The sequence below is a fragment of the Oncorhynchus masou genome, chromosome 32 (assembly GCF_036934945.1).
Source record: "Oncorhynchus masou masou isolate Uvic2021 chromosome 32, UVic_Omas_1.1, whole genome shotgun sequence".
NCBI lineage: Eukaryota > Metazoa > Chordata > Actinopteri > Salmoniformes > Salmonidae > Oncorhynchus > Oncorhynchus masou.
In genome coordinates this window covers 2100648-2236908 of record NC_088243.1, presented here as the reverse complement: position 1 = coordinate 2236908, position 136261 = coordinate 2100648, and the positions used below count along the sequence as shown (strand labels likewise).

The following is a 136261-nucleotide window of genomic DNA, read 5'->3' as shown; positions in this document are numbered from 1 at the left end:
AGTGGGTAGAGCGTTGGACTAGTAGGGGTGGTAGGGCAGCCTAGTGGGTAGAGCGTTGGACTAGTAGGGGTGGTAGGGCAGCCTAGTGGGTGAAGCGGTAGAGCGTTGGGCTAGTAGGGGTGGTAGGGCAGCCTAGTGGGTAGAGCGTTGGACTAGTAGGGGTGGTAGGGCAGCCTAGTGGGTAGAGTGTTGGACTAGTAGGGGTGGTAGGGCAGCCTAGTGGTTAGAGCGTTGGACTAGTAGGGGTGGTAGGGCAGCCTAGTGGGTAGAGCGTTGGACTAGTAGGGGTGGTAGGGCAGCCTAGTGGGTAGAGCGTTGGACTAGTAGGGGTGGTAGGGCAGCCTAGTGGGTAGAGCGTTGGACTAGTAGGGGTGGTAGGGCAGCCTAGTGGGTAGAGCGTTGGACTAGTAGGGGTGGTAGGGCAGCCTAGTGGGTAGAGCGTTGGACTAGTAGGGGTGGTAGGGTAGCCTAGTGGGTAGAGCGTTGGACTAGTAGGGGTGGTAGGGTAGCCTAGTGGGTAGAGCGTTGGACTAGTAGGGGTGGTAGGGCAGCCTAGTGGGTAGAGCGTTGGACTAGTAGGGGTGGTAGGGCAGCCTAGTGGGTAGAGCGTTGGACTAGTAGGGGTGGTAGGGTAGCCTAGTGGGTAGAGCGTTGGACTAGTAGGGGTGGTAGGGCAGCCTAGTGGGTAGAGCGTTGGACTAGTAGGGGTGGTAGGGCAGCCTAGTGGGTAGAGCGTTGGACTAGTAGGGGTGGCAGGGTAGCCTAGTGGGTAGAGCGTTGGACTAGTAGGGGTGGTAGGGTAGCCTAGTGGGTAGAGCGTTGGACTAGTAGGGGTGGCAGGGCAGCCTAGTAGGTAGAGCGTTGGACTAGTAGGGGTGGTAGGGCAGCCTAGTGGGTAGAGTGTTGGACTAGTAGGGGTGGTAGGGTAGCCTAGTGGGTAGAGCGTTGGACTAGTAGGGGTGGTAGGGTAGCCTAGTGGGTAGAGCGTTGGACTAGTAGGGGTGGTAGGGCAGCCTAGTGGTTAGAGCGTTGGACTAGTAGGGGTGGTAGGGCAGCCTAGTGGGTAGAGCGTTGGGGTGGTTTAAACCTATACATGCAGCCTAGTGGGTAGAGCGTTGGACTAGTAGGGGTGGTAGGGCAGCCTAGTGGGTAGAGCGTTGGACTAGTAGGGGTGGTAGGGCAGCCTAGTGGGTAGAGCGTTGGACTAGTAGGGGTGGTAGGGCAGCCTAGTGGGTAGAGCGTTGGGGTGGTTTAAACATACATGCAGCCTAGTGGGTAGAGCGTTGGGGTGGTTTAAACATATACATGTAGCCTAGTGGGTAGAGCGTTGGACTAGTAGGGGTGGTAGGGTAGCTTAGTGGGTAGAGCATTGGACTAGTAGGGGTGGTAGGGCAGCCTAGTGGTTAGAGCGTTGGACTAGTAGGGGTGGTAGGGCAGCCTAGTGGTTAGAGCGTTGGACTAGTAGGGGTGGTAGGGTAGCTTAGTGGGTAGAGCGTTGGACTAGTAGGGGTGGTAGGGCAGCCTAGTGGGTAGAGCGTTGGACTAGTAGGGGTGGTAGGGCAGCCTAGTGGTTAGAGCGTTGGACTAGTAGGGGTGGTAGGGCAGCCTAGTGGTTAGAGCGTTGGACTAGTAGGGGTGGTAGGGCAGCCTAGTGGGTAGAGCGTTGGACTAGTAGGGGTGGTAGGGCAGCCTAGTGGTTAGAGCGTTGGACTAGTAGGGGTGGTAGGGCAGCCTAGTGGGTAGAGCGTTGGGGTGGTTTAAACATATACATGCAGCCTAGTGGGTAGAGCGTTGGACTAGTAGGGGTGGTAGGGCAGCCTAGTGGGTAGAGCGTTGGACTAGTAGGGGTGGTAGGGCAGCCTAGTGGTTAGAGCGTTGGACTAGTAGGGTTGGTAGGGCAGCCTAGTGGTTAGAGCGTTGGACTAGTAGGGGTGGTAGGGCAGCCTAGTGGGTAGAGCGTTGGACTAGTAGGGGTGGTAGGGCAGCCTAGTGGGTAGAGCGTTGGACTAGTAGGGGTGGTAGGGCAGCCTAGTGGGTAGAGCGTTGGACTAGTAGGGGTGGTAGGGCAGCCTAGTGGGTAGAGCGTTGGACTAGTAGGGGTGGTAGGGCAGCCTAGTGGGTAGAGCGTTGGACTAGTAGGGGTGGTAGGGCAGCCTAGTGGGTAGAGCGTTGGACTAGTAGGGGTGGTAGGGCAGCTTAGTGGGTAGAGCGTTGGGCTAGTAGGGGTGGTAGGGCAGCCTAGTGGGTAGAGCGTTGGGGTGGTTTAAACATATACATGTAGCCTAGTGGGTAGAGCGTTGGGGTGGTTTAAACATATACATGTAGCCTAGTGGGTAGAGCGTTGGACTAGTAGGGGTGGTAGGGTAGCTTAGTGGGTAGAGCATTGGACTAGTAGGGGTGGTAGGGCAGCCTAGTGGGTAGAGCGTTGGGCTAGTAGGGGTGGTAGGGCAGCCTAGTGGGTAGAGCGTTGGACTAGTAGGGGTGGTAGGGCAGCCTAGTGGGTAGAGCGTTGGACTAGTAGGGGTGGTAGGGCAGCTTAGTGGGTAGAGCGTTGGGCTAGTAGGGGTGGTAGGGCAGCCTAGTGGGTAGAGCGTTGGACTAGTAGGGGTGGTAGGGCAGCCTAGTGGGTAGAGCGTTGGGCTAGTAGGGGTGGTAGGGCAGCCTAGTGGGTAGAGCGTTGGGCTAGTAGGGGTGGTAGGGCAGCCTAGTGGGTAGAGCGTTGGACTAGTAGGGGTGGTAGGGCAGCCTAGTGGGTAGAGCGTTGGGCTAGTAGGGGTGGTAGGGCAGCCTAGTGGGTAGAGCGTTGGACTAGTAGGGGTGGTAGGGCAGCCTAGTGGGTAGAGCGTTGGGCTAGTAGGGGTGGTAGGGCAGCCTAGTGGGTAGAGCGTTGGACTAGTAGGGGTGGTAGGGCAGCCTAGTGGGTAGAGCGTTGGGCTAGTAGGGGTGGTAGGGCAGCCTAGTGGGTAGAGCGTTGGACTAGTAGGGGTGGTAGGGCAGCCTAGTGGGTAGAGCGTTGGACTAGTAGGGGTGGTAGGGCAGCCTAGTGGTTAGAGCGTTGGACTAGTAGGGGTGGTAGGGCAGCCTAGTGGGTAGAGCGTTGGACTGGTAGGGGTGGTAGGGCAGCCTAGTGGGTAGAGCGTTGGACTAGTAGGGGTGGTAGGGCAGCTTAGTGGGTAGAGCGTTGGGCTAGTAGGGGTGGTAGGGCAGCCTAGTGGGTAGAGCGTTGGGCTAGTAGGGGTGGTAGGGCAGCCTAGTGGGTAGAGCGTTGGACTAGTAGGGGTGGTAGGGTAGCCTAGTGGGTAGAGCGTTGGACTAGTAGGGGTGGTAGGGCAGCCTAGTGGGTAGAGCGTTGGACTAGTAGGGGTGGTAGGGCAGCCTAGTGGGTAGAGCGTTGGACTAGTAGGGGTGGTAGGGCAGCCTAGTGGGTAGAGCGTTGGACTAGTAGGGGTGGTAGGGCAGCCTAGTGGTTAGAGCGTTGGACTAGTAGGGGTGGTAGGGCAGCCTAGTGGGTAGAGCGTTGGACTAGTAGGGGTGGTAGGGCAGCCTAGTGGGTAGAGCGTTGGGCTAGTAGGGGTGGTAGGGCAGCTTAGTGGGTAGAGCGTTGGGCTAGTAGGGGTGGTAGGGCAGCCTAGTGGGTAGAGCGTTGGGCTAGTAGGGGTGGTAGGGTAGCCTAGTGGGTAGAGCGTTGGACTAGTAGGGGTGGTAGGGCAGCCTAGTGGGTAGAGCGTTGGACTAGTAGGGGTGGTAGGGCAGCCTAGTGGGTAGAGCGTTGGACTAGTAGGGGTGGTAGGGCAGCCTAGTGGGTAGAGCGTTGGACTAGTAGGGGTGGTAGGGCAGCCTAGTGGGTAGAGCGCTGGGCTAGTAGGGGTGGTAGGGCAGCCTAGTGGGTAGAGCGTTGGACTAGTAGGGGTGGTAGGGTAGCCTAGTGGGTAGAGCGTTGGACTAGTAGGGGTGGTAGGGCAGCCTAGTGGGTAGAGCGTTGGACTAGTAGGGGTGGTAGGGCAGCTTAGTGGGTAGAGCGTTGGGCTAGTAGGGGTGGTAGGGCAGCCTAGTGGGTAGAGCGTTGGACTAGTAGGGGTGGTAGGGCAGCTTAGTGGGTAGAGCGTTGGGCTAGTAGGGGTGGTAGGGCAGCCTAGTGGGTAGAGCGTTGGACTAGTAGGGGTGGTAGGGCAGCCTAGTGGGTAGAGCGTTGGGCTAGTAGGGGTGGTAGGGCAGCCTAGTGGGTAGAGCGTTGGGGTGGTTTAAACATACATGCAGCCTAGTGGGTAGAGCGTTGGGGTGGTTTAAACATATACATGTAGCCTAGTGGGTAGAGCGTTGGACTAGTAGGGGTGGTAGGGTAGCTTAGTGGGTAGAGCATTGGACTAGTAGGGGTGGTAGGGCAGCCTAGTGGGTAGAGCGTTGGGCTAGTAGGGGTGGTAGGGCAGCCTAGTGGGTAGAGCGTTGGACTAGTAGGGGTGGTAGGGCAGCCTAGTGGGTAGAGCGTTGGACTAGTAGGGGTGGTAGGGCAGCTTATTGGGTAGAGCGTTGGGCTAGTAGGGGTGGTAGGGCAGCCTAGTGGGTAGAGCGTTGGACTAGTAGGGGTGGTAGGGCAGCCTAGTGGGTAGAGCGTTGGGCTAGTAGGGGTGGTAGGGCAGCCTAGTGGGTAGAGCGTTGGACTAGTAGGGGTGGTAGGGCAGCCTAGTGGGTAGAGCGTTGGACTAGTAGGGGTGGTAGGGCAGCCTAGTGGTTAGAGCGTTGGACTAGTAGGGGTGGTAGGGCAGCCTAGTGGGTAGAGCGTTGGACTAGTAGGGGTGGTAGGGCAGCCTAGTGGGTAGAGCGTTGGACTAGTAGGGGTGGTAGGGCAGCTTAGTGGGTAGAGCGTTGGGCTAGTAGGGGTGGTAGGGCAGCCTAGTGGGTAGAGCGTTGGGCTAGTAGGGGTGGTAGGGCAGCCTAGTGGGTAGAGCGTTGGACTAGTAGGGGTGGTAGGGTAGCCTAGTGGGTAGAGCGTTGGACTAGTAGGGGTGGTAGGGCAGCCTAGTGGGTAGAGCGTTGGACTAGTAGGGGTGGTAGGGCAGCCTAGTGGGTAGAGCGTTGGACTAGTAGGGGTGGTAGGGCAGCCTAGTGGTTAGAGCGTTGGACTAGTAGGGGTGGTAGGGCAGCCTAGTGGGTAGAGCGTTGGACTAGTAGGGGTGGTAGGGCAGCCTAGTGGGTAGAGCGTTGGACTAGTAGGGGTGGTAGGGCAGCTTAGTGGGTAGAGCGTTGGGCTAGTAGGGGTGGTAGGGCAGCTTAGTGGGTAGAGCGTTGGGCTAGTAGGGGTGGTAGGGCAGCCTAGTGGGTAGAGCGTTGGGCTAGTAGGGGTGGTAGGGCAGCCTAGTGGGTAGAGCGTTGGACTAGTAGGGGTGGTAGGGTAGCCTAGTGGGTAGAGCGTTGGACTAGTAGGGGTGGTAGGGCAGCCTAGTGGGTAGAGCGTTGGACTAGTAGGGGTGGTAGGGCAGCCTAGTGGGTAGAGCGTTGGACTAGTAGGGGTGGTAGGGCAGCCTAGTGGGTAGAGCGTTGGACTAGTAGGGGTGGTAGGGCAGCCTAGTGGGTAGAGCGCTGGGCTAGTAGGGGTGGTAGGGCAGCCTAGTGGGTAGAGCGTTGGACTAGTAGGGGTGGTAGGGTAGCCTAGTGGGTAGAGCGTTGGACTAGTAGGGGTGGTAGGGCAGCCTAGTGGGTAGAGCGTTGGACTAGTAGGGGTGGTAGGGCAGCTTAGTGGGTAGAGCGTTGGGCTAGTAGGGGTGGTAGGGCAGCCTAGTGGGTAGAGCGTTGGACTAGTAGGGGTGGTAGGGCAGCCTAGTGGGTAGAGCGTTGGGCTAGTAGGGGTGGTAGGGCAGCCTAGTGGGTAGAGCGTTGGACTAGTAGGGGTGGTAGGGCAGCCTAGTGGTTAGAGCGTTGGACTAGTAGGGGTGGTAGGGCAGCCTAGTGGGTAGAGCGTTGGGGTGGTTTAAACATACATGCAGCCTAGTGGGTAGAGCGTTGGGGTGGTTTAAACATATACATGTAGCCTAGTGGGTAGAGCGTTGGACTAGTAGGGGTGGTAGGGTAGCTTAGTGGGTAGAGCATTGGACTAGTAGGGGTGGTAGGGCAGCCTAGTGGTTAGAGCATTGGACTAGTAGGGGTGGTAGGGCAGCCTAGTGGTTAGAGCGTTGGACTAGTAGGGGTGGTAGGGTAGCTTAGTGGGTAGAGCGTTGGACTAGTAGGGGTGGTAGGGCAGCCTAGTGGGTAGAGCGTTGGACTAGTAGGGGTGGTAGGGCAGCCTAGTGGTTAGAGCGTTGGACTAGTAGGGGTGGTAGGGCAGCCTTTTGGTTAGAGCGTTGGACTAGTAGGGGTGGTAGGGCAGCCTAGTGGGTAGAGCGTTGGACTAGTAGGGGTGGTAGGGCAGCCTAGTGGTTAGAGCGTTGGACTAGTAGGGGTGGTTGGGCAGCCTAGTGGGTAGAGCGTTGGGGTGGTTTAAACATATACATGCAGCCTAGTGGGTAGAGCGTTGGACTAGTAGGGGTGGTAGGGCAGCCTAGTGGGTAGAGCGTTGGTCTAGTAGGGGTGGTAGGGCAGCCTAGTGGTTAGAGCGTTGGACTAGTAGGGGTGGTAGGGCAGCCTAGTGGTTAGAGCGTTGGACTAGTAGGGGTGGTAGGGCAGCCTAGTGGGTAGAGCGTTGGACTAGTAGGGGTGGTAGGGCAGCCTAGTGGTTAGAGCGTTGGACTAGTAGGGGTGGTAGGGCAGCCTAGTGGGTAGAGCGTTGGACTAGTAGGGGTGGTAGGGCAGCCTAGTGGGTAGAGCGTTGGACTAGTAGGGGTGGTAGGGCAGCCTAGTGGGTAGAGCGTTGGACTAGTAGGGGTGGTAGGGCAGCCTAGTGGGTAGAGCGTTGGACTAGTAGGGGTGGTAGGGCAGCCTAGTGGGTAGAGCGTTGGACTAGTAGGGGTGGTAGGGCAGCCTAGTGGGTAGAGCGTTGGACTAGTAGGGGTGGTAGGGCAGCCTAGTGGGTAGAGCGTTGGTCTAGTAGGGGTGGTAGGGCAGCCTAGTGGGTAGAGCGTTGGGCTAGTAGGGGTGGTAGGGCAGCCTAGTGGGTAGAGCGTTGGACTAGTAGGGGTGGTAGGGCAGCCTAGTGGGTAGAGCGTTGGACTAGTAGGGGTGGTAGGGCAGCCTAGTGGTTAGAGCGTTGGACTAGTAGGGGTGGTAGGGCAGCCTAGTGGGTAGAGCGTTGGACTAGTAGGGGTGGTAGGGCAGCCTAGTGGGTAGAGCGTTGGACTAGTAGGGGTGGTAGGGCAGCCTAGTGGGTAGAGCGTTGGGCTAGTAGGGGTGGTAGGGCAGCCTAGTGGGTAGAGCGTTGGACTAGTAGGGGTGGTAGGGCAGCCTAGTGGGTAGAGTGTTGGGCTAGTAGGGGTGGTAGGGCAGCCTAGTGGGTAGAGCGTTGGACTAGTAGGGGTGGTAGGGCAGCCTAGTGGGTAGAGCGTTGGACTAGTAGGGGTGGTAGGGCAGCCTAGTGGTTAGAGCGTTGGACTAGTAGGGGTGGTAGGGCAGCCTAGTGGGTAGAGCGTTGGACTAGTAGGGGTGGTAGGGCAGCCTAGTGGGTAGAGCGTTGGACTAGTAGGGGTGGTAGGGCAGCTTAGTGGGTAGAGCGTTGGGCTAGTAGGGGTGGTAGGGCAGTCTAGTGGGTAGAGCGTTGGGCTAGTAGGGGTGGTAGGGCAGCCTAGTGGGTAGAGCGTTGGACTAGTAGGGGTGGTAGGGTAGCCTAGTGGGTAGAGCGTTGGACTAGTAGGGGTGGTAGGGCAGCCTAGTGGGTAGAGCGTTGGACTAGTAGGGGTGGTAGGGCAGCCTAGTGGGTAGAGCGTTGGACTAGTAGGGGTGGTAGGGCAGCCTAGTGGGTAGAGCGTTGGACTAGTAGGGGTGGTAGGGCAGCCTAGTGGGTAGAGCGTTGGACTAGTAGGGGTGGTAGGGCAGCCTAGTGGGTAGAGCGTTGGGCTAGTAGGGGTGGTAGGGCAGCCTAGTGGGTAGAGCGTTGGACTAGTAGGGGTGGTAGGGCAGCCTAGTGGGTAGAGTGTTGGACTAGTAGGGGTGGTAGGGCAGCCTAGTGGTTAGGAGCGTTGGACTAGTAGGGGTGGTAGGGCAGCCTAGTGGGTAGAGCGTTGGACTAGTAGGGGTGGTAGGGCAGCCTAGTGGGTAGAGCGTTGGACTAGTAGGGGTGGTAGGGCAGCCTAGTGGGTAGAGCGTTGGACTAGTAGGGGTGGTAGGGCAGCCTAGTGGGTAGAGCGTTGGACTAGTAGGGGTGGTAGGGCAGCCTAGTGGGTAGAGCGTTGGACTAGTAGGGGTGGTAGGGTAGCCTAGTGGGTAGAGCGTTGGACTAGTAGGGGTGGTAGGGTAGCCTAGTGGGTAGAGCGTTGGACTAGTAGGGGTGGTAGGGCAGCCTAGTGGGTAGAGCGTTGGACTAGTAGGGGTGGTAGGGCAGCCTAGTGGGTAGAGCGTTGGACTAGTAGGGGTGGTAGGGTAGCCTAGTGGGTAGAGCGTTGGACTAGTAGGGGTGGTAGGGCAGCCTAGTGGGTAGAGCGTTGGACTAGTAGGGGTGGTAGGGCAGCCTAGTGGGTAGAGCGTTGGACTAGTAGGGGTGGCAGGGTAGCCTAGTGGGTAGAGCGTTGGACTAGTAGGGGTGGTAGGGTAGCCTAGTGGGTAGAGCGTTGGACTAGTAGGGGTGGCAGGGCAGCCTAGTAGGTAGAGCGTTGGACTAGTAGGGGTGGTAGGGCAGCCTAGTGGGTAGAGTGTTGGACTAGTAGGGGTGGTAGGGTAGCCTAGTGGGTAGAGCGTTGGACTAGTAGGGGTGGTAGGGTAGCCTAGTGGGTAGAGCGTTGGACTAGTAGGGGTGGTAGGGCAGCCTAGTGGGTAGAGCGTTGGACTAGTAGGGGTGGTAGGGTAGCCTAGTGGGTAGAGCGTTGGACTAGTAGGGGTGGTAGGGTAGCCTAGTGGGTAGAGCGTTGGACTAGTAGGGGTGGCAGGGCAGCCTAGTGGGTAGAGCGTTGGACTAGTAGGGGTGGTAGGGCAGCCTAGTGGGTAGAGCGTTGGACTAGTAGGGGTGGTAGGGCAGCCTAGTGGGTAGAGCGTTGGACTAGTAGGGGTGGTAGGGCAGCCTAGTGGGTAGAGCGTTGGACTAGTAGGGGTGGTAGGGCAGCCTAGTGGGTAGAGCGTTGGACTAGTAGGGGTGGTAGGGCAGCCTAGTGGGTAGAGCGTTGGACTAGTAGGGGTGGTAGGGCAGCCTAGTGGGTAGAGCGTTGGACTAGTAGGGGTGGTAGGGCAGCCTAGTGGGTAGAGCGTTGGACTAGTAGGGGTGGTAGGGCAGCCTAGTGGGTAGAGCGTTGGACTAGTAGGGGTGGTAGGGCAGCCTAGTGGGTAGAGCGTTGGACTAGTAGGGGTGGTAGGGCAGCCTAGTGGGTAGAGCGTTGGACTAGTAGGGGTGGTAGGGCAGCCTAGTGGGTAGAGCGTTGGACTAGTAGGGGTGGTAGGGCAGCCTAGTGGGTAGAGCGTTGGACTAGTAGGGGTGGTAGGGCAGCCTAGTGGGTAGAGCGTTGGACTAGTAGGGGTGGTAGGGCAGCCTAGTGGTTAGAGCGTTGGACTAGTAGGGGTGGTAGGGCAGCCTAGTGGGTAGAGCGTTGGACTAGTAGGGGTGGTAGGGCAGCCTAGTGGTTAGAACGTTGGACTAGTAGGGGTGGTAGGGCAGCCTAGTGGGTAGAGCGTTGGACTAGTAGGGGTGGTAGGGCAGCCTAGTGGGGGTTTAAACATATACATGTAGCCTAGTACTATTTCCTTTTTTATTTTTAGCCAAATTGTTCTTACTTTCTAACTCTGCATTGTTGGTTAATGTCTTGTAAGTGTTTCTCCTGATGTATTCGGCACATGTGACAAATAACATTTTACTTGAGATTGTTCATCTTTACCAGGTATCTTCATGTAATTGACTGAAATATTGTGAATATTTTCCTCCAGTATTAAATGAGACATTGGGAATTAATAAATCTGTTTGTCTTAACAGAGTTACAGTGGGGCAAAAAAGTATACTTCAACTATGACACAAAATAAGACGAAAAAAATCCAGAAAATCACATTGTAGGATTTTTAATGAATTTATTTGCAAATTGTGGTGGAAAATAAGTATTTGATCACCTACAAACAAGCAAGATTTCTGGCTCTCATAGACCTGTAACTTCTTCTTTAAGAGGCTCCTCTGTCTTCCACTTGTTACCTGTATTAATGGTATCTGTTTGAACTTGTTATCAGTATAAAAGACACCCGCTCACAACCTTAAACAGTCACACTCCAAACTCCACTATGGCCAAGACCAAAGAGCTGTCAAAGGACACCAGAAACAAAATAGTAGACCTGCACCAGGCTGGGAAGACTGAATCTGCAATAGGTAAGCAGCTTGGTTTGAAGAAATCAACTGTGGGAGCAATTATTAGGAAATGGAAGACATACAAGACCACTGATAATCTCCCTCGATCTGGGGCTCCACGCAAGATCTCACACCGTGGGATCAAAATGATCACAAGAGCGGTGAGCAAAAATCCCAGAACCACACGGGGGGGACCTAGTGAATGACCAGAGAGCTGGGACCAAAGTAACAAAGCCTACCATCAGCAAGGGCATTGAAGATTAAACGTGGCTGGGTCTTTCAGCATGACAATGATCCCAAACACAAGAAGCATTTCAAGGTCCTGGAGTGGCCTAGCCAGTCTCCAGATCTCAACCCCATAAATCTTTGGAGGGAGTAGAAAGTCTGTGTTGCCCAGCAACAGCCCCAAAACATCACCGATCTTGAGGAGATCTGCATGGAGGAATGGGCCAAAATACCAGCAACAGTGTGTGAAAACCTTGTGAAGACTTACAGAAAACATTTGACCTCTGTCATTGCCAACAAAGGGTATATAACAAATTATTGATAAACTTTTGTTATTGACCAAATACTTATTTTCCACCATAATTTGCAAATAAATTCATTAAAAATCCTACAATGTGATTTTCTGGATTTTTTTTCTCATTTTGTCTGTCGTAGGTGAAGTGTACCTATAATGAAAATTACAGGCCTCTCATCTTCTTAAGTGGGAGACCTTGCACAATTGGTGGCTGACTAAATACTGTTTTGCCCCACTGTATGTATTTTCCCCACAAGGGGGTGACAAGTCTGTTAGAAATGTAGAATGTCCACACTTTGTAACAACAATGCGTAGGATTTATTTTGTCATTTGAGCATTATGTTTATGACCCAGGGCATGTATCTGTTTGTTAGATTGCCAGTGTAATAACCATCTGTATGAGGTTGTCATCTGTTTGTTAGATTGCCAGTGTATTAACCATCTGTATGAGGTTGTCATTTGTTTGTTTGTCTTTCCTGGATAAAGTGGATCACCTCAAAGATGATGTTGACAAGACAGACATGGGACCCACCCTAACAATGGAAATACACACATGCAGGCATCTCAACCTGACCCTGTGCCAAAGAACTCCAAGGTAACCTGTCTGAATGACTGCCACTCACATCTGCAGCCATGAAATGCTTTGAAAGGCTCAACAACACCATCATCCCATAAACCCTAGACCCACTCCAATTCATCATCTCGACAACCTATAGGGAGGAGGTCATTGACCGGACAGTGTTGTGCCAGGACAACAACCTCTCCCCCAACGTCAGCAAGACAAAGGAGCTGATCGTGGACTACAGGGAAAAGGAGGGCTGAACACGCCCCCATTCACATCGACGGTGCTGCAGTGGAACTTGTCGAGAGTTTCAAGTTCCTTGGTCTCCACATCACCAACAAACTAACATGGTCAAACACACCAAGACAGTTGTGAAGAGGCCACGACAACGCCTATTCTCCCTCAGGAGACTGAACAGATTTGGCATGGGCCCTCATATCTTCAAAAGGTTATACAGCTGCACCATTGAGAGCATCTTGACTGTCTGCATCACCGCCTGGTATGGTCACTGCTCAGCATCCGACTGTAAGGCGCTACAGGCGGTAGTGCGTACAGTCCACTACAATCACTGGGGCCAAGCTTTTTTAATTTTCAAATTGAACCTTTTTTTAACTTGGCAAGTCAGTTAAGAAAAAATTGTTATTTACAACGACGGCCTACCAAAAGTCCTCCTGCGGGGACAGGGCTGGGATTAAAAATTATACATTTTAATATAGGACAAAACACACATCACGACAAGAGAGACCTAAGACAGCAACATAGCATGGTAGCAACATGACAACAACATGGTAGAAACACAACATGGCAACAGCACAACATGTTAGCAACACAAAACATGGTACAAACATTATTGGGCACAGACAACAGCACAAAGGGCAAGAAGGTAGAGACAACAATACATCATGTGAAGCAGACACAACTGTCAGTAAGTGTCCATGATTGAGTCTTTGAATGAAGAGATTGAGATAAAATTGTCCAGTTTGAGTGTTTGTTGCAGCTCGTTCCAGTCGCTAGCTGCAGCGAACTGAAAAGACGAGCGACACAGGGATGTGTGTGCTTAGGGACCTTTAACAGAATGTGACTGGCAGAACGGGTGTTGTATGTGGAGGATGAGGGCTGCAGTAGGTATCTCAGATAGGGGCGGGTGACGCCTGACAGGGAGCTTCCTGCCATCCAGGACCTCTATACCAGGCGGTGTCAGAGGGCCCCCAAAAAATGTCAAAGACTCCAGTCACCCTAGTCGTAGACTGTTCTCTCTGCTACCGCACGGCAAGCGGTACCAGAGCACCAAGTCTAGGTCCAAGAGGCTTCTTAATAATAAAATAAAAAAAGTTGTACTTTTATTTAACTAGGCAAGTCAATTAAGAACAAATTCTATTTACAATGATGGCCTACCCAGGCCAAACCCAGACGACACTGGGCCAATTGTGCACCACCCAATCACAGCTGGATGTGATGCAGCCTGGATTTGAACCAGGTACTGCAGTGTTTTAGACCACTGCGCCAATCCAGAAGTTTAACAGCTTCTACCCCCATAAGACTGCTGAACAATTAATCAAATGACGTTCCTCCCCTTTGTTTTTACACTGCTGCTACTGTTTATCTATGCAGTGTCACTTTAGCCCTACCTACATATTACCTCGACTAACCTGTACATAGCCTCGTTATTGTTATTGCATTTTTTTTTAAATTTAGTTTATTTAGTAAATATTTTCTTAACTCTATTTCTTTGACTGTATTGTTGGTTAAGGGGTCTGTTAGTAGGCGTAACACGGTAAAGTCGACACCTGTTGTATTCGACGAATATGACAATTAAAATGGGATTTGATTTGAAAAGCGTCACGTAGTAAAATAGCAATTCAAGTTTTTGTTGACCGAATTAGACACTCAATAGCTACGTTTCCATTAAACGTGTCCAGTGATTTTTTTTTTTGTCGAGATTTATAAAGTTTGCATAGAAAATAGACGCGGACAATTGCCCTCGGGTGCGTTTCCATTGAACAATATTGAATCAATTAAAAATAGCTGGACGTAATGACATACACCTAAAACGGAAGACCAAGTGTGAAGAAAGTGAAGTTAGTGGTTGAAGTGTTTTCATTACCTATTTAGGAAAATTGCGTAAAAATAAATGCGTGACAGCCTGTATGCCTTCCCACCGACCGGTTTCATGTCTCCGGTAGCCGGTGAAAGACAGCATGGATACAATACAATACTTGACGAGTATTTACCATATTCTAATCATTCTCGTGTGCCGACGCATCGCCACGGTCCGTCATGCTGTAATTTACACTCCAGTAGATCTGATATAATTGGGTGGTGAAACTTGCCAGCCAACTAGAAAAGGAAGGCGAAGCAATTCAGGCGTTCTTGAAAGGCAGGACAATCCTTGTCAATCAAATAGATGATTTTTATAGTTGTAAAAATGTATTTTGCTGTAGGCATTTAGAATTAAATGTGGAGTGGAGTTTCTAGTTACGTGATAACCTTCATACTGTACTTTCAAACATTTTCGACAGTCATAATTTATTAGAAAAACACCGTTTGTCAATTTGTCTCAAAGTTTGACTAAATAAAACTCCACTCCTGTCAAATGGATACACATACAGGTCTCCTGTCTGCCGTTTCCATTACACATGTCGCAATGTTTATTGAGTTTTTGTCGAATACATATGGGTCAATGGAAACCTGCCATACATAGTGGGTTTATTTTCGCCTCTTCCTCTCTGATCATTTTGTTGAGTTCAGAAGACTGCGGTGGATGCAGTAACTCGTGATAAAACCGGAAGAGGAAACGTAGCGTTTACAGTCCGGCCACGTTGATCTTTCCATCTCGTCCCAGTTTCACTGCTCGTTCGCTGCCTTCTAATCCGCCTATTTAAATGCCACCGTAGCAACGACGGTGATTGACAGCTGGACATATCCACTTGGGGACCTCACTATCTTTCGCGGTCGTGTAAACCAACCAATATCTTTCTCCTGATTTCACAGAGCATTTATATTGGTCCAGCGATTACTATTTTAACCAATGATGTTTTAACCAGAGGACGCGCCACTAGAAACCTTCTGACGTCACCCGGTGCTTTCCCTTGTGGTGGCCGTGACGGCGCATGCGTAGACTACCTAGATTTTTGACGGATAGGCGCTTGTCCAATCAAGTTCAGTGTTTGGGGGGGGCCGGTCCGGACCACGGAAATGTTTTTGAGCGACAAAGGTTTCGTGCAATCGGGTTCTGCTTAGTACACGACTTGTGCAGATTGATGGTGCAGGTGTGCAATCGGCTTTCTATGCTTGTCATTTTCTGTTTAGTTGCTACTTGTCTGTCCTATTGCTGTGTGGAGATGGGGAGGGAGCAGCGTTACTAAGGCCAGTCTTGTGTCAGGAATAAGGGAATAACAGTATGGTGCCTTAACGGTGGTTTGTTTACCTAGCGAAGGAAATGACTTCGAAGAAAGAACAACTCTTATCTACATTTACTTGTACAAAACCTACTCTGCTATTTTTAAATTTTGACTTTTACTCTGGGCTTGGCATGTAAATAGTCTATGTACTGATGTGCCATTGTTACAAATGGAAAGGGAGTTTCACTTTGGGAACGTGAGCATATCCCTAGTGCTCATGTTGTTTTTGAGGGCTCTGACTGGGACGTCTCCAACACTAAGCTTTACCTCCGGGAGAGAGCCTCAAACCGCAGCCGCTCTGGGGTCACACAGAGCCGGGGAAGATGGAAACGAAGGGGTGTTGGTGGAACGGGGCTTGGAAAGTATCGGCGGTCCTCTTCCGGGTGTTATCGGAGACGTGACCGTGGAGGATCATGATGATGAGAGCGGGGCGACCGGGAACGGAGAGGAGTCGTACGGAGAAAGTGACGGAAACATCAGACCGAAACGGTGAGAACCATGTTTAGTACTTAACAACTTATAGCGATTTGTGGTGAGACCACTGCAACTGGCAAACTGTTGAAACCACAATGATTTCCCAACGAGGTGGTTCATCAACTCAGACAGTTATTGTCTTGTTCTGTTGCAATGGTCGCCTGCTCCCAGTTTGAGAGGAGGGGGAGACAATTGGTGCGCAAACAATGTAACTAAACAGTTCTTTACTCCCAAGTTTGTTTTTCTTTATTTCTGTTGGATGTAATAGCTACGAACTCGTTCTCAGTAATATTTGGTACATTGTTCTCTTAATAGTGATCACTCATAACGTTTATGTGGCAAATGTATTTGAAAATGAAGTGATTTGTTGCTTTGCATCTGCTGATTCTGCTGAGTGCAGCAACAGAGCGAGAGCTGTCATCAAACCCAAAGTGTCACACGCTCAGTTATTCTCCAAACCTCTTACATCATTAAAGTGCATCTGGCTGGCACCCTGACAAACCACTGGGCAAGAACTGGTTGAATCACGTTGTTTCCATGTAATTTCAACCCCTCCAAATCTATGTGAGGACTTTGAATCAACGTGGAAAACTAATTGGATTTACAAAAAGGGCATTTTGTATTGTTTTCACCCCAAAACATTGTTTACCCCTTTTTCTCCCCAATGTCGTGGTTTCCAATTGGTAGATACAGTCTTGTCCCATCGCTGCAACTCCCGTACGGACTCGGGAGAGGCGAAGGTCGAGAGCCATGCCTCCTCTGAAACACAATCCTGCCAAGCCGCACTGCTTCTTGACACACTGCTCGCTTAACCCGGAAGCCAGCCGCACCAATGTGTTGGAGGAAATACCTTCCAGCTGGTGACCGAAGTCGCTAGAGTGTGATGGGACAAGGAAATCCTGGCTGGCCAAACCCTCCCTTAACCTGAAACGACGCTGGGCCAATTGTGCGCCGCCTCTTGGGTCTCCCAATCATGACACGGGATCGAACCCGTGTCTGTAGTGATGCCTTAGACCGCTGCGCCACTCGGGAGTTTTCACCCAACTTTGAACCTTAATCCAATGACACAGTGAAATGTTTTGTTGAATGCACGTTAGTTGACAACACAATCCAAATGTAAATCCAAACTAGACATTGAACTGACATCTGCCCAGTGGGAAACGACAGTCACTTTACAGAATGGACTTTTCTTTGGTTAATGTATAGCTTGAACCAGTATCTGGGCAGAGGAGAGGATATCATGAGATCTCATCTATACACAGTTAGCTACAATACATTGTCCCATTAGGGCGGCGCACAATTGGCCCAGCCTCGTACATATTAGGGGGGGGGGGGGGTTGGCCGCGGTAGGTCGTCATTGTGAATTAAGAATTTGTTCTTAACTGACTTGCCTAGAGAAATAAATAAAATAACACTTGCAGAGCCGTCAAAGTTTTATGTCAAAATACCTTTGTTAGATTACTCACGAAATATGGAGTTTCGCTGGGCAATAAATAATTTACTGCCCTTACGTCCGGTATTTACTACTAAAAAACATCTAAATATGAATGTACATGTCCACTAGGTCAATAACAATATATATTGTGTAGAGGACATGGCAGGAGGATTTGGTCAAGAACAATACATAGATAATTGTACATTTTTATTTAGATGTTTTTGGGAAGTACAGTACTGATCAAAAGCTACCTCCCCCTCCTCCCTCCCACCTCCTCCCACCTCCTCATTCCACGGTTCTTTATTTGGACTGTTTTCTACATTGTAGAATAATAATGAAGACTTCAAAACTATGAAATGACACATGGAATAATGTAGTAACCAAAAAAAGTGTTAAACAAATCAAAATATATTTTATATTTGAGATTCTTCAAAGTAGCCTTGATGACAGCTTTTGCACACTCTTGGTATTCTCTAAACCAGCTTCATGAGGTAGTCACCTGGAATGCATTTCAATTAACAGGTGTGCCTTGTTAAAAGTTAATGTGGAATTTCTTCTTAATTTGTTTGAGCCAATCAGTACACTCTTGGCATATGTGTATATGTATATATGTGTATATGTATATATGTGTATATGTATATATGTATGTGTGTATATGTATGTATGTGTGTGTATATGTGTGTATGTATGTATGTATGTATGTATGTATATATATATATATATATATATATATATATATATATATATATATATATATGTATATATATGTAGATGTATATAGATATGTAGATGTATGTATGTATGTAGATGTATATAAATATGTAGATATCACACGCGTGTGCGCATGCATACACTGAGTGTATGCATGAGGAACAGCTGCTCTTTCCATGACATAGACTGACCAGGTGAATCCAGGTGAAAGCTTTGATCCCATATTGATGTCACTTCTTAAAGCCACATCAATCAGTGCAGATGAAAGGGGAGCAGACAGGTTAAAGAAGGTCTTTTAAGCCTTAAGACAAATGAGACATGGATTGTGTATGTGTGTGCCATTCAGAGGGTGAATGGGCAAGACAGAATATTTAAGTGCCTTTGAACGGGGTATGGTAGTCGGTGCCAGGAGCACCAGTTTGAGTGTGTGAATAACTGCAACACTGCTGGGTTTTTCACACTCAACAGTTTCCCGTGTGTATCAAGAATGGTCCACACCCAAAGGACATCCAGCCAACTTGACAAAACTGTGGGAAGCATTGGAGTCAACATGGGCCAGCTTCCCTGTGGAACGCTTTCGACACCTTGTAGAGTCCATGACCCAATGAATTGAGGCTGTTCTGAGGGCAAAAGGGGGTTCAACCTCAATATTAGGAAGGTGTTCCTAATGTTTTGTGCACTCAGTGTCTAATCTGGACTCTGACGTTCTATTTTAATTTGGGGATTATGTGCCTATTGTTTTGAATGGTTTTCTAGGTATTATTATCACTGTTGGAAACACAAGCATTTTACTGCACCTGTGATAACATCTACAAATCTGTGTGCATCCTAAAGAACACAGTTGATAGGCTATACACCCTAAACACACAGTTGATAGGCTATACACCCAAAGAACACAGTTGATAGGCTATACACCGTAAAAACACAGAAGATAGGCTATACACCCTAAGAACACAGTTGATAGGCTATACACCCAAAGAACACAGTTGATAGGCTATACACCCAAAGAACACAGTTGATAGGCTATACACCCAAAGAACACAGTTGATAGGCTATACACCCAAAGAACACAGTTGATAGGCTATACACCCAAAGAACACAGTTGATAGGCTATACACCCAAAGAACACAGTTGATAGGCTATACACCCTAAGAACACAGTTGATAGGCTATACACCCTAAGAACACAGTTGATAGGCTATACACCCTAAGAACACAGTTGATAGGCTATACACCCTAAGAACACAGTTGATAGGCTATACACCCTAAGAACACAGTTGATAGGCTATACACCCTAAGAACACAGTTGATAGGCTATACACCCTAAGAACACAGTTGATAGGCTATACACCCTAAGAACACAGTTGATAGGCTATACACCCAAAGAACACAGTTGATAGGCTATACACCCAAAGAACACAGTTGATAGGCTATACACCCAAAGAACACAGTTGATAGGCTATACACCCAAAGAACACAGTTGATAGGCTATACACCCAAAGAACACAGTTGATAGGCTATACACCCAAAGAACACAGTTGATAGGCTATACACCCAAAGAACACAGTTGATAGGCTATACACCCAAAGAACACAGTTGATAGGCTATACACCCAAAGAACACAGTTGATAGGCTATACACCCAAAGAACACAGTTGATAGGCTATACACCCAAAGAACACAGTTGATAGGCTATACACCCAAAGAACACAGTTGATAGGCTATACACCCTAAGAACACAGTTGATAGGCTATACACCCAAAGAACACAGTTGATAGGCTATACACCCTAAGAACACAGTTGATAGGCTATACACCCTAAGAACACAGTTGATAGGCTATACACCCTAAGAACACAGTTGATAGGCTATGCACACGTTGGGTCTGTCCGCCTGCTCACCGTCTGTGCTCACCGCCTGCTCACCGTCTGGTCTGTCCACCTGCTCACCGTCAGGTCTGTCCATCAGGTCTATCCATAGCCTACCAAGGCCTACATAATGTCTGTGACATCATTGCTTCAGTCCTTGTTTATGCCACAGTGCTAAATAGTTTAAATAGTTTTTAATGTTTCCAAATAGTAGGAACCACTTTGTGGGTTAAGCTGTTTCCACTGGGGCAGCTTTCTGTGATGCACCTTTCTTCTTCACAATGGATAATCACTTTTAAAACAAACAAAGTCTTGGTGTTCCATAAACAACTGGATCTAAAATCCCTTGAAACACTTTACCCATCTCCCTCTTAATAAATATAAATAGTTACTCTGAGTAAACAACAAGCTACACACCATACTGTAGACGCTGAGTGGACTGAACCCGCTGTAGACGCTGAGTGGACTGAACCCGCCGTAGACGCTGAGTGGACTGAACCCGCTGTAGACGCTGAGTGGACTGAACCCGCTGTAGACGCTGAGTGGACTGAACCCGCTGTAGACGCTGAGTGGACTGAACCCGCCGTAGACGCTGAGTGGACTGAACCCGCCGTAGACGCTGAGTGGACTGAACCCGCCGTAGACGCTGAGTGGACTGAACCCGCCGTAGACGCTGAGTGGACTGAACCCGCCGTAGACGCTGAGTGGACTGAACCCGCCGTAGACGCTGAGTGGACTGAACCCGCCGTAGACGCTGAGTGGACTGAACCCGCCGTAGACGCTGAGTGGACTGAACCCGCCGTAGACGCTGAGTGGACTGAACCCGCCGTAGACGCTGAGTGGACTGAACCCGCCGTAGACGCTGAGTGGACTGAACCCGCCGTAGACGCTGAGTGGACGGAACCCGCCGTAGACGCTGAGTGGACGGAACCCGCCGTAGACGCTGAGTGGACGGAACCCGCCGTAGACGCTGAGTGGACGGAACCCGCCGTAGACGCTGAGTGGACGGAACCCGCCGTAGACGCTGAGTGGACGGAACCCGCCGTAGACGCTGAGTGGACGGAACCCGCCGTAGACGCTGAGTGGACGGAACCCGCCGTAGACGCTGAGTGGACGGAACCCGCCGTAGACGCTGAGTGGACGGAACCCGCCGTAGACGCTGAGCGGACGGAACCCGCCGTAGACGCTGAGCGGACGGAACCCGCCGTAGACGCTGAGCGGACGGAACCCGCCAGACGCTGAGCGGACGGAACCCGCCAGACGCTGAGCGGACGGAACCCGCCAGACGCTGAGCGGACGGAACCCGCCGTAGACGCTGAGCGGACGGAACCCGCCAGACGCTGAGCGGACGGAACCCGCCGTAGACGCTGAGCGGACGGAACCCGCCGTAGACGCTGAGCGGACGGAACCCGCCGTAGACGCTGAGCGGACGGAACCCGCCGTAGACGCTGAGCGGACGGAACCCGCCGTAGACGCTGAGCGGACGGAACCCGCCGTAGACGCTGAGCGGACGGAACCCGCCGTAGACGCTGAGCGGACGGAACCCGCCGTAGACGCTGAGCGGACTGAACCCGCCGTAGACGCTGAGCGGACGGAACCCGCCGTAGACGCTGAGCGGACTGAACCCGCCGTAGACGCTGAGCGGACTGAACCCGCCGCCGTAGACGCTGAGCGGACTGAACCCCCCTTTTCTCCCCAATTTCGACCGTCTCTCTTCACTGCTACTCCCCAACGGGCTGGGGAGGAAAAGGTTGAAACATGACCCGCCAAACCGCGCTTCTTAACACCTACCCACTTACCCGGAAGCCAGCCACAACAATGATGTCGGAGGAAACAAAGTTCAACTGATGACCGAGGTCAGCAGGCGCCCGGCCCGCCACATGGAGTCGCCAGAGCATGATGAGCCAAGTAAAGCCCCCCTATCCAAACCCCGGACGACGCTGGGCCAAACCCCGGACGACGCTGGGCCAAACCCCGGACGACGCTGGGCCAAACCCCGGACGACGCTGGGCCAAACCCTCCCCTCACCCGGACGACGCTGGGCCAAACCCTCCCCTCACCCGGACGACGCTGGGCCAAACCCCGGACGACGCTGGGCCAAACCCTCCCCTCACCCGGACGACGCTGGGCCAAACCCCGGACGACGCTGGGCCAAACCCTCCCCTAGCCCGGACGACGCTGGGCCAAACCCTCCCCTAGCCCGGACGACGCTGGGCCAAACCCTCCCCTCACCCAGGTGACGCTGGGCCAAACCGTCCCCTCACCCGGACGACGCTGGGCCAAACCCCGGACGACACTGGGCCAAACCCGGACGACACTGGGCCAAACCCCGGACGACGCTGGGCCAAAACCTCCCCTAGCCCGGACGACGCTGGGCCAAACCCTCCCCAAACCCGGACGACGCTGGGCCAAACCCCGGACGACGCTGGGCCCAAACCCTCCCCTAGCCCGGACGACACTGGGCCAAACCCCGGACGACGCTGGGCCAAACCCTCCCCTAGCCCGGACGACGCTGGGCCAAACCCTCCCCAAACCCGGACGACGCTGGGCCAAACCCCGGACGACGCTGGGCCCAAACCCTCCCCTAGCCCGGACGACGCTGGGCCAATTGTGCACCGTCCTATGGGACTCCCAATCACGGCCGATTGTGACAGTTGGGATCGAACCCGGTTCTGTAGTGACGCCTCTAGCACTGAGATGCAGGGCCTTAGACCGCTGCGCCACTTGGGAGGCCTCACAAATCCACATTCTAATTAAGAGGACCATCGCTCTCTCCCAAAAATATTTGTTGGTGCATGAAACCAGTGAATCTAGATAAGCCTAAATGTACGCACAAGGATGTTGCATAAAGCTGAATCATTACACCTCAAGTCCACATTCTAAGGTGTGTGCAAGGCTGTATAATCCTACTGGACCGGCTATGTAAGCAGTTTGACTTGATAGTAGGTCTACCTGGCAACTGTAGGTCAAACACACCGTGTGGACAGGAGAGACCGTTGTGGTAGCAACACTGTTCAAAAGGCACTTTTGTAGAAACGTCCTGACAGAATCAGTCTGGCTGGGAGGATTGTTGTTTTTAATTCTCCTTTTTAATATTTGTATTGTCTGATATCTCTTTGCTCTTGAAGTCTCTTTCACAAGCTGTCCTAAGTAGGACCCTATTCCCTATATAGTGCCATTTGGGACCTACACTGTTCTGTCTATCAGATCTATAAATAGCCTCAGCCCTCTATGGCGATCTCACTATGATCTGCAGTTTCTGGGCAGCTTACAGTTCTCAGAAGACTGAGAAAAGAAAGTCACCTCACTGGGCTGTGTTGCCATAGTTAAGGGGGTTGACTAGACTGGGCTGTGTTGCCATAGTTAACGGGGTTGATTAGACTGGGCTGTGTTGCCATAGTTAACGGGGTTGATTAGACTGGGCTGTGTTGTCATAGTTAACGGGGTTGACTATACTGGGATGTGTTGCCATAGTTAAGGGGGTTGATTAGACTGGGCTGTGTTGCCATAGTTAAGGGGGTTGTCATAGACTGGGCTGTGTTGCCATAGTTAACGGGGTTGATTAGACTGGGCTGTGTTGTCATAGTTAACGGGGTTGACTAGACTGGGCTGTGTTGTCATAGACTGGGCTGTGTTGTCATAGACTGGGCTGTGTTGTCATAGACTGGGCTGTGTTGTCATAGTTGAGGGGGTTGATTAGACTGGGCTGTGTTGTCATAGTTAACGGGGTTGATTAGACTGGGCTGTGTTGCCATAGTTAACGGGGTTGACTAGACTGGGCTGTGTTGTCATAGTTAACGGGGTTGACTAGACTGGGCTGTGTTGTCATAGTTAACGGGGTTGACTAGACTGGGCTGTGTTGCCATAGTTAACGGGGTTGATTAGACTGGGCTGTGTTGTCATAGGCTGGGCTGTGTTGTCATAGACTGGGCTGTGTTGCCATAGTTAAGGGGGTTGATTAGACTGGGCTGTGTTGCCATAGTTAAGGGGGTTGATTAGACTGGGCTGTGTTGCCATAGTTAACGGGGTTGACTAGACTGGGCTGTGTTGTCATAGTTAACGGGGTTGATTAGACTGGGCTGTGTTGTCATAGTTAACGGGGTTGACTAGACTGGGCTGTGTTGTCATAGACTGGGCTGTGTTGTCATAGACTGGGCTGTGTTGCCATAGTTAAGGGGGTTGATTAGACTGGGCTGTGTTGTCATAGTTAAGGGGGTTGATTAGACTGGGCTGTGTTGCCATAGTTAACGGGGTTGACTAGACTGGGCTGTGTTGTCATAGTTAAGGGGGTTGATTAGACTGGGCTGTGTTGTCATAGTTAAGGGGGTTGATTAGACTGGGCTGTGTTGCCATAGTTGAGGGGGTTGATTAGACTGGGCTGTGTTGCCATAGTTAAGTTCAAACCACTTTGAAAGTTTGCTGTTTACATCTGAACATTGAGCTGTTTTAGAGCTGTGGTGGTAGGAGGACCCTGCTCCATAGGACTGTCAGGAGGTGTTGTATTAGAGCTGTGGTGGTAGGAGGACCCTGCTCCATAGGACTGTCAGGAGGTGTTGTATTAGAGCTGTGGTGGTAGGAGGACCCTGCTCCATAGGACTGTCAGGAGGTGTTGTATTAGAGCTGTGGTGGTAGGAGGACCCTGCTCCATAGGACTGTCAGGAGGTGTTGTATTAGAGCTGTGGTGGTAGGAGGACCCTGCTCCATAGGACTGTCAGGAGGTGTTGTATTAGAGCTGTGGTGGTAGGAGGACCCTGCTCCATAGGACTGTCAGGAGGTGTTGTATTAGAGCTGTGGTGGTAGGAGGACCCTGCTCCATAGGACAGTCAGGAGGTGTTGTATTAGAGCTGTGGTGGTAGGAGGACCCTGCTCCATAGGACTGTCAGGAGGTGTTGTATTAGAGCTGTGGTGGTAGGAGGACCCTGCTCCATAGGACTGTCAGGAGGTGTTGGTTTAGAGGAACTCTGAGCCGTTGCCAGTAGCTGGCCGGCTCCTACAGCTTACTGCTTAGCAACAGCCAATCAGCCGGTCTGAGTTGGGGAAACTTGTTGGCCAATTACGTCGAAGGACGGGGATAGTGCTTGAGTTGAGGAAGAACAGTAGGCAAGTGAAGGGGGTTGTGGAGAGAGGGGAGGAGGTTTGAGAGGGGAGGAGGTTTGAGAGGGGAGGAGGAGAGAGGGGAGGAGGTTTGAGAGGAGAGGGGGTTTGAGAGGAGAGGAGAGGAGGAGAGGGAGAGTTGGATTAAGAGAAGATTGGGAGGAGAAGAGTGGGAAGGAGGTTTGGGAGCAGAGGGGGTAAGGAGTTGAGGAGGGGAGATTTCATGTCATTGTTTTCTTTGTCTCACTAGATTGTCCTGTAACCGGGGAAATTGTCCTGTAACCGGGGAAATTGTCCTGTAACCGGGGAAATTGTCCTGTAACCGGGGAAATTGTCCTGTAACCGGGGAAATTGTCCTGTAACCGGGGAAATTGTCCTGTAACCAGGGAAATTGTTCTGTATCCGGGACGATTGTTGGTGTATAAATACAACTTCTGACCAAAATGAAGGTCCTGTCATTGAGTAAATGTGAGGCTCGCTGTCTTCTCTCTCCCAACTCCTTCACGATGAGGCTTCTCTTAAGAAATAGTGGCATACTCAGCTGAGGAGAAAATATTGTTTTAAGTTGTAACTAAATTGTCATCTATAGTCATTGAATAGTTGTTTTCAGTAGTTTAGTTGTCAAGTTTATACTGTAACACATGAAGTAGCAGTCCTTGACATGGTTCTAAATCACACCCTAAAACAGACTGTTCCAGTAGAGCCATCACACCCTAAAACAGACTGTTCCAGTAGAGCCATCACACCCTAAAACAGGCTGTTCCAGTAGAGCTGTCTGTTTTAGGGTGTGATAGTTCAACTGGAGTAGTCTGTTTTAGGGTGTGATAGTTCAACTGGAGTAGTCTGTTTTAGGGTGTGATAGTTCTACTGGAACAGTCTGTTTTAGGGTGTGATAGTTCTACTGGAACAGTCTGGTTTAGGGTGTGATGGCTCTACTGGAGTAGTCTGTTTTAGGGTGTGATAGTTCTACTGGAGTAGTCTGTTTTAGGGTGTGATAGTTCAACTGGAGTAGTCTGTTTTAGGGTGTGATGGCTCTACTGGAACAGACTGTTTTAGGGTGTGATGGCTCTACTGGAACAGACTGTTTTAGGGTGTGATGGCTCTACTGGAACAGACTGTTTTAGGGTGTGATGGCTCTACTGGAACAGACTGTTTTAGGGTGTGATAGTTCTACTGGAACAGACTGTTTTAGGGTGTGATGGCTCTACTGGAACAGACTGTTTTAGGGTGTGATAGTTCTACTGGAACAGACTACTCCAGTTGAACTAGTGCCAGTAATATCCTTATAACAGGTTGGACTGATGAATAATTCATGATCAATGACGGTGTTATTAAACTCTGCTGTTGAAGTACATTATTTCATTAATATATTAGTCGCTGTGGACCCATCCTGCACCACTGCAGTATTGGGTGGGGTAGAGGGGAAAGGTGGGGTAGGGGGAAAGGTGGGGTAGGCGATGGAGGGAGGGAGGTAGACAGCAGGAGGGAGGGAAACTGAGGGAGGGAGGTAGACAGTCGTTAGGACCATGATGCCATGTTGTTCTGTACATCGCTCCTCACTGCTTAGCAACAACCAATCAGCACCACAGACCAAGACCAGGTACTGACAAATCAGTGGGCTGGAGCATGGTGCTACAGAGTTTGGATTTCACCACATGTGAGGAGAGTAGTGGAGAGAGGACAGGAGAGGAGAGTAGTGGAGAGAGGACAGGAGAGGTGGAGAGAGGACAGGAGAGGTGGAGAGAGGACAGGAGAGGAGAGAGGACAGGAGAGGAGAGAGATGTAGAGAGGACAGGAGAGGAGAGAGATGTAGAGAGGACAGGAGAGAGATGGAGAGAGGACAGGAGAGAGATGGAGAGAGGACAGGAGAGGAGAGAGGACAGGAGAGGAGAGAGATGGAGAGGACAGGAGAGGAGAGAGATGGAGAGAGGACAGGAGAGGAGAGAGATGGAGAGAGGACAGGAGAGGAGAGAGATGGAGAGAGGACAGGAGAGGAGAGAGATGGAGAGAGGACAGGAGAGGAGAGAGATGGAGAGAAGACAGGAGAGGAGAGAGATGGAGAGAAGACAGGAGAGGAGAGAGATGGAGAGAGGACAGGAGAGGAGAAAGATGGAGAGAGGACAGGAGAGGAGAAAGATGGAGAGAGGACAGGAGAGGAGAAAGATGGAGAGAGGACAGGAGAAAGATGGAGAGAGGACAGGAGAGAGATGGAGAGAGGACAGGAGAGAGATGGAGAGAGGACAGGAGAGGACAGGAGAGGACAGGAGAGAGGACAGGAGAGAGATGGAGAGAGGACAGGAGAGAGATGGAGAGAGGACAGGAGAGAGATGGAGAGAGGACAGGAGAGAGATGGAGAGAGGACAGGAGAGAGATGGAGAGAGGACAGGAGAGAGATGGAGAGAGGACAGGAGAGAGATGGAGAGAGGACAGGAGAGAGGACAGGAGAGAGGACAGGAGAGAGATGGAGAGAGGACAGGAGAGAGATGGAGAGAGGACAGGAGAGAGATGGAGAGAGGACAGGAGAGAGATGGAGAGAGGACAGGAGAGAGGACAGGAGAGGTGGAGAGAGGATAGGAGAGAGGTGGAGAGAGATGGAGAGAGGACAGGAGAGAGATGGAGAGAGGACAGTGATGGAGGAGAGGGATAGAGAGGACAGGGGAGGAGAGGGATAGAGAGGACAGGGGAGGAGAGGGATAGAGAGGACAGGGGAGGAGAGGGATAGAGAGGACAGGGGAGGAGAGTGATGGAGAGAGGACAGGAGAGGAGAGTTCTCTCCTATCCTCTCTCGATCCCGCAGGTCAAGAAGCCGGATGTGGAGGTTCTGGGCTGTCGTAGTTACACGTGGTCTGTGGTTGTGAGGCAGGGTTGGACGTTCTACCAAATTATCTAAAACAACTTTGGAGGTGGCTTATGGTAGAGAAATGAACATTATGTTCTCTGGCAACAAATCCGGTGGACATTCCTGCAGTCAGCCTGACAATTGCACACTCCCTCAACTTGAGACATCTGTGGCATTGTGTTGTGTGACAAAACTGCATGTTTTAGAGTGGCCTTTTATTGTCCCCAGCACAAGGTGCACCTGTGTAATGATCATGCTGTTTAATCGGCAGGTAGCCTAGTGGTTAGAGCGTTGGGCCAGTAACTAAAAGGTTGCTAGATCAAATCCCTGTTCTGCCCTTGAACAAGGCAGTTAACCCACTGTTCCTAGGCCGTCATTGTAAATAAGAATTTGTTCTTTAACTGACTTGCCTAGTTAAATAAAGGTGAAATAAATCAGCTTCTTGATATGCCACACCTGTCGAAGGTGAAATGCTCACTAACAGGGATATAAACATATTTGTGCAAAACATTATAGAGAAATTAGCTTTTTGTGTGAATGGAACATTTCTGGGATCTTTTATTTCAGCTCATGAAACGTGGGACCAACACTTTACATGTTGGGTTTGATATATTTGTTCAGTGTAGTTTAAGTGGAGCTCTTTTTTCTGCATTCTCTCTGTCTCTCTCTGTCTCTCTCTCTGTCTCTCTCTCTCTGTCTCTCTCTCTGTCTCTCTCTCTGTCTCTCTCTCTATGTCTCTCTCTCTCTGCAGCCATAACTTTCTCCAGGTGCTCCCCATGTTGCTATATTTTCATTGTGCAGGGCGCGGCTCTCCTCTTCTGCTGTCTGTCTGGTCGGGGAGGGCAGAGGAGGGAATGGAGCAGAACAGCAACACACCAGCATGTAACCAGGGCTACTTGCTGTTGCATGGTTACAACCAGACACTCTCTCTCATTTGCTCAGAACCTGAAGAGGTGCTCCTTGATTGGCTAAGTGAGGAGCGGAGTTGTGGTGTGATTGGTTGTGGCTGGAGGCAGGCTGCTGTGATTGGTCTAGATGAATGATAGGGGCTCCTTGGAGACTGTGCCAGTGTAAACATCCTGGGTACTATTCTTCAATGGAGCTGAAGACTGTTCAGCCCGAGCTCTCATGAATTGCTCTCTCTGTGTGTGTCTCTGTTTACCAGCTCCGGTCTGTCTGTGTGGACACTTGACTTGACGTCTCTCTGAGGACCTCTGTTCTGTGTTTCTGTGGAGAGGAGCGTGGCTAATTGGCTGTGTTGGCACAGACGGCACTATTGTGAAACTTGGGAAATAGAGCAGCGTGGGGCTGTTCTCATTCAATACTGTATGTAGTGACCAATATTATTAGTTCATCCTGACGGTGTGCCCCCCCCACGGGCCCTAGTCAAAGGGGCAGTAGGTAGGCTAGCATTGGGCCAGTGGTGGCGCAGCGGTCTAAGGCACTGCATATCAGTGCTAGATGCGTCACTACAGACCCTGGTTCGATTCCAGCCTGTATCACAACCGGCCGTGAATGGACGTCATTAGGGTTTGGCCGTGCGTAGGCCGTCATTGTAAATAAGAGTTTGTTCCTAACTGACTTGCCTAGTTAAATAAAGGTTCAGTAAAATAAATACAAATTTTAAAAAGCAACAAAGTTTGCTGGTTCAAATCCCAGAGCCGACAAGGTGAAAAACCTATTGATGTGCCTTTGAGCAAGACTCTTTACCCTGATTGCTCCTGTATAAGAGCGTCTGCTAAATGACTTCCATGTAAATATCAACAGTAGGTCACTATATAGGGACATTTGGGACACTGTCTTCTTCTCTGTTCTATATTCAGTGTCTAAGGGGGGCGTGGCCTGCACAGTCACCCCGTCCAGCTTCCTGTGTCTCAGAATGCCTACTGCTTAGCAACAACCAATCAGCCTAATATTTTTGGCAGCGTTGTGCAGCCAATCGTGCACGTGAAAGCAAGCTTGTTTGGTGCAGAGCGTTATGATTGGCTGAGAGGAAAACGGTTGATCTGCTGCTCTAGACAGCGTGGTGGTGGTATAAATGAAAACAGATTGTGAGAGTTGATTAAAAAGAAAACATGTGTTAGCCTAAATTATGTAAAGCAGTCCTGTGTCAGCTTTGTGGATAATAATGTTGTCTTATCAGCACCAGATTGGTTCAATGTACATGTTCAAGGGGAATCACTGTATGCTGTTGAAAAATGTCAACAGTGTGCTGAGTGGATAGGGCTGCTTCCTACTTCAGTTAAATGTCTCCTCTCCTAGCTGTCTGTAGAGCAGGCGTATGTATATACATAAAACGGATCAATAAGAACGGCCGCTGGACAGTTGTCCGGGAGAAGAATAAAATAACATTATGAAATAAATATTTTTAGCCTATTAATTAATAACACACCAATGGATGGAAATACATTTGACCATGCTTATTGGTCTATAGGTCATTTGCATAATTTTGTGGAATTAAATTGCGTGTGTAGTTACCTTAGTCATTAAGACTCTTTTTGATCACGTCACAGGATATACAGCCAAGTTTGAGTGGTTAATCTGTCAGACTGCTATGGCTCCTCCTGCTGCTGAGAGAGAGCTGCCTCTACGGCTCCTGCTGAGAGAGAGAGCTGCCTCTACGGCTCCTGCTGAGAGAGAGCTGCCTCTATGGCTCCTCCTGCTGCTGAGAGAGAGCTGCCTCTATGGCTCCTGCTGAGAGAGAGCTGCCTCTATGGCTCCTGCTGAGAGAGAGCTGCCTCTACGGCACCTGCTGCTGAGAGAGCTGCCTCTATGGCTCCTGCTGAGAGAGAGCTGCCTCTACGGCTCCTGCTGAGAGAGAGCTGCCTCTATGGCTCCTCCTGCTGCTGAGAGAGAGCTGCCTCTATGGCTCCTGCTGAGAGAGAGCTGCCTCTATGGCTCCTGCTGAGAGAGAGCTGCCTTTATGGCACCTGCTGAGAGAGAGCTGCCTTTATGGCTCCTGCTGAGAGAGAGCTGCCTCTATGGCTCCTGCTGAGAGAGAGCTGCCTCTATGGCTCCTGCTGAGAGAGAGCTGCCTCTATGGCTCCTGCTGCTGAGAGAGAGCTGCCTCTATGGCTCCTGCTGCTGAGAGAGAGCTGCCTCTACGGCACCTGCTGCTGAGAGAGAGCTGCCTCTATGGCTCCTGCTGCTGAGAGAGAGCTGCCTCTACGGCTCCTCCTGCTGAGAGAGAGCTGCCTCTATGGCTCCTCCTGCTGAGAGAGAGCTGCCTCTATGGCTCCTCCTGCTGAGAGAGAGCTGCCTCTATGGCTCCTGCTGCTGAGAGAGCTGCCTCTATGGCTCCTGCTGCTGAGAGAGCTGCCTCTACGGCACCTGCTGCTGAGAGAGCTGCCTCTACGGCACCTGCTGCTGAGAGAGCTGCCTCTACGGCACCTGCTGCTGAGAGAGCTGCCTCTATGGCTCCTGCTGCTGAGAGAGAGCTGCCTCTACGGCACCTGCTGCTGAGAGAGCTGCCTCTATGGCTCCTGCTGCTGAGAGAGAGCTGCCTCTATGGCTCCTGCTGCTGAGAGAGAGCTGCCTCTATGGCTCCTCCTGCTGAGAGAGAGCTGCTGCTACGGCTCTTCCAATCATTGCGCAACAATTCTAAATGCAATCTTATATTTAAATCCATTTTGATGGCCACGATTTAAAAATAGCTACTTTTTTTATTTCTCAACTGGTTATTGAAGCTTGTTCCCCATTAGCCTTTCAAGTGCTCAGCCTGCCTACCGTTGCCTATCAGCAGGTCAAACACCACTTTGCAATGAGCTGGAGGCAGTATGCATTTTGAAAACATATGCTTAATTGGTTGAAACCTTAATATGTTACTTCATATTATGAGGCATGTCTTAACTTGCTTCAAAGTAGCAAAGCCAAAATTAATTTCTAGAAACGTGGTGGCAATTATTTTATGAAGACTTGCCTTTGAAACCATTCTCTTTTTTCTCTCATTTTCTATTGGTTTTCAAATCAACTTTCTTTCATTGTCCAGCAGCCAAAGGCACAATCCTAGTCATATTAGCATCTCTTGCTAGTTGATGATAATCCTAGCCATATTAGCATCTCTTGCTAGTTGATGATAATCCTAGTCATATTAGCATCTCTTGCTAGTTGATGATAATCCTAGTCATATTAGCATCTCATGCTAGTTGATGATAATCCTAGTCATATTAGCATCTCTTGCTACTTGATGATAATCCTAGTCATATTAGCATCCCATGCTAGTTGTTGATAATCCTTGTCATATTAGCATCCCATGCTAGTTGTTGATAATCCTTGTCATATTAGCACCCCATGCTAGTTGTTGATAATCCTAGTCATATTAGCATCTCTTGCTAGTTGTTGATAATCCTAGTCATATCAGCATCTCTTGCTAGTTGTTGATAATCCTAGTCATATTAGCATCTCTTGCTAGTTGATGATAATCCTAGTCATATTAGCATCTCTTGCTAGTTGATGATAATCCTAGTCATATCAGCATCTCTTGCTAGTTGATGATAATCCTAGTCATATTAGCATCTCTTGCTAGTTGATGATAATCCTAGTCATATCAGCATCTCTTGCTAGTTGATGATAATCCTAGTCATATCAGCATCCCATGCTAGTTGTTGATAATCCTAGTCATATTAGCATCTCTTGCTAGTTGATGATAATCCTAGTCATATTAGCATCTCTTGCTAGTTGATGATAATCCTAGTCATATTAGCATCTCTTGCTAGTTGATGATAATCCTAGTCATATTAGCATCTCTTGCTAGTTGATGATAATCCTAGTCATATCAGCATCTCTTGCTAGTTGATGATAATCCTAGTCATATTAGCATCTCTTGCTAGTTGATGATAATCCTAGTCATATTAGCATCTCTTGCTAGTTGATGATAATCCTAGTCATATTAGCATCTCTTGCTAGTTGATGATAATCCTAGTCATATTAGCATCTCTTGCTAGTTGATGATAATCCTAGTCATATCAGCATCTCTTGCTAGTTGTTGATAATCCTAGTCATATCAGCATCTCTTGCTAGTTGTTGATAATCCTAGTCATATTAGCATCCCATGCTAGTTGATGATAATCCTAGTCATATTAGCAACCCATGCTAGTTGATGATAATCCTAGTCATATTAGCAACCCATGCTAGTTGATGATAATCCTAGTCATATCAGCATCTCTTGCTAGTTGATGATAATCCTAGTCATATTAGCAACCCATGCTAGTTGATGATAATCCTAGTCATATCAGCATCTCTTGCTAGTTGATGATAATCCTAGTCATATCAGCATCTCTTGCTAGTTGATGATAATCCTAGTCATATCAGCATCCCAATTTCTAATGGATATTTTAATCTGTCACATGAGACCGCTACCATGTGCCGTGTGCTTTTTACAACTGCGTTGTCCTGCTCATTGCATTATGGAACTAACATTTTTAAGCTAAACTTTCTGATCTGTTGCATCAGCCTGAATGCTGTTTTAAAGTTATTTTATTGTACTGGTTGTATGAATTTGGGATCTATCGTCTTGTTTGGAATAGGCTATTTCTTAGATGAACTTTTCTACCATGTTGGGTTAGTAATTGACACAGGCTAGTGATGTTGCTGTTCTTTCCTCATCTTGTCGGCTGAGGAAAAGTAAATGCGGACAGTGATTCTAACATCTTCATCGTGCTCATCAGAATTCAGTCAGAAGGACGGACGCCGTTGCATCCTCGACTTGGATGTTCTGTTACTCTCAGCACCGTGGGTGGACGCCCTAATCAGGTTACTCTGAGCACCGTGGGTGGACGCCCTAATGGGTTACTCTGAGCACCGTGGGTGGATGCCCTAATCAGGTTACTCTGAGCACCGTGGGTGGACGCCCTAATCAGGTTACTCTGAGCACCGTGGGTGGACGCCCTAATCAGGTTACTCTGAGCACCGTGGGTGGACGCCCTAATCAGGTTACTCTGAGCATCGTGGGTGGATGCCCTGATCAGGTTACTCTGAGCACCGTGGGTGGACGCCCTAATCAGGTTACTCTGAGCACCGTGGGTGGACGCCCTAATCAGGTTATTCTGAGCACCGTGGGTGGACGCCCTAATCAGGTTACTCTGAACACCGTGGGTGGACGCCCTAATCAGGTTACTCTGAGCACCGTGGGTGGACGCCCTAATCAGGTTACTCTGAGCACCGTGGGTGGACATCCTAATCAGGTTACTCTGAGCACCGTGGGTGGACGCCCTAATCAGGTTACTCTGAGCACCGTGGGTGGACGCCCTAATCAGGTTACTCTGAGCACCGTGGGTGGACGCCCTAATCAGGTTATTCTGAGCACCGTGGGTGGACGCCCTGATCAGGTTACTCTGAGCACCGTGGGTGGACGCCCTAATCAGGTTACTCTGAGCACCGTGGGTGGACATCCTAATCAGGTTACTCTGAGCACCGTGGGTGGACATCCTAATCAGGTTACTCTGAGCACCGTGGGTGGACGCCCTGATCAGGTTACTCTGAGCACCGTGGGTGGACATCCTAATCAGGTTACTCTGAGCACCGTGGGTGAACGCTGTAGAGTACCAGAAGTAGACCAGGTGTTTTTAAACAGACAGCCTTACCCAGAGAGGGTGTGTTTTTAAACAGACGGCCTTACCCAGAGAGGGTGTGTTTTTAAACAGACAGCCTTACCCAGAGGGTTTTACCCTATAGGTTTTCAAGTGTGTGTGTGTGTGTGTGTGTGTGTGTGTGTGGTAAGGGAGGGCTGTATCTGCAGAGACCCATTGACTCACACTGATCTGACTAATAGGTGGATAAATCCCCTGCTCCGCTGATGCTGTGTGACTACAGGCGGCGTAGGTATTAACCCCACGGTCTTCCCTTTTCCCCCAGCTCTCTGGTGATCATCAGTACTCTGGACGGTCGTATCTCAGCTCTAGACCCCTACAACCAGGGACGCAAACAGTGGGACCTCGACGTAGGGTCAGGATGTCTGGTCTCATCCAGCCTCAGCAAACCAGAGGTAACCTGTGACATAACCTATAACATATAGCCTATTACATATAACCAATGACAACCTATGACCTAACCTATAGCCTATGACATAGCATATAGCCTATGACATAACATATAGCCTATGACATAACATATAACCTATGACATAACATAACCTGTGACATAACATAACCTGTGACATAGCATATAACCTGTGACATAACATATAGCCTATGACATAACATATAGCCTATGACATAACATATAACCTGTGACATAACATATAACCTGTGACATAGCATATAACCTGTGACATAGCATATAACCTGTGACATAACATATAACCTATGACATAACATATAGCCTATGACATAACATATAGCCTATGACATAGCATATAGCCTATGACATAACATATAACCTGTGACATAGCATATAACCTGTGACATAGCATATAACCTGTGACATAACATATAGCCTATGACATAACATATAGCCTATGACATAGCATATAACCTGTGACATAACATATAGCCTATGACATAACATATAGCCTATGACATAACATATAACCTGTGACATAACATAACCTGTGACATAACATATAACCTGTGACATAGCATATAGCCTATGACATAACATATAGCCTATGACATAGCATATAGCCTATGACATAACATATAGCCTGTGACCTAACCTATGACAACCTAGGACATAACATATAACCTGTGACCTAACCTATGACAACCTAGGACATAACATATAACCTGTGACCTAACCTATGACAACCTAGGACATAACATATAACCTGTGGCCTAACCTATGACAACCTAGGACATAACATATAACCTGTGACCTAACCTATGACAACCTAGGACATAACATATAACCTGTGACCTAACCTATGACAACCTAGGACATAACATATAACCTGTGACCTAACCTATGACAACCTAGGACATAACATATAACCTGTGACATAGCATATAGCCTATGACAACCTAGGACATAACATATAACCTGTGACCTAACCTATGACAACCTAGGACATAACATATAACCTGTGACCTAACCTATGACAACCTAGGACATAACATATAACCTGTGACCTAACCTATGACAACCTAGGACATAACATATAACCTGTGACCTAACCTATGACATAACATATAACCTGTGACCTAACCTATGACAACCTAGGACATAACATATAACCTGTGACCTAACCTATGACAACCTAGGACATAACATATAACCTGTGACCTAACCTATGACAACCTAGGACATAACATATAACCTGTGACCTAACCTATGACAACCTAGGACATAACATATAACCTGTGACCTAACCTATGACAACCTAGGACATAACATATAACCTGTGACCTAACCTATGACAACCTAGGACATAACATATAACCTGTGACCTAACCTATGACAACCTAGGACATAACATATAACCTGTGACCTAACCTATGATAACCTGTGATGTAACCTGTAACCTGTAACCTATAACATATCACCTGTGTCATAACATATCACCTGTAACATATCACCTGTAACCTGTGACATACAGTATAACATGTGTCATAACCTGTGACGTAACATATAGCCTATGACCTATAACCTGTGACATAACATATGACGTAACATATAGCCTATGACCTATAACCTGTGATATGACCTATAGCCTGTGACATAACATATGACCTATAACCAGTGATATGACCTATAACCTGTGACATAACATATGACCTATAACCTGTGATATGACCTATAGCCTGTGACATAACATATAACATATAACCTGTGACATAACATATGACGTAACATATAGCCTATGACCTATAACCTGTGACATAACATATGACGTAACATATAGCCTATGACCTATAACCTGTGATATGACCTATAGCCTGTGACATAACATATGACCTATAACCAGTGATATGACCTATAACCTGTGACATAACATATGACCTATAACCTGTGATATGACCTATAGCCTGTGACATAACATATGACCTATAACCTGTGATATGACCTATAGCCTGTGACATAACATATGACCTATAACCTGTGATATGACCTATAACCTGTGACATAACATATGACCTATAACCTGTGACATAACATATAACCTTTGAAAAGATGGCGCCGAAGAACATGGCTGAAGTTTTACATTCTCCCAACTAATTGTGCTATTTTGTTATTTTTCCGTTTTGTGTAACTTAGTTTTTTTCTCATTGTGTAAATGCTGCTGCTACCGTCTCTTATGACTGAAAATAACTTCTGGACATCAGAACAGAGGTTCCTCACCGCGGACTGGAGGACACCTTTTCCTTTAACGAGTCCAACGGGAAGGATATCCTGCTGTCACTGGAACAGGCCCAGATCCATACCTTTCACTGGAACAGGCCCAGATCCATACCTTTCACTGGAACAGGCCCAGATCCACACCTTTCACTGGAACAGGCCCAGATCCACGCCTTTCACTGGAACAGGCCCAGATCCATACCTTTCACTGGAACAGGCCCAGATCCACCCCTTTCACTGGAACAGGCCCAGATCCCTGCCTTTCACTGGAACAGGCCCAGATCCACCCCTTTCACTGGAACAGGCCCAGATCCCTGCCTTTCACTGGAACAGGCCCAGATCCACCCCTTTCACTGGAACAGGCCCAGATCCCTGCCTTTCACTGGAACAGGCCCAGATCCACCCCTTTCACTGGAACAGGCCCAGATCCCTGCCTTTCACTGGAACAGGCCCAGATCCCTGCCTTTCACTGGAACAGGCCCAGAGCCACTCCTTTCACTGGAACAGGCCCAGATCCACCCCTTTCACTGGAACAGGCCCAGATCCCTGCCTTTCACTGGAACAGGCCCAGAGCCACTCCTTTCACTGGAACAGGCCCAGATCCACCCCTTTCACTGGAACAGGCCCAGATCCCTGCCTTTCACTGGAACAGGCCCAGATCCACCCCTTTCACTGGAACAGGCCCAGATCCCTGCCTTTCACTGGAACAGGCCCAGATCCACCCCTTTCACTGGAACAGGCCCAGATCCCTGCCTTTCACTGGAACAGGCCCAGATCCCTGCCTTTCACTGGAACAGGCCCAGAGCCACTCCTTTCACTGGAACAGGCCCAGATCCACCCCTTTCACTGGAACAGGCCCAGATCCCTGCCTTTCACTGGAACAGGCCCAGAGCCACTCCTTTCACTGGAACAGGCCCAGATCCCTGCCTTTCACTGGAACAGGCCCAGATCCACCCCTTTCACTGGAACAGGCCCAGATCCACCCCTTTCACTGGAACAGGCCCAGATCCACTCCTTTCACTGGAACAGGCCCAGATCCCTGCCTTTCACTGGAACAGGCCCAGATCCCTGCCTTTCACTGGAACAGGCCCAGATCCACTCCTTTCACTGGAACAGGCCCAGGTCCACTCCTTTCACTGGAACAGGCCCGGGTCCACTCCTTTCACTGGAACAGGCCCAGATCCACGCCTTTCACTGGAACAGGCCCAGATCCACCCCTTTCACTGGAACAGGCCCAGAGCCACTCCTTTCACTGGAACAGGCCCAGATCCCTGCCTTTCACTGGAACAGGCCCAGATCCACGCCTTTCACTGGAACAGGCCCAGATCCACGCCTTTCACTGGAACAGGCCCAGATCCACACCTTTCACTGGAACAGGCCCAGATCCACTCCTTTCACTGGAACAGGCCAATATCCACTCCTTTCACTGGAACAGGCCCAGATCCATACCTTTCACTGGAACAGGCCCAGATCCATACCTTTCACTGGAACAGGCCCAGATCCATGCCTTTCACTGGAACAGGCCCAGATCCACGCCTTTCACTGGAACAGGCCCAGATCCACTCCTTTCACTGGAACAGGCCCAGATCCACTCCTTTCACTGGAACAGGCCCAGATCCACACCTTTCACTGGAACAGGCCCAGATCCACTCCTTTCACTGGAACAGGCCCAGATCCACACCTTTCACTGGAACAGGCCCAGATCCACACCTTTCACTGGAACAGGCCCAGATCCACTCCTTTCCCTGGAACAGGCCCAGATCCACTCCTTTCACTGGAACAGGCCCAGATCCACTCCTTTCACTGGAACAGGCCCAGATCCACTCCTTTCACTGGAACAGGCCCAGATCCACTCCTTTCACTGGAACAGGCCCAGATCCACACCTTTCACTGGAACAGGCCCAGATCCACGCCTTTCACTGGAACAGGCCCAGAGCCACGCCTTTCACTGGAACAGGCCCAGATCCACTCCTTTCACTGGAACAGGCCCAGATCCACACCTTTCACTGGAACAGGCCCAGATCCACACCTTTCACTGGAACAGGCCCAGATCCACACCTTTCACTGGAACAGGCCCAGATCCACACCTTTCACTGGAACAGGCCCAGATCCACACCTTTCACTGGAACAGGCCCAGATCCACGCCTTTCACTGGAACAGGCCCAGATCCACACCTTTCACTGGAACAGGCCCAGATCCACACCTTTCACTGGAACAGGCCCAGATCCACCCCTTTCACTGGAACAGGCCCAGATCCACCCCTTTCACTGGAACAGGCCCAGATCCACTCCTTTCACTGGAACAGGCCCAGATCCATACCATACCCTCTCTGGGTAAGGCCGTCTGTTTAAAAACACACCCTCTCTGGGTAAGGCCGTCTGTTTAAAAACACACCCTCTCTGGGTAAGGCTGTCTCTAAGTAGTGGACTGTTTGACGAGGGGCCCGGTGTGACGAGGGGCCCAGTGTGATGCCCTAGGAATACCGTTGTACCTCATGTTATTGTTCTACATTCTAAAGCCTAAATGTCCACAAGCTTTAAACTAGCTGCAGAGGGAGGAGTGTGGTTGTCGGTCTGTCAGACAGTCATTGTGAATAAGAACGGACCTGCCTGGTAAAATAAAGCTACAAAAAAAATATGGGTGAGGGGACGTAGAGAATTTGCCAGCGTTAGTGTGTTGACACGAGCATCTCATACCTTCTCACCTGTTCAAATCCCCAGCTCCCTGGGATGTCCGGCTGCAAGGGATCCATCGCTTTGATTGTCTCAGAGCCTCAGCTGGCCCCTCCCCCAGCCCCAAAGCTATGCAACAGTACGGTGTGATAGGCGGTCGGCACAGTGTCCCTCAACAGTACAATGTGATAAGCGGTCGGCACGGTGTCCCTCAGGCACCAGTCTGCTTGGTGATTAGGGGGGTTGCCCCCGCACCATTGGTTGTTAGGGCCATGCAGGGAGGAGCAGTCACCTATTGGAGCACACAGAATATTGAGGAGAGAGAGATGGGGAGGGGACCAACTAGAATGTTGAGGAGAGAGAGACAGGGAGGGGATCAACTAGAATGTTGAGGAGAGAGAAAGAGACGGGGAGGGGATGAACTAGAATGTTGAGAGACGGAGAGGGGATGAACTAGAATGTTGAGGAGAGACGGGGAGGGGATCAACTAGAATGTTGAGGAGAGAGAGAGAGAGACGGGGAGGGGATCAACTAGAATGTTGAGGAGAGAGAGGCGGGGAGGGGATCAACTGGAATGTTGAGGAGCGACTGGGAGGGGATCAACGAGAATGTTGAGGATCGACTGGGAGGGGATCAACTAGAATGTTGAGGAGAGAGAGAGAGACGGAGGGGATCAACTAGAATGTTGAGGAGAGAGAGATGGGGAGGGGATGAACTAGAATGTTGAGAGAGGGACGGGGAGGGGATCAACTAGAATGTTGAGAGAGGGACGGGGAGGGGATCAACTAGAATGTTGAGGAGAGAGAGAGAGATGGGGAGGGGATCAACTAGAATGTTGAGGAGAGAGAGACTGGGAGGGGATCAACTGGAATGTTGAGGAGCGACTGGGAGGGGATCAACGAGAATGTTGAGAGAGGGACGGGGAGGGGATCAACTAGAATGTTGAGATACGGGGAGGGGATCAACTAGAATGTTGAGGAGAGAGACGGGGAGGGGATCAACTAGAATGTTGAGGAGAGAGAGAGACGGAGGGGATCAACTAGAATGTTGAGGAGAGAGAGAGAGAGACGGGGAGGGGATCAACTAGAATGTTGAGGAGAGAGAGACGGGGAGGGGATCAACTGGAATGTTGAGGAGCGACTGGGAGGGGATCAACGAGAATGTTGAGAGAGGGACGGGGAGGGGATCAACTAGAATGTTGAGATACGGGGAGGGGATCAACTAGAATGTTGAGGAGAGAGACGGGGAGGGGATCAACTAGAATGTTGAGGAGAGAGAGAGAGAGACGGGGAGGGGATCAACTAGAATGTTGAGAGAGGGACGGGGAGGGGATCAACTAGAATGTTGAGATACGGGGAGGGGATCAACTAGAATGTTGAGGAGAGAGACGGGGAGGGGATCAACTAGAATGTTGAGGAGAGAGAGAGAGAGACGGGGAGGGGATCAACTAGAATGTTGAGGAGAGAGAGACGGGGAGGGGATCAACTGGAATGTTGAGGAGCGACGGGGAGGGGATCGACTAGAATGTTGAGGAGAGAGAGAGAGACGGAGGGGATCAACTAGAATGTTGAGGAGAGAGAGACGGGGAGGGGATGAACTAGAATGTTGAGAGAGGGATGGGGAGGGGATCAACTAGAATGTTGAGAGGGGACGGGGAGGGGATCAACTAGAATGTTGAGGAGAGAGAGACGGGTAGGGATCAACTAGAATGTTGAGGAGAGAGAGAGAGACGGGGAGGGGATCAACTAGAATGTTGAGGAGAGACGCGGAGGGGATCAACTAGGATGTTGAGGAGAGAGAAAGAGACGGGGAGGGGATCAACTAGAATGTTGAGGAGAGAGACTGGGAGGGGATCAACGAGAATGTTGAGGAGAGAGACGGGGAGGGGATCAACGAGAATGTTGAGGAGAGAGACGGGGAGGGGATCAACTAGAATGTTGAGGAGAGAGAGAGAGAGAGAGAGACGGGGAGGGGATCAACTAGAATGTTGAGGAGAGAGAGACTGGGAGGGGATCAACTAGAATGTTGAGGAAAGAGAGAGAGCGACGGGGAAGGGATCAACTAGACTGTTGAGGAGAGAGACTGGGAGGGGATCAACTAGAATGTTGAGGAGAGAGAGAGAGACGGGGAGGGGATCAACTAGAATGTTGACGAGAGAGAGAGAGACGGGAGGGGATCAACTAGAATGTTGTGGAGAGAGAGAGACGGGTAGGGGATCAACTAGAATGTTGAGGAGAGAGAGACGGGGAGGGGATCAACTAGAATGTTGAGGAGAGAGAAACGGGGAGGGGATCAACTGGAATGTTGAGGAGAGAGAGACGGGGATCAACAAGAATGTTGAGGAGAGAGAGACGGGGATCAACTAGAATGTTGAGGAGAGCGAGACGGGGATCAACAAGAATGTTGAGGAGAGTGAAAGTGATCAGAGAGAGACGGGGAGGGGATCAACTAGAATGTTAATGAGAGAGAGACAGAGTGATCAACTAGAATGTTGAGAGAGAGACGGGGAGGGGGATCAACTAGAATGTTGAGGAGAGAGAAAGCGAGACAGGGAGGGGATCAACTAGAATGTTGAGGAGAGAGAGAGACGGGGAGGGGATCAACTAGAATGTTGAGAAGCGACTGGGAGGGGATCAACTAGAATGTTGAGGAGAGAGAGAGAGAGACGGAGGGGATCAACTAGAATGTTGAGAGAGTTGGGGAGGGGATCAACTAGAATGTTGAGGAGAGAGAGAGACGGGGAGGGGATCAACTAGAATGTTGAGGAGAGAGAGAGAGACGGGGAGGGGATCAACTAGAATGTTGAGGAGAGAGAGACGGGGAGGGGATCAACTAGAATGTTGAGGAGCGACTGGGAAGGGAGCAACTAGAATGTTGAGGAGAGAGACTGGGGGGGGATCAACGAGAATGTAAGGGGAGAGAGAGACAGGGGGGTATCAACTAGAATGTTGAGGAGAGAGACTGGGAGGGGATTAACTAGAATGTTGAGGAGAGATAGACGGGGAGGGGATCAACTAGAATGTAAGGAGAGAGAGAGAGACAGGGAGGGGATCAACTAGAATGTTGAGGAGAGAGACAGGGAGGGGATCAACTAGAATGTTGAGGAGAGAGAGACGGGGATGGGATCAACCAGAATGTTGAGGAGAGAGACGGGGAGGGGATCAACTAGAATGTTGAGGAGAGAGAGACGGGGATGGGATCAACCAGAATGTTGAGGAGAGAGACGGGGAGGGGATCAACTAGAATGTTGAGGAGAGAGAGACGGGGAGGGGATCAACGAGAATGTTGAGGAGAGAGACGAGGAGGGGAGGGGATCAACTAGAATGTTGAGGAGAGACAGGGAGGGGATCAACTCGAATGTTGAGGAGAGAGAGAGACGGGGAGGGGATCAACTAGAATATTGAGGAGAGAGAGAGACTGGGAGGGGATCAACTAGAATGTTGAGGAAAGAGAGAGAGCGACGGAGGGGATCAACTAGAATGTTGAGGAGAGAGAGAGACTGGGAGGGGATCAACTAGAATATTGAGGAGAGAGACTGGGAGGGGATCAACTAGAATGTTGAGGAGAGAGAGACGGGGAGGGGATCAACTAGAATGTTGAGGAGAGAGAGAGACTGGGAGGGGATCAACTAGAATATTGAGGAGAGAGACTGGGAGGGGATCAACTAGAATGTTGAGGAGAGAGAGACGGGGAGGGGATCAACTAGAATGTTAAGGAGAGAGAGAGAGAGAGACGGAGAGGGGATCAACTAGAATGTTGAGGAGAGAGAGAGAGAGAGAGAGAGAGACGGGGAGGGGATCGACTAGAATGTTGAGGAGAGACAGGGTGGGGATCGACTAGAATGTTGAGGAGAGAGAGACTGGGATCAACAAGAATGTTGAGGAGAGAGAGAGACTGGGAGGGGATCAACTATAATATTGAGGAGAGAGACTGGGAGGGGATCAACTAGAATGTTGAGTAGAGAGACTGGGAGGGGATCAACGAGAATGTAAGGAGAGAGAGAGACAGGGGGGGTATCAACTAGAATGTTGAGGTGAGAGACAGGGAGTGGATCAACTAGAATGTTGAGGAGAGAGACAGGGAGGGGATCAACTAGAATGTTGAGGAGAGAGACTGGGAGGGGATCAACGAGAATGTAAGGAGAGAGAGAGACAGGGGGGGTATCAACTAGAATGTTGAGGTGAGAGACAGGGAGGGGATCAACTAGAATGTTGAGGAGAGAGACAGGGAGGGGATCAACTAGAATGTTGAGGAGAGAGACTGGGAGGGGATCAACTAGAATGTTGAGGAGAGAGAGACGGGGATGGGATCAACTAGAATGTTGAGGAGAGAGACGGAGGGGATCAACTAGAATGTTGAGGAGAGAGAGAGACGGGGAGGGGATCAACGAGAATGTTGAGGAGAGAGATGAGGAGGGGAGGGGATCAACTAGAATGTTGAAGAGAGAGAGAGAGATGGGGAGGGGATTAACTAGAATGTTGAGGAGAGACAGGGAGGGGGATCAACTCGAATGTTGAGGAGAGAGAGACGGGGAGGGGATCAAAGTAGAATGTTGAGGAGAGAGAGACGGGGAGGGGATCGACTGGAATGTTGAGGAGAGACGGGGAGGGGATCGACTAGAATGTTGAGGAGAGAGATGGGGAAGGGATCAACTAGAATGTTGAGGAGACAGAGAGACGGGGATCAACTAGAATGTAAGGAGAGACGGGGAGGGGATCAACGAGAATGTTGAGGAGAGAGAGAGAGAGAGAGAGACAGGGAGGGGACCAACTAGAATATTGAGGAGAGAGGGAGAGAGAGACAGGGAGGGGACCAACTAGAATATTGAGGAGAGAGAGAGAGAGACAGGGAGGGGACCAACTAGATTGTTGAGGAGAGAGACAGGGAGTGGACCAACTAGAATATTGAGGAGAGAGAGAGAGACAGGGAGGGGACCAACTAGATTGTTGAGGAGAGAGACAGGGAGTGGACCAACTAGAATTTTGAGGAGAGAGAGAGAGAGACAGGGAGGGGACCAACTAGAGTATTGAGGAGAGAGAGAGAGAGAGAGAGAGAGAGACTGGGAGGGGATCAACTAGAATATTGAGGAGAGAGACTGGGAGGGGATCAACTAGAATGTTGAGGAGAGAGAGACGGGGAGGGGATCAAAGTAGAATGTTGAGGAGAGAGACGGAGGGGATCAACTAGAATGTTGAGGAGAGAGAGACGGGGAGGGGATCAAAGTAGAATGTTGAGGAGAGAGAGACGGGGAGGGGATCGACTGGAATGTTGAGGAGAGACGGGGAGGGGATCGACTAGAATGTTGAGGAGAGAGAGAGATGGGGAAGGGATCAACTAGAATGTTGAGGAGACAGAGAGACGGGGATCAACTAGAATGTAAGGAGAGACGGGGAGGGGATCAACGAGAATGTTGAGGAGAGAGAGAGAGAGAGACAGGGAGGGGACCAACTAGAATATTGAGGAGAGAGGGAGAGAGAGACAGGGAGGGGACCAACTAGAATATTGAGGAGAGAGAGAGAGACAACCAAGACTTCACAAAATGGGACAAACACCAAATTGAGACTCTGCACGCAGAATTCTGCAAAAATATCCTCAGTGTACAACGTAGAACACCAAATAATGCATGCAGAGCAGAATTAGGCCGATACCCACTAATTATCAAAATCCAGAAAAGAGCAGTTAAATTCTATAACCACCTAAAAGGAAGCGATTCCCAAACCTTCCACAACAAAGCCATCACCTACAGAGAGATGAACCTGGAGAAGAGTCCCCTAAGCAAGCTGGTCCTGGGGCTCTGTTCACAAACACACCCTACAGAGCCCCATGACAGCAGCACAATTAGACCCAACCAAATCATGAGAAAACAAAAAGATAATTACTTGACACATTGGAAAGAATTAACAAAAAAACAGAGCAAACTAGAATGCTATTTGGCCCTACACAGAGAGTACACAGCGGCAGAATACCTGACCACTGTGACTGACCCAAAATTAAGGAAAGCTTTGACTATGTACAGACTCAGCGAGCATAGCCTTGCTATTGAGAAAGGCCGCCGTAGGCAGACATGGCTCTCAAGGGAAGACAGGCTATGTGCTCACTGCCCACAAAATGAGGTGGAAACTGAGCTGCACTTCCTAACCTCCTGCCCAATGTATGACCATATTAGAGAGACATATTTCCCTCAGATTACACAGATCCACAAAGAATTCGAAAACAAATCCAATTTTGAAAAACTCCCATATCTACTGGGTGAAATTCCACAGTGTGCCATCAGAGCAGCAAGATTTGTGACCTGTTGCCACGAGAAAAGGGCAACCAGTGAAGAACACGCACCATTGTAAATACAACACATATCTATGCTTATTTATTTTATCTTGTGTCCTTTACCATTTGCACATTGTAAAAACACTGTATATATATATAATATGACATTTGTAATGTCTTTATTGTTTTGAAACTTCTGTATGTGTGATGTCTACTGTTAATTTTTATTGTTTATTTCACTTTATATATTATATACCTTACTTGCTTTGGCAATGTTAACATATGTTTCCCATGCCAATAAAGCCCCTTGAATTGAAATTGAATTGAATTGAATTGAGAGAGACAGGGAGGGGACCAACTAGATTGTTGAGGAGAGAGACAGGGAGTGGACCAACTAGAATATTGAGGAGAGAGAGAGAGACAGGGAGGGGACCAACTAGATTGTTGAGGAGAGAGACAGGGAGTGGACCAACTAGAATTTTGAGGAGAGAGAGAGAGAGAGACAGGGAGGGGATCAACTAGAATATTGAGGAGAGAGAGAGAGACAGGGAGGGGACCAACTAGATTGTTGAGGAGAGAGACAGGGAGGGGACCAACTAGAATATTGAGGAGAGAGAGAGCGAGAGAGAGAGACCGGGAGGGGATCAACTAGATTGTTGAGGAGAGAGACGGGGAGGGGATCAACTAGACAGCATTGTCTGTAGAAATGAGCTGTCATTTCAAGAGAGCGATGGAGGAAGAGAGGGATGTTGGGGGGAGGAAGAGGGATGGAGAGATGCCGGTGTGGAGTGAGTCATGCGATGGGGGTAGGGAGGGAGGGAGGTGGTGAGTGTGATTAGGATGAGGTAATGCTTTTGCCCAGGGATGATGTCATCCCACAGCCCAGATCCCCCCCCCCCCCCCTAAACACATACTTTATGCACCTTGTGGGGACCTAAAATGTATTTCCATTCTAAATCCTATTTTCTCTAACCACTTCACCCTAAATTTAACTCCTAAACCTAATTCTAGCCTTAGCCTTAACCCTAATCTAAACCTAACCCTAATTGTGACCCTAAAACTATCCCCATAACTTAAAATAGCCCTTCCACTCATGGGGATGTGGGAAATGTCCCCATCAGGGACAATTTTCCTTGTTTTACTACCCTCGTGGGGAATTTGGGGGATTTCAGGACCCCATGAAGATAGTATCACTCACTCTCAGGACCCCATGAAGATAGATAGTATCACTCACTCTCAGGACCCCATGAAGATAGATAGTATCACTCACTCTCAGGACCCCATGAAGATAGATAGTATCACTCACTCTCAGGACCCCATGAAGATAGATAGTATCACTCACTCTCAGGACCCCATGAAGATAGATAGTATCACTCACTCTCAGGACCCCATGAAGATAGATAGTATCACTCACTCTCAGGACCCCATGAAGATAGATAGTAACACTCACTCTCAGGACCCCATGAAGATAGATGGTATCACTCACTCTCAGGACCCCATGAAGATAGATAGTATCACTCACTCTCAGGACCCCATGAAGATAGATAGTATCACTCACTCTCAGGACCCCATGAAGATAGATAGTATCACTCACTCTCAGGACCCCATGAAGATAGATAGTATCACTCACTCTCAGGACCCCATGAAGATAGATGGTATCACTCACTCTCAGGACCCCATGAAGATAGATAGTATCACTCACTCTCAGGACCCCATGAAGATAGATAGTATCACTCACTCTCAGGACCCCATGAAGATAGATGGTATCACTCACTCTCAGGACCCCATGAAGATAGATAGTATCACTCACTCTCAGGACCCCATGAAGATAGATGGTATCACTCACTCTCAGGACCCCATGAAGATAGATAGTATCACTCACTCTCAGGACCCCATGAAGATAGATAGTATCACTCACTCTCAGGACCCCATGAAGATAGATAGTATCACTCACTCTCAGGACCCCATGAAGATAGATAGTATCACTCACTCTCAGGACCCCATGAAGATAGATAGTATCACTCACTCTCAGGACCCCATGAAGATAGATAGTATCACTCACTCTCAGGACCCCATGAAGATAGTATCACTCACTCTCAGGACCCCATGAAGATAGATAGTATCACTCACTCTCAGGACCCCATGAAGATAGATAGTAACTCTCACTCTCAGGACCCCATGAAGATAGATAGTATCACTCACTCTCAGGACCCCATGAAGATAGATAGTATCACTCACTCTCAGGACCCCATGAAGATAGATAGTATCACTCACTCTCAGGACCCCATGAAGATAGATGGTATCACTCACTCTCAGGACCCCATGAAGATAGATAGTAACACTCACTCTCAGGACCCCATGAAGATAGTATCACTCACTCTCAGGACCCCATGAAGATAGATAGTAACTCTCACTCTCAGGACCCCATGAAGATAGATAGTATCACTCACTCTCAGGACCCCATGAAGATAGATAGTATCACTCACTCTCAGGACCCCAGGAAGATAGATAGTATCACTCACTCTCAGGACCCCATGAAGATAGATAGTATCACTCACTCTCAGGACCCCATGAAGATAGATGGTATCACTCACTCTCAGGACCCCAGGAAGATAGATAGTATCACTCACTCTCAGGACCCCATGAAGATAGATAGTATCACTCACTCTCAGGACCCCATGAAGATAGATAGTATCACTCACTCTCAGGACCCCATGAAGATAGATAGTAACACTCACTCTCAGGACCCCATGAAGATAGATAGTATCACTCACTCTCAGGACCCCAGGAAGATAGATAGTATCACTCACTCTCAGGACCCCATGAAGATAGTATCACTCACTCTCAGGACCCCATGAAGATAGATAGTATCACTCACTCTCAGGACCCCATGAAGATAGTATCACTCACTCTCAGGACCCCAGGAAGATAGATAGTATCACTCACTCTCAGGACCCCATGAAGATAGATAGTATCACTCACTCTCAGGACCCCAGGAAGATAGATAGTATCACTCACTCTCAGGACCCCATGAAGATAGATAGTAACACTCACTCTCAGGACCCCAGGAAGATAGATAGTATCACTCACTCTCAGGACCCCATGAAGATAGTAACACTCACTCTCAGGACCCCATGAAGATAGATAGTATCACTCACTCTCAGGACCCCATGAAGATAGTATCACTCACTCTCAGGACCCCATGAAGATAGATAGTAACACTCACTCTCAGGACCCCATGAAGATAGATAGTATCACTCACTCTCAGGACCCCATGAAGATAGTATCACTCACTCTCAGGACCCCATGAAGATAGATAGTATCACTCACTCTCAGGACCCCAGGAAGATAGATAGTATCACTCACTCTCAGGACCCCATGAAGATAGATAGTATCACTCACTCTCAGGACCCCATGAAGATAGATAGTATCACTCACTCTCAGGACCCCATGAAGATAGATAGTAACTCTCACTCTCAGGACCCCAGGAAGATAGATAGTAACACTCACTCTCAGGACCCCAGGAAGATAGATAGTATCACTCACTCTCAGGACCCCAGGAAGATAGATAGTATCACTCACTCTCAGGACCCCATGAAGATAGATAGTATCACTCACTCTCAGGACAGGACCCCATGAAGATAGATAGTATCACTCACTCTCAGGACCCCATGAAGATAGATAGTATCACTCACTCTCAGGACCCCAGGAAGATAGATGGTATCACTCACTCTCAGGACCCCAGGAAGATAGATAGTATCACTCACTCTCAGGACCCCAGGAAGATAGATAGTATCACTCACTCTCAGGACCCCATGAAGATAGATAGTATCACTCACTCTCAGGACCCCATGAAGATAGTATCACTCACTCTCAGGACCCCATGAAGATAGTAACACTCACTCTCAGGACCCCATGAAGATAGATGGTATCACTCACTCTCAGGACCCCATGAAGATAGATAGTATCACTCACTCTCAGGACCCCATGAAGATAGATAGTATCACTCACTCTCAGGACCCCATGAAGATAGATGGTATCACTCACTCTCAGGACCCCATGAAGATAGATGGTATCACTCACTCTCAGGACCCCATGAAGATAGATGGTATCACTCACTCTCAGGACCCCATGAAGATAGATGGTATCACTCACTCTCAGGACCCCATGAAGATAGATAGTATCACTCACTCTCAGGACCCCATGAAGATAGATAGTATCACTCACTCTCAGGACCCCATGAAGATAGATAGTATCACTCACTCTCAGGACCCCATGAAGATAGATAGTATCACTCACTCTCAGGACCCCATGAAGATAGATAGTATCACTCACTCTCAGGACCCCATGAAGATAGATAGTATCACTCACTCTCAGGACCCCATGAAGATAGTATCACTCACTCTCAGGACCCCAGGAAGATAGATAGTATCACTCACTCTCAGGACCCCATGAAGATAGATAGTATCACTCACTCTCAGGACCCCATGAAGATAGATAGTAACTCTCACTCTCAGGACCCCATGAAGATAGATAGTATCACTCACTCTCAGGACCCCATGAAGATAGATAGTATCACTCACTCTCAGGACCCCATGAAGATAGATAGTATCACTCACTCTCAGGACCCCATGAAGATAGATGGTATCACTCACTCTCAGGACCCCATGAAGATAGATAGTAACACTCACTCTCAGGACCCCATGAAGATAGTATCACTCACTCTCAGGACCCCATGAAGATAGATAGTAACTCTCACTCTCAGGACCCCATGAAGATAGATAGTATCACTCACTCTCAGGACCCCATGAAGATAGATAGTATCACTCACTCTCAGGACCCCAGGAAGATAGATAGTATCACTCACTCTCAGGACCCCATGAAGATAGATAGTATCACTCACTCTCAGGACCCCATGAAGATAGATGGTATCACTCACTCTCAGGACCCCAGGAAGATAGATAGTATCACTCACTCTCAGGACCCCATGAAGATAGATAGTATCACTCACTCTCAGGACCCCATGAAGATAGATAGTATCACTCACTCTCAGGACCCCATGAAGATAGATAGTAACACTCACTCTCAGGACCCCATGAAGATAGATAGTATCACTCACTCTCAGGACCCCAGGAAGATAGATAGTATCACTCACTCTCAGGACCCCATGAAGATAGTATCACTCACTCTCAGGACCCCATGAAGATAGATAGTATCACTCACTCTCAGGACCCCATGAAGATAGTATCACTCACTCTCAGGACCCCAGGAAGATAGATAGTATCACTCACTCTCAGGACCCCATGAAGATAGATAGTATCACTCACTCTCAGGACCCCAGGAAGATAGATAGTATCACTCACTCTCAGGACCCCATGAAGATAGATAGTAACACTCACTCTCAGGACCCCAGGAAGATAGATAGTATCACTCACTCTCAGGACCCCATGAAGATAGTAACACTCACTCTCAGGACCCCATGAAGATAGATAGTATCACTCACTCTCAGGACCCCATGAAGATAGTATCACTCACTCTCAGGACCCCATGAAGATAGATAGTATCACTCACTCTCAGGACCCCATGAAGATAGATAGTATCACTCACTCTCAGGACCCCATGAAGATAGATAGTATCACTCACTCTCAGGACCCCAGGAAGATAGATGGTATCACTCACTCTCAGGACCCCAGGAAGATAGATAGTATCACTCACTCTCAGGACCCCAGGAAGATAGATAGTATCACTCACTCTCAGGACCCCATGAAGATAGATAGTATCACTCACTCTCAGGACCCCATGAAGATAGTATCACTCACTCTCAGGACCCCATGAAGATAGATAGTATCACTCACTCTCAGGACCCCAGGAAGATAGATAGTATCACTCACTCTCAGGACCCCAGGAAGATAGATAGTATCACTCACTCTCAGGACCCCATGAAGATAGATGGTATCACTCACTCTCAGGACCCCATGAAGATAGTAACTCTCATTGTGAAACATTGTTTTTGATCTGTACATAATAGCCTGATGAGATCAGTGAATCATTAACATGTGTTTTCCCTCTGTCTCTTCCAGGTTCTCGTGTTGGTTATTAACTGGTGTCCCCGTTTCAACAAGTGTTGAATGAATTAATAGATTATATATTTTCTGTACCTGTCTCCGTCTCCAGGTGTTTGGTAATAAGATGTTCATCCCATCATTGGACGGAGAGTTGTTCCAGTGGAATAGAGACAGAGAGAGCATGGAAGCTGTTTCCTTCAGTGTTGAGTCTCTCCTGGAGTCATCCTTTCGCATCGGGGAAGACACGGTCCTGGTGGGGGGAAAGAGTCTCACAAGCTACGGTCTGGGAGCCTACAGCGGCAAGGTGAGAGGTCAGAGGTTAGGTCCTGGTGGGGAGGCAAGACTCTGACCACTTATAGTCTAGGACTCTACAGTGGTAAGGTCAGAGGTTAGGTCCTGGTGGGGAGGCAAGACCCTGACCACTTATAGTCTAGGAGTCTTCAGAGGTCAGGTCCTGGGAGTTGGCAGATTGGCGGTACCATGACCACATCTTTCCGTAGTGGTCCGACCGTGTAGCTCTGCACCTTCCACCCCTGTAGCTCGGCCACCTTCCACCCCTGTAGCTCGGCCACCTTCCACCCCTGTAGCTCGGACACCTTCCACCCCTGTAGCTCGGCCACCTTCCACCCCTGTCGCTCGGCCACCTTCCACCCCTGTCGCTCGGCCACCTTCCACCCCTGTAGCTCGGCCACTGCTGTAGCTCGGCCACCTTCCACCCCTGTAGCTCGGCCACCTTCCACCCCTGTAGCTCGGACACCTTCCACCCCTGTAGCTCGGCCACCTTCCACCCCTGTCGCTCGGCCACCTTCCACCCCTGTCGCTCGGCCACCTTCCACCCCTGTAGCTCGGCCACCTTCCACCCCTGTCGCCGGCCACCTTCCACCCCTGTCGCTCGGCCACCTTCCACCCCTGTCGCTCGGCCACCTTCCACCCCTGTCGCTCGGCCACCTTCCACCCCTGTAGCTCGGCCACCTTCCACCCCTGTAGCTCGGCCACCTTCCACCCCTGTAGCTCGGCTACCTTCCACCCCTGTAGCTCGGCCACCTTCCACCCCTGTAGCTCGGCCACCTTCCACCCCTGTCGCTCGGCCACCTTCCACCCCTGTCGCTCGGCCACCTTCCACCCCTGTCGCTCGGCCACCTTCCACCCCTGTCGCTCGGCCACCTTCCACCCCTGTCGCTCGGCCACCTTCCACCCCTGTCGCTCGGCCACCTTCCACCGCTGTAGCTCGGCCACCTTCCAACCCTGTAGCTCGGCCACCTTCCACCCCTGTCGCTCGGCCACTGCAGTAGCTCGGCCACTGCTGTAGCTCGGCCACCTTCCACCCCTGTCGCTCGGCCACCTTCCACCCCTGTAGCTCGGCCACCTTCCACCCCTGTCGCTCGGCCACCTTCCACCCCTGTAGCTCGGCCACTGCTGTAGCTCGGCCACCTTCCACCCCTGTAGCTCGGCCACCTTCCACCCCTGTAGCTCGGCCACCTTCCAGATGCCGAAGGCCGACATTTGCGGATGCAGTGGATTCAGACACAGCCCATGCAAAAAAACCTGATATTTCTACCTTAAACACCTTTTGTACCTTTTGACAGATTTTTTTATTATGATATTAAAATATGAAACTCTTCTGTTTAAATCTGCTGGAAAACGCTTCTGTTAAAACGTTTGGACATTGCTCCATCTGACTACTGTGTGCCGCCATCTTGATAACGTGTCTTCAATGGCATCACTTGAATGGTTCGTCTGACAGGCTGCCCAAACTACACTGAACAAAATCATAGTGTTGGTCCCACGTTTCATGAGCTGAAATTAAAGATCCCAGAAATGTTCCATACGCAAAAAAAATATGATTTGGGCACAGATTTGTTTCCAACCCTGTTAGTGAGCGTTTCTACTTTTCCAAGATAAACTATCCACCTGACAGGTGTGGCATATCAAGAAGCTGATTAAACAGCATGATTATTACACAGGTGAACCTTGTGCTGGGGACAATAAAAGGCCACTCTATAATGTGCTGTTTTGTCATACAACACAATGCAGGTGTCTTTTTAAAGGCTGTATCCTGTTAGAGTCTAGCAACATGAATGAAGCTGTGCAAGGTGGGCTATCACAGCCAGATAGTCCAAAACCACGGCAGGCTTGGCTATCATTGGTGGATATTGTGCTAGCTAGTGAGGTTAGCGGAACAGCTTGCTACCGTGCAGGGGTTCACTATGGATTATGGATTTCGCTACGTAGCATCATTTGGTACATCTCACGACAAGCTGGGATTGATTTAATATGACTGTTAACAGCCCTACATGTCTGGAGCTAACTCTTTCAGAACAGACAGACAGCTAGCAAGCTAGATAGATAGATTTTAATACTCCCTTTTCTAGCCAGCCGTTTCTAGCCCAGCTAGCTAGCTAGCCTCTACTATGTTTGGCACATCTGAAGTCCCTTGCTGTAAACCATATTGAAAACCGTTCCATGCATAGTGTGCACGATCTGCCTGCAAAAGTGACTATCATTATTGTGGGCATTGCCATGCAGTGAGCTAGCTTACTCACCTTGTCAGCTCAGGGATTCAATCTAGCAACTTTTCGGTTACTGGCCCAACGCACTAACCACTTGTCTACCTGCTGGTTACTGGCCCAACGCTCTAACCACTAGGCTTCCTGCTGGTTACTGGCCCAACACACTAACCACTAGGCTACCTGCTGGTTCTGGCCCAACGCTCTAACCACTAGACTCTAACCACTAGATTCTAACCACTAGACTCTAACCACTAAGACTACCTGCTGGTTCTGGCCCAACGCTCTAACCACTAGACTCTAACCACTAGACTCTAACCACTAGACTACCTGCTGGTTCTGGCCCAACACTCTAACCACTAGACGCTAACCACTAGGCTACCTGCTGGTTCTGGCCCAACACTCTAACCACTAGACTCTAACCACTAGACTACCTGCTGGTTCTGGCCCAACGCTCTAACCACTAGGCTACTTGCTGGTTCTGGCCCAACGCTCTAACCACTAGACTCGAACCACTAGACTACCTGCTGGTTCTGGCCCAACGCTCTAACCACTAGACTACCTGCTGGTTCTGGCCCAACGCTCTAACCACTAGACTCTAACCACTAGACTACCTGCTCGTTCTGGCCCAACGCTCTAACCACTAGGCTACCTGCTGGTTCTGGCCCAACGCTCTAACCACTAGACTCGAACCACTAGACTCTAACCACTAGACTCTAACCACTAGGCTACCTGCTGGTTACTGGCCCAACGCTCTAACCACTAGGCTACCTGCTGGTTCTGGCCCAACGCTCTAACCACTAGACTCTAACCACTAGATTCTAACCACTAGACTCTAACCACTAAGACTACCTGCTGGTTCTGGCCCAACGCTCTAACCACTAGACTCTAACCACTAGACTCTAACCACTAGATTCTAACCACTAGACTCTAACCACTAGACTACCTGCTGGTTCTGGCCCAACGCTCTAACCACTAGACTCTAACCACTAGGCTACCTGCTGGTTCTGGCCCAACACTCTAACCACTAGACTCTAACCACTAGACTACCTGCTGGTTCTGGCCCAACGCTCTAACCACTAGGCTACCTGCTGGTTCTGGCCCAACGCTCTAACCACTAGACTCGAACCACTAGACTACCTGCTGGTTCTGGCCCAACGCTCTAACCACTAGACTACCTGCTGGTTCTGGCCCAACGCTCTAACCACTAGACTCTATCCACTAGACTCTACCTGCTGGTTCTGGCCCAACGCTCTAACCACTAGGCTACCTGCTGGTTCTGGCCCAACGCTCTAACCACTAGACTCTAACCACTAGACTACCTGCTCGTTCTGGCCCAACGCTCTAACCACTAGACGACCTGCTGGTTCTGGCCCAACGCTCTAACCACTAGGCTACCTGCTGGTTCTGGCCCAATGCTCTAACCACTAGACTCTAACCACTAGACTCTAACCACTAGGCTACCTGCTGGTTCTGGCCCAACGCTCTAACCACTAGACTCTAACCACTAGACTCTAACCACTAGATTCTAACCACTAGACTCTAACCACTAAGACTACCTGCTGGTTCTGGCCCAACGCTCTAACCACTAGACTCTAACCACTAGACTCTAACCACTAGACTCTAACCACTAGACTCTAACCACTAGACTACCTGCTGGTTCTGGCCCAACACTCTAACCACTAGACTCTAACCACTAGGCTACCTGCTGGTTCTGGCCCAACACTCTAACCACTAGACTCTAACCACTAGACTACCTGCTGGTTCTGGCCCAACGCTCTAACCACTAGGCTACCTGCTGGTTCTGGCCCAACGCTCTAACCACTAGACTCGAACCACTAGACTACCTGCTGGTTCTGGCCCAACGCTCTAACCACTAGACTACCTGCTGGTTCTGGCCCAACGCTCTAACCACTAGACTCTATCCACTAGACTCTACCTGCTGGTTCTGGCCCAACGCTCTAACCACTAGGCTACCTGCTGGTTCTGGCCCAACGCTCTAACCACTAGACTCTAACCACTAGACTACCTGCTCGTTCTGGCCCAACGCTCTAACCACTAGACTACCTGCTGGTTCTGGCCCAACGCTCTAACCACTAGACTACCTGCTGGTTCTGGCCCAATGCTCTAACCACTAGACTCTAACCACTAGACGACCTGCTGGTTCTGGCCCAACGCTCTAACCACTCGACTCTAACCACTCGACTCTAACCACTCGACTCTAACCACTAGACTCTAACCACTAGACTCTAACCACTAGACTCTAACCACTAGGCTCTAACCACTAGGCTCTAAGCACTCGGCTCTAAGCACTCGGCTCTAACCACTAGGCTCTAACCACTAGGCTCTAACCACTAGGCTCTAACCACTCGGCTCTAACCACTCGGCTCTAACCACTAGACTACCTGCTGGTTCTGGCCCAACGTTCTAACCACTAGACTCTAACCACTAGACTCTAACCACTAGACTCTAACCACTAGACTCTAACCACTAGACTACCTGCTGGTTCTGGCCCAACGCTCTAACCACTAAACTCTAACCACTAGACTCTAACCACTAGACTCTAACCACTAGACTACCTGCTGGTTCTGGCCCAACGCTCTAACCACTAGACTCTAACCACTAGACTCTAACCACTAGACTCTAACCACTAGACTCTAACCACTAGACTCTAACCACTAGACTCTAACCACTAGACTACCTGCTGGTTCTGGCCCAACGCACTAACCACTAGACTCTAACCACTAGACTCTAACCACTAGACTCTAACCACTAGACTCTAACCACTAGACTCTAACCACTAGACTCTAACCACTAGACTAACCACATGTGCAAGTAGTTTTTTGACTGGACGATAGTCTTATGCGATGCGATCTACATCATACATTTAGCTAGCTTACTAATGTTGTGTACAAGTAGCCTATAGCTGAATGAGCTCAATGTCTGATCCAAAAGCCATACATAGGTGTGGACACTCTACCATTCCCATGACGTTGTTTCAATATGGCCACATCTCTCAGCTTGTGCTCGGTGCCGCGGCCACATCTCTCAGCTTGTGCTCGGCGCCGCGGCCACATCTCTCAGCTTGAAAAACGTCAAATATTATGTTCTAAAAGCATTTTCACAACATCACGTTCAACGAGGATACCTAACATTCACATGTAAAACAATGTTGTAGGCTGATTTGAGCATTTCACTTTAAACAGGAAATATTTGTCCTCTCTCTCCTGCCCCCTCTCCTGTCTCTCTCTCCCCTGCCCCCTCTCCTCTTCTCTCTCTCTCCTGCGCCCTCTCCACTTGTCTCTCTCTCCTGCCCCCTCTCCTCTTGTCTCTCTCTCCTGCCCCCTCTCCTGTCTCTCTCTCTCTCCTGCCCCCTCTCCTGTCTCTCTCTCCTGCCCCCTCTCTTCTTCTCTCTCTCTCCCCTGCTCCATCTCCTCTTGTCTCTCTCTCTCTCCTGCCCCCTCTCTTCTTGTCTCTCTCTCCTGCCCCCTCTCCTCTTGTCTCTCTCTCCTGCCCCCTCTCCTGTCTCTCTCTCTCCTGCCCCCTCTCCTGTCTCTCTCTCTCCTGCCCCCTCTCCCTCTCTCCTGCCCCCTCTCCTGTCTCTCTCTCTCCTGCCCCCTCTCCTCTTCTCTCTCTCTCTCCTGCCCCCTCTCCTCTTGTCTCTCTCTCTCTCCTGCCCCCTCTCCTCTTCTCTCTCTCTCTCTCCTGCCCCCTCTCCTCTTCTCTCTCTCTCTCCTGTCCCCTCTCCTCTTGTCTCTCTCTCTCTCCTGTCCCCTCTCCTCTTGTCTCTCTCTCTCTCTCTCCTGTCCCCTCTCCTCTTGTCTCTCTCTCTCTCCTGCTCCATCTCCTCTGCTCTCTCTCTCTCTCTCTTGCTCCATCTCCTCTTGTCCTTCTCTCTCTCTCTCCTTCCCTCCTCTCCTCTTGTCTCTCTCTCTCTCCTGCTCCATCTCCTCTGGTCTCTCTCTCTCTCTCTCTCCTGCTCCATCTCCTCTTGTCCTTCTCTCTCTCCTTCCCTCCTCTCCTCTTGTCTCTCTCTCTCCTGCTCCATCTCCTCTGGTCTCTCTCTCTCTCTCTCCTTCCCTCCTCTCCTCTTGTCTCTCTCTCTCCTGCTCCATCTCTTCTGGTCTCTCTCTCTCCTTCCCTCCTCTTGTCTCTCTCTCTCTCCTGCCCCATCTCCTCTTGTCCTTCTCTCTCTCCTTCCCTCCTCTCCTCTTGTCTCTCTCTCTCCTGCTCCATCTCCTCTTGTCTCTCTCTCTCTCTGCTTCCCTCCTCTTGTCTCTCTCCTGCTCCATCTCCTCTTGTCTCTCTCTCTCCTGCTCCATCTCCTCTTGTCCTTCTCTCTCCTTCCCTCCTCTCCTCTTCTCTCTCTCTCACTCCTGCTCCATCTCCTCTGGTCTCTCTCTCTCTCTCTCCTGCTCCATCTCCTCTTGTCTCTCTCTCTCCTGCTCCATCTCCTCTGGTCTCTCTCTCTCTCTCCTGCTCCATCTCCTCTTGTCCTTCTCTCTCTCTCCTTCCCTCCTCTTGTCCTTCTCTCTCTCTCCTGCTCCATCTCCTCTTGTCTCTCTGTCTCTCCTGCTCCATCTCTTCTTGTCCTTCTCTCTCTTTCTCCCCCTCCTCCTTCCTTCCCTCCTGTTCCCTTTCCTCTGTCTTAGCTGAGGTATATCTGCTCAGCAGTTGGCTGTAGCCGCTGGGGGGAGGAGGAAACAGAGCCTGAGGATGTGTTGCTGCTGCAGAGAACCCAGAAGACCGTCAGGGCCGTGCGACCACGCTCCGGCTTGGAGAAGTGAGTGATAACAAACACAAATCCCATCCACCTGACTATCCTACCCCGACCATCTTTATGACATTACCCCAGTACGTCCTGTCCTATATTAACCTTATATCTGTAGTGCTAGTTAGTTACGTAGTAAGAGGGATTCTAGCTAACAGTGTTCTGATGTTCTCTCTCTAGGTGGACCGGTAACATTCTGGTTCTCTCTCTAGGTGGACCGGTAACATTCTGGTTCTCTCTCTCTCTAGGTGGACCGGTAACATTCTGGTTCTCTCTCTCTCTAGGTGGACCGGTAACATTCTGGTTCTCTCTCTAGGTGGACCGGTAACATTCTGGTTCTCTCTCTCTCTAGGTGGACCGGTAACATTCTGGTTCTCTCTCTCTCTAGGTGGACCGGTAACATTCTGGTTCTCTCTCTAGGTGGACCGGTAACATTCTGGTTCTCTCTCTCTCTAGGTGGAACTGTAACATTCTGGTTCTCTCTCTCTAGGTGGACCTGTAACATTCTGGTTCTCTCTCTCTAGGTGGACCGGTAACATTCTGGTTCTCTCTCTAGGTGGACCGGTAACATTCTGGTTCTCTCTCTAGGTGGACCGGTAACATTCTGGTTCTCTCTCTAGGTGGACCGGTAACATTCTGGTTCTCTCTCTCTCTAGGTGGACCGGTAACATTCTGGTTCTCTCTCTAGGTGGACCGGTAACATTCTGGTTCTCTCTCTCTCTAGGTGGAACTGTAACATTCTGGTTCTCTCTCTCTAGGTGGACCGGTAACATTCTGGTTCTCTCTCTCTAGGTAGAACTGTAACATTCTGGTTCTCTCTCTCTCTAGGTGGAACTGTAACATTCTGGTTCTCTCTCTCTCTAGGTGGAACTGTAACATTCTGGTTCTCTGTCTAGGTGGAACTGTAACATTCTGGTTCTCTGTCTAGGTGGAACTGTAACATTCTGGTTCTCTGTCTAGGTGGAACTGTAACATTCTGGTTCTCTCTCTAGGTGGAACTGTAACATTCTGGTTCTCTCTCTCTCTAGGTAGAACTGTAACATTCTGGTTCTCTGTCTAGGTGGAACTGTAACATTCTGGTTCTCTGTCTAGGTGGAACTGTAACATTCTGGTTCTCTCTCTCTCTAGGTGGAACTGTAACATTCTGGTTCTCTCTCTCTAGTTAGAACTGTAACATTCTGGTTCTCTCTCTCTAGGTAGAACTGTAACATTCTGGTTCTCTCTCTAGGTAGAACTGTAACATTCTGGTTCTCTGTCTAGGTGGAACTGTAACATTCTGGTTCTCTCTCTAGGTGGAACTGTAACATTCTGGTTCTCTCTCTCTCTAGGTGGAACTGTAACATTCTGGTTCTCTGTCTAGGTGGAACTGTAACATTCTGGTTCTCTCTCTCTCTAGGTGGAACTGTAACATTCTGGTTCTCTCTCTCTCTAGGTGGAACGGTAACATTCTGGTTCTCTCTCTCTCTAGGTGGAACGGTAACATTCTGGTTCTCTGTTTAGGTGGAACGGTAAAATTCTGGTTCTCTGTCTAGGTGGAACTGTAACATTCTGGTTCTCTCTCTGTCTAGGTGGAACTGTAACATTCTGGTTCTCTCTCTCTCTAGGTGGAACTGTAACATTCTGGTTCTCTCTCTGTCTAGGTGGAACTGTAACATTCTGGTTCTCTCTCTCTCTAGGTGGAACTGTAACATTCTGGTTCTCTGTTTAGGTGGAACGGTAACATTCTGGTTCTCTGTCTAGGTGGAACTGTAACATTCTGGTTCTCTCTCTCTCTAGGTGGAACTGTAACATTCTGGTTCTCTCTCTCTCTAGGTGGAACTGTAACATTCTGGTTCTCTGTCTAGGTGGAACTGTAACATTCTGGTTCTCTGTCTAGGTGGAACTGTAACATTCTGGTTCTCTGTCTAGGTGGAACTGTAACATTCTGGTTCTCTGTCTAGGTGGAACTGTAACATTCTGGTTCTCTGTCTAGGTGGAACTTCAGCGTGGGGAGCTTTGAGCTGAGGTTTGTTCCCGACAAACAGCTGACCAGCAACTTCCTGGAGGGAGAGATGGCGAGCGGCGAGGCCATGTGGAAGGAGGAGCAGAGGAGCAGCGGGCAGAAGGTTATCATGGAGGAGACCACAGACAACCACAGACACGCCACCACAGACACGCACCCTGACACACCTGGGTCTGGGACACCAGACCTAGTCATCAAGGTGTCTGTTCCTGACTGGAAGGTGATGGCCTTCAGCACCCAGCCTGGAGGACAGCTGGTCTGGGAACAGCAGGTAATTATACATCTATAACACCTATCTATAACACCTATAACACAGCTGGTCTGGGAACAGCAGGTAATTATACATCTATAACACCTATCTATAACACCTATAACACAGCTGGTCTGGGAACAGCAGGTAATTATACATCTATAACACCTATCTATAACACCTATAACACAGCTGGTCTGGGAACAGCAGGTAATTATACATCTATAACACCTATCTATAACACCTATAACACAGCTGGTCTGGGAACAGCAGGTAATTATACATCTATAACACCTATCTATAACACCTATAACACAGCTGGTCTGGGAACAGCAGGTAATTATACATCTATAACACCTATCTATAACACCTATAACACAGCTGGTCTGGGAACAGCAGGTAATTATACATCTATAACACCTATCTATAACACCTATAACACAGCTGGTCTGGGAACAGCAGGTAATTATACATCTATAACACCTATCTATAACACCTATAACACAGCTGGTCTGGGAACAGCAGGTAATTCTACATCTATAACACCTATCTATAACACCTATAACACAGCTGGTCTGGGAACAGCAGGTAATTATACATCTATAACACCTATCTATAACACCTATAACACAGCTGGTCTGGGAACAGCAGGTAATTATACATCTATAACACCTATCTATAACACCTATAACACAGCTGGCCTGGGAACAGCAGGTAATTATACATCTATAACACCTATCTATAACACCTATTAACAGTCCTGGAAGACAGCTGGTCTGGGAACAGCAGGTAATTATACATCTATAACACCTATCTATAACACCTATAACACAGCTGGTCTGGGAACAGTTTATATTCCGCCCACTGTTCTTCATCATCATTATGCGATTGTTCTAGAGGAAATCACCCTCTTCGTCCTCCTCATCATCCAGTTCATTGAAGCCACATGCTCCATTATGAGTTTCTATGTGGTTTCTGTCTCCCATTCATCCACTGACCACAGAATAGCATGTTTTAATTTGAAGATTGATATGTTACTCTTTTTTTTGCTCATTAGACATAGCTGCCGCGCGACTGGTCATGTGCTGAGTGACAGCATGTTTTGTGGAAAAAGTGACATTTGTAAATGGAGTTGCGCCTCTTGAATTTTGAGTTATTTGACGAAGGGAAGTGTCATAGAAACGGCAGATTATGCTCTTTCAGATTCTATATAGAAATCACCGTGTTTTACCTGCATGCGACCGAAGGAGGATTTGATAAATCGATGCTCCTTTCCCTGCATCTATCAATTACAATATGCAGTTATCTATTCATGTTCAATTTGACAACTGATAATAGTGTCACTCATCAGATTATTGTCCATTTCATCTGGCCCATAGGCTGACTCTCTTAAAATGTGTGAAATTAGTTTCCTGTATAGTTCAGGTGTGGTTTCAATGTAGTTTCAGTAGTTTCAATGGGCAGGTTGACTAGCTTTGTATGTTTCCCGCTCATCAACTTGGATAGAGTCAAGGATTTGTTTTGCATTATTCTGAAGGCAACACACAGCATGTTTTCATTTGTCTTACATGTGATTGGAAATAGAGTTTCAGCAGATACAACAGTCCTGTAGCAGCTTCTTTTTACACAGTAAAACGTGAAAGAGAAAAGTAATCAAACCCGCAAGACGCGCTTTCAAATTATTACCCTGAGCGCTGAGAAATGGGCGTGGCACCAATTCGTCATTACACATATTGTTGTTCTAAATTAAATTGTCTTCTTCACCCTCGTCATTCAGTTCGATCTGATTTACATTGTGAAGTAGCTTGCACCGTTGTCGTCCATTTGTCATTCAGTGGGCTGACATTGTTTGCCTTCACTGGAAAGAGTCAAGGATATGTTTGTTATTATTCTAAAGGCCTACTGAAACACACAACATGTTTTGATTTTTCTACATTTGATTATTAACTTCTTGATGCACCCACCCAGTTATCGGGATCATTCCATCGTCAATATACGCTGAATTGCAGAGCGCCAAATTCAAATTAAATTACAAAAAATATTACATTTTCATGAAATCACAAAAAATCCACCTGGCGAGTTAGATTTCAAAAAAACTTTTCGGCTAAAGCATACCAAGCGTTTATGTAAGGACATCTCTCTCAGCAGACAAAATATTACAAACAGCTAGCAGCCAAGTAGATTGGTCACGAAAGTCAGAAAAGCAATACAATTAATCGCTTACCTTTGATGATCTTTGGATGTTTTCACTCACGAGACTCCCAGTTACACAATAAATGTTCCTTTTGTTCCATAAAGATTATTTTTATATCCATAATACCTTCATTTGTTTGGCGCGTTATGTTCAGAAATCCACAGGCTCGAGCGGTCACGACATCGCAGATGAAAATTCCAAATAGTATCCGTAATGTCCACAGAAACATGTCAAATGTTTTTTATAATCAATCCTCAAGTTGTTTTTAAAATATATAATCGGTAATATATCAACCGGGACTGTAGCTTTTTCAATAGGAGAGGGAGAGACAATGGCTGCCCCACTCTGTTGCGCAAGCAAAACTCTGCGAACACCCAGCCATCCAATGACGCGATATGATCTTTCTCACTAATTTTTCAAAATAAAAGCCTGAAACTATGTCTAAAGACCGTTGACACCTTGAGGAAGCAATAGGAAAAGGAATCTGGTTGATATCCCTTTAAATGGAGGCAAGGCATCCAATGGAAACAGAGAGCTTTCAGGAAAAACAGCACTTCCTTGTTGGATTTTCCTCAGGTTTTCGCCTGCAATATCAGTTCTGTTATACTCACAGGCAATATTTTGACAGTTTTGCAATCTTCAGAGTGTTTTTTCGATCATAATCTGACAATTATATGCATATTCTAGATTCTGGGCCTGCGAAATAGATAGTTTCATTTGGTTACGTTTTTCATCCAAACATCAAAATACTGCCCCCTACACTCAACAGGTTAATAGAGCTCTAGTAAAGTCAGGGAACGAGCAGGACATGGCAGATATTTTCAAACGTCAGTGGCCTTTGACCTATGGCGGTTCTACTGTTAGTTTTCCAACCTAGCCTGATCCCAGATGTATTTGTTCTGTCTCGAGAACTCCTTTGGTCATTGTCAAGACAGCACAAACAGATCTGTGACCAGGCTATCTCCAACCTCTCTATTCGGTGTTCAGCCTAGTTTTGACACACGTTTCCCCCTGTAGTTCTGCACGCCCATAGCCTCTGCCTGGTTGGTTGGAGGGGGGAAGGTAACGCCCATTAGCCTGTTTGATGACACGCCCTACAGCAGTCGTCCTGACATGGAGGAGCAGCAGGAGGAGGAGGACATTATGGAGGCGGCTCGGGGAGCTACTGAGTCCAGCGTATACCTGGGTATGTAAAACCGTAAACTCTGACCCCTAAACCGGACGCTAACACCAGACACCATAGGCCTACACAGTCACTACGGGGGCGGCTTTGGGAGCTACTGAGTCCAGCGTATACCTGGGTAACCAAATACGATCGGTAACAGACTATCACAGACACTGTCAATCACTAAGGGGGAGCCATTTCATTCATCTGTACCTGCTGTAGATCAGAAGACCGTCTCAAGGTAGACATCTTGTTATCAGCTGCTGGCAGATTCACCAGACGGTTCTCAGGGGATTGACTTTCTCACATAGCTGGAGATGTTTTAAAATAATGACTGTTAGTGTCAGTGCTAAGCCTCTCCCCCAGGTCATGTGATTGGTTGTCAGTGCTAAGCCTCTCCCCCAGGTCCTATGATTGGTTGTCGGTATCAGTGCTAACCTTCTCCCTTCCCAGGTATGTATCAGGGCCAGCTGTACCTGCAGTCGTCCGTCAAGATCTCAGAAAGGTTCCCATCTAAAGCCCTGAACGGGCCCGGTCCGGACCCGTACACCGTCCCGACCATCCGATGGAAACCTCTCATACGTACGTACTTCTATGACTGTATCTGCTGTCTGGAGTTAGTGTGTCCAGTCTGCTGTCTGGAGTTACAGTGTGTCCAGTCTGGAGTTACAGTGTGTCCAGTCTGGAGTTACAGTGTGTCCAGCCTGCTGTCTGGAGTTACAGTGTGTCCAGCCTGCTGTCTGGAGTTACAGTGTGTCCAGTCTGGAGTTACAGTGTGTCCAGTCTGGAGTTACAGTGTGTCCAGCCTGCTGTCTGGAGTTACAGTGTGTCCAGCCTGCTGTCTGGAGTTACAGTGTGTCCAGCCTGGAGTTACAGTGTGTCCTGTCTGGAGTTACAGTGTGTCCTGTCTGGAGTTACAGTGTGTCCAGTCTGGAGTTACAGTGTGTCCAGTCTGGAGTTACAGTGTGTCCAGTCTGGAGTTACAGTGTGTCCAGTCTGGAGTTACAGTGTGTCCAGTCTGGAGTTACAGTGTGTCCAGCCTGGAGTTACAGTGTGTCCAGCCTGCTGTCTGGAGTTATAGTGTGTCCAGTCTGGAGTTACAGTGTGTCCAGCCTGCTGTCTGGAGTTACAGTGTGTCCAGTCTGGAGTTACAGTGTGTCCAGCCTGCTGTCTGGAGTTATAGTGTGTCCAGTCTGGAGTTACAGTGTGTCCAGCCTGCTGTCTGGAGTTATAGTGTGTCCAGTCTGGAGTTACAGTGTGTCCAGCCTGCTGTCTGGAGTTACAGTGTGTCCAGTCTGGAGTTACAGTGTGTCCAGTCTGGAGTTACAGTGTGTCCAGTCTGGAGTTACAGTGTGTCCAGTCTGGAGTTACAGTGTGTCCAGCCTGGAGTTACAGTGTGTCCAGCCTGCTGTCTGGAGTTACAGTGTGTCCAGTCTGGAGTTACAGTGTGTCCAGCCTGCTGTCTGGAGTTATAGTGTGTCCAGTCTGGAGTTACAGTGTGTCCAGCCTGCTGTCTGGAGTTATAGTGTGTCCAGTCTGGAGTTACAGTGTGTCCAGCCTGCTGTCTGGAGTTACAGTGTGTCCAGCCTGGAGTTACAGTGTGTCCAGCCTGGAGTTACAGTGTGTCCAGCCTGGAGTTACAGTGTGTCCTGTCTGGAGTTACAGTGTGTCCTGTCTGGAGTTACAGTGTGTCCAGTCTGGAGTTACAGTGTGTCCTGTCTGGAGTTACAGTGTGTCCTGTCTGGAGTTACAGTGTGTCCTGTCTGGAGTTACAGTGTGTCCAGCCTGCTGTCTGGAGTTACAGTGTGTCCAGCCTGGAGTTACAGTGTGTCCAGCCTGCTGTCTGGAGTTACAGTGTGTCCTGTCTGGAGTTACAGTGTGTCCAGCCTGCTGTCTGGAGTTACTGTGTGTCCAGCCTGCTGTCTGGAGTTACAGTGTGTCCAGCCTGGAGTTACAGTGTGTCCAGCCTGCTGTCTGGAGTTATAGTGTGTCCAGTCTGGAGTTACAGTGTGTCCAGCCTGCTGTCTGGAGTTACAGTGTGTCCAGTCTGGAGTTACAGTGTGTCCAGTCTGGAGTTACAGTGTGTCCAGCCTGCTGTCTGGAGTTACAGTGTGTCCAGCCTGGAGTTACAGTGTGTCCAGCCTGGAGTTACAGTGTGTCCAGCCTGGAGTTACAGTGTGTCCAGCCTGGAGTTACAGTGTGTCCTGTCTGGAGTTACAGTGTGTCCTGTCTGGAGTTACAGTGTGTCCAGCCTGGAGTTACAGTGTGTCCAGCCTGGAGTTACAGTGTGTCCTGTCTGGAGTTACAGTGTGTCCTGTCTGGAGTTACAGTGTGTCCAGCCTGCTGTCTGGAGTTACAGTGTGTCCAGCCTGCTGTCTGGAGTTACAGTGTGTCCAGCCTGGAGTTACAGTGTGTCCAGCCTGGAGTTACAGTGTGTCCAGCCTGGAGTTACAGTGTGTCCAGCCTGGAGTTACAGTGTGTCCAGCCTGGAGTTACAGTGTGTCCAGTCTGGAGTTACAGTGTGTCCAGCCTGCTCTCTGGAGTTACAGTGTGTCCTGTCTGGAGTTACAGTGTGTCCAGCCTGCTGTCTGGAGTTAGTGTGTCCAGCCTGCTGTCTGGAGTTACAGTGTGTCCTGTCTGTAGTTACAGTGTGTCCAGTCTGGAGTTACAGTGTGTCCAGCCTGCTGTCTGGAGTTACAGTGTGTCCTGTCTGGAGTTACAGTGTGTCCTGTCTGGAGTTACAGTGTGTCCAGTCTGGAGTTACAGTGTGTCCAGCCTGGAGTTACAGTGTGTCCAGCCTGCTGTCTGGAGTTACAGTGTGTCCAGTCTGGAGTTACAGTGTGTCCTGTCTGGAGTTACAGTGTGTCCAGTCTGGAGTTACAGTGTGTCCAGCCTGGAGTTACAGTGTGTCCAGCCTGCTGTCTGGAGTTGCAGTGTGTCCAGCCTGGAGTTACAGTGTGTCCTGTCTGGAGTTACAGTGTGTCCTGTCTGGAGTTACAGTGTATCCAGTCTGGAGTTACAGTGTGTCCTGTCTGGAGTTACAGTGTGTCCTGTCTGGAGTTACAGTGTGTCCAGTCTGGAGTTACAGTGTGTCCAGTCTGGAGTTACAGTGTGTCCAGTCTGGAGTTACAGTGTGTCCAGCCTGCTCTCTGGAGTTACAGTGTGTCCTGTCTGGAGTTACAGTGTGTCCAGTCTGGAGTTACAGTGTGTCCTGTCTGGAGTTACAGTGTGTCCAGCCTGCTCTCTGGAGTTACAATGTGTCCAGTCTGGAGTTACAGTGTGTCCTGTCTGGAGTTACAGTGTGTCCAGCCTGCTGTCTGGAGTTACAGTGTGTCCTGTCTGGAGTTACAGTGTGTCCAGCCTGCTGTCTGGAGTTACAGTGTGTCCTGTCTGGAGTTACAGTGTGTCCTGTCTGGAGTTACAGTGTGTCCAGTCTGGAGTTACAGTGTGTCCTGTCTGGAGTTACAGTGTGTCCAGCCTGCTGTCTGGAGTTACAGTGTGTCCTGTCTGGAGTTACAGTGTGTCCTGTCTGGAGTTACAGTGTGTCCAGTCTGGAGTTACAGTGTGTCCAGTCTGGAGTTACAGTGTGTCCAGCCTGCTGTCTGGAGTGAGTTTTAATGCAGTGTCTCTTTCACGCAGATTCCCCATCTCGGACTCCTGTTCTGGTTGGTTCTGATGAGTTTGACAAATGTCTGAACAACGACAAGTTCTCTCATGAAGAATACAGCAACGGAGCTCTGTCAGTCCTGCAGTACCCGTATGGTAAGAACCTACTGTTATAACATGTTATAACCTCCTGTTATACTGTCAGTCCTGCAGTACCCATATGGTAAGAACCTACTGTTATAACATGTTATAACCTCCTAGTATACTGTTTTAACCTCCTAGTATACTGTTTTAACCTCCTAGTATACTGTTTTAACCTCCTAGTATACTGTTATAACCTCATGTTGTACTGTTATAACCTCATGTTGTACTGTTATAACCTCATGTTGTACTGTTATAACCTCATGTTGTACTGTTATAACCTCATGTTGTACTGTTATAACCTCATGTTGTACTGTTATAACCTCATGTTGTACTGTTATAACCTCATGTTGTACTGTTATAACCTCCTAGTATGCTGTTATAACCTCCTAGTATAAAATCCTAACCACCTCTTCTTATTTTACCATGTTGTTAAAAATGACATGGAAATGCATTGTTGATTTATAATAGTACAAGTTATTGAGTTTGTTTTAATTGATTGATTGACTGGTTCCTCTCTCTGTTCCCCAGACAACGGGTACTACTACCAATACAGTAAGCGTTACCGTGGGCGACGCGGCGTGGCGGAGGTGTCTCTGCTGAAGGACGGTGGTGCAGCGGTGGAGAGGAGGAGGAAGGATCCGGTCCTGTTACTACCCTGGTGGAAAGAGATTCTAGGGACCATGGTGTTCTGTATCGCCGCTACCACCTATATAGTCAGGAAGTTCTTCCAACCCCCCGCCGCGGTGGAGTGCATACGGGTACGAACACACACCGCCTTCACATGTCAGCCACAGACAGTACGTGTCCTTCCTGTTCTTCATTAGTGCACACCGTAGCAAAATGTTTCGTAACGGATAGGCGTTTCCAGTTTGTTTTCACCGTCTGTTTGGTGCCTGGTGAATACGACCCTGTACGTAGAGGGGGGGGGGGTGTTCAGAAGTGTTTTTTGTTGTTGTTTATTGTTGTTTCTGGATCAATGTTAATTAATAATCCCGTCTCTATCCTGATCTCCGTAGCAACGCAAGGAGTCGGAGACTCAGTGTCAGACAGACAGCAAGTATGACCTTGAGGTGGCCGAACCCAAAGAGACGGTTGTCATGGAGACCCGCCCCAGTGAATATGTATCCAGGTATCGTACGGTGTTGACATTAAAACAGACCTGACAACTGATTCACTGAAGCTATGTCCAAAATGGAACCCTACTCATACTGATGCCCCCCCCCCCCAGTATTGATACTGTATAGTAGCTGATAGCCCCCCCCCCGTATTGATACTGTACAGTAGCTGATAGCCCCCCCCCCAGTATTGATACTGTACAGTAGCTGATAGCCCCCCAGTATTGATACTGTACAGTAGCTGATAGCCCCCCCAGTATTGATACTGTACAGTAGCTGATAGCCCCCCCAGTATTGATACTGTATAGTAGCTGATAGCCCCCCCAGTATTGATACTGTACAGTAGCTGATAGCCCCCCCCCCCCAGTATTGATACTGTATAGTAGCTGATAGCCCCCCCAGTATTGATACTGTATAGTAGCTGATAGCCCCCCCCCCCCAGTATTGATACTGTATAGTAGCTGATAGCCCCCCAGTATTGATACTCTATAGTAGCTGATAGCCCCCCCCCCCAGTATTGATACTGTACAGTAGCTGATAGCCCCCCCTCCAGTATTAATACTGTATAGTAGTTGATAGCCCCCCCTCCAGTATTGATACTGTATAGTAGTTGATAGCCCCCCCTCCAGTATTGATACTGTATAGTAGCTGATAGCCCCCCCCCCCAGTATTGATACTGTATAGTAGCTGATAGCCCCCCTCCAGTATTAATACTGTATAGTAGTTGATAGCCCCCCTCCAGTATTGATACTGTATAGTAGTTGATAGCCCCCCTCCAGTATTAATACTGTATAGTAGTTGATAGCCCCCCCAGTATTGATACTGTATAGTAGCTGATAGCCCCCCCTCCAGTATTAATACTGTATAGTAGTTGATAGCCCCCCTCCAGTATTGATACTGTATAGTAGCTGATAGCCCCCCCTCCAGTATTGATACTGTATAGTAGCTGATAGCCCCCCCTCCAGTATTAATACTGTATAGTAGTTGATAGCCCCCCCCCAGTATTGATACTGTATAGTAGCTGATAGCCCCCCCCCCCCAGTATTGATACTGTATAGTAGCTGATAGCCCCCCCCCAGTATTGATACTGTATAGTAGCTGATAGCCCCCCTCCAGTATTAATACTGTATAGTAGTTGATAGCCCCCCTCCAGTATTGATACTGTATAGTAGCTGATAGCCCCCCTCCAGTATTGATACTGTATAGTAGTTGATAGCCCCCCCAGTATTGATACTGTATAGTAGCTGATAGCCCCCCCTCCAGTATTGATACTGTATAGTAGCTGATAGCCCCCCTCCAGTATTGATACTGTATAGTAGCTGATAGCCCCCCTCCAGTATTGATACTGTATAGTAGCTGATAGCCCCCCTCCAGTATTGATACTGTATAGTAGTTGATAGCCCCCCCCCCAGTATTGATACTGTATAGTAGTTGATAGCCCCCCTCCAGTATTAATACTGTATAGTAGTTGATAGCCCCCCCCTCCAGTATTGATACTGTATAGTAGTTGATAGCCCCCCCAGTATTGATACTGTATAGTAGCTGATAGCCCCCCCCCCAGTATTGATACTGTATAGTAGCTGATAGCCCCCCTCCAGTATTGATACTGTATAGTAGCTGATAGCCCCCCTCCAGTATTAATACTGTATAGTAGTTGATAGCCCCCCTCCAGTATTGATACTGTATAGTAGTTGATAGCCCCCCCCCAGTATTGATACTGTATAGTAGCTGATAGCCCCCCCTCCAGTATTAATACTGTATAGTAGTTGATAGCCCCCCCCCCAGTATTGATACTGTATAGTAGCTGATAGCCCCCCTCCAGTATTGATACTGTATAGTAGCTGATAGCCCCCCCCTCCAGTATTAATACTGTATAGTAGTTGATAGCCCCCCTCCAGTATTGATACTGTATAGTAGTTGATAGCCCCCCCCCCAGTATTGATACTGTATAGTAGTTGATAGCCCCCCTCCAGTATATATATATATATATATATATATATATATATCCCATTTAGCAGACGCTTTTGTCCAAAGCGACTTACAAGTCGGCTGGGGCCACTACTTTTACATATGGGTGGCCCTAGCGGGAAGCGAACCCACGACGCTTGGCGTTGCAAGCACCATGCTCTACCGACTGAGCCACACAGGACCCCAGTATTAATACTGTATAGTAGCTGATAGCCCCCCCCTCCAGTATTAATACTGTATAGTAGTTGATAGCCCCCCCCTCCAGTATTGATACTGTATAGTAGCTGATAGCCCCCCCCCAGTATTGATACTGTATAGTAGCTGATAGCCCCCCCCCAGTATTGATACTGTATAGTAGCTGATAGCCCCCCCCAGTATCAATACTGTATAGTAGTTGATAGCCCCTCCAGTATTGATACTGTATAGTAGCTGATAGCCCCCCCCCCCCAGTATTGATACTGTATAGTAGCTGATAGCCCCCCCCCCCCCCCCAGTATTGATACTGTATAGTAGCTGATAGCCCCCCCCCCCCCCAGTATTGATACTGTATAGTAGCTGATAGCCCCTCCAGTATTGATACTGTATAGTAGCTGATAGCCCCCCCCAGTATTGATACTGTATAGTAGCTGATAGCCCCTCCAGTATTGATACTGTATAGTAGCTGATAGCCCCCCCCCCAGTATTGATACTGTATAGTAGCTGATAGCCCCCCCCCGAGTATTGATACTGTATAGTAGCTGATAGCCCCCCCCCCCCAGTATTGATACTGTATAGTAGCTGATAGCCCCCCTCCAGTATTGATACTGTATAGTAGCTGATAGCCCCCCCCCCCCCCAGTATTGATACTGTATAGTAGCTGATAGCCCCCCCCCCCCAGTATTGATACTGTATAGTAGCTGATAGCCCCCCCTCCAGTATTGATACTGTATAGTAGCTGATAGCCCCCCCCAGTATTGATACTGTATAGTAGTTGATAGCCCCCCCAGTATTGATACTGTATAGTAGCTGATAGCCCCCCCCAGTATTGATACTGTATAGTAGTTGATAGCCCCCCCCCCAGTATATACCACTCTCTGGGAAGAGAAGCAGCTGATTTGGGATCATATGCCTTTCACTGTATTTGTACATGTGGAACTAAAACTTGAAAATGTATGGAGGGAACGGTGGTTGCCTGTGGCACGGGGCATATGGACAGCTGACCCCCCCACCCCATTCATCTCAAGTGACACTAACCACATGGACCACTTTGTCCATACGTTTGTCAGCAAGAGCAAGGGTCAAATCTCTGTGTCCATTCGACAATAGAGTCCTCCTCTTCTGTCTCCCAGGTACCTGACAGACTTTGAGCCGGTACAGTGTCTGGGTCGAGGAGGGTTTGGTGTCGTGTTTGAGGCTCGGAACCAGGTGGACGACTGCAACTATGCTATCAAGAGGATCCGCCTTCCCAACAGGTACCGGGCTTCAGCATTGTTACAAACGATGTACCTGTGTTTACTAAACCCGCTAGCCTGTGTATTGACCAGCTCTTATCCAACAGAGAGCTGGCCAGGGAGAAGGTGATGAGAGAGGTGAAGGCTCTGGCCAAGCTGGAACACCCAGGGATCATCCGTTACTTCAACGCCTGGCAGGAGAGCCCTCCAGAGGGCTGGCAGGAGGGACAGGACCAGCGCTGGCTGGAGGAGAGGTAGGAACCATAATGATGTGACACCAGGTAGGAACTATTACAGTGTAGCACCAGGCAGGAGAGCCCTCCAGAGGGCTGGCAGGAGGGACAGGACCAGCGCTGGCTGGAGGAGAGGTAGGAACCATAATGATGTGACACCAGGTAGGAACTATTACAGTGTAACACCAGGCAGGGGAGCCCTCCAGAGGGCTGGCAGGAGGGACAGGACCCAGCGCTGGCTGGAGGAGAGGTAGGAACCATAATGATGTCACACCAGGTAGGAACTATTACAGTGTAACACCAGGCAGGAGAGCCCCCCCCTAAGGCCTGGCTGGGGGGGAACTTTTAGTCAGAAATGGACTGCTATTAATTGAGCGAGAGTCACAGCTACAGTTGAAGCCGGAAGTTTACATACACTTATGTTGGATTCATTAAAACTCATTTTTTCAACCACTCCACAAATGTCTTGTTAACAAACTATAGTTTTGTCAAGTCAGCTAGGACATCTACTTTGTGCATGACACAAGTCATTTTTCCAACAATCTGTACAAACAATAGTACGCAAGTATAAACACCACGGGACCACGCAGCCGTCATATCGCTCAGGAAGGAGACGCGTTCTGTCTCCTAGAGATTTACGTACTTTGGTGTGAAAAGTGCAAATCAATCCCAGAACAACAGCAAAGGACCTTGTGAAGATGCTGGAGGAAACAGGTACAAAAGTATCTATATCCACAGTAAAACGAGTCCTATATCGACATGAAAGGCCACTCAGCAAGGAAGAAGCCACTGCTCCAAAACCTACATAAAAAAGCCAGACTACGGTTTGCAACTGCACATGGGGACAAAGGTCGTACTTTTTGGAGAAATGTCCTCTGGTCTGAACAAAAATAGAACTGTTTGGCCATTATGACCATTGTTATGTCTGGAGGAAAAAGGGGGAGGCTTGCAAGCTGAAGAACACCATCCCAACCGTGAAGCAGGGGGTGGCAGCATCATGTTGTGGGGGTGCTTTGCTGCAGGAGGGACTGGTGCACTTCACAAAATAGATGGCATCATGAGGATGGAAAATTATGTGGATATATTGAAGCAACATCTCAAGACATCAGTCAGGAAGTTAAAGCTTGGTCGCAAATGGGTCTTCCAAATGGACAATGACCCCAAGCATACTTCCAAAGTTGTGGCAAAATGGCTTAAGGACAACAAAGTCAAGGTATTGGAGTGGCCATCACAAAGCCCTGATCTCAATCCTATAGAAAATGTGTGGGCAGAACTGAAAAAGCGTGTGCGAGCAAGGAGGCCTACAGACCTGACTCAGTTACACCAGCTCTGTCAGGACGAATGGGCCAAAATTCACCCAACTTATTGTGGGAAGCTTGTGGAAGGCTACCCAAAACGTTTGACCCAAGTTAAACAATTTAAAGGCAATGCTACCAAATACTAATTGAGTGTATGTAAACTGCTGACCCACTGGGAATGTGATGAAAGAAATAAAAGCTGAAATAAATAATTCTCTCTACTATTATTCTGACATTTCACATTTTTAAAATAAAGTGGTGATCCTAACTGACCTAACTGACCTAAGACAGGGAATTTATACTAGGATTAAATGTCAAGAATTGTGAAAAACTGAGTTTAAATGTATTTGGCTATAAGGTGTAAACTGAGTTTAAATGTATTTGGCTGAGGTGTAAGTAAACCTCCGACTAGAAACTGTATGTTTCTAGAACCCATTGATTCTCCATCTTGTTTAATGTTGGTTGAAGCCATTTCCGTTCCTAAAATGTATGAAGTAGGATGATGGCGATGGTAATATTCCTCTCCTCTCTCTCAGCACTACCGACTGGCCTCTGAGCTCCCCCGACCACATGGAGGTGCTGTCTGTCAAAGTGCCCATCTCGTCTGTCTCCAGCCCTGTGAGTTCTGCGTCAGGGCTGGGCGGGGCCTTCATGACTGACCACGACCAATCCATGCTCTCCAGATCCGCAGGCGGGGCCATGGGATTTGGCTGTGGGGTTATGGACTTCAGAGTTGGGACTGACATCCCCTTCCCCCTGCTGATTGGTCAGGACAGTATGATGTCAGAGCTGGATAGCCAACCAGACGCAGAGGCCTCGACTTCAGACACTCCCCACTCCTTTGAGCTATGCCCCCCCCGCGGCCCCAGCGACTGCACCTCGTCCTCCTTTGACATCGTGTTCGAGGACTCGGGCTGCGACCGTGACGCCGACCCTGACCCTGAGGTCATGATCCCCTCAGAAGCCTCTGGATTGGCCAGTACCCCACTCACTGAGAAGGCTAGCTCCTCCTCCTCCCACACCAGAAGAACCGACCCTTTCCCCGTACCCGTCCCACCCTCCTCCCCCTCCATCCCTCCCTCCTCCTCCTCTCCTCCACGCCCCACCTCCCTCTGCCTGGCCCCAAGCCCCTCCCGGACCCCCCAACTCTGCGGCCCCAGCCCTCTCCTAAAGTCTACCTGTACATTCAGATGCAGCTGTGTCGTAAAGACACCTTGAAGGATTGGATGTCTCAGAGATGTCTGCCTGAACACAGGGAACATTCTCAGTGTCTGGGCATATTTCTGCAGATCTCTGAAGCCGTTCACTTCCTCCACAGCAAAGGCCTGATGCACAGAGACCTCAAGGTGAGGACATCGACACAGATACACACACACACAGGAATGAAGACGCATGCACAGACAGATGGACACCCACCCACACAATCCCCAGCCCTACCTTCACCAGTATCTAACAATTCTCTCTCTCCCCCTCCTCTCTCCTCCTTCCCTTTCCCCTCTCTCCTCTCTCCTCCTCCCCTCTCTCCTCTCTCCTCCTTCCCTCTCTCCTCCTTCCCTTTCTCCTCTCTCCTCCTTCCCTCTCTCCTCCTTCCCTTTCTCCTCTCTCCCTCTCCTCCTTCCCTCTCTCCTCTCTCCCTCTCTCCTCTCTCCTCCTTCCCTCTCTCCTCCTTCCCTCTCTCCTCTCTCCTCCTTCCCTCTCTCCTCTCTCCTCCTTCCCTCTCTCCTCCTTCCCTCTCTCCTCCTTCGCTTTCTCCTCTCTCCTCCTTCCCTCTCTCCTCCTTCGCTTTCTCCTCTCTCCTCCTTCCCTCTCTCCTCCTTCCCTCTCTCTTCTCTTCTCTCCTCTCTCTTCCTTCCCTCTCTCCTCTCTCCCCCTCCTCTTCTCCTTCTCTCTCCCTCTCCTCTCTCCTCTCTCCTCTCTCCTCCTTCCCTCTCTCTCCTCCTTCCCTTTCTCCTCTCTCCCTCTCCTCCCTCTCCTCTCTTCTGTCTCTTCCTTCCCTCTCTTCTCTCTCCCCCTCCTCTTCTCCTTCTCTCTCCCTCTCCTCTCTCCTCCTTCCCTCTCTCCTTCCCTCTCTCCTTCCCTCTCTCCTCTCTCCTCCTTCCCTCTCTCCTCCTTCCCTTTCTCCTCCCTCCTTCTCCCTCTCCTCTCTTCTCTCCTCTCTCCTCTCTCTTCCTTCCCTCTCTCCTCTCTCCCCCTCCTCTTCTCCTTCTCTCTCCCTCCTCGCTCCTCCAGCCCTCCAATATCTTCTTCACAGTAGATGATGTGGTGAAGGTTGGAGACTTTGGTCTGGTGACAGCCATGGACCAGGAAGAGGATGAAGATGATTCAGGCCCCCTAACTCCCATGCCCAGCTACGCCCGTCACACTGGACAAGTCGGCACCAAACTATACATGAGCCCAGAGCAGGTAAGACCGAACAGACACTACCAACAGTATGTGGACACCTGCTCGTCGAGCATCTCTTTCCAAAATCATGGGCATTAATATGGAGTTGGTCCCCCCCTTTGCTGCTACAACAGCCTCCACTCTTCTGGGAAGGCTTTCCACTAGATGTTGGAACATTGCCGCTATAACAGCCTCCACTCTTCTGGGAAGGCTTTCCACTAGATGTTGGAACATTGCTGCTATAACAGCCTCCACTCTTCTGGGAAGGCTTTCCACTAGATGCTGGAACATTGCTGCTACAACAGCCTCCACTCTTCTGGGAAGGCTTTCCACTAGATGTAGGAACATTGCTGCTATAACAGCCTCCACTCTTCTGGGAAGGCTTTCCACTAGATGTTGGAACATTGCTGCTATAACAGCCTCCACTCTTCTGGGAAGGCTTTCCACTAGATGGGGGGCGGTTAGAGCGTTGGACTAGTAACCGAAAGGTTGCAAGTTCGAATCCCCGAGCTGACAAGGTACAAATCTGTCGTTCTGCCCCTGAACAGGCAGTTAACCCACTGTTCCTAAGCCGTCATTGAAAATAAGAATTTGTTCTTAACTGACTTGCCTAGTAAAATAAAGGTAAAATAAAATAAAAAAATAAAAATTGCTGCAGGGACTTGCTTCCATTCAGCCACAAGAGCATTAGTGAGGTCGGGCACTGATGTTGGGCGATTAGGCCTGGCTCGCAGTCTGCGTTACAATTCATCCCAAAGGTGTTCGATGGGGTTGAGGTCAGAGCTCTGTGTAAGCCAGTCTTGTTCTTCCACACTGATCTCGACAAACATTTCTGTATGGACCTCACTTTGTGAATGGGGTCATTGTCATGCTCATGCTGAAACAGGAAAGGGCCCCAAACTGTTGCCACAAAGTTGGAAGCACAGAATAGTCTAGAATGTTATTGTATGCTGTAGTGTTATGATTTCCCTTCACTGGAACTAAGGGGCCGAACCATGAAAAACATCCCCAGACCATTATTCCTCCTCCACCAAACTTTACAGTTGGCAATATGTATTGGGACAGGTTGAGTTCTCCTGGCATCCACCAAACCCAGATGTGTCCGTCAGACTGCCAGATGGTGAAGTGTGACTCATCACTCCAGAGAACGCTTTTCCACTGCTCCAGAGTCCAATGCTCTGCCATGGAAACCCATTTCATGAAGCTTGAAATTGAGCTCAGGTGCATCCTGTTTCCATTGATCATCCTTGAGATGTTTCAACAAATTGATTGGAGTCCACCTGTGGTAAATTCAATTGATTGGACATGATTTGGAAAGGCACACACTTTTCTAAACTCAGCAAAAAAAGAAACGTCCTCTCACTGTCAACTGCGTTTATTTTCAGTAAACTTAACATGTGTAAATATTTGTATGAACATGACATTCAACAACTGAGACATAAACTGAACAAGTTCCACAGACATGTGACTAACAGAAATGGAATAATGTGTCCCTGAACAAAGGGGGTGGGGTCAAAATCAAAGTAACAGTCAGTATCTGGTGTGGCCACCAGCTGCATTAAGTACTGCAGTGCATCTCCTCCTCATGGACTGCACCAGATTTGCCAGTTCTTGCTGTGAGATGTTACCCCACTCTTCCACCAAGGCACCTGGATGTTCCCAGACATTTCTGGGGGGGAATGGCCCTAGCCCTCACCCTCTGATCCAACAGGTCCCAGACGTGCTCAACGGGATTGAGATCCGGGCTCTTCGCTGGTCATGGCAGAACACTGACATTCCTCTCTTGCAGGAAATCATGCACAGAAGGAGCAGTATGGCTGGTGGCATTGTCATGCTGGTGGGTCATGTCAGGATGAGTCTGCAGGAAGGTTACCACATGAGGGAGGAGGATGTCTTCCCTTTAACGCACAACATTGAGATTGCCTGCAATGACGACAAGCTCAGTCAGATGATGCTGTGACACACCGCCCCAGACCATGACGGACCCTCCACCTCCAAATCGATCCAGCTCCAGAGTACAGGCCTCAGTGTAAAGCTCATTCCATCGACGATAAACACGAATCCGACCATCACTCCTGGTGAGACAAAACCACGACTCATCAGTGAAGAGCACTTTTTGCCAGTCCTGTCTGGTCCAGCTACGGTGGGTTTGTGCCCATAGGCGATGTTGTTGCCGGTGATGTCTGATGAGTGCCTTACAACAGGCCCACAAGCCAGACTCTTCCTAGAGCTGGCCGCTCAGCCAAACTGAACAATTTTGCACGCCCAATTTTTCAGTTTTTGATTTGTTAAAAAAGTTTGAAATATCCAATAAATGTCATTCCACTTCATGATTGTGTCCCACTTGTCGTTGATTCTTCACAAAAAAATACAGTTTTATATCTTTGTTTGAAGCCTGAAATGTGGCAAAAGGTCGCAAAGTTCAAGGGGACCGAATACTTTCGCAAGGCACTGTACAGGGGGTACCGGTACAGAGTCAATGTGGAGGCTATATACAGGGTGTTACGGTACAGAGTCAATGTGGAGGCTATATACAGGGTGTTACGGTACAGAGTCAATGTGGAGGCTATATACAGGGGGTACCGGTACAGAGTCAATGTGGAGGCTATATAGAGGGGGTACCGGTACAGAGTCAATGTGGAGGCTATATACAGGGGGTACCGGTACAGAGTCAATGTGGAGGCTATATACAGGGGGTACCGGTACAGAGTCAATGTGGAGGCTATATAGAGGGGGTACCGGTACAGAGTCAATGTGGAGGCTATATACAGGGGGTACTGGTACAGAGTCAATGTGGAGGCTATAGACAGGGGGTTCCGGTACAGAGTCAATGTGGAGGCTATATACAGGGGGTACCAGTACAGAGTCAATGTGGAGGCTATATCAGGGGGTACCGGTACAGAGTCAGTGTGGAGGCTATATACAGGGGGTACCGGTACAGAGTCAATGTGGAGGCTATATACAGGGGGTACCGGTACAGAGTCAATGTGGAGGCTATATACAGGGGGTACCGGTTCAGAGTCAATGTGCGGTTGGCACCGGTGTCGAGGTAATTGAGGTAATATGTACATGTAGGTAGAGTTATTAAAGTGAATATGCATAGATAACAACAGAGAGTAAGCAGCAACAGCATGGGGGGGGGGGGGACACTGTAAATAGTCTGGATAGCTGTTTGATTAGATGTTCAGGTGTCTTATGGCTTGGGGGTCGAAGCTGTTTAGAAAGCCTCTTGGACCTAGACTTGGCGCTCCGGTACCGCTTGCCTTGCAGTAGCAGAGAGAACAGTCTATGACGAGGGTGGCTGGAGTCTTTGACCATTTTTAGGCTCTTCCTCTGACATCGCCTGGTATAGAGGTCCTGGATGGCAGGAAGTTTGGGACCAGTGATGTACTGGACCGTATGCACTACCCTCTGTAGTGCCTTGAGGTCGGACGTCGAGCAGCTGCCATACCAGGCAGTGATGCAACCCGCCAGGATGCTCCTGATGGTGCAGCTGTAAACCTTTTTGTGGATCTGAGGACCCATGCCAAATCTTTTCAATCTCCTGATGGGGGAATAGGTTTTGTTGTGCCCTCTTCACGACTGTCATGGTATGATTTGGCCATGACAATCCATTGGTGATGGAACTTGAAGCTCTCAACCTGCTCCACTGCTGCCCCGTCGATGAGAATGGGGGCGTGCTCGATCCTCCTTTTCCTGTTGTCCACATTCATCTCCTTTGTCTTGATCACGTTGAGGGAAAGGAGGTTGTCCTGGCACCACCCGGCCAGGTCTCTGACCTCCCTATAGATTGTCTCATCGTTGTCGGTGTTGTGTCATCGGAAAACTTAATGATGGTGTTGGAGTCGTGCTTGGCCGTGCAGTCATGAGTGAACAGGGAGTACAGGAGGGGACTGAGCACGCACCCCTGAGGGGCCCCCGGGTTGAGGATCAGCATGGCGGATGTGTTGTTACCTACTCTTACCACCTGGGGGGCGGCCCGTCAGGAAGTCCAGGATCCAGTTGCAGAGGGAGGTGTTTAGTCCCAGGATCCTTAGTTTAGTGATGAGCTTTGCGGGCACTATGGTGTTGAACGCTGAGCTGTAGTCAATGAATAGCATTCTCACATAGGTGTTCCTTTTGTCCAGTTGATAAAAGGGCAGTGTGGAGTTCAATAGTGATTATGTCATCTGTGGATCTGTTGGGGCGGTATGGAAATTGGAGTGGGTCTAGGGTTTATGGGATGATGGTGTTGATGTGAGCCATGACCAGCCTTTCAAAGCACTTCATGGCTACGGACGTGAGTGCTACGGACTACTTTCCAAATGCACTGTATCGTGTATCGTGTACGTCTTTAATCACACTCCCAGGATTCCCTGGCTCTTCTTGGTTCACCCTGTCCTGGTTCACCCTGTCCTGGTTCATCCTGGTTCACCCTGTCCTGGTTCATCCTGGTTCACCCTGTCCTGGTTCACCCTGTCCTGGTTCATCCTGGTTCACCATGTCCTGGTTCACCCTGTCATGGTTCATCCTGTCCTGGTTCATCCTGGTTCACCATGTCCTGGTTCATCCTGGTTCACCCTGTCCTGGTTCACCCTGTCCTGGTTCACCCTGTCCTGGTTCATCCTGTCCTGGTTCACCCTGTCCTGGTTCACCCTGTCCTGGTTCACCATGTCCTGGTTCATCCTGGTTCACCCTGTCCTGGTTCATCCTGGTTCACCCTGTCCTGGTTCATCCTGGTTCACCCTGTCCTGGTTCACCCTGTCCTGGTTCATCCTGGTTCACCATGTCCTGGTTCACCCTGTCATGGTTCATCCTGTCCTGGTTCATCCTGGTTCACCATGTCCTGGTTCATCTTGGTTCACCATGTCCTGGTTCATCCTGGTTCACCCTGTCCTGGTTCATCCTGGTGCACCATGTCCTGGTTCATCCTGTCCTGGTTCACCCTGTCCTGGTTCATCCTGGTTCACCATGTCCTGGTTCATCCTGGTTCACCATGTCCTGGTTCATCCTGGTTCACCATGTCCTGGTTCATCCTGGTTCACCCTGTCCTGGTTCATCCTGGTGCACCATGTCCTGGTTCATCCTGTCCTGGTTCATCCTGGTTCACCATGTCCTGGTTCATCCTGGTTCACCCTGTCCTGGTTCACCCTGTCCTGGTTCACCCTGTCCTGGTTCACCCTGTCCTGGTTCATCCTGTCCTGGTTCATCCTGGTTCACCCTGTCCTGGTTCACCCTGTCCTGGTTCACCCTGTCCTGGTTCACCCTGTCCTGGTTCACCCTGTCCTGGTTCACCCTGTCCTGGTTCATCCTGGTTCACCCTGTCCTGGTTCACCATGTCCTGGTTCATCCTGGTTCACCATGTCCTGGTTCATCCTGTCCTGGTTCATCCTGTCCTGGTTCACCCTGTCCTGGTTCACCCTGTCCTGGTTCACCCTGTCCTGGTTCATCCTGTCCTGGTTCATCCTGGTTCACCATGTCCTGGTTCACCCTGTCCTGGTTCATCCTGGTTCACCATGTCCTGGTTCATCCTGTCCTGGTTCATCCTGTCCTGGTTCATCCTGGTTCACCCTGTCCTGGTTCATGTAATAGATATTTTAGACTGGTAAATTGTCTGTCTGGTAACTCCTCCTGTTAGACTCGTAGAGCTGTCTAATAGAGATGTAACCAAGATGTCTATCCATGTCTTAACCTTTACTCTCACAAAGTGGACATCTACTATGTTACCCTGAACTGTGTAGTCTTCTAGATTAGAGATGTTTATCTATCTAACTGTAACCATAACCTTGCTCTCTCTCCAGTTGTCTGGTGACTTGTACTCTCACAAAGTGGACATCTACTCTCTGGGTCTCATCCTGTTTGAGCTGCTCTGTCCCTTCAGGACACAGATGGAGAGAGTCAGGGTGAGTACCATACAATGGTGAATAGTACGAAATAAAAACTCACCAGGGTGAATAGTACGAAATAAAAACTCACCAGGGTGAATAGTACGAAATAAAAACTCTCCAGGGTGTGTAGTACTATATAAAAACTCACCGGGGTGTGTAGTACTATATAAAAACTCACCGGGGTGTGTAGTACTATATAAAAACTCACCGGGGTGTATAGTACTATATAAAAACTCACCGGGGTGTATAGTACTATATAAAAACTCACCGGGGTGTATAGTACTATATAAAAACTCACCGGGGTGTGTAGTACTATATAAAAACTCACCGGGGTGTATAGTACTATATAAAAACTCCCCGGGGTCTATAGTACTATATAAAAACTCACCGGGGTGTGTAGTACTATATAAAAACTCACCGGGGTGTATAGTACTATATAAAAACTCACCGGGGTGTGTAGTACTATATAAAAACTCACCGGGGTGAATAGTACTACAGTATTGTCCATGATACCATGTTTATCTCCAGACTCTGACTGAAGTCCGAGGGCTGCAGTTTCCTGCTGTCTTCTCCAAGAACAACGTCCAGGAGGTAAGTAGTGTATGTCTGCTGTCTCTCTGGCGCCTCCTACTGTTTCTGCTGGCTCTCTGGCGCCTCCCTACTGTCTCTGCTGTCTGACGCCTCACTACTGTCTCTGCTGGCTCTCTGGCGCCCCCTACTGTCTCTGCTGGCTCTCTGGCGCCTCCTACTGTCTCTGCTGTCTCTCTGGCGCCTCCTACTGTCTCTGCTGGCTCTCTGGCGCCTCCTACTGTCTCTGCTGTCTCTCTGGCACCTCCTACTGTCTCTGCTGTCTCTCTGGCACCTCCTACTGTCTCTGCTGGCTCTCTGGCGCCTCCTACTGTCTCTGCTGTCTCTCTGGCGCCTCCTACCTTCTCTGCTGTCTGTCTGGCGCGTCCTACTGTCTCTGCTGTCTCTCTGGCACCTCCTACTGTCTCTGCTGGCTCTCTGGCACCTCCTACTGTCTCTGCTGGCTCTCTGGCGCCTCCTACTGTCTCTGCTGTCTCTCTGGCGCCTCCTACCTTCTCTGCTGTCTGTCTGGCGCGTCCTACTGTCTCTGCTGTCTCTCTGGCACCTCCTACTGTTTCTGCTGGCTCTCTGGCGCCTCCCTACTGTCTCTGCTGTCTGACGCCTCACTACTGTCTCTGCTGGCTCTCTGGCGCCCCCTACTGTCTCTGCTGGCTCTCTGGCGCCTCCTACTGTCTCTGCTGTCTCTCTGGCGCCTCCTACTGTCTCTGCTGGCTCTCTGGCGCCTCCTACTGTCTCTGCTGTCTCTCTGGCACCTCCTACTGTCTCTGCTGTCTCTCTGGCACCTCCTACTGTCTCTGCTGGCTCTCTGGCGCCTCCTACTGTCTCTGCTGTCTCTCTGGCGCCTCCTACCTTCTCTGCTGTCTGTCTGGCGCGTCCTACTGTCTCTGCTGTCTCTCTGGCACCTCCTACTGTCTCTGCTGGCTCTCTGGCGCCTCCTACTGTCTCTGCTGTCTCTCTGGCGCCTCCTACCTTCTCTGCTGTCTGTCTGGCGCCTCCTACCTTCTCTGCTGTCTCTCTGGCGCTTCCTACTGTCTCTGCTGTCTGTCTGGCGCCTCCTACTGTCTCTGCTGTCTCTCTGGCGCCTCCTACTGTCTCTGCTGGCTCTCTGGCGCCTCCTACTGTCTCCGCTGGCTCTCTGGCGCCTCCTACTGTCTCTGCTGGCTCTCTGGCGCCTCCTACTGTCTCCGCTGGCTCTCTGGCGTCTCCTACTGTCTCTGCTGTCTCTCTGGCGCCTCCTACTGTCTCTGCTGGCTCTCTGGCGCCTCCTACTGTCCCTGCTGGCTCTCTGGCGCCTCCTACTGTCTCTGCTGGCTCTCTGGCGCCTCCTACTGTCCCTGCTGGCTCTCTGGCGCCTCCTACTGTCTCTGCTGGCTGTCTGCTTCTATCTCCTGTTTCCAAATGGAGAATTAAATAACAGGCAAAAACACTGTTACAAAGCTTGATACAATAATATCATAGATGGAATAAAATACAATCATTGCATGAAATGTACTACTCTTAGGAAATGAATAAGTATTGTATCTGATCAGTTGGGTATGTTTTGATATTGATCAGATCGTAGTGTGTGGTGTACCCTGATGTGTCTCTCCTGTGTACTCTAGCTGGGCATGGTCCGTAGCATGTTGTCCCTTAGCCCGGCGGAGCGTCCTGAGGCTGCTGACATCACGGAGGAGCCTCTGTTTCAGGAACTGGAAGTGCCGTGTCGCCTGGCGGTCCGACAACGATCCCGGACATACAGCGCCTCGTCAGCCGGATGGCCTGCACGCACCTCTATAGCCTCTTCCTGAACACACACACACGCAACACACACACACACGCAACACACACACACGCAACACACGCACACGCAACACACGCACACGCAACACACACACACGCAACACACACGCAACACACACACACGCAACACACACACACAACACGCAACACACACACACGCAACACACACACACACACGCAACACACACACACGCACGCAACACACACGCAACACACACACACACGCAACACACACGCAACACACACGCAACACACACACAACACACACACACACGCAACACACACACACACGCAACACGCAACACACACGCAACACGCAACACACGCGCGCAACACACACACATGCCAGTCACCCCTGTTCCCCCATTCTCAGTCTAATGCCAGACAGAACCTCCTCCCTCACACACCACCAAAGAGACCCTGTTGGACATCTCTCTCACATCATTCCTACAGTAACCCTACTACAGTAACTGTACTCTCACACAGTGTTTGTTCATTCAATCTCTCCCTCCTGCTGAGCCCTGCTGAACCCTGTACCTTATCAACCATATCTAAATGACACCTTGTTCTAACATGAACTGTCCTTAACAACTGGTAACTAGTACTGAACTAGTACTGAGAACTGGAGCCAGAGACAGACATGCCTGACTTGGGAGAAAAACCTTTTCCTGCTAGTTCTCTTTAAGATGATTTAAACGTATTGCTTTCGGCCTTAGGAGGTTTGTGAGGTGTTAACTGCCTTGGTGTTTGTGAATGCAACAGAGACCTGCCCTGCCTTGGACCAGGAGACCTGCCCTCCGCTAGAATGAATTAATGAATGGTGCTGGGGAATGTTTCTACATGGGGATCACAGGGCTAAGAATTCCTCAAGCTTTCTTTTTTGTTTGTTGTAAATGTAGAAAGTCAACTCTGTTTAAGTTGCTAGCCAGAGCAGGACAATGATTTTCCAAAATGTTCTCCCTGCCAATGTTGTAAATAAGTAAACAAAAAAACAAGTCAAATGATTGTATGCTGTTAAAGATGCGGTGTGGTCACACCTGTGTGTATATACTGACTGTAATATGGTCCCATTGCTTTGTAAATGGCACTGACAGGATGAAGCATTATGATATCCGATGAAGGGAGAGAGAGGATAGCTGCACCTGCTCTGGTCTCTGAAGCCCGGAGGATACTGTGTCATAGACATTGTTCTTTCTATCTAAGAAATAGAAGGGAGAGTGGTTGTATTTCTAAGTTAACTGTCACCTAGGGGCCCGATTCAGTCCGATCACGTTTGGTCCTCTCTGCACGTTTTAAAGGCAATATTCCCATGTTTGCGTAGACCCACATTCACGGAAAACGCTCCGTATGTTTTGTTTTTTCACCTTTTATTTAACCAGGTCGGCCAGTTCAGGTTCTCATTTACATGTTGTCATCTCATGTTGGCTTGATTAGAACCTGCCTTTAAATGTCAATTGCTCTATAAGGTGGCTCTTCCTCGGTCTGTATTTCATTTAGGCCCTGAACAAGAATGAACTGATTCTAAGTTGAGGAGGACCTCCCAGTAACATGTTGGACCTTTCATTATGTGATAAACACCACCTTTTCTCCTCTGGACAGGAGAGCAGTGCTTTAGAAAAGTCTTATCAAGTCCTTGTTACTCTTATCACCGATAAGTGTAATGTACTATAATTATTGTTTTATCAATTGTACTTTTTCTAATGATTTTTGAAAGGCTTTTTTCATGTAATCCTGCAAGCTTTTTTGATTACTGTACAGTTTTTGATTACTGTAAACTTTGACTGGAGAAGCTGATAAATTTACAGCAGAGATCTGGTTCTGTTGAGTAGAGATGAGAGAGGAGAGTCTGCTGAGGTAGAGCTGGTTCTGTTGAGTAGAGATGAGAGAGGAGAGTCTGCTGATGTAGAGCTGGTTCTGTTGAGTAGAGATGAGAGAGAAGAGTCTGATGTAGAGCTGGTTCTGTTGAGTAGAGATGAGAGAGGAGAGTCTGCTGATGTAGAGCTGGTTCTGTTGAGTAGAGATGAGAGAGGAGAGTCTGCTGAGGTAGAGCTGGTTCTGTTGAGTAGAGATGAGAGAGGAGAGTCTGCTGATGTAGATCTGGTTCTGTTGAGTAGAGATGAGAGAGGAGAGTCTGCTGATGTAGAGCTGGTTCTGTTGAGTAGTAATGAGAGAGGAGAGTCTGCTGATGTAGAGCTGGTTCTGTTGAGTAGAGATGAGAGAGGAGAGTCTGATGTAGAGCTGGTTCTGTTGAGTAGTAATGAGAGAGGAGAGTCTGCTGATGTAGAGCTGGTTCTGTTGAGTAGAGATGAGAGAGGAGAGTCTGATGTAGAGCTGGTTCTGTTGAGTAGAGATGAGAGAGGAGAGTCTGCTGATGTAGAGCTGGTTCTGTTGAGTAGTAATGAGAGAGGAGAGTCTGCTGATGTAGAGCTGGTTCTGTTGAGTAGAGATGAGAGAGGAGAGTCTGATGTAGAGCTGGTTCTGTTGAGTAGAGATGAGAGAGGAGAGTCTGCTGATGTAGAGCTGGTTCTGTTGAGTAGAGATGAGAGAGGAGAGTCTGCTGAGGTAGAGCTGGTTCTGTTGAGTAGAGATGAGAGAGGAGAGTCTGAGGTAGAGCTGGTTCTGTTGAGTAGAGATGAGAGAGGAGAGTCTGCTGAGGTTTGGTCAAAATGAAATCACTTATTTTAGATTTTTTTTATAACCCAAACTGGGTTGAACCAAATGGAACCAATAAGGCTGAAACAACAGGGAGGGACCTCGCTGAACTTGTCCAATAAAAAAAACGATGGTTTTCCATTGCAAAATGTTTTGCTACGGTGTGCACTAATGAATACACCCCTGGTTTAAATGTTCAGACTAGATCTTAGTTTATAACCTTTTCCCTATGACCTACTGTATCCGAGTCCCAGCAAAGAGGGTTGTTTTATTTGTATTCATGTTTTATGGACTATATGAAGGAATTAACGTTCTCTGACTTTGCCTTCAAACTCTGAGAACAACTGCAGCAAGTACCGAAATTGTATTTCTGTCTGTCTGCAATCAATAGTATCTCAGACCTTCAGATAATACTGTCATCTCTGCTTTTAGTCCTAGAAGTTATAAATGACAACTATAGTTGAATTAGTTTATAAGATAGTTATCTAACGGATGTTACGTTTTTCTGTCTCTTCCTCCCTCCTCTCTTCTTCTCTCCTCTCTTCTTCTCTCTTCTTCTCTCTTCTTCTCTCCTCTGTTCTTCTCTCTTCCTCTCTTCTTCTCTCTTCTTCTTCTCTCTTCCTCCCTCCTTCTCTCTTCTTCTCTCCTCTCTTCTTCTCTCTTCTTCTCTCCTCTTCTTCTCTACTCTTCTTCTCTCTTCCTCCCTCCTTCTCTCTTCTTCTCTCCTCTCTTCTTCTCTCTTCTTCTCTTCTCTCTTCCTCCCTCCTCTTCTCTTCTTCTCTCCTCTCTTCTCTCTTCCTCCCTCCTCCTCTCTTCTTCTCTCCTCTCTTCTCTCTTCCTCCCTCCTCTCTTCTTCTCTCCTCTTCTTCTCTCCTCTCTTCTTCTCTCTTCTTCTCTCCTCTCTTCTTCTCTCTTCCTCCCTCCTTCTCTCTTCTTCTCTCCTCTCTTCTTCTCTCTTCTTCTCTTCTCTCTTCCTCCCTCCTCCTCTCTTCTTCTCTCCTCTCTTCTTCTCTCTTCCTCCCTCCTCCTCTCTTCTTCTCTCCTCTCTTCTCTCTTCCTCCCTCCTCCTCTCTTCTTCTCTCCTCTCTTCTTCTCTCCTCTCTTCTCTCTTCCTCCCTCCTTCTCTCTTCTTCTCTCCTCTCTTCTTCTCTCTTCTTTCCCTGGATGTCTGGTTCTGCACCTCTCCCTTGACCCGTAGTTAAATCTATCTGTCCATCTGATCTGGTAATGATGTAAATATGTTTATTTTGTTTTATTTATGTTTAATGCCGAAATCAATCAGTTTTGGGTTGGTGGTACATATATATATATATATATATAAATATATGATGAATGCACTTCGTCCCATGAAGTGCATTGAAATATGGTGACTTCTTCCAAGTCTTACATTTAATAAACACTTCTATTACATTTGTAAAGTTTAGTGTGCTTTGGTGTGTTTTTGTTCCCGTGTGTGTGTGTTGGTCACTGTTTCAGACACCCTGAGCCGGCGGCCAGGCATCGGTCTCACGCTGTGGGAACTTGCTACCCTCTCACAGGTGAAGACCTGGAAGGCCAGACGTAACCTTCGTGGACATCTGTTGAGACACTGGCCTCAGAACAGAGGACCTACCAGCTGTCATGAACAACAGAGAACAACAGAGAGCTATGGACTGTTGTCCAGCGCATTGTGGCACCATAAGCAAGTGGTCCAGTCATTAGGCTGTTTTTGGTCCAGCCCCGAACCTTTTGATGGTCCAGCCCCGGACCTTTTGATGGTCCAGCCCCGGACCTTTTGATGGTCCAGCCCCGGACCTTTTGATGGTCCAGCCCCGGACCTTTTGATGGTCCAGCCCCGGACCTTTTGATGGTCCAGCCCCGGACCTTTTGATGGTCCAGCCCCGGACCTTTTGATGTGTGTTTTTTCAGTCTGATATGAGTTTCCATAACATCATTTGCTATGCAGTATTTAAAATAAAATACTGTATACTGCACTAGGCAGGAGTGGGGATGTCACTAGTTAACACAACCACAGTCATAATTGTGGCTAAACCCCCTTCTTAAAAGCAGATTTTAAACCTAACCCCACTGCTGGCCTTATGCCTAACCTTGGATTAAGACCCCAAAAAAACATTTTTTTCCCTACCATTTTCAATTTGACTTTGCGGCTGTGTTATCTAGTGGAAAGCCAGAACTCGGCACTGCAGGGAAGCCCCTGAACAGATGCGGCAGCTGCTGCGATTGGTCAATTCTTCACAACGCAGTGGACCGCCGATGTCCCTTGGCCCCTCCCCCCCAACCCTACAGGACGGTTCGATGTGGACGTCATCATTCAGCGAAACGCCCTGGTGGAAGCTACCTCGCTATTTTGCCTCAGTATAAGGGTTGGCTAATGCTAATAAGCTACCGTTAGCACTTAGCATCCTTAAGCTATTGGGTGTCAGTTATTTATCAGTATTATTTAGTGAATGGGCAAGCTAAGGATATTGATTTAAGTCATAAAGTGTTTATTTTGAGCGAGTGCTTTTGATGAGTTTAGTTTCTGGAGCTGGCTTGGCTGGCTAGCTGCTTCCGATAGCTACTGACTGGCTAGCTAGCTGAGACCGAAGAGATGAGTTTTTCTGACTGAAACATGTCTTCTGACAGTGACACAGTGCCCCCCGGTGGACTGAAGCTGAACTGTGATATTCATATTAACCCTGTTTAAACTGGGCAATGTTGAAGAGGTGGAACTGACCAAATTAATCATAAAGGTCCTATAATCAATAACATTCTACAAGTAAACATTCTTGGGTCATGTGTGTTATAAACCATATAGACTATGTAACTATTTGTAAAAAAAAATAATAATAATAATAATAATAAAAACGGGCCATTATTAAATTGGTAAAATTTAATTGAGCTTTTATTTGTTATTACTCTTTATTCACTTAGCTACTGACTTGTTCTATTGTTGCGTTGTCTACAGGTTCACCTGCAAGGAAGCATTTCAGTACACTGTGCACGCCGTGTATTTCATGTGTATATGACAAATAAACGGGAAGTGGGGAGGACAGTCAAAAACACAAGGGAAAAGATGGCTTTGTGGTTAGATTTGTGAAACATATTGAAAATACATAGGCCCTTACATTATGTCCCCTCAAATGTTATGTCATCTAAAAACCATCAGCTGCTATAGCTGACGAAAGGAATTATAGAAGTGTTCAAACCTCTTCCATTCTACAGGTACATTAAAAAATATATTTAATAGCTTAGGTGCTACTATTTATTTATTTTTATTATAATTTTTTTTTCACCTTTATTTAACCAGGTAGGCAAGTTGAGAACAAGTTCTCATTTACAATTGCGACCTGGCCAAGATAAAGCAAAGCAGTTCGACACATACAACAACACAGAGTTACACATGGAGTAAAACAAACATGCAGTCAATAATACAGTATCAACAAGTCTATATACAATGTGAGCAAATGAGGTGAGATAAGGGAGGTAAAGGCAAAAAAAGGACATGGTGGCAAAGTAAATACAATACAGCAAGTAAAACACTGGAATGGTAGATTTGCAGGGGAAGAATGTGCAAAGTAGAGAGAAATAATGGGGTGCAAAGGAGCAAAATAAATACAGTAGGGAAAGAGGTAGTTGTTTGGGCTAAATTATAGGTGAGCTATGTACAGGTGCAGTAATCTGTGAGCTACTCTGACAGCTGGTGCTTAAAGCTAGTGAGGGAGATAGTTTCAGAGATTTTTGTAGTTCGTTCCAGTCATTGACAGCAGAGACCTGGAAGGAGAGGCGGCCAAAGAAAGAATTGGTTTTGGGGGTGACAAGAGCGATATACCTGCTGGAGTGCGTGCTACAGGTGGGTGATGCTATGGTGACCAGCGAGCTGAGATAAGGGGGAACTTTACCTAGCAGGGTCTTGTAGATGACATGGAGCCAGTGGGTTTGGCGACGAGTATGAAGCGAGGGCCAGCCAACGAGAGCGTACAGGTCGCAATGGTGGGTAGTATATGGGGCTTTGGTGACAAAACGGATTGCACTGTGATAGACTGCATCCAATTTGTTGAGTAGGATATTGGAGGATATTTTATAAATGACATCGCCAAAGTCGAGGATTGGTAGGATGGTCAGTTTTACTAGGGTAAGTTTGGCAGCATGAGTGAAGGATGCTTTGTTGCGAAATAGGAAGCCAATTCTAGATTTAACTTTGGATTGGAGCTGTTTGATGTGGGTCTGGAAGAGAGTTTACAGTCTAACCAGACACCCAGGTATTTGTAGTTGTCCACGTATTTTAAGTCAGAGCCGTCCAGAGTAGTGATGTTGGACAGGCGGGCAGGTGCAGGCAGCGATCGGTTGAAGAGCATGCATTTAGTTTTACTTGTATTTAAGAGCAATTGGAGGCCACATAAGGAGAGTTGTATGGCATTGAAGCTCATCTGGAGGGTTGTTAACACAGTGTCCAAAGAAGGGCCAGAAGTATACAGAATGGTGTCGTCTGCATAGAGGTGGATCAGAGACTCACCAGCAGCAAGAGCGACCTCATTGATGTATACAGAGAAGAGAGTCGGTCCAAGAATTGATCCCTGTGGCACCCCCATAGAGACTGCCAGAGGTCCGGACAACAGACCCTCCGATTTGACACACTGAACTCTATCTGAGAAGTAGTTGGTGAACCAGGCGAGGCAATCATTTGAGAAACCAAGGCTATTGAGTCTGCTGATAAGAATGCAGTGATTCGTCAGAGTTGAATGCCTGGGCCAGGTTGATGAAGACGGCTGCACAGTACTGTCTTTTATAAATGGCGGTAAGATATCGTTTCGGACCTTGAGTGTGGCTGAGGTGCACCCATGACCAGCTCGGAAACCAGATTGCATAGTGGAGAAGATGCGGTTGGATTCGAAATGGTCGGTGATCTGTTTGTTAACTTGGCTTTCGAAGATTTTAGAAAGGCAGGGCAGGATGGATATAGGTCTATAACAGTTTGGGTCTAGAGTGTCTCCTCCTTTGAAGTGGGGGATGACCGCGGCAGCTTTCCAATCTTTGGGGATCTCAGGCAATATGAAAGAGAGGTTGAACAGGCTAGTAATAGGGGTGGTAACAATTTCGGCAGATCATTTTAGAAAGAGAGGGTCCAGATTGTCTAGCCCGGCTGATTTGTAGGGGTCCAGATTTTGCAGCTCTATCAGAACTTCAGCTATCTGGATTTGGGTGAAGGAGAAGAGGGAGGGACTTGGGCAAGTTACTGTGGGGGGTGCAGTGCTGTTGGCCAGGGTTGGGGTAGCCAGGTGGAAAGCATTGCCAGCCATACCAGAATGCTTACTTAAATGATCGATTATCGTAGATTTATTGGTGGTGACAGTGTTTCCTCAGAGCAGTGGGCAGCTGGGAGGAGGTGCTCTTATTCTCCATGGGCTTTTTTCCCCACAGTGTCCCAGAACCTTTTTTACTACAGGATGCAAATTTCTGTTAGGAAAGCTAAGGCTAACTTTTTCAAACTGCCTGTTGTATATTTGTTCCTAACTTTCTAAAACTTTTTGGAATTTGTGCTACAGCAAATTTCTGTTTGTAAAATGGGAGTGTGTGTGTTCATAACGTCAGTCTCATCCAAAACAGAGTTTTGTAATGGTGCGTTCAGGACAACTGGGTAAAATGTATTTGAACGGTCATCCAATTCTTTCTAGAGCTCCGACTTCTCCCACCTGAAGGTCACTGACATCACTTCAACAGAAAACATGGTGGCCCACTTATGGTAAGATTATTATAAAAGTTTGCTTTAAACTTTAGAACATTATATTTGGTCTGTTTTTTCCGCAACATGCATTTACATTGGCTGTATTGTTTTGGATTGATTATTGTTAGGTAAAGTTCTGAAATATAAAAGCTATGGCTGAGATTAAAATAATTTCCTAGCTACTCTGACACTACAGTAGAAAGTGCTAGCTAATGCTAGCTAGCAAGAGCAGATGCTGTTGAAGATAGCTAATACCAATCATTGTAAAAACCTCATGTCCCGAAGCTTGCAGCCTCTTGGGTTTCAGTGTATGTAAACAAGAACATGAATTTGTTCATTGATCTGGAACAAAAAGGAACCCCTCAAGTATACTAACCAGCTGTGGATCATACAAGCTTATTCCTTGATGAAGAGTTTACTTTAAGAGTTCACGTGCTCGTTAAGTTGAAAAATGTCTCTAGCCACCACTGCGACCTGTATGATCTCGTTGGCTGGTCCTCGCTACATATTCATCGCCAAACCCACTGGATCCAGGTCATCTATATATCTTTGCTAGGTAAAGCTCCATCTTATCTCAGCACACTGGTCACCATAGCAACACCCACCCGTAGCATGCGCTCCAGCAGGTATATTGCACTGGTCATCCCCAAAGCCAACACCTGCTTTGGCCGCCTTTCCTTCCAGTTCTCTGCTGCCAATGACTGATACGAATTTCAAAAATCACTGAAGTTGGAGACATATCTCCCTCTCTAACTTTAAACATCAGCTGTCAGAGCAGCTTACCAACCGCTGCAGCTGTACACAGCCCATCTGTAAACAGCCCATCCAACCAACTACCTACCTCATCCCCATATTTCTTTTTGCTTTTCTGCTCTTTTGCACACCAGTATTTCTACTTGCACATCCTCACCTGCACATCTATCACTCCAGTGTTAATTGGTAATTGTTAAATTGTTTTGCCAATATTGGCCTATTTATTGCCTTCCTTACTCCATTTGCCCACACTGTATAGAGATTTTCCATTGTGTTATTGACTGTACGTTTGTTTATGTGTAACTCTGTGTTGTTGTTTTTGTCGCACTGCTTTGCTTTATCTTGCCAGGTCACAGTTGTAAATGAGAACTTGTTCTCAACTGGCCTACCTGGTTAAATAAAGGTGATCTGGCCTACCTGGTTAAATAAAGGTGATCTGGACTACCTGGTTAAATAAAGGTGAAAAATTAGTAGTAATAATAAAAACAATAGCTACATATTCAAATTATTTGTCTGTTATACAGCTATTAACATCTATCATTGTACAATGAACTGATGATATTTAATTATTAATCTAGTTCTTGAGGCCAGCTGTGAGGTTGAAGAGACACATGGTGACAAAGCAGACAAGAGAGACAGTCCAGCCTTCCTGCTAACCAGCCAAGAGAGAGAGTCCAGCCTTCCTGCTAACCAGCCAAGAGAGACAGTCCAGCCTCCCTGCTAACCAGTCAAGAGAGAGAGTCCAGCCTTCCTGCTAACCAGCCAAGAGAGACAGTCCAGCCTCCCTGCTAACCAGCCAAGAGAGAGAGTCCAGCCTTCCTGCTAACCAGCCAAGAGAGACAGTCCAGCCTCCCTGCTAACCAGCCAAGAGAGACAGTCCAGCCTTCCTGCTAACCAGCCAAGAGAGACAGTCCAGCCTCCCTGCTAACCAGCCAAGAGAGACAGTCCAGCCTCCCTGCTAACCAGCCAAGAGAGACAGTCCAGCCTTCCTGCTAACCAGCCAAGAGAGACAGTCCAGACTTCATGCTAGCCAGCCAAGACAGACAGTCCAGCCTCCCACTAGCACAGCCTCCATGCTAACCAGCCAAAAGAGATAGTCCAGCCTCCTTGCTAACCAGCCAAGAGAGACAGTCCAGCCTCCCTGCTTACCAGCCAAGAGAGACAGTCCAGCCTTCCTGCTAACCAGCCAAGAGAGACAGTCCAGCCTCCCTGCTTACCAGCCAAGAGAGACAGTCCAGCCTTCCTGCTAACCAGTCAAGAGAGACATTCCAGCCTCCCTACTAACCAACCAAGAGACACAGTCCAACTTCCTGCAAACCAGTCAAGAGAGACAGTCCAGCCTTCCTGCTAACCAGCCAAGAGAGACAGTCCAGCCTCCCTGCTAACCAGTCAAGAGAGACATTCCAGCCTCCCTACTAACCAACCAAGAGACACAGTCCAACTTCCTGCTAACCAGCCAAGAGAGACAGTCCAGCCTCCCTGCTAACCAGCCAAGAGAGACAGTCCAGCCTTCCTGCTAACCATCCAAGAGAGACAGTCGAGTCTCCCTGCTAACCATCCAAGATAGACAGTCCAGCCTCCCTGCTAACCAGCCAAGAGAGACAGTCCAGCCTTCCTGCTAACCAGCCAAGAGGGACAGTCCAGCCTCCCTGCTAACCAGCCAAGAGAGACAGTCCAGCCTCCCTGCTAACCAGTCAAGAGAGACATTCCAGCCTCCCTACTAACCAACCAAGAGACACAGTCCAACTTCCTGCTAACCAGCCAAGAGAGACAGTCCAGCCTCCCTGCTAACCAGCCAAGAGAGACAGTCCAGCCTCCCTGCTAACCAGCCAAGAGAGACAGTCCAGCCTCCCTGCTAACCAGCCAAGAGAGACAGTCCAGCCTTCCTGCTAACCAGCCAAGAGAGACAGTCCAGACTTCATGCTAGCCAGCCAAGACAGACAGTCCAGCCTCCCACTAGCACAGCCTCCATGCTAACCAGCCAAAAGAGATAGTCCAGCCTCCTTGCTAACCAGCCAAGAGAGACAGTCCAGCCTCCCTGCTTACCAGCCAAGAGAGACAGTCCAGCCTTCCTGCTAACCAGCCAAGAGAGACAGTCCAGCCTCCCTGCTTACCAGCCAAGAGAGACAGTCCAGCCTTCCTGCTAACCAGTCAAGAGAGACATTCCAGCCTCCCTACTAACCAACCAAGAGACACAGTCCAACTTCCTGCAAACCAGTCAAGAGAGACAGTCCAGCCTTCCTGCTAACCAGCCAAGAGAGACAGTCCAGCCTCCCTGCTAACCAGTCAAGAGAGACATTCCAGCCTCCCTACTAACCAACCAAGAGACACAGTCCAACTTCCTGCTAACCAGCCAAGAGAGACAGTCCAGCCTCCCTGCTAACCAGCCAAGAGAGACAGTCCAGCCTTCCTGCTAACCATCCAAGAGAGACAGTCGAGTCTCCCTGCTAACCATCCAAGATAGACAGTCCAGCCTTCCTGCTAACCAGCCAAGAGAGACAGTCCAACCTCCTTGCTAACCAGCCAAGAGAGACAGTCCAGCCTTCCTGCTAACCAGCCAAGAGAGACAGTCCAGCCTTCCTGCTAACCAGCCAAGAGGGACAGTCCAGCCTCCCTGCTAACCAGCCAAAAGAGATAGTCCAGCCTCCCTGCTAACCAGCCAAGAGAGACAGTCCAGCCTTCCTGCTAACCAGCCAAGAGAGACAGTCCAGCCTCCTTGCTAACCAGCCAAGAGAGACAGTCCAGCCTTCCTGCTAACCAGCCAAGAGAGACAGTCCAGCCTTCCTGCTAACCAGCCAAGAGGGACAGTCCAGCCTCCCTGCTAACCAGCCAAGAGAGACAGTCCAGCCTCCCTGCTAACCAGTCAAGAGAGACATTCCAGCCTCCCTACTAACCAACCAAGAGACACAGTCCAACTTCCTGCTAACCAGCCAAAAGAGATAGTCCAGCCTCCTTGCTAACCAGCCAAGAGAGACAGTCCAGCCTCCCTGCTAACCAGCCAAGAGAGACAGTCCAGCCTTCCTGCTAACCATCCAAGAGAGACAGTCCAGCCTCCCTGCTTACCAGTCGAGATAGTCCAGCCTCCCTGCAAACCAGTCAAGAGAGACAGTCCAGCCTCCCTGCAAACCAGTCAAGAGAGACAGTCCAGCCTCCCTGCAAACCAGTCAAGAGAGACAGTCCAGCCTCCCTGCAAACCAGTCAAGAGAGACAGTCCAGCCTCCCTGCAAACCAGTCAAGACAGACAGTCCAGCCTCCCTGCTAACCAGCCAAGAGAGACAGTCCAGCCTTCCTGCTAACCATCCAAGAGAGACAGTCCAGGCTTCCACTAGCACAGCCTCCCTGCTAACCAGCCAAGAGAGACAGTCCAGCCTTCCTGCTAACCATCCAAGAGAGACAGTCCAGGCTTCCACTAGCACAGCCTCCCTGCTAACCAGTCAAGAGAGAGAGTCCAGGCTTCCTGCTAGCCAGCCAAGAGAGACAGTCCAGGCTTCCACTAGCACAGCCTCCCTGCTAACCAGCCAAGAGAGACAGTCCAGCCTCCCTGCTAACCAGCCAAGAGAGACAGTCCAGCCTCACACTAGCACAGCATACCTGCTAACCAGCCAAGAGTAACAGTCCAGCCTTACTGCTAACCAGCCAAGAGAGAGAGTCCATCCCTCTTGCTAACCAGCCAAGAGAGACAGTCCAGCCTTCCTGCTAACAAGCCAAGAGAGACAGTCCAACCTCCCTGCTAACCAGCCAAGAGAGACAGTCCAGCCTTCCTGCTAACCATTTTACATTACATTACATTTAAGTCATTTAGCAGACGCTCTTATCCAGAGCGACTTACAAATTGGTGAATTCACCTTCTGACATCCAGTGGAACAGCCACTTTACAATAGTGCATCTAAATCATTAAGGGGGGGGGTGGTGAGAAGGATTACTTATCTTATCCTAGGTATTCCTTGAAGAGGTGGGGTTTCAGGTGTCTCCGGAAGGTGGTGATTGACTCCGCTGTCCTGGCGTCGTGAGGGAGTTTGTTCCACCATTGGGGGGCCAGAGCAGCGAACAGTTTTGACTGGGCTGAGCGGGAACTGTACTTCCTCAATGGTAGGGAGGCGAGCAGGCCAGAGGTGGATGAACGCAGTGCCCTTGCTTGGGTGTAGGGCCTGATCAGAGCCTGGAGGTACTGCGGTGCCGTTCCCCTCACAGCTCCGTAGGCAAGCACCATGGTCTTGTAGCGGATGCGAGCTTCAACTGGAAGCCAGTGGAGAGAGCAGAGGAGCGGGGTGACGTGAGAGAACTTGGGAAGGTTGAACACCAGACGGGCTGCGGCGTTCTGGATGAGTTGTAGGGGTTTAATGGCACAGGCAGGGAGCCCAGCCAACAGCGAGTTGCAGTAATCCAGTCGGGAGATGACAAGTGCCTGGATTAGGACCTGCGCCGCTTCCTGTGTGAGGCAGGGTCGTACTCTGCGGATGTTGTAGAGCATGAACCTACAGGAACGGGCCACCGCCATGATGTTGGTTGAGAACGACAGGGTGTTGTCCAGGATCACGCCAAGGTTCTTAGCGCTCTGGGAGGAGGACACAATGGAGTTGTCAACCGTGATGGCGAGATCATGGAACGGGCAGTCCTTCCCCGGGAGGAAGAGCAGCTCCGTCTTGCCGAGGTTCAGCTTGAGGTGGTGATCCGTCATCCACACTGATATGTCTGCCAGACATGCAGAGATGCGATTCGCCACCTGGTCATCAGAAGGGGGAAAGGAGAAGATTAATTGTGTGTCGTCTGCATAGCAATGATAGGAGAGACCATGTGAGGTTATGACAGAGCCAAGTGACTTGGTGTATAGCGAGAATAGGAGAGGGCCTAGAACAGAGCCCTGGGGGACACCAGTGGTGAGAGCGCGTGGCGAGGAGACAGATTCTCGCCACGCCACCTGGTAGGAGCGACCTGTCAGGTAGGACGCAATCCAAGCGTGGGCCGCGCCGGAGATGCCCAACTCGGAGAGGGTGGAGAGGAGGATCTGATGGTTCACAGTATCGAAGGCAGCCGATAGGTCTAGAAGGATGAGAGCAGAGGAGAGAGAGTTAGCTTTAGCAGTGCGGAGCGCCTCCGTGATACAGAGAAGAGCAGTCTCAGTTGAATGACTAGTCTTGAAACCTGACTGATTTGGATCAAGAAGGTCATTCTGAGAGAGATAGTGGGAGAGCTGGCCAAGGACGGCACGTTCAAGAGTTTTGGAGAGAAAAGAAAGAAGGGATACTGGTCTGTAGTTGTTGACATCGGAGGGATCGAGTGTAGGTTTTTTCAGAAGGGGTGCAACTCTCGCTCTCTTGAAGACGGAAGGGACGTAGCCAGCGGTCAGGGATGAGTTGATGAGCGAGGTGAGGTAAGGGAGATGGTCCCCGGAAATGGTCTGGAGAAGAGAGGAGGGGATAGGGTCAAGCGGGCAGGTTGTTGGGCGGCCGGCCGTCACAAGAAGCGAGATTTCATCTGGAGAGAGAGGGGAGAAAGAGGTCAGAGCACAGGGTAGGGCAGTGTGAGCAGAACCAGCGGTGTCGTTTGACTTAGCAAACGAGGATCGGATGTCGTCGACCTTCTTTTCAAAATGGTTGACGAAGTCATCTGCAGAGAGGGAGGAGGGGGGGGGAGGATTCAGGAGGGAGGAGAAGGTGGCAAAGAGCTTCCTAGGGTTAGAGGCAGATGCTTGGAATTTAGAGTGGTAGAAAGTGGCTTTAGCAGCAGAGACAGAGGAGGAAAATGTAGAGAGGAGGGAGTGAAAGGATGCCAGGTCCGCAGGGAGGCGAGTTTTCCTCCATTTCCGCTCGGCTGCCCGGAGCTCTGTTCTGTGAGCTCGCAATGAGTCATCGAGCCACGGAGCGGGAGGGGAGGACCGAGCCGGCCTGGAGGATAGGGGACATAGAGAGTCAAAGGATGCAGAAAGGGAAGAGAGGAGGGTTGAGGAGGCAGACTCAGGAGAAAGGTTGGAGAAGGTATGAGCAGAGGGAAGAGATGATAGGATGGAACAGGAGAGAGTAGCGGGGAGAGAGAGCGAAGGTTGGGACGGCGCGATACCATCCGAGTAGGGGCAGTGTGGGAAGTGTTGGATGAGAGCGAGAGGGAAAAGGATACAAGGTAGTGGTCGGAGACTTGGAGGAGTTGCAATGAGGTTAGTGGAAGAACAGCATCTAGTAAAGATGAGGTCGAGCGTATTGCCTGCCTTGTGAGTAGGGGGAAGGTGAGAGGGTGAGGTCAAAAGAGGAGAGGAGTGGAAAGAAGGAGGCAGAGAGGAATGAGTCAAAGGTAGACGTGGGGAGGTTAAAGTCGCCCAGGACTGTGAGAGGTGAGCCGTCCTCAGGAAAGGAGCTTATCAAGGCATCAAGCTCATTGATGAACTCTCCGAGGGAACCTGGAGGGCGATAAATGATAAGGATGTTAAGCTTGAAAGGGCTGGTAACTGTGACAGCATGGAATTCAAAGGAGGCGATAGATAGATGGGTAAGGGGAGAGAGAGAGAATGACCACTTGGGAGAGATGAGGATCCCGGTGCCACCACCCCGCTGACCAGAAGCTCTCGGGGTGTGCGAGAACACGTGGGCGGACGAAGAGAGAGCAGTAGGAGTAGCAGTGTTATCTGTGGTGATCCATGTTTCCGTCAGTGCCAGGAAGTCGAGGGACTGGAGGGAGGCATAGGCTGAGATGAACTCTGCCTTGTTGGCCGCAGATCGGCAGTTCCAGAGGCTACCGGAGACCAGGAACTCCACGTGGGTCGTGCGCGCTGGGACCACCAGATTAGGGTGGCCGCGGCCACGCGGTGTGGAGCGTTTGTATGGTCTGTGCAGAGAGGAGAGAACAGGGATAGATAGACACATAGTTGACAGGGTACAGAAGAGGCTACGCTAATGCAAAGGAGATTGGAATGACAAGTGGACTACACGTCTCGAATGTTCAGAAAGTTAAGCTTACGTAGCAAGAATCTTATAGACTAAAATGATTGAAATGATACAGTACTGCTGGAGTAGGCTAGCTGGTAGTGGCTGCGATGTAGCTAACCTAGAAAATCGCTCTAGGCTAAACAATTGACTTAGATACAAAGACGGCTGTGTAGCTAGCTAGCTACGATCAAACAAAACAAACCGTTGTACTGTAATAGTTACTACAGTGCTGCTATTCGGGGGCTAGCTGGCTAGCTACGTTAAGAGAACGACAATAGCTGGCCAGCTAACCTAGAAAATCGCTCTAGGCTACACAATTGTCTTAGATACAAAGACGGCTATGTAGCTACGATCAAACAAAACAAACCGTTGTACTGTAATAGTTACTACAGTGCTGCTATTTGGGGGCTAGCTGGCTAGCTACGTTGAAAGACCGACAATAGCTGGCCAGCTAACCTAGAAAATCGCTCTAGACTACACAATTGTCTTAGATACAAAGACGGCTATGTAGCTGGCTAGCTACGATCAAACAAATCAAACCGTTGTACTGTAATGAAGTGAAATGAAAAATGTGATACTACCTGTGGAGCGACGCGGAATGTTGACCGGGTAGTTGGAGTTCAATTCGGTAGAGGTTGGCTAGCTGTTGGCTAGCTAGCTAGCAACATTTCCTACGTTAAGGACGACAAATAGCTGGCTAGCTAACCTCGGTAAATTAAGATAATCACTCTAAGTCTACACACTCTAAACTGCACAATTATCTTGGATACGAAGACAGCGAAGACAACTATGTAGCTAGCTGACACTACGCTAATCGAGTCGTTCAGTTGAGTGTAATAGTTTCTACAGTGCTAGTGGACAGTGGATGTTAGCTAGCTGCTTAGCTAGCAGCTGGGCAGATACGTTAGGACGACGAAATACGATAATATGCAATTGTCGTTGATACAAAGACGGCTATGTAGCTAGCTAAGAAGAAATTGCTAAGATAAGACAAATCAAACCGTTGTACTATAACGAAATGTAATGAAATGTAATGAAAAGTTATACTACCTGCGGACCGAAGTGTAGATGCGACCGCTCGCTCCGACCGGAACCAGCCAAGAGAGACAGTCCAATCTCCCTGCTAACCAGCCAAGAGAGACCGTCCAATCTCCCTGCTAACCAGCCAAGAGAGACAGTCCAGCCTCCCTGCTAACCAGCCAAGAGAGACATTCCAACCTCCATGCTATCCAGCCAAGAGAAAAAGTCCAGCCTTCCTGCTAACCAGCCAAGAGAGACAGTCCAGCTTTCCTGCTAACCAGCCAAGAGAGACAGTCCAGCCTCACTGCTAACCAGTCGAGACAGTCCAGCCTCCCTGCTAACCAGCCAAGAGAGACAGTCCAGCCTCCCTGCTAACCAGCCAAGAGAGACAGTCCAGCCTTCCTGCTAACCAGCCAAGAGAGACAGTCCAGACTTCATGCTAGCCAGCCAAGACAGACAGTCCAGCCTCCCACTAGCACAGCCTCCATGCTAACCAGCCAAAAGAGATAGTCCAGCCTCCTTGCTAACCAGCCAAGACAGACAGTCTAGCCTCCCTGCTGACCAGCCAAGAGACAGTCCAGCCTCCCTGCTAACCAGCCAAGACAGACTGTCCAGCCTTCCTGCTAACCAGCCAAGAGAGACAGTCCAGGCTTCCACTAGCACAGCCTCCATGCTAACCAGCCAAGAGAAACAGTCCAGCCTCCCTGCTGACCAGCCAAGAGACAGTCCAGCCTCCCTGCTAACCAGCCAAGACAGACTGTCCAGCCTCCCACTAGCACAGCCTCCATGCTAACCAGCCAAGAGAAACAGTCCAGACTTCCACAAGCACAATCTCCCTGCTGACCAATGATGTGTTCAGTTTTGAGATAATCCTATTTCTTGCAACATTCACCGCATCTCAGTGCAAGAGGCGTCACTACAGTCCCTGGTTCGAATCCAGGCTGCTTCACATCCGGCCGTGATTGGGAGTCCAATAGGGCGGCGCACAATTGGCCCAGCATCGTCCAGGTTTGGCCGGGGTTGGCTGTCAATTTAAATAAGAATTTGTTCTTAACTGACTTCCCTAGTTAAATAAATAAAAATACAAATCTTATTGATTTAATGCGGAATAATTTAGAAGCGGGTGGCAGAGATTTGCCAAAAAGCCTTACAGAAAAGAATGCCAGTGTGAAGACAGTTAAGGGGGAAATTAAATGACTTTAGTTGGATGTGGCTGCCAAGCTGTCCACCCAATACAGAGACCTTTGACCCAGATAACGTAGCCAGGAAATGGTCCACCCTTGAGGAAGCTTATCAAAAGACAATAACAGTACGACAGGGAGAAGGGTTGACATTGTGAAGGTTTGACATTGTGATGTAACATTGTAACTAAAAAGCAGCATTCCCCAAGAGAGGATGACTTTCACTTTGGTAAAGAAAAATTCATGAACTTCTTTGAGGAAAAAATTATGATTATTAGAAAGCAAATTACAGACTCCTCCTTAAATCTGCATATTCCTTCAAAGCTCAGTTGTCCTGAGTCTGCACAACTCTGCCAGGACCTAGGATCAAGAGAGACGCTCAAGTGTTTTAGTACTATATCTCTTGACACAATGATGAAAATAATCATGGCCTCTAAACCTTCAAGCTGCATACTGGACCCTATTCCAACTAAACTACTGAAAGAGCTGCTTCCTGTGCTTGGCCCTCCTATGTTGAACATAATAAATGTCTCTCTATCCACCGGATGTGTACCAAACTCACTAAAAGTGGCAGTAATAAAGCCTCTCTTGAAAAAGCCAAACCTTGACCCAGAAAATATAAAAAAACTATCGGCCTATATCAAATCTTCCATTCCTCTCAAAATTTTTAGAAAAGGCTGTTGCGCAGCAACTCACTGCCTTCCTGAAGACAAACAATGTATACGAAATGCTTCAGTCTGGTTTTAGACCCCATCATAGCACTGAGATGGCACTAGTTAAGGTGGTAAATTACCTTTTAATGGCATCGGACCGAGGCTCTGCATCTGTCCTCGTGCTCCTAGACCTTAGTGCTGCTTTTGATACCATCGATCACCACATTCTTTTGGAGAGATTGGAAACCCAAATTGGTCTACACGGACAAGTTCTGGCCTGGTTTAGATCTTATCTGTCGGAAAGATATCAGTTTGTCTCTGTGAAGGGTTTGTCCTCTGACAAATCAACTGTACATTTCGGTGTTCCTCAAGGTTCCGTTTTAGGACCACTATTGTTTTCACTATATATTTTACCTCTTGGGGATGTTATTCGAAAACATAATGTTAACTTTCACTGCTATGCAGATGACACACAGCTGTACATTTCAATGAAACATGGTGAAGCCCCAAAATTGCCCTTGCTAGTTGCATGTGTTTCAGACATAAGGAAGTGGATGGCTGCAAATTTTCTACTTTTAAACTCGGACAAAACAGAGATGCTTGTTCTAGGTCCCAAGAAACAAAGAGATCTTCTGTTGAATCTGACAATTAATCTTAATGGTTGTACATTCGTCTCAAATAAAACTGTGAAGGACCTTGGCGTTACTCTGGACCCTGATCTCTCTTTTGAAGAACATATCAAGACCATTTCAAGGACAGCTTTTTCCCATCTACGTAACATTGCAAAAATCAGAAACTTTCTGTCCAAAAATGATGCAGAAAAATTAATCCATGCTTTTGTCACTTCTAGGTTAGACTACTGCAATGCTCTACTTTCCGGCTACCCGGATAAAGCACTAAATAAACTTCAGTTAGTGCTAAATACGGCTGCTAGAATCCTGATTAGAACCAAAAAATATGATCATATTATTCCAGTGCTAGCCTCCCTACATTGGCTTCCTGTCAAAGCAAGGGCTGATTTCAAGGTTTTACTGCTAACCTACAAAGCATTACATGGGCTTACTCCTACCTATCTCTCTGATTTGGTCCTGCTGTACATACCTACACGTACGCTACGGTCACAAGACGCAGGCCTCCTAATTGTCCCTAGAATTTCTAAGCGAACAGCTTGAGGCAGGGCTTTCTCCTACAGAGCTCCATTTTTATGGAATGGTCTGCCTACCCATGTCAGAGACGCAAACTCGGTCTCAACCTTTAAGTCTTTACTGAAGACTCATCTCTTCAGTGGGCCATATGATTGAGTGTAGTCTGGCCCAGGAGTGGGAAGGTGAACGGAAAGGCTCTGGAGCAACGAACCGCCCTTGCTGTCTCTGCCTGGCCGGTTCCCCTCTTTCCACTGCGATTCTCTGCCTCTAACCCTATTACAGGGGATGAGTCACTGGCTTACTGGGGCTCTCTCATGCCGTCCCTGGAAGGGGTGTGTCACCTGAGTGGGTTGATTCACTGATGTGGTCATCCTGTCTGGGTTGGCGCCCCCCCTTGGGTTGTGCCATGGCGGAGATCTTTGTGGGCTATACTCAGCTTTGTCTCAGGATGGTAAGTTGGTGGTTGAAGATATCCCTCTAGTGGTGTGGGGGCTGTGCTTTGGCAAAGTGGGTGGGGTTATATCCTTCCTGTTTGGCCCTGTCTGGGAGTGTCCACGGATGGGGCCACAGTGTCTCCTGACCCCTCCTGTCTCAGCATCCAGTAGTTATGCTGCAGTAGTTTATGTGTCGGGGGGCTGGGGTCAGTTTGTTGTATCTGGAGTACTTCTCCTGTCCAATTCGGTGTCCTTTGTGAATCTAAGTGTGCGTTCTCTAATTCTCTCCTCTCTCTCTTTCTCTCTCTCGGAGGACCTGAGCCCTAGGACCATGCCCCAGGACGACCTGACATGATGACTCCTTACTGTCCCCAGTCCACCTGGCCGTGCTGCTGCTCCAGTTTCAACTGTTTTGCCTTATTATTATTCGACCATGCTGGTCATTTATGAACATTTGAACATCTTGGCCATGTTCTGTTATAATCTCTACCCTGCACAGCCAGAAGAGGATGTGGCCACCCCACATTGCCTGGTTTCTTCCTAGGTTTTGGCCTTTCTAGGGAGTTTTTCCTAACCACCGTGCTTTTACACCTGCATTGCTTGCTGTTTGGGGTTTTAGGCTGGGTTTCTGTACAGCACTTTGAGATATCAGCAGATGTACGAAGGGCTATATAAACACATTTGATTTGATTTGATGGAATGGGTTGATATTGTGAAGGGATGGGTTGACTTTGTGAAGGGATGGGTTGACATTGTGAAGGGATGGGTTAACATTGTGAAGGGATGGGTTGGCATTATGAAGGGATGGGTTGACATTGTGAAGGGATGGGTTGACATTGTGAAGGGATGGGTTGACATTGTGAAGGGGTGACATTGTGAAGGGTTGACATTGTGATGGGTTGACATTGTGATGGGTTGACATTGTGAAGGGATGGGTTGACGTTGTGAAGGGATGGGTTGACATTGTGAAGGGATGGGTTGACATTGTGAAGGGGTGACATTGTGAAGCGTTGACATTGTGATGGGTTGACATTGTGATGGGTTGACATTGTGAAGGGATGGGTTGACGTTGTGAAGGGATGGGTTGACATTGTGAAGGGATGGGTTGACATTGTGAAGGGATGGGTTGACATTGAGAAGGGATGGGTTGACATTGAGAAGGGATGGGTTGACATTGTGAAGGGGTGGGTTTATATTGTGAAGGGGTGACATTGTGAAGGGGTGACATTGTGATGGGTTGACATTGTGAAGGGATGGGTTTATATTGTGATGGGTTGACATTGTGAAGGGATGGGTTGACATTGTGATGGGTTGACATTGGGAAGGGATGGGTTTATATTGTGATGGGTTGACATTGTGAAGGGATAGGTTGACATTGTGAAGGGATAGGTTGGCATTGTGAAGGGATAGGTTGGCATTGTGAAGGGATAGGTTGACGTTGTGAAGGGATGGGTTGACATTGTGAAGGGATGGGTTGACATTGTGAAGGGATGGGTTGACATTGTGATGGGTTGACATTGTGATGGGTTGACATTGTGAAGGGATGGGTTGACATTGTGAAGGGTTGACATTGTGAAGGGATGGGTTGCCAACTGGCGATTTGACATGAAAATAACATTTCATTCATTCATTTGATTCAATCCAACACAGAATGGAAATGATCAAACTTCAATTTGAACTTAACGAACTTAATGTCATTAGTGGTTATCGTCCCCCTTCCTTGGGCAACCCTGTGGATACTCATCACCCCTGTCAGCAGGACCAATATGCAGCGTGCATAGCGCCATAATGGTCTTCACCACCACATCGACTCTGGTGTTTTGGAGGTCCCTCCACTTGCATGTCATTCGGCCAAAGGTCTGCTCAATGACCGACCACCCTCCCACGACTCACACAGGCATTCTTGTTCTAGGATTGCAGGGCACCGTTATCTCGTTTGGGCGTGACAGTGAAAAGGAAGGGTTGGCTGAGGTACGCGCTGTCCCCCAACATCTTGTAGTCTCTCACCTTCTCCTGTCCGTAGGTGTAGAAGGTGGAGGACCTCAGCATTCGCACATCGTGAACACTTCGTCCAGACGATGGATCTGCCCATTTTATCCACGATGCCCTGGAGGACAACTGAATAGAATTACTTCCGATTAATATATACCTAACGAGAATGGAAACGCAACATGCAACAATTTCAAACATTTTACTGAGTTACAGTTCATATAAGGAAATCTGTCAATTGAAATAAATTCATTAATCCATGGATTTCACATGACAGGGAATAGATCTTTTTTATTTTATTTCACCTTTATTTAACCAGGTAGGCCAGTTGAGAACACCTTTATTTAACCAGGTAGGCATGTTGAGAACAAGTTCTCATTTACAATTGCGACCTGGCCAAGATAAAGCAAAGCAGTTCGACACATACAACAACACAGAGTTACACATGGAGTAAGACAAACATACAGTCAATAATACAGTAGAAAAATAAGTCTATATACGATGTGAGCAAATGAGGTGAGATAAGAGAGGTAAAGGCAAATAAAGGCCATGGTGGCAAAGTAAATACAATATAGCAAGTAAAACACTGGAATGGTAGATTTGCAGTGGAAGAATGTGCAAAGTAGAAATAAAAATAATGGGGTGCAAATTAGCAAAATAAATAAAGTAGGGGAAGAGGTAGTTGTTTGGGCTAAATTATAGATGGGCTATGTACAGGTGCAAGTATGCATCTGTTGGTCACATATACACTATATAACCAAAAGTATGTGGACACCTGCTCGTCGAACATCTCATTCCAAATTTATGGGCATTAATATGTTGGTCCCCCCTTTGCTGCTATAACAGCCTCCACTCTTCTGGGAAGGCTTTCCACTAGATGTAGGAACATTGCTGCTAAAACAGCCTCCACTCTTCTAGGAAAGCTTTCCACTAGATGTTGGAACATTGCTGCTATAACAGCCTCCACTCTTCTGGGAAGGCTTTCCACTAGATGTTGGAACATTGCTGCTATAACAGCCTCCACTCTTCTGGGAAGGCTTTCCACTAGATGTTGGAACATTGCTGCTATAACAGCCTCCACTCTTCTGGGAAGGCTTTCCACTAGATGTTGGAACATTGCTGCAATAACAGCCTCCACTCTTCTGGGAAGACTTTCCACTAGATGTTGGAACATTGCTGCTATAACAGCCTCCACTCTTCTGGGAAGGCTTTCCACTAGATGTTGGAACATTGCTGCTATAACAGCCTCCACTCTTCTGGGAAGGCTTTCCACTAGATGTTGGAACATTGCTGCGGGGACTTGCTTCCATTCAGCCACAAGAGCATTATTGAGGTCTGGCACTGATGTTGGGTGATTAGGTCTGGCTCGCAGTCTGCGTTACAATTCATCCCAAAGGTGTTTGATGGGGTGGAGGTCAGGGCTCTGTGCAGGCCAGTCAAGTTCTTCCACACCGATCTCGACAAACCATTTCTGTATGGACCTCGCTTTGCACCGGGGCATTGTCATGCTGGCATCTGCCAAAACCAGATTAGCCAGATGGTGAAGCGTGATTCATCACTCCAGAGAATGCGTTTCCACTGCTCCTGAATCCAATGGCAGCGCGAGCTTTACACCACTCCTGGCAGCACCAGTTTTTACACCACTCCAGCCAAAGCTGGCATTGCGTATGTTGATCTTAGAGTGGTGTAAAGTTGCCACGGAAACCAATTTCATGAAGCTCCCGATGATCAGTTGTTGTGCTGCCGTTGCTTCCAGAGGCAGTTTGGAAATCAGTAGTGAGAGTTACAACCGAGGACACCCGATGTTTATGCCCTGTGCGCTTCAGCACTCAACACTTTAAATGCGGTCACCCTAAATAAACCTGAATGCAATTCTATTAAAAACATATTTATAAAGTGTAAGAAGGCATTAAATAATGTGTTCGATAAAACTGACCATAAACTTACTGGAACAAATTAAATTTGAATTGTATTCCCATAATAAAATTCAAGTCCCCGCGCCATCTGTTAGTCATTACGCATTTCCGTGTGTTATAAACCCCATTTCCTGATGTCAATATGCGGTGGTGGTATCGTAGCCACCGGAAAGATGTAAACGGAGAACGAGATTAAAATCATTCACAACAAGGAGATAGAAATAATTCTATCAACAACGGTGTCCCTCTCGAATTACCACAGAGCTTGAAAACCAAGCCGGTCGCATTCAGATACGACCAGGAGTGGACTGGTGGCGCGGACTTGTTTCAGGCAGTAGACGTTAGGAGAATGGACGGGGCGATATGGCGGAGGGCCTGCTGTGATGCTGGCCGCAGCCGGAGCCTGACCAGCGGGCTGGTGGAGGTTGGTGGCCGGGGCTCGATGCTCCAAACACTGCTCCTTTTCTACGTGTTCGGGCTGCTCTTTGGACTTCCCGCTGTCACCGAGGCGAAAGAATGCGACAAACCGTGCATGAATGGGCAATGCAACACGGTAACGGGCAACTGTGTGTGCAGCCCCGGCTGGATCGGGGACCAATGCCAACACTGCGGAGGAAGGTTCAGGTGAGAATCGCTGCCTACGACTGTTTATATTGACTACCTATCCTTATTGTTTGAATAATCTAGCTACATCGGTCCCACTTCTCTATTCCACCCCCCACTTCTTCTGCAGATGAGACGTCCCCATCTCTCTCTTTCTGTCTGTCTCTCTCTCACAGCTAGCCCTTGATCATGACTCTCAGTTCCATGACATTACACACAAATGTACGAAGACGTCCACTGTAGGAGTTGTGTTTACATGGACACTGTCTCAAATGCAATGCAAGTCATTTGTTGATCCTTTAGAATGAGTTAGACTTGAAGTGTGGAAATGGTAATATAGGTACCATTGACTTGCATTGGATTGGTGACACAAATTATAAAAAGTTAACATTTGAAACAGTGGCCATTTAAACCCATAGTGTCAAATACAATCACCTAATAGCACGAACAGCACCATCTAGTGGTCATAGTAATGTAATGAAACAGGCAGGGAGCAGGTCTGGAACCCTCAACCTTCTAGCCCGAAGTCCGGCTTGCTATCGAGTCAATTTCCGCGCTGATAAACCCAGGGGCGTTACAGTAATATCAGGATGTAGAATGGGACATGATTTTATTTAACTAGGTAGTTAAGAACAAATTCTTATTTTCAATGACAGCCTAGGAACAGTGGGTTAACTGTCTTGTTCAGGGGCAGAAGGACAGATTTTTTTTTTACCTTGTCAGCTCAGGGATTCAATCTAGCAACCTTTCGGTTACTAGTCCAACGCTCTAACCACTAGGCTACCTGCTGGTTACTGGCCCAACACGCTAACCACTAGGTTACCTGCTGGTTACTGGCCCAACACGCTAACCACTAGGCTACCTGCTGGTTACTGGCCCAACACGCTAACCACTAGGCTACCTGCTGGTTACTGGCCCAACACGCTAACCACACAGCCCTTGTCTATGGTAACGGAGGCTAGCTGACTGTCTATGGTAACGGAGGCTAGCTGACTGTCTATGGTAACGGAGGCTAGATGACTGTCTATGGTAACGGAGGCTAGCTGACTGTCTATGGTAACGGAGGCTAGCTGACTGTCTATGGTAACGGAGGCTAGCTGACTGTCTATGGTAACGGAGGCTAGCTGACTGTCTATGGTAACGGAGGCTAGCTGACTGTCTATGGTAACGGAGGCTAGCTGACTGTCTATGGTAACGGAGGCTAGCTGACTGTCTATGGTAACGGAGCCTAGCTGACTGTCTATGGTAACGGAGCCTAGCTGACTGTCTATGGTAACGGAGCCTAGCTGACTGTCTATGGTAACGGAGCCTAGCTGACTGTCTATGGTAACGGAGCCTAGCTGACTGTCTATGGTAACGGAGGCTAGCTGACTGTCTATGGTAACGGAGCCTAGCTGACTGTCTATGGTAACGGAGCCTAGCTGACTGTCTATGGTAACGGAGCCTAGCTGACTGTCTATGGTAACGGAGCCTAGCTGACTGTCTATGGTAACGGAGCCTAGCTGACTGTCTATGGTAACGGAGGCTAGCTGACTGTCTATGGTAACGGAGGCTAGCTGACTGTCTATGGTAACGGAGGCTAGCTGACTGTCTATGGTAACGGAGGCTAGCTGACTGTCTATGGTAACGGAGCCTAGCTGACTGTCTATGGTAACGGAGCCTAGCTGACTGTCTATGGTAACGGAGCCTAGCTGACTGTCTATGGTAACGGAGCCTAGCTGACTGTCTATGGTAACGGAGCCTAGCTGACTGTCTATGGTAACGAACGGAGCCTAGCTGACTGTCTATGGTAACGAACGGAGGCTAGCTGACTGTCTATGGTAACGAACGGAGGCTAGCTGACTGTCTATGGTAACGAACGGAGGCTAGCTGACTGTCTATGGTAACGGAGGCTCCCCCCCTTCACCAGCAAGTAACCACGTCCCTCCCCCCTTCACCAGCTAGTAACCGCGCCCCCCCCCTTCACCAGCTAGTAACCACGTCCCCCCCTTCACCAGCTAGTAACCACGTCCCCCCTTTCACCAGCTAGTAACCACGTCCCCCCCTTCACCAGCTAGTAACCACGTCCCCCCCTTCACCAGCTAGTTACCACGTCCCCCCTTCACCAGCTAGTAACCACGTCCCCCTTCACCAGCTAGTAACCACGTCCCCCCTTCACCAGCTAGTAACCACGTCCCCCCTTCACCAGCTAGTAACCACGTCCCCCCTTCACCAGCTAGTAACCACGTCCCCCCTTCACCAGCTAGTAACCACGTCCCCCGAACAGATGTTTGATATGACGGGATCTGTAGAAGCCGCCCTAGTAACAGTAGCCAGACAGTGTTCTATGTGATCAATGTGTTATGATGGGTCTTCCAGCAGGGTTATTGAGCAACAATGTTGTGCTGATGTTATGAATACAGGCCTTGTGTTCATCTCTCTCTAATGGTCCAGCCCAATGTGTCTGTACTGCCCAGTTGTTTTGACTTTGCCTTGGTCTAATGGTACAGCCCAATGTGTTACACTGTGTCGGCGCTCAGCCTTGGTCCCCCTCCCTGTTCAGAATGGCCTAATGAAACCTTCCATACATGTTTGTAGAAGTGCTCAGAAACATACTTTTGAGACCTGAATGCCAAAACCTTCAAGAAATAAAGGTTCTGAAGTTGACCAATCCTGCATACCCCCTGATACCGTAAGACCAGGGTTCCATTCTGCATACCCCCGGATACCGTAAGACCAGGGTTCCATTCTGCATACCCCCTGATACCGTAAGACCAGGGTTCCATTCTGCATACCCCCTGATACCGTAAGACCAGGGGTTCCATTCTGCATACCCCCAGATACCGTAAGACCAGGGTTCCATTCTGCATACCCCCAGATACCGTAAGACCAGGGGTTCCATTCTGCATACCCCCCAGATACCGTAAGACCAGGGGTTCCATTCTGCATACCCCCCCGATACCGTAAGACCAGGGGTTCCATTCTGCATACCGTAAGACCAGGGTTCCATTCTGCATACCCCCCGATACCGTAAGACCAGGGGTTCCATTCTGCATACCTCCCAGATACCGTAAGACCAGGGGTTCCATTCTGCATACCTCCCAGATACCGTAAGACCAGGGGTTCCATTCTGCATACCCCCCAGATACCGTAAGACCAGGGGTTCCATTCTGCATACCCCCCCGATACCGTAAGACCAGGGGTTCCATTCTGCATACCGTAAGACCAGGGGTTCCATTCTGCATACCCCCGATACCGTAAGACCAGGGGTTCCATTCTGCATACCGTAAGACCAGGGGTTCCATTCTGCATACCGTAAGACCAGGGGTTCCATTCTGCATACCGTAAGACCAGGGGTTCCATTCTGCATACCGTAAGACCAGGGGTTCCATTCTGCATACCGTAAGACCAGGGGTTCCATTCTGCATACCGTAAGACCAGGGGTTCCATTCTGCATACCGTAAGACCAGGGGTTCCATTCTGCATACCGTAAGACCAGGGGTTCCATTCTGCATACCGTAAGACCAGGGGTTCCATTCTGCATACCGTAAGACCAGGGGTTCCATTCTGCATACCGTAAGACCAGGGGTTCCATTCTGCATACCGTAAGACCAGGGGTTCCATTCTGCATACCGTAAGACCAGGGGTTCCATTCTGCATACCGTAAGACCAGGGGTTCCATTCTGCATACCGTAAGACCAGGGGTTCCATTCTGCATACCCCCCAGATACCGTAAGACCAGGGGTTCCGTTCTACATACCATTAAACCAGGGTTCCATTCTACATACCGTAAGACCAGGGTTCCATTCTGTGTACCCCCCGACACCATAAGCCCAGGAGTTCATCAGTACTTAATAGTTGGCTTTTGGCTGAATTTTTTGTTGTTGTTGAAAATCTGATGATAAATTGGCACCATTGAGAGCAAAAAAAAAAAATCCCATTATGAATTAAATCATTTTAGCCTATTAATTAATAACATACCAGTGGATGCAAACACATTTGGCTGGTCATGCTTATTGGTCATTTGCATAATTTAGTGGAATTAAATTGGCGCGTGTGTATATTTATCTATTTTACCACACGTGTACGGCATACAGATACAGTGTGGGGAGTGGGACATCTGTCAGACAGAAGACCAAGCATTTCTCAATTCTAAATGCATCTCGTGTTAATTGTTTTATGGCCACGATTAAAAAAAATAATTGCTTATTTTATTTCTCAAATGGTAATTGAAGCCCGCTTCCCATTCACCATTCAAGTGCATAGGCAACAGAAGGCAGGTTTCACCAGCTGGAGGCAGTATGCATTTTGTAAACTTATAGGTACTTTAATGGTTTGAAACCTGAATGTTTTACTGCATATTATGTGGCATGTTTTACCTTGCTTCAAAGTAGCCAGAATCTGACCCTATTCATTTAAACCAGTAGCCAGAATCTGACCCTATCCATTTAAACCAGTAGCCAGAATCTGACCCTATCCATTTAAACCAGTAGCCAGAATCTGACCCCATCCATTTAAACCAGTAGCCAGAATCTGACCCCATCCATTTAAACCAGTAGCCAGAATCTGACCCCATCCATTTAAACCAGTAGCCAGAATCTGACCCCATCCATTTAAACCAGTAGCCAGAATCTGACCCTATCCATTTAAACCAGTAGCCAGAATCTGACCCCATCCATTTAAACCAGTAGCCAGAATCTGACCCCATCCATTTAAACCAGTAGCTAGAATCTGACCCCATCCATTTAAACCAGTAGCTAGAATCTGACCCCATCCATTTAAACCAGTAGCCAGAATCTGACCCCATCCATTTAAACCAGAATCTGACCCCATCCATTTAAACCAGTAGCCAGAATCTGACCCCATCCATTTAAACCAGTAGCCAGAATCTGACCCCATCCATTTAAACCAGTAGCTAGAATCTGACCCCATCCATTTAAACCAGTAGCTAGAATCTGACCCCATCCATTTAAACCAGTAGCCAGAATCTGACCCCATCCATTTAAACCAGTAGCTAGAATCTGACCCCATCCATTTAAACCAGTAGCTAGAATCTGACCCCATCCATTTAAACCAGTAGCCAGAATCTGACCCCATCCATTTAAACCAGAATCTGACCCCATCCATTTAAACCAGTAGCCAGAATCTGACCCCATCCATTTAAACCAGTAGCCAGAATCTGACCCCATCCATTTAAACCAGTAGCTAGAATCTGACCCCATCCATTTAAACCAGTAGCTAGAATCTGACCCCATCCATTTAAACCAGTAGCCAGAATCTGACCCCATCCATTTAAACCAGTAGCCAGAATCTGACCCCATCCATTTAAACCAGTAGCCAGAATCTGACCCCATCCATTTAAACCAGTAGCCAGAATCTGACGCCATCCATTTAAACCAGTAGCCCTAATCTGACCCCATCCATTTAAACCAGTAGCCAGAATCTGACCCTATCCATTTAAACCAGTAGCCAGAATCTGACCCCATCCATTTAAACCAGTAGCCAGAATCTGACCCTATCCATTTAAACCAGAAGCCAGAATCTGACCCCATCCATTTAAGCCAGAATCTTACCCTATCCATTTAAACCAGAAGCCAGAATCTGACCCCATCCATTTAAACCAGAATCTGACCCTATCCATTTAAACCAGAAGCCAGAATCTGACCCTATCCATTTAAACCAGAAGCCAGAATCTGACCCCATCCATTTAAGCCAGAAGCCAGAATCTGACCCTATCCATTTAAACCAGAAGCCAGAATCTGACCCCATCCATTTAAACCAGTAGCCAGAATCTGACCCCATCCATTTAAGCCAGAATCTGACCCCATCCATTTAAACCAGTAGCCAGAATCTGACCCCATCCATTTAAACCAGTAGCCAGAATCTGACCCCATCCATTTAAACCAGTAGCCAGAATCTGACCCCATCCATTTAAACCAGTAGCCAGAATCTGACCCCATCCATTTAAACCAGTGTATCCTAGTGCTTTGTGCACCTGGGCGCCCGGATAATGTTATGAAATAAGTTGATCAAATCAAATCAAATCAAATCAAATTTATTTATATAGCCCTTCGTACATCAGCTGATATCTCAAAGTGCTGTACAGAAACCCAGCCTAAAACCCCAAACAGCAAGCAATGCAGGTGTAGAAGCACGGTGGCTAGGAAAAACTCCCTAGAAAAGCCAAAACCTAGGAAGAAACCTAGAGAGGAACCAGGCTATGTGGGGTGGCCAGTCCTCTTCTGGCTGTGCCGGGTAGAGATTATAACAGAACATGGCCAAGATGTTCAAATGTTCATAAATGACCATGAACATGAACATATGAATGAACATGAACATATGAATGTTCTGATCTGTTGCATCAGACTCATTGCTTTACACATGTTTTTATGTAGCCTAGGCCTACTGGTTGTATACATGTGGGATCTATCCTACCACAACTGTCCCAGAGTCTGTTTGTGCTAGTAGTTTCTCAACAAACTGACTAATAGAATATGTAAGCATTTCTACTATGGAGGACAGGTGACGCGTCCATGAGGCTCGGGGAAGCTAAGCTTGTTTTAATAGGGGAAGCTAAGCCTGTTTTAATAGGGGAAGCTAAGCTTGTTTTAATAGGGGAAGCTAAGCTTGTTTTAATAGGGGAAGCTAAGCTTGTTTTAATAGGGGAAGCTAAGCTTGTTTTAATAGGGGAAGCTAAGCTTGTTTTAATAGGGGAAGCTAAGCTTGTTTTAATAGGGAAGCTAAGCCTGTTTTAATAGGGAAGCTAAGCTTGTTTTAATAGGGGAAGCTAAGCTTGTTTTAATAGGGGAAGCTAAGCTTGTTTTAATAGGGGAAGCTAAGCCTGTTTTAATAGGGGAAGCTAAGCCTGTTTTAATAGGGGAAGCTAAGCCTGTTTTAATAGGGGAAGCTAAGCCTGTTTTAATAGGGAAGCTAAGCCTGTTTTAATAGGGGAAGCTAAGCCTGTTTTAATAGGGAAGCTAAGCTTGTTTTAATAGGGGAAGCTAAGCCTGTTTTAATAGGGGAAGCTAAGCCTGTTTTAATAGGGGAAGCTAAGCCTGTTTTAATAGGGGAAGCTAAGCCTGTTTTAATAGGGGAAGCTAAGCCTGTTTTAATAGGGGAAGCTAAGCTTGTTTTAATAGGGGAAGCTAAGCTTGTTTTAATAGGGGAAGCTAAGCTTGTTTTAATAGGGGAAGCTAAGCCTGTTTTAATAGGGGAAGCTAAGCTTGTTTTAATAGGGGAAGCTAAGCTTGTTTTAATAGGGGAAGCTAAGCTTGTTTTAATAGGGGAAGCTAAGCCTGTTTTAATAGGGGAAGCTAAGCCTGTTTTTAATAGGGGAAGCTAAGCTTGTTTTTAATAGGGGAAGCTAAGCTTGTTTTTAATAGGGGAAGCTAAGCTTGTTTTTAATAGGGGAAGCTAAGCTTGTTTTTAATAGGGGAAGCTAAGCTTGTTTTTAATAGGGGAAGCTAAGCTTGTTTTAATAGCCTAATTATTTTATGTTTTTCATTTCACCTTTATTTAACCAGGTAGGCCAGTCGAGAACACCTTTATTTAACCAGGTAGGCCAGTCGAGAACACCTTTATTTAACCAGGTAGGCCAGTTGAGAACACCTTTTATTTAACCAGGTAGGCCAGTCGAGAACACCTTTATTTAACCAGGTAGGCCAGTCGAGAACACCTTTATTTAACCAGGTAGGCCAGTTGAGAACACCTTTATTTAACCAGGTAGGCCAGTTGAGAACACCTTTATTTAACCAGGTAGGCCAGTTGAGAACACCTTTATTTAACCAGGTAGGCCAGTTGAGAACACCTTTATTTAACCAGGTAGGCCAGTTGAGAACAACTTTATTTAACCAGGTAGGCTAGTTGAGAACACCTTTATTTAACCAGGTAGGATAGTTGAGAACACCTTTATTTAACCAGGTAGGCCAGTTGAGAACAAGTTCTCATTTACAACTGCAACCTGGCCAAGATAAAGCATAGCAGTGCAACATAAACAACAACACAGAGTTTCACATGGGATAAACAAACATTCAGTCAATAACACAATAGAATAATCTATGTACAGTGTGTGCAAATGTAGAAGAGTACATTTACATTACATTTAAGTCATTTAGCAGACGCTCTTATCCAGAGCGACTTACAAATTGGTGAATTCACCTTCTGACATCAGTGGAACAGCCACTTTACAAGTACAGAGGTAAGGCAATAAATAGGCCATAGAGGCAAAATAATGCAACAAAAAACTATGGGGATGAGTTAGTTGGGTGGGCTATTTACAGATGGGCTGTGTACAGGTACAGTGATCGGTAAGCTGCTCTGACAGCTGATGCTTAAAGTTAGAGAGGGAGATATGAGTCTCCAGCTTCAGTGATTTTTGCAATTCGTTCCAGTCATTGGCAGCAGAGAACTTGAATGAAAGGCAGCCAAAGGAAGTGTTGGCTTTGGGGATGACTAGTGAAATATACAGTGCCTTGGGAAAGTATTCGGCCCCCTTGAACTTTGCGACCTTTTGCCACATTTCAGGCTTCAAACATAAAGATATAAAACTGTATTTTTTTGTGAAGAATCAACAACAAGTGGGACACAATCATGAAGTGGAACGACATTTATTGGATATTTCAAACTTTTTTAACAAATCAAAAACTGAAAAATTGGGCGTGCAAAATTATTATAAATTATAAGTGAAATAATCTGTCTGTAAACAATTGTTGGAAAAATGACTTGTGTCATGCACAAAGTAGATGTCCTAACTGACTTGCCAAAGCTATAGTTTAACAACAAATGTGTGGAGTGGTTGAAAAACGAGTTGTAATGACCTAAGTGTATCTAAACTTCCGACTTCAACTGTATGTGTTGTATTAAACATAGAGGAGGTCAAATGTCGTCAAGAAGTAAACATTTCAGAACAACTACTCGTCGACACGAGAGAGATGATTAATTTTGTCAAAGAGATGAATGTATAGACTAATAAACTTGAGACAAATAGCCAAACCGAAAACTGCAGACATTACTAGTGCCCCCCCCCCCCCCCGCTAACAAACCGTCATAAAAAAATATAACGAAACGCAACCTAACGTGATCAGAAATCTTAACTAGCAAGCGAGTCGCAGCAATGAAGAATTGAGTGCGTGTGTATTCACGTGAAGGGGAGGGGTGGATTCTGGCTTTTCAGCTCAACACCGTTCCTCAAGTTATAACGCGTTAGCTGTTTACTGGACCCTGGTAATCTGTGTGAAACTAGCTAACTAGCTAACGAACTATCTGTTAACTTGTGTTTTCCCTCTACAGTATGTGACCCTGGTAATCAGTTCGTTAGCTAGTTAACTAGTTTCACACTATCTGTTAACTTGTGTTTTCCCTCTACAGTATGTGGTTCATTTTCAGAATGAGGGAATTAGGTGAAAATGAGTTGTTGCTTGTTAAACAAGTGGATTCAGGGTTAAAGTGTAGCTGGAGCTGGGCCCGGCTTTAGATGGATGCCACTATAGAGGTGAAAGAAACACCACACTCTTTCCCTCTTTCAATACAGTGGATAAGAAGGGGTGTGTGCCAGGTGTCCCCTCTGCCTGAAAGAGATCGATTTTGCCAACAAAGGGTCTCATGCTCTGCTGGCACATTGAAGAACAGATGTCCACAGGCAGGAAGTGTGAAGAGTCGCCTTGCTTTTGTTGTGTTGAACTTCACAGTACCACTTGTGTGTGTGAGTGAAGGGGGATTATACAAGTTTACTCAGTGAATGTTATTTTTGAACACATGTAGCCTTGTGCACTTGATCGATGTCTATAGTGGCCACTATAATAGAATACCTGTTTCATTCTATTTCTACTTTATTTTACACACAGAGACTGATCATGTAGATCATATTCTGTTGTTTAATTAGTTAAAACCTGCATTTCCCCCTAGCAGGGATTTAAGACTTCACCTTTTTGGGCCCTGAGAAGTTTGCCTCCCTGGTCTCTACCCTCCAGAATGGCCTAATGGTACAGCCCAGTGTCAGTGTCTGTCTCCTGGGCTTCACCCTCCAGAATGGCCTAATGGTACAGCCCAGTGTCAGCGTCTGTCTCCTGGGCTTCACCCTCCAGAATGACCTAATGGTACAGCCCAGTATCAGTCTCCACCCTCCAGAATGGCCTAATGGTACAGCCCAGTATCAGTCTCCACCCTCCAGAATGGCCTAATGGTACAGCCCAGTGTCAGCGTCTGCCTCCTGGGCTTGTCTCCCCTGAATGAAGAGTCATGTATGGCTGTTTCCAGACTGATGACATGGTCAGTCACCAGCCAGGCTCACTATCTGCATGGCAATGATCACTCTCTGTCTGCGTCCCAAAGGGCACTCTATTCCTCCATAGGGCTCTGGTCAAAAGTAGTGCACTACATAGGGAATAGGGTGCCATAGGGCTCTGGTCAAAAGTAGTACACTACATAGGGAATAGGATTCCATAGGGCTCTGGTCAAAAGTAGTGCACTACATGGGGAATAGGGTGGCCTTGGGCTCTGGTCAAAAGTAGTGCATTACAGAGGGAATAGGGTGCCATAGGGCTCTGGTCAAAAGTAGTGCACTACATAGGGAATAGGGTGGCCTTGGGCTCTGGTCAAAAGTAGTGCACTACATAGGGAATAGGGTGCCATAGGGCTCTGGTCAAAAGTAGTGCACTACATAGGGAATAGGGTGCCATAGGGCTCTGGTCAAAAGTAGTGCATTACAGAGGGAATAGGGTGTCCTTTGGGACGTGTACTCTATCTGTTAACGCCAATAGGAAACCCGAAGGTCGGTTTGTTCTGATGTACAGTACCAGTCAACAGTTTGGACACACCTACTCATTCAAGGGTTTTACTTTATTTGTACTATTTTCTACATTGTAGAATAATAGCGACGACATCAAAACTATGAAATAACACATGGAATCATGTAGTAACCAAAAAAGTGTTAAGCAAATCAAGTAGCCACCCTTTGCCTTGACGACATCTTTGCATACTCTTGGCATTCTCTCAACCAGCTTCACCTGGAATGCTTTCTTGAAGGAGTTCCCACATATGCTGAGCACTTGTTGGCAGCTTTTCCTTCACTCTGCGGTCCAGTATCAAGCATGATACTCACTCATACGACATCGGAGTGCAACGTATGCTTGTTGTCGAACGCTGAAACTGAAACCGGTCGAACGCTGAAACCTGAACTAAAGACCTCGGTTTAAAAGCTGACAGTGTTTTTATATACTTTTATTTTGAATCCTGCGGCTCAGCTAACTGGCTCTGTTGGGTTAAATTACTGTGAGAGCTGCTGTCTGTCCTGGGAGCCTTACTGGCTCTGTTGGGTTAAATTACTGTGAGCTGCTATCTGTCCAGGGAGCCTTACTGGCTCTGTTGGGTTAAATTACTGTGAGAGCTGCTGCCTTTCAAAGTTCTTGACATTTTCCGTATTGACTGACCTTCATATCTTGAAGTATTGATGGACTGTCATTTCTCTTTGCTTATTTGAGCTGTTCTTGCCATAATATGGTCTTGGTCTTTTACCAAATAGGGCTATCTTCTGTTTACCACCCCTACTTTCTCACAAAACAACTGATTGGCTCAACCAAATTAAGAAGGAAAGAAATTCCACAAATTAACTTTTAAAAAGGCACACTTGTTAATTAATTGACATGTGTTTCAGGTGATTACCTCATGACGCTGGTTGAGAGAATACCAAGAGTGTGCAAAGATGTCCTCATGGCAAAGGATGGCTACTTTGAAGAATCTCAAATATAAAATATATGTTTTGTTTAACACTGCTTCTAGTTATGACATGATTCACTATTAAAACCATGGAATTCAACTTTTGACTATCACTGTCTGTCGAGATGGACACGGAACCCAACGCTTAGTTTGTTCTGTTGTTTGTCGAGAGGGTTGGTCCTTTACCTTAGTAGGACACACCTGGCCGTACAGCGCGGGTACACTGTGTTGTCAACCGCAGTGATTGCATCAGAAAGCATTCCCAGTAGTGGTATGTGCTCTGTGTTGGTCACACTGGACCTTGGACACCCAGGAGGATTGAATCATGCAGATGATGTGGTGAGCACAGATCTTCCTTTATCATGATCTGTCCTCAGATGGCCTCGTGTGGAATCCTCACAAATAGAACACTGTTCCCTACATAGTGCACTACTTGTAACCGGGGCCCCTATTGCCTACATAGTGCACTACTTGTAACCGGGGCCCCTATTGCCTACATAGTGCACTACTTGTAACCGGCGGCCCCTATTGCCTACATAGTGCACTACTTGTAACCGGCGGCCCCTATTGCCTACATAGTACACAACTTATAACCGGGGCCCCTGCATTATGTTAGAGAATAGGGTGTTGTTTGGCATGCGGCCTGTTTGTGTCCCCCCTACCAGCAGGGCTACCATTCGGGCAATAAGTCTTACTGCTAGGGGACACACAGACAGGCTGCATCCTAAACAGAAACCTATTCCTTAATATAGTTTACTACTTTTGACCAGAGCCCATAGGGCTTCAATAGGGTTCTGGTCAAAGCAGTGCACTATGTAAGGAATAGGGTGCTGATTGGGACGTATCCTCATAACAGTGTAAGTGATATAGCCCTGCTCTCTCCTATCTGTATTCTGTACTCATTTACACTGTTCTGAGGATACATCCTGTAGTGCCCTATATATAGAGGACCAGAGTCCCGTAGTGCCCTATATATAGAGGACCAGTCCCGTAGTGCCCTATAAGTCAAATCAAATTTTATTTGTCACATACACATGGTTAGCAGATGTTAATGCGAGTGTAGCGAAATGCTTGTGCTTCTAGTTCCGACAATGCAGTAATAACCAACAAGTAATCTAACTAACGATTCCAAAACTACTGTCTTATACACACAAGTGTAAGGAGATAAAGAATATGTACATAAAGATATATGAATGAGTGATGGTGCAGAGCAGCATAGGCAAGATACAGTAGATGGTATCGAGTACAGTATATACATATGAGATGAGTATGTAAACAAAGTGGCATAGTTAAAGTCGCTAGTGATACATGTATTACATAAGGATGCAGTAGATGATAGAGTACAGTATATACATATACATATGAGATGAATAATGTAGGGTATGTAAACATTATATTAGGTAGCATTGTTTAAAGTGGCTAGTGATATATTTTACATAATTTCCCATCAATTCCTATTATTAAAGTGGCTGGAGTTGAGTCAGTGTGTTGGCAGCAGCCACTCAATGTTAGTGGTGGCTGTTTAACAGTCTGATGGCCTTGAGATGGAAGCTGTTTTTCAGTCTCTCGGTCCCAGCTTTGATGCACCTGTACTGACCTCGCCTTCTGGATGATAGCGTGGTGAACAGGCAGTGGCTCGGGTGGTTGTTGTCCTTGATGATCTTTATGGCCTTCCTGTAACATCGGGTGGTGTAGGTGTCCTGGAGGGCAGGTAGTTTGCCCCCGGTGATGCGTTGTGCAGACCTCACTACCCTCTGGAGAGCCTTACGGTTGTGGGCGGAGCAGTTGTCGTACCAGGTGGTGATACATCCCGCCAGGATGCTCACGATTGTGCATCTGTAGAAGTTTGAGTGCTTTTGGTGACAAGCCAAATTTCTTCAGCCTCTTGAGGTTGAAGAGGCGCTGCTGCCCCTTCTTCACGATGCTGTCTGTGTGGGTGGACCAATTCAGTTTGTCTGTGATGTGTATGCCGAGGAACTTAAAACTTACTACCCTCTCCACTACTGTTCCATCGATGTGGATAGGGGGGTGTTCCCTCTGCTGTTTCCTGAAGTCCACAATCATCTCCTTAGTTTTGTTAACGTTGAGTGTGAGGTTATTTTCCTGACACCACACTCCGAGGGCCCTCACCTCCTCCCTGTAGGCCGTCTCGTCATTGTTGGTAATCAAGCCTACCACTGTTATGTCGTCCGCAAACTTGATGATTGAGTTGGAGGCGTGCGTGGCCACGCAGTCGTGGGTGAACAGGGTGTACAGGAGAGGGCTCAGAACGCACCCTTGTGGGGCCCCAGTGTTGAGGATCAGCGGGGTGGAGATGTTGTTGCCTACCCTCACCACCTGGGGGCGGCCCGTCAGGAAGTCCAGTACCCAGTTGCACAGGGCGGGGTCGAGACCCAGGGTCTCGAGCTTGATGACGAGCTTGGAGGGTACTATGGTGTTAAATGCCGAGCTGTAGTCGATGAACAGCATTCTCACATAGGTATTCCTCTTGTCCAGATGGGTTAGGGCAGTGTGCAGTGTGGTTGAGATTGCATCGTCTGTGGACCTATTTGGGCGGTAAGCAAATTGGAGTGGGTCTAGGGTGTCAGGTAGGGTGGAGGTGATATGGTCCTTGACTAGTCTCTCAAAGCACTTCATGATGACGGAAGTGAGTGCTACGGGGCGGTAGTCGTTTAGCTCAGTTACCTTAGCTTTCTTGGGAACAGGAACAATGGTGGCCCTCTTGAAGCATGTGGGAACAGCAGACTGAGATAGGGATTGATTGAATATGTCCGTAAACACACCAGCCAGCTGGTCTGCGCATGCTCTGAGGGCGCGGCTGGGGATGCCGTCTGGGCCTGCAGCCTTGCGAGGGTTAACACGTCTAAATGTTTTACTCACCTCGGCTGCAGTGAAGGAGAGTCCGCATGTTTTCGTTGCAGGCCGTGTCAGTGGCACTGTATTGTCCTCAAAGCGGGAAAAAAAGTTATTTAGTCTGCCTGGGAGCAAGACATCCTGGTCCGTGACTGGGCTGGTTTTCTTCCTGTAGTCCGTGATTGACTGTAGACCCTGCCACATGCCTCTTGTGTCTGAGCCGTTGAATTGAGATTCTACTTTGTCTCTGTACTGACGCTTAGCTGACGCAGAGTCCCGTAGTGCCCTATATATAGTGGACCAGGGTCCCGCAGTGCCCTATATATAGTGGACCAGGGTCCCGCAGTGCCCTATATATAGTGGACCAGGGTCCCGTAGTGCCCTATATATAGTGGACCAGGGTCCCGCAGTGCCCTATATATAGTGGACCAGGGTCCCGCAGTGCCCTATATATAGTGGACCAGGGTCCCGTAGTGCCCTATATATAGTGGACCAGGGTCCCGTAGTGCCCTATATATAGTGGACCAGGGTCCCGTAGTGCCCTATATATAGAGGACCAGGGTCCCGTAGTGCCCTATATATAGTGGACCAGGGTCCCGTAGGGCCCTATATATAGAGGACCAGGGTCCCGTAGGGCCCTATATATAGAGGACCAGGGTCCCGTAGTGCCCTATATAATGGGAATAATATGGTGCTATTTTTGATGCAGCCAGAGACTGCCCAGCAGATTCAGATGGCTAATGCAGTGCTATCTGAGATTCAGAACTCCATACGACCACAACGTCCCGCATATGACTGTTATGTGACAGGTACAGTGGGGAGAACAAGTATTTGATGCACTGACGATTTTGCAGGTTTTCCTACTTACAAAGCATGTAGAGGTCTGTAATTTTTATCATATGTACACTTCAACTGTGAGAGACGGAATCTAAAATAAAAATTCAGAAAATCACATTGTATGATTTTTAAGTAATTCATTTGCATTTTAGTTTTTGGCCCTTCAAAACATTTCCAATGAAAAGCCAATCAATTGTCTTGGAGATTATTATTATTTTTGCCTATTCATTGATGCAAATACTAGTCGATGGAAATCCATTAATCTTGTCTATAGGTTAATTACAGCATACAGCTTAGTTCGGTAAATCTGTCAGACTGCACGATAGCACTGCTACAGCTCCTGATGCTGCTGGACTGAAACAGGCTTCTATATGCCCAGTCATTGCACAACAATTCTAAATGCAATGTTAAAAACAGGGGGGCACTACTGCGACGAGTATTTCAACCCTGTCTACTCACTGTTCTATTGGTGAATGTACAATCACTGGAGAATAAACTGGATGAGCTCCCTTCGAGACTATCCTATCAATCACTGGAGAATAAACTGGAATATCCTGTTTCTTGACTGAACAATGACATGATTAATATAAATCGAGTTAGATATTCTATTCATCGGCAGGACAGAAAGGCAGCTCGAAGTGGTGTGTGTGTCTCTTTGATAACAGCTTGTGCGTGATCACGAATATTAAAGAAGTCTGACGTTTCTGCTAGGATACATCATGATAAGCTGTAGACCACACTATTTACCAAGAATTGATCTATATTTTCTTAGCTGTCTATTTACCACCACAAACCGATGTTGGCACTAAGACCACACTCAATGAACTGTATAAGGCCATAAGCAAACATGAAAATGTTAATTGAGGCGACGCCGGTGGTTTTAATGCAGGGAAACTGAAATCTGTTTGACCTCATTTCAATTCAATTTATGGGGCTTTATTGACATGGGAAACGTATGTTAACATTGCCAAAACAAGTGAGGTAGATAATATACAAAAGTGAAATAATCAATAAAAATGTACAGTAAACATTACACATACAGAAGTTTCAAAAGAATAATGACATTACAAATGTCATTACGTGTATATATAGTGTTGCAACGATGAACAAATGGTTAAGGGTACACAAGGGAAAATAAATAAGCATAAATATGGGTTGTATTTACAATGGTGTTTGTTTTTCACTGGTTGCCCTTTTCTTGTCGCAACAGGTCACAAATCTTGCTGGTGTGATGGCACACTGTGGTATTTCACCCAGTAGATATGGGAGTTTATCAAAATTGGGTTTGTTTTCGAATTCTTTGTGGATCTGTGTAATCTGGGGGAAATATGTGTCTCTAATATGGTCATTTGGGGCGGCAGGGTAGCCTAGTGGTTTGAGCGTTGGACTAGTAACCGGAAGGTTGCGAGTTCAAACCCTGAACTGACAAGGTACAAATCTGTCGTTCTGCCCCTGAACAGGCAGTTAACCCACTGTTCCCAGGCCGTCATTGAAAATAAGAATTTGTTCTTAACTGACTTGCCTGGTTTAAATAAAGGTAAAATAAAAAAAATACATTGGACAGGAGGTTAGGAAGTGCAGCTCAGTTTCCACCTCATTTTGTGGGCAGTGAGCACATAGCCTGTCTTCTCTTGAGAGCCATGTCTGCCTACGGCGGCCTTTCTCAATAGCAAGGCTATGCTCACTTAGTCTGTACATAGTCAAAGCTTTCCTTAAGTTTGGGTCAGTCACAGTGGTCAGGTATTCTGCCACTGTGTCGTCTCTGTTTAGGGCCAAATAGCATTCTAGTTTGCTCTGTTTTTTTGTTAATTCTTTCCAATGTGTCAAGTAATTATCTTTTTGTTTTCTCATGATTTGGTTGGGTCTAATTATGTTGCTGTCTTGGGGCTCTGTGGGGTGCGTTTGTGAACAGAGCCCCAGGACCAGCTTGCTTAGGGGACTCTTCTCCAGGTTACTCTCTCTGTAGGTGATGGCTTTGTTATGGAATGTTTGGGAATCGCTTCCTTTTAGGTGGTTGTAGAATTTAATGGCTCTTTTCTGGATTTGGATAATTAGTGGGTATCGGCCTAATTCTTCTCTGCATGCATTATTTGGTGTTTTACGTTATACACAGAGTATATTTTTCCAGAATTCTGCGTGCAGATCTCAATTTGGTGTTTGTCCCTTTTTGTGAAGTCTTGGTTGGTGAGCGGACCCCAGACCTCACAACCATAAAGGGCAATGGGTTCTATAACTGATTCAAGTATTTTTAGCCAGATCCTAATTGGTATGTTGAATTTTATGTTCCTTTTGATGGCATAGATGGCATCTTGCCTTGTCTCTCAGATCATTCACAGCTTTGTGGAAGTTACCTGTGGCGCTGATGTTTAGGCCAAGGTATGTATAGTTTTATGTGTGCTCTAGGGCAACGGTGTCTGGTCGGAATTTGTATTTGTGGTCCTGGCGATTGGACCTTTTTTGGAACACCATTATTTTGGTCTTACTGAGATTTACTGTCAGGGCCCAGGTCTGGCAGAATCTGTGCATAATATCTAGGTGCTGCTGTAGCCCTTCCTTGGTTGGTGACAGAAGCACCAGATCATCAGCAAACAGTAGACATTTGACTTCAGATTCTAGTAGGGTGAGGCCGGGTACTGCAGACTTTCTAGTGCTTTCGCCAATTCGTTGATATATTTGTTGAAGAGGGTAGGGCTTAATCTGCATCCCTGTCTCACCCCACGGCCCTGTGGGAAGAAAGTTGTGTTTTTTTGTGCCAATTTTAACCGCACACTTGTTGTTTGTGTACATGGATTTTATAATGTCGTATGTTTTACCCCCAACACCACTTTCCATCAATTTGTATAGCAGACTCATGCCAAATTGAGCCAAAGGCGTTTTTGAAATCAACAAAGCATGAGAAGACTTTCCCTTTGTTTTGGTTTGTTTGGTTGTCAATTAGGGTGTGCAGGGTGAATACATGGTCTGTTGTACGGTAATTTGGTAAAAAGCCAATTTGACATTTGCTCAGTACATTGTTTTCATTGGGGAAATGTACGAGTCTGCTATTAATGAAAATGTAGAGGATTTTCCCAAGGTTACTGACGCATATCCCACGTTAGTTATTTGTCTCCACTTTTGTGGATTGGGGTGATCAGTCCTTGGTTCCAAATTTTGGGGAAGATGCCGGAGCTAAGGATGATGTTAAAGAGTTTTAGTATAGCCAATTGGAATTTGTTGTCTGTATATTTGATCATTTCATTAAGGATACCATCAACACCACAGGCCTTTTTGGGTTGGAGGGTTTTTTATTTTGTCCTGTAGCTCATTCAAGGTAATTGGAGAATTCAGTGGGTTCTGGTAGTCTTTAATAGTTGATTCTAAGATTTGTATTTGATCATGTATATGTTTTTGCTCTTTTTTTCTTTGTTATAGAGTCAAAAAGATTGGAGAAGTGGTTTACCCATACATCTCCATTTTGGATAGATAATTCTTTGTGTTGTTGTTTGTTTAGTGTTTTCCAATTTTCCCAGAAGTGGTTTGTCTATGGATTCTTCAATTACATTGAGCTGATTTCTGACGTGCTGTTCCTTCTTTTTCCGTAGTGTATTTCTGTATTGTTTTAGTGATTCACCATAGTGAAGGCGTAGACTCAGGTTTTCCGGGTCTCTATGTTTTTGGTTGGACAGGTTTCTCAATTTCTTTCTTAGATTTTTGCATTCTTCATCAAACCATTTGTCTTTGTTGTCAATTCTCTTCGGTTTTCTATTTGAGATTTTTAGATTTGATAGGGAAGTTGAGAGGTCAATATACTGTTAAGATTTTCTTCTGGCAAGTTTACACCTTCACTACTACAGTGGAACGTTTTACCCAGGAAATTGTCTAAAAGGGATTGAATTCGTTACTGCCTAATTGTTTTCTTGGTAGGTTTCCAAACTGCATTCCTCCATCTATAGCATTTCTTAATGTTACTCAGTTCCTTTGGCATTGATGCCTCATGATTGAGTATTGCTCTGTTCAAGTAGACTGTGATTGTGCTGTGTTCTGATAGGGGTGTCAGTGGGCTGACTGTGAACGCTCTGAGAGACTCTGGGTTGAGGTCAGTGATAAAGTAGTCTACAGTACTACTGCCAAGAGATGAGCTATAGGTGTACCTACCATAGGAGTCCCCTCGAAGCCAACCATTGACTATGTACATACCCAGCGTGCGACAGAGCTGCAGGAGTTGTGACCCGTTTTTTGTTGGTTATGTTGTCATAGTTGTGCCTAGGGGGGCATATATGGGAGGGAATGCTGTCACCTGCAGGCAGGTGTTTGTCCCCCTGTGTGCTGAGGGTGTCAGGTTCTTGTCCGGTTCTGGCATTTAGGTCGCCACCGACTAGTACATGTCCCTGGGCCTGGAAATGATTGATTTCCCTCTCCAGGATGGAGAAGCTGTCTTCATTAAAGTATGGGGATTCTAGTGGGGGGATATAGGTAGCACACAGGAGGACATTTTTCTCTACATTTACATTACATTACATTTAAGTCATTTAGCAGACGCTCTTATCCAGAGCGACTTACAAATTGGTGAATTCACCTTCTGACATCCAGTGGAACAGCCACTTTACAATAGTGCATCTAAATCATTTAAGGGGGGTGAGAAGGATTACTTTATCCTATCCTAGGTATTCCTTGAAGAGGTGGGGTTTCAGGTGTCTCCGGAAGGTGGTGATTGACTCCGCTGTCCTGGCGTCGTGAGGGAGTTTGTTCCACCATTGGGGGGCCAGAGCAGCGAACAGTTTTGACTGGGCTGAGCGGGAACTGTACTTCCTCAGTGGTAGGGAGGCGAGCAGGCCAGAGGTGGATGAACGCAGTGCCCTTGTTTGGGTGAAGGGCCTGATCAGAGCCTGGAGGTACTGCGGTGCCGTTCCCCTCACAGCTCCGTAGCAAGCACCATGGTCTTGTAGCGGATGCGAGCTTCAACTGGAAGCCAGTGGAGAGAGCAGAGGAGCGGGGTGACGTGAGAGAACTTGGGAAGGTTGAACACCAGACGGGCTGCGGCGTTCTGGATGAGTTGTAGGGGTTTAATGGCACAGGCAGGGAGCCCAGCCAACAGCGAGTTGCAGTAATCCAGACGGGAGATGACAAGTGCCTGGATTAGGACTTGCGCCGCTTCCTGTGTGAGGCAGGGTCGTACTCTGCGGATGTTGTACAGCATGAACCTACAGGAACGGGCCACCGCCTTGATGTTGGTTGAGAACGACAGGGTGTTGTCCAGGATCACGCCAAGGTTCTTAGCGCTCTGGGAGGAGGACACAATGGAGTTGTCAACCGTGATGGCGAGATCATGGAATGGGCAGTCCTTCCCCGGGAGGAAGAGCAGCTCCGTCTTGCCGAGGTTCAGCTTGAGGTGGTGATCCGTCATCCACACTGATATGTCTGCCAGACATGCAGAGATGCGATTCGCCACCTGGTCATCAGAAGGGGGAAAGGAGAAGATTAATTGTGTGTCGTCTGCATAGCAATGATAGGAGAGACCATGTGAGGTTATGACAGAGCCAAGTGACTTGGTGTATAGCGAGAATAGGAGAGGGCCTAGAACAGAGCCCTGGGGGACACCAGTGGTGAGAGCGCGTGGCGAGGAGACAGATTCTCGCCACGCCACCTGGTAGGAGCGACCTGTCAGGTAGGACGCAATCCAAGCGTGAGCCGCGCCGGAGATGCCCAACTCGGAGAGGGTGGAGAGGAGGATCTGATGGTTCACAGTATCGAAGGCAGCCGATAGGTCTAGAAGGATGAGAGCAGAGGAGAGAGAGTTAGCTTTAGCAGTGCGGAGCGCCTCCGTGATACAGAGAAGAGCAGTCTCAGTTAAATGACTAGTCTTGAAACCTGACTGATTTGGATCAAGAAGGTCATTCTGAGAGAGATAGCGGGAGAGCTGGCCAAGGACGGCACGTTCAAGAGTTTTGGAGAGAAAAGAAAGAAGGGATACTGGTCTGTAGTTGTTGACATCGGAGGGATCGAGTGTAGGTTTTTTCAGAAGGGGTGCAACTCTCGCTCTCTTGAAGACGGAAGGGACGTAGCCAGCGGTCAGGGATGAGTTGATGAGCGAGGTGAGGTAAGGGAGAAGGTCTCCGGAAATGGTCTGGAGAAGAGAGGAGGGGATAGGGTCAAGCGGGCAGGTTGTTGGGCGGCCGGCCGTCACAAGAAGCGAGATTTCATCTGGAGAGAGAGGGGAGAAAGAGGTCAGAGCACTGGGTAGGGCAGTGTGAGCAGAACCAGCGGTGTCGTTTGACTTAGCAAACGAGGATCGGATGTCGTCGACCTTCTTTTCAAAATGGTTGACGAAGTCATCTGCAGAGAGGGAGGAGGGGGGGAGGGGAGGAGGATTCAGGAGGGAGGAGAAGGTGGCAAAGAGCTTCCTAGGGTTAGAGGCAGATGCCTGGAATTAAGATTATTTTCTTTTGAATTTCTAGCCAAATGTAGAATGTTCCTGTTTTGATTAATTTAATGGAGTGAGTTCGGTCTGCTCTATAACAAATTAGCATACCCCCTGAGTCCCTTCCCTGTTTCACACCTGGTAGTTTGGTGGATGGGACTACCAGCTCTCTGTAACCTGGAGGGCAACCAGTGGGTCCGTCTCCTCTATACCAGGTTTCTTGCAGGATGACAATGTCTGTATTCCCGATTTCTTTGGTGAAGTCCGGGTTCCTGCTCTTTAGGCCAAAGGCAGATGACCTCAGGCCTGGGATATTCCAGGATGAGATCGTGAAGGCTTTGTGTTCCATAAAGTGTCCAATGATGTTGGTCGTGTGGTTTGGCCTCAGGCCAGTAAGTGTGAGCAGGGCCTGCTGAGCATCTGGTACCAGCATGTTAAATGTGCAACCAGAGGTGAAAACTCTAGACCACCTTTACTCCAGAACAGAGAGTCACATACAAAGCTCTCCCTTGTCAAATCTCACCATAACTGTATCCTCCTGATTACAAGCAAAAACTAAAGCAGGAAGTACCAGTGACTCGGTCCAGTGACTCGGTCCAATGAAGTGGACAATAATCTACAGTGCTGTTTCGCACAGACTGGAATATGTTCCGGGCCTCATCCTCATTGAGGAGTTTACCCCATGAGTCGCCGGCTTCATTAATAAGTGCATCGACGGCGTCCCCGTACGTACAAATCCCAACCAGAAGCCATGGATTACAGGCAACATCCGCACTTGAGTTAATAGCTGCCGCTTTCAAGGAGCGGGACACTAACATGGAAGTTAATTAGAACGAACCGACGAACCATCAAAAAGGCAACGCGTCATTGCAGGACTAAATTCTACTCCTGCTACACCAACTCTGACGCTCAACAAATGTTTTTTAAAACTTTTATTTAACTCGGCAGGTCAGTTTAGATTCTTATTTACGGGAAACGGCCTCCTGCGGGGACGGGGGCTAAAAAAATAAAAATGGGACAAAACATCACGACAGGAGAACACCACATATAGAGAGACCGAACACGACAACACAGCATGGTACCAACACAACATCACGACAGGAGAACACCACATATAGAGAGACCGAACACGACAACACAGCATGGTACCAACACAACATCACGACAGGAGAACACCACATATAGAGAGACCGAACACGACAACACAGCATGGTACCAACACAACATCACGACAGGAGAACACCACATATAGAGAGACCGAACACGACAACACAGCATGGTACCAACACAACATCACAACAATATGGTAGCAACACAACATGGTAGCAGAACAAAACATCACGACAGGAGAACACCACATATAGAGAGACCGAACACGACAACACAGCATGGTACCAACACAACATCACGACAGGAGAACACCACATATAGAGAGACCTAACACGACAACACAGCATGGTACCAACACAACATCACAACAATATGGTAGCAACACAACATGGTAGCAGAACAAAACATCACGACAGGAGAACACCACATATAGAGAGACCGAACACGACAACACAGCATGGTACCAACACAACATCACAACAATATGGTAGCAACACAACATGGTAGCAGAACAAAACATCACGACAGGAGAACACCACATATAGAGAGACCGAACACGACAACACAGCATGGTACCAACACAACATCACAACAATATGGTAGCAACACAACATGGTAGCAGAACAAAACATGGTACAAATATTACTGGGCACAGACAACAGCACAAAGGGCAAGAAGGTAGAGACAACAATACGTCACGCAAAGCAGCCACAACTGTCAGTAGGATGTGACAGGGCTTGTGAACTATAACGGATTATAAAGCCGAACCCAGCTGTGAGCTGCCCAGTGACGCAAGCCTACCAAACAAGCTAAATGTCTTGTATGCTCGCTTCGAGGAAAGCAATACTGAAACATGCGACAAGAGCATCAGCTGTTCCAGACGGCTGTGTGATCCCGCTTTCCATAGCCGATGTGGGCAAGATCTTTCATACAGGTTAACATTCACAAGGCCACAGGGCCAGATGGATTACCAGGTTGCAAACTCTGAGCACTGACCAGCTGGCAAGTGTCTTCACTGACGTTTTCAACCTGTCCCTGACTGAGTCTGTAATACCAACATGTTTCCAGCAGACCACCATAGTCCCTGTGTCCAAGAAGGTAACCTGTCTAAATGACTACCAACATGTAGTACCCACGTCTGTCGCCATGAAGTGCTTTGAAAGGCTGGTCATGCCTCACACAAACACCATTATCCCAGAAACCCTAGACCCACTCCAATTTGCATACCACCCCAACTGATCCACAGATGATGCAATCTCTTTTGTGCTCCTCGCTGCCCTTTCCCACCTGGACAAAGGGAAAACCTACGTGAGAATGCTATTCATTTACTACAGCTCAGCATTCAACACCATAGTTCCCTCAAAGCTCATCACTAAACTAAGGACCCTGGGACTGAACACCTCCCTCTTCAAAATGATCCTGAACTTTCTGACGGGTCGCCCCAAGGTGGTGAGGGTAGGCAACATCACCTCTGTCACTCTGACTCTCAACACAGGCCTGACGGGGGTGAGGATCGGCAATAGAAGGAACCCTGTTTACCCCTGACTGTATGACCGCGCACGACTCCAACACCATCATTAAGTTTGACAAAGGTTTTAGGCAGCGACCTGGCAGAGCGGTGCCATGACAACCTCTTTTTTTTTCAACGTCAGCAAGACAAATGAGCTGATCCTGGACTACAGGAAACGCAGGCTCTCACACAAGCCCATTCACATCCACAGGGCTGTGGTGGAGCAGGTCGATGGCTTCATGTTCCTCGCTGTCCACGTCACTAGGGAACTACCATGGTCCAAACACACCAACACCATTGTGTAGAGGGCACGACCACGCCCCTTTCCCCCTCGGGAGGCTGAAAAGATTTTGCATGGGTCCTCAAAGTTCTACAGCTGCACCATTTGACATGACTGGCTGCTGCTATGACAACTACTTGGCGCTACAGAGGCCCAGTACCTCACTTCCTGCATCCAGGATCTCTATAAAAATCAAATCAAATTTTATTTGTCACATACACATGGTTAGCAGATGTTAATGGTCACATACACATGGTTAGCAGATGTTAATGGTCACATACACATGGTTAGCAGATGTTAATGCGAGTGTAGCGAAATGCTTGTGCTTCTAGTTCCGACAATGCAGTAATAACCAACAAGTAATCTAACTAACAATTCCTAATCTGTTTTATACACAGTGTAAGGGGATAAAGAATATGTACATAAGGATATATGAGTGAGTGATGGTAGAGAGCAGCATAGGCAAGATACAGTAGATGGTATCGAGTACAGTATATACATGTGAGATGAATATGTAACCAAAGTGGCATAGTTAAAGTGGCTAGTGAACATGTATTACATAAGGATGCAGTCGATGATATAGAGTACAGTATATAGGTATACATATGAGATGAATAATGTAGGGTAAGTAACATTATATAAGGTAGCATTGTTTAAAGAAGGCAGTGTCAGAGAAAAGAAGGCAGTGTCAGAGAAAGGCCCCCAAGTCAGACTGTTCTCTCTACTACCGCATGGCAAGCGGTACTGATGTACCAAGTCTAGAACCAGCAGGACCCTGAACAGCTTCAACCCCCAAGCCATAAGACTGCCAAATAGTTAGGCCAGGAAGCTATTTGGTTAACGACACTGAACAAAAATATAAACGCAACATGTAACAATTTCTAAGATTTTACTGAGTTACAGTTCCTATAAGGAAATCGGTCAATATTTAGACCCTAATGGATATTTAAAAATATATATTTTCAAATCAAATGTTATTGGTGAGATACACATAGTTAGCAGATGTTAATGCGAGTGTAGTGAAATGCTTGTATTTGTATACATTTCACTTTGTCATTATGAGGTATTGTGATGTCATTATGGGGTATTGTGATGTCATTATGGGGTATTGATGGCATTCGGGGGTATTGTGATGTCATTAGGGGATATTGTGATGTCATTAGGGGGTATTGTGATGTCATTATGAGGTATTGTGATGTCATTATGAGGTATTGTGTGTAGAGATTATTAAAAAAAAGAAAGAAAAATTGAGATTTTAGCTGTAATGATTTTTTTAATTTAACAAAATGTGGAAAAAATCTACGGTTCTGAATACTTTCTGCTTTGAGCATGTTATTAATTACACTAATACACCCAGTCACTATACAAATACAGACTCCCTTCCTAACTCAGTTGCCAGAGAGGAAGGAAACCGCTCAGGGATTTTACCATGAGGCCAATGGTGACTTTAAAACAGTTATAAGAGAACATTGGATTTATTTCACAGTTCCTCAATGACAGTGAAAAGGAAGGAAGTCTGTACAAAATACAAAAAAACCAATTTGTTTGCAATCAGGCATTAACTTCTTGCGTCGAGCAATCCCGGATCCGGGATTCTATTTATAGCCTCAAGCTCATTAGCATAACGCAACGTTAACTATTCAAGAAAATCGCAAATGAAATGAAATAAATATATTTGCTCTCAAGCTTAGACTTTTCTTAACAACACTGTCATCTCAGATTTTCAAAATATGCTTTTGAACCATAGCAA

The 136261-nt window shown here is 48.1% G+C and overlaps 2 protein-coding genes across 4 annotated transcripts in view; both read left to right on the top strand.

The window, feature by feature from the left end:
• The first annotated feature begins 14733 nt into the window (after positions 1-14733).
• Positions 14734-88936, top strand: eif2ak3 (eukaryotic translation initiation factor 2-alpha kinase 3). The gene is given in 18 exon segments (XM_064953085.1): positions 14734-15368; positions 34149-34278; positions 51677-51871; positions 58727-58857; positions 60818-61118; positions 64309-64477; positions 64910-65038; positions 68096-68218; positions 68735-68964; positions 69223-69335; positions 72618-72740; positions 72827-72973; positions 74787-75381; positions 75384-75596; positions 76480-76653; positions 82413-82514; positions 83028-83090; positions 84689-88936. Coding segments are annotated over 18 exon segments (3444 nt in total). The 5' UTR covers positions 14734-15048; the 3' UTR covers positions 84875-88936.
• A 20435-nt stretch (positions 88937-109371) lies between these two features.
• Positions 109372-136261, top strand: part of atrn (attractin) — a 301160-nt gene continuing 274270 nt past the window's right edge. For all 3 annotated transcript variants that reach the window (XM_064953084.1, XM_064953083.1, XM_064953082.1), the window contains exon 1: positions 109372-109854. In XM_064953084.1, coding sequence (XP_064809156.1) covers positions 109580-109854 — 275 coding nt within the window. In that variant the 5' untranslated portion in view covers positions 109372-109579. The remainder of the gene's footprint in view (positions 109855-136261) is intronic.